Source organism: Caretta caretta, chromosome 11 (assembly GCF_965140235.1).
Source record: "Caretta caretta isolate rCarCar2 chromosome 11, rCarCar1.hap1, whole genome shotgun sequence".
Classification (NCBI taxonomy): Eukaryota; Metazoa; Chordata; order Testudines; family Cheloniidae; genus Caretta; species Caretta caretta.
Window position 1 is genome coordinate 14040409 of NC_134216.1, and position 134592 is coordinate 14175000.

Consider the following 134592-nt stretch of genomic DNA (forward strand, 5'->3'; position numbering starts at 1 on the left):
TTACAAATGAAAAACTCTTGCCAATAATCAGATTTGTAGTCAATATGGTAACATGCTGCAGACATGTTCTAAATCTCCTACCCAAAATAGCGGATGATGAAGCAAACTTCTATTTTTTAATAAATGGATTGTTTGGCATTCAGAAATCTTGATTCCCTTGCCCAGAATTACACTATTGTGCAAAAGCGCTCTATGTGAGCTTGAAAGCTTGTCTGATAAAAGATATTACCTCACTCACCTTGTGTCACTATTGTGAGAAAGAGTTAGTTTTGATTAGAGAATGATTCTGAAAAAAATAGTGTTCTGATCACACTGAGTCCTCTGTTCACCACTGGACTTTCATATTTATGCCTGTGTAACTATTGATTTCCAGTAGCATCACACAGGCACAGAAGTTCAGTGGTGAAACAGGTCCATAGTCACTTTCATGTTACAAACACTTGATTTTTTTCAGTCTTGGATGCCAAAAATAGGGGTAATATTTTTGCTTTGTAAGCAGATGGTCCAGGCCCATGTAAACAGTGATGCTTTCTCAATTCAGCTAGCAGCTCCTAGAAGATTACTGTGAATTCCCAAGTGTCAGCAGGAGTTTGTGCATGATTTAAGTATTTAGACGCTAAGTAGAATCCACAATAGTTCTAAAAGGTACATTTTGAAGATTATTACCATGTGACCAGAATCTACCCAGTCTAGTGCATCTGTGCAGTGTCACTGACTTCCTCTTGCCCTTTTGTAAGAGGAAGTCAGGGGCGGGCCAGAATCCCATAAACGGATTATTTGGTGTAGACCCTGCTAATGTGCTTTAATGTAGGGCTGGCACTGCCTTAAAGTGCACTAGAGAACTTTTATTGTGCAGCAGAAGGGTCTGCAACAGACCAATTAATATGCCCCATCTTAGTGTGCTTTAGAAATCACACCCCGGAGAGCACATCACCCTCAGACCTCAGTTTATGAATATGGGCCTTTCAGGCTAATGTTTTGGTTTGGCTAATGGTTTGGCCTCTATCCCAATAGAAGGGGGTTTATTTCTTTTGTTTATTTGGAGATTGAGAGATTGAGCCAGAAACAAACGGGCCATTTTGAATGAGGATACTGGAGGGGGGGGGGCAAGGGGGAGGGGAGGGGGGTGGGAACCACATACTTTCCCTATTATAAAAAATGGTTTGCAATTGCTGCACAGACAAGACAGCTAAGGGTAGACAAATGGCAGCTGGCAGTGAACTAGATCCCATTGATAAGTATAGCTGAGTGTTCCAGTGAAAATTGGTTTTGATTTGACTGAGTTATGAGCCTTTGAGAGTTGCACTTTGTTCATGCAATTAGTATGATTTGTATCATTTTACAGCAGCCATCAGAGGAAAGCTAGCCTGCCCTGCATGGGGAGCGACGAAAGACTCCTACAGGGACGTGGCTAATTCTTTGTAAGTGTACATATCAGTTCAGTGCGTGAAAGGGCACTTTATAAAATGTACCCTAAGGGCCTGATCCAGAGTCCATTCAAGTCAATGGGAGTCTAGCAACAGGCCTTTAATGCAGAGCCCTGCCTCTTTCATTGAATGTACTTAAGGTGCACATGTTAAGCTTTGCATATTTAAGATGCACACCTATAAAAATTCTCTAGAGGAGCCCTGCATCACATAAGGGGAGGGCAGCCCTGCGCAGGGAGCAAACACAAAGCCTGTGCACCTTGTACTGGCCCAATGCCCAGGGGCCAGTTTCAATTTCATTGAGTATTTTTGCCTCATTTGCTGGACATGAAGTAGGTGCATGAGATGGGGGCAAGGGCTCCATTATAAGACCCCTACCCAGTCTGGTGGTGTCCTGGAATACGGAGCAGAAACTGCACCACCCCTCAGTGTGCAGAAGAGGGGCTTGTTTGTATTGGCCCTCAAAGTGCATTAGACAGGACATGCCAGAGGTGTCTAGTGTTTGTTTGATCTTTTTCTTTAAAAAGTCTACACAATTAACTACATTCGAAGAACTTGAAGGCTGCATGATCAATCACTCAGCAGTCAGGAAATGCCAGAGATGGTTTCATGTACAAACAACTCTGCTGCCTGTGCATATGCTATATGATCACATACAATTAGGGCTTGTCTACACTTACTGGGGGAATTGATGTGCGGCGATTGATGCATCGAAGGTTTATTTAGTGGGTCTAGTGAAGACCCGCTAAATCGACCGCAGATCGCTCTCCTGTTGACTCCTATACTCCACTGGATCGAGAAGAGTAAGGGGAGTTGACGGGAGAGCATCTCCCATCAACATCGCGTAGTGTGGACCCCATGGTAAGTAGATCTAAGCTACATTGACTTGAGTTACAGTTTTCATGTAACTCAAATTGCATAGCTTAGATCAACTTTTCCCTGTTGTGTAGACAAGGCCTAAGGCTCCGTTTTTAGAGATTTCCCATCTCTTGTAAGATCTCAAAATGGGGCTTGGGTGAGCAGGACCTGTGCAGAGTGGTGAATTTCACCCCTAATGTGCATTTTCTGATGGGATTTAAAGTCACTGATTCTGTTTACTACATTCCATCATTTGTTTAGGAGACCTAGAATGGGCTCCTGTTTTAAACGTGCTCATATCTGGCTTGAATTAAAGACACAACAAGTGGATAAGTAGTGGTAAGAGGGGAATGTTTAATTAATTATCTAATCTCGAGTTTTTATTTAGCTGGGTGACTCATCCAATACAAACATTTTGCTGAAAAGAATAAGTGATTCACAAAGTGCAAACTATGAATAAAAGACAAAGACAACAATGAATTGGGGCTAGAACCTCAAGTGGTGTAAATCAGCATAGCTCCATTGACTTCAATGGGAGCTCTACATATCAAATAAACATCATGGCCAGATTCTCCCCTAGTGTAACGTTTACTCTGCACAGCAGTGGGAACAGGATGGGACTCGGTGTGCAGAGTTAACATTAACGCCACGTGAGAATCTAGCCCTTGGTGTTTATTTTGTTCATCAAACTCTCTCCTTTTCCCATTGAAGTCAAAGGGGTTATGCTGAATTATGCAGTTGAGGATTTGATCCTTTAGACTGGGATTTGGCAGTAAGGTTTACAGAGAGTTAGGCACCCAGCTCACAGGATTTGGACACCTTCTTGGGGAAAAAAAATGCCTGTCTGAAGTACAGCAGAATTTGGCTATAAGAGCTCATTCAAGTCAATGACAAAACTCATTGATTTTAAGATATAGGATTAGGGCCTAGCAGAGCCAAACTCCCATTAAAGCCAAAAGGAGTTTCTATCAACCAAACAACAGAATTTGGCTCTTAATATTTATTCTGTACACAGAATAAATCCTACTCCCATCACAGTCAAAAGGAGAAGGGTCAGGCTCAGACTGCGTTTGCCCAATTAACAAAAAACTTTTCTTTTAAAGAGATAATTTACAAAAATTACACCTACTTAAAACTTTCAGAAAGCTGATCAATATTAATCCCTGGGTGGGTGTTAGTGTCTCATTTCTGAAGCCAAATACCATCAAACTGGTAAACCACTTTTAACCTCACTTCCTGGTAAATTATGTTTGGTTGCCCTTTTATTCAACATGCTTTGTATACAAATGAGCAGAAACTCCCGGTAGACTCCACTGAAAGGTTAGCAGTTGCACACAGCATTTTAGATGAATGTTAGAGATCTACTCAATACAAATGAGCATTTCAGAAAAGAGCACTTATATTTGATTAATAGGGACAAATTTCACTTTGATGGGAGTACAGAAGGTACAATGGCGAAAGTGGTTGTTAATCATGGTGCCAAGGTGTCAGCAGTTAAGTATTGTGTACTCCAACATCGTAACTATTGTTATGACATCAAAATGGGACTCTGGGATGGATGGTTTGCAATCCACATTTAATCCACATTTAAAGACAAGCACATTAATGCAGGAACGTAATGAGGGGCTAGTTCCTCGTTTACAATCTTTCCAGTCTACAGACTGTCAAAACATCTTCTGACAAGTTGGGCAGATTTGTCACATTTCCCTCCCCTGATGCTCAGTCGTTATTTAACTATTAATGTGAGTGGCTTAGGGTTGTCTCAGTGGGACAAATGAAAAAAGAGAGTCTCCAATGAAACCAATAGGCATATGTTTGAAGAGACCAATAGCATGAATATTCTTGTGGATTTTTTGGTGGAACAACAACAACCATGAAAACAGCTGAAAAATGCCTACTTCAAAGTCCACCTAAGTCAGTAAATATTTCCATTCACTTCAGGGGGCTTTGAATAGGTCCCAAAGGGTCAGTCCTGGGGCCAGTTTTGTTCAATATCTTCATTAATGATCTGGAGGATGGTGTGGATTGCACTCTCAGCAAATTTGCGGATGATACTAAACTGGGAGGAGTGGTAGATATGCTGGAGGGGAGGGATAGGATACAGAAGGACCTAGACAAATTGGAGGATTGGGCCAAAAGAAATCTGATGAGGTTCAATAAGGATAAGTGCAGGGTCCTGCACTTAGGACGGAAGAACCCAATGCACAGCTACAGACTAGGGACCGAATGGCTAGGCAGCAGTTCTGCGGAAAAGGACCTAGGGGTGACAGTGGACGAGAAGCTGGATATGAGTCAGCAGTGTGCCCTTGTTGCCAAGAAGGCCAACGGCACTTTGGGATGTATAAGTAGGGGCATAGCGAGCAGATCGAGGGACGTGATCGTTCCCCTCTATTCGACATTGGTGAGGCCTCATCTGGAGTACTGTGTCCAGTTTTGGGCCCCACACTACAAGAAGGATGTGGATAAATTGGAGAGAGTCCAGCGGAGGGCAACAAAAATGATTAGGGGTCTGGAACACATGAGTTATGAGGAGAGGCTGAGGGAGCTGGGATTGTTTAGCCTGCAGAAGAGAAGAATGAGGGGGGATTTGATAGCTGCTTTCAACTACCTGAAAGGGGGTTCCAAAGAGGATGGCTCTAGACTGTTCTCAATGGTAGCAGATGACAGGACGAGGAGTAATGGTCTCAAGCTGCAGTGGGGGAGGTTTAGATTGGATATTAGGAAAAACTTTTTCACTAAGAGGGTGGTGAAACACTGGAATGCGTTACCTAGGGAGGTGGTAGAATCTCCTTCCTTAGAGGTTTTTAAGGTCAGGCTTGACAAAGCCCTGGCTGGGATGATTTAACTGGGAATTGGTCCTGCTTCGAGCAGGGGGTTGGACTAGATGACCTTCTGGGGTCCCTTCCAACCCTTATATTCTATGATTCTATGATTCAAAGAAAACAGATGGAACAAAGGAAGGTGGGGGGGGAGGGGAAAAGAGTGGCTTAGGTCCTAACTTCCAGTGAGTCTCTGGAGTGAGATCTAGACTCAAACTCTCCTTGTATTTGTGTGTTCTTACTAATTGGGGTCTGACTCATTTCACAAGGACTCTCTTACCTCTCCCTGCTTAGTTTGGGTCAAAGTCACCCCCCTGAAAGGGCTAACAACACCTCTCCATCACTTAAGTCCCTCCAGTCTTAGATTCAGAGAGGGATTGAACACTGTGCAGCTACAAGAATATTTAGAGTTGTAACAGTTAATGCAAACAGTTTTGGAACTGGTAGAAACTTCATGCTTCCAGTTTTAAAACTAGTGTCTAACTGCTCTGGGTTAAAATGAGAGAGTGGATTATCCACATCCGCCTTCTCTGGTGTTCTTACACCGGTCTCTGAAGCAGCTGGTGCTGGCTGCTGTCAGAGACAGGAAACTGGACTCGATGGACCATGGCTCTTATCCAAGTCTGTGGCAATTCATGTTCTTGTGATTTAAGTGGTGGAAGTGTCTCACGATGGCTTTCTGCACTTGTGTGAATTCCCTCTTTATGCAGATATACCAGCAGAAGGATTGCTGCCAGAAGAAGCTTCATCTAACAGCAGGAGTTTTGCCAGTGTAGTTACTGGCATAGCTATAGCAACAAACCCTTCCTAGTGTAGCCAAGGGCTTAGAACCAGAGAGGGGCTCCCTTATTCGGGATGACATTTTTGGCAGTTTTTGAAATATCTTCCCCCTGTGATTAAATCTGGCTCATTGGGATGTTTCATAGCAGAGATTATTTTGAAGTCTCTCTCATTCAGATTGTCATAGCCTGACAGCCCTAAATCTTCTCATCTGCAAAACATCTTTTGCTTTAACTCAGTAAGCCAAATTATTACAACTTCCATGAATAGCATTTTGAAGCTGTTTTGGCATGCTTTCTTATTTTAGTTTTGGCAGAAGAAACGACGGAGTCTAAGGAATAAAGTGGAATAGGTTCTTTATCAGTTGCCCAATTCAGAAATACATTTAGTTAAACAACAAACAGTTTATGCTTCCAAGGATAATAGTTAGGGAGGCATCCATGAAGTGCAGCAGAGACATGCGTCTCCCTTTTAGTGATGATGGCAGTAGACCACCACCGGAGGAAGAGCAGTCCCTAGGGAGATTCCGAAAGATGGTATATTTACGTTCTACAATTTAGCTTTTTCTTTCTAGCCTTTTTCCACTAACATGGAAAGGGGAAAAAAAAAGTCTCAAGGGAATGATGTGAGATGTCCTGATCTGGCCTAAATTTCTAAACATCCTGGTTTTGTTCACATCTGTCATCAGTAAAGAGTACTTGTAAGTCTTCCACTATAGCCAGCGTGCCTGTTACTTATTCTCCTTACGCTCTTCTAGCCCCCTTCACAGGTTGCCTCAATGAGGGTTTCTAGGGGGCAGCCCTGCCCAGATGTTAAGAAGCCATCATCAGAATCAAGGATTGTGGACATGAGTTTCTTTGAAACTCTCAGGCTTGTATTTGGCCATATAGTGTTAGGGCATGTTTATGCTACAGGCGCAGTGCTGTAGCTATGCTACTGTACACCGGTAGTGTAGATATTTCCTTCATTGACGGGCGGGGGCGGGAAAACCCATACAAAAACCCAAACCTTTCTGTCAAAGTAGGTAATTCACTTCCCCAAGCAGGGTAGCTAGGTCAATGGAAGAATTCTTCCATCAACTTAGCTGGGTCCACACCAGGGCAGAGGTCATCTTAACTACATGCTCAGGGGCATGAATTTTTCACATCTCAGGCCTTGTCTACACTACGGGGGTAAACCAATCTAAGCTATGCAATTTGAGTTATGGGGTTAGTAGCATAACTCAAGTCGATGTAGCTTAGATCTACTTACCATGGGGTCCACACTACGCTATGTCGACGGGAGACGCTCTCCTGTTGACTCCACTTACTCTTCTTGTTCTGGTGGAGTACCGGAGTCGATGGGAGACCAATCTGTGGTCAATTTAGTGGGTCTTCACTAGACCCACTAAATTGACCCCCAGTACATTGATTGCTGCAGCGTCGATTCTCCAGTAAGTTTAGACGAGCCCTCAGAGTGATGTAGTTAGGTCAATCTAAATTTTAAGTGCAGACCTGGCTCAGAGAAATGAGCTCAGGTTTGGGACTTGTGAAGTCCTTCATTTGCACCCCAGCTTTGATACTGGGCTCTCATTGAAGCCTTTTGTTTATTATTTTGCACTTTATTCAGATTGGACAGTGATACTAAACCAGGTAGTTTTACTCCAGTGTCTAGTCAGTTTTATTTCTTCATTCTGGTGCACTAGTGTGAGGTTGTAATATCTGGGTTGCAAAGGCTGCAGGGAAACAAACATAAAGTCACTGATATTTTTAAAATCAGTCATTAAAATTTTCTATTAGTATTTGATTTTGTAAAAACCGTTTTTTAAAAAGTACTTACATTTTGAACTGAGTATACTTGGAAGTATCCCTTTAATCTTACTATGGAAATTTTTGATTGGATAGTGGGCGATTCCATTAATCTCTTCCCTTTCTTAATGGATTTAATTCTATTTTCTCTTTCTGCATTCGTTTCAATAGCAACCAGTTCTTTTCATCTGGGTGTATTTATCCCCACCATTGTGTTTTTTAATGTATTATCACTATCCCTGCTCATTTCAATATGCAGGTTATGTCTGTCTATATAGACACGTTTACTTGATTTCCTCCAGTGTACTTAAAATGCTTCTGCTAAAAGTTCTCTTTTTCCTGCCACTTCAACTATGCTGCACCTGCTCCCCGACCCCTCTAGGGTCACTTAGCTGACTACTCATTGCCAATCCATCAACTTAGAACTTCTTGTCCTGCTTTCAAGGCTCTGCATCAGCCAGTACATCTCTAACTTGGCCTACTTCCATACTCCATCCACCCTCAGTGAGGCCAGCTTGAAAGCTTGCCTACTTCTTTTTCTAACCAAGATCTGTACCTTCTACCATGCTGCTCCCATTCTTAGGCTGCCCTTCCAAATCCTATTGGCCAAGCTTCCACTCTTGACTCATTCAAATAATTCCTAATGATTCACTTCTGCAGCATTGCCTACAAGAATGACTGCATTTACCCTTACAAAATTATACCACCAAGATGTACAAAGGTCTAAATGGAGTAATTATATAATCACATATCCGTAACCCAGGGCTTCCGTTCCTCTTCCTGGTGCATATTTTATCCTCACTTGTCTATCAAGTCCATTATTCTGGCTCCAATCCAGCCAAGCACCTACATAGCTTTAAAAGCACTTGTGTCATATGTTGAAGTCATGCTTAAAGTTTCACATGAATGGTGCTGAATTTGAACCCTGGTAGAGGAGATGGGACCTTCTAGTTCATTCTCTTCGGGCATTCAGGCTCCTTGTACAAATAGAGCCCATTTCTACAGCTATTAAAGCTAGAGATGTAATGAAACATTGTACAATAATTCTAACAATGATCTTGAGGTGTTTGCTCATTATGAGCAAAAGCAAATGAGCCACAGAGTTTGCTGTAATAGTAGAGATCAGCAGTTCCGATCTCAAAGAGAGACAGAAAATGAGGAGAAACAGGAGATGGAGAAATATAGCTCTCCAGTATGTTAACAAAACTCCTAGCCCTTGAGGTCTTTTGCTGTAAGCCACTCTAGCAACTTTGCATTTGGCACGTGGACACTGACCAGAGTGTTTGAAAAAGCACTTCATTTTTAGAAGAATGGGTTAAAAGACAATGACAAAACTGAACGAGTTCTGAACTATTTTTATGTAAGCTAGGATTTTGCAAGTAGAAAACAAACCACTATCCATAGGCTTCCACAAGATGCAGATTCACAGATTTTGGTCAGAAAGGGACCATCATGATCATCTCATCTGACCTCCTGTACATTGCAGGCCACCGAACCTCACCCCACCCCCCCCCGCCCACTCCTGTAATAGACCCCTAACCTCTGGCTAAGTTACTGAAGTCCGCAAATCATGGTTTAAAGACGTCAAGTTACAGATGAAGTGAGCTGTGGCTCACGAAAGCTCATGCTCAAATAAATTGGTTAGTCTCTAAGGTGCCACAAGTACTCCTTTTCTTCAAGTTACAGAGAATCCATGATTTACACAAGTTTAAACCTGCAAGTGACACATGCCCCACACTGCAGGGAAAATGAAAACCCCCCAGGGTCTCTGCCAATCTGACCCAGGGGAAGGTTCCTTTCTGACCCCAACTACAGCAATCAGTTAGATCCGGAGCATGTGGGCAAGACCCACCAGCCAGACACCTGGGAAAGAATTCTCTGTAGTAACTAGGAGCCCTCCCCTTCTAGTGTCCCATCTCTAGCTGTTGGAGATATTTGCTGCTAGCAGTTGCAGATCAGCCACATGCCATTGTAGGCAGTCCCATCATACCATCCCCTCCATAAACCTATCAAGCTCAGTCTTAAAGTCAGTTAGGTTTTTTGTCCCCACTGCTCCCTTTGGAAGGATGTTCCAGAACTTCACTCCTCTGATGGTTAGAAACCTTCACCTTATTTCAAGTCAAACTTTTTGATGGCCAGTTTATACATAAAACTCATGAGGCTCATAGATCCAGATTTTAAAATGGTGTTTATGTTTAGACAAGTATAAATAATTGTGCTAGACAACATAGCCCCCTAAACCCGAAGTCCTTGCTTGAAGAAGTTACACCCTAAGGCCCTGATTTAGCAAAGCAGTTAAGCACTTGCTTAAGACCCATTGAAATCAGTGGGCCTTAAGTGCTTTGCTTAATAGGGATGAGTTTACTTGCATGTTTAGAATTAAACAGGTGCTAAGCCCTAAAAAGATTAGAACCAAGATATGTAGAAAATAAATCTTAGTGGATTCTGATTTCCTACTATTTTTCCATATTCAGACTACATTTGCAGGACAGCTCTACAGAAATAGGGGGATGCTAATTTCTTACAGCTTCCAATGTATAGATATAACAGAGCTGAGCTGAGCCACACTCTCCCTCTTTATAGGAAGATTACCAAGTACTCCTCAGTGGGCTAGGTTGACCAGACCACCACAGAAACTGGGGATGAGGGAAGGAGGCCAGAGACATAGCAGTTCTTAAGGGAAGGTGTGTCTATATGTATTTTACCAACATCGACACACATTTAGTTTTAGTCTCATTTCTCCATGCTTGTGCCCAAAGTGTGTGTAAAATCCCCCCCGTCAGGGAAATTCCAAGTACAGGGCGGCAGGCTAAAACCTGAACCCAAACTCAGTACCTTCTTTTCCAACGTGCTATTTCTTCTCAGACCCTGATTTGGTGCTGGCTTTAGAGCTGCCTCTCCATGGAACTGTTTTGCACTCCTTCACAACCCCACTTTTCTTTACTGTTACCTCTCTTCCTGCTACATATAAAATGAGCTGGGACTCCCCACCTCCACTCACTCCCAGCAGACTTTGCAAAGGATTAGTTCACTGGAGTCAGCTGGCCCATACGCTAGTTCTAATCCCTGGGGGAGTCAAACTTGCTAACAAGAAGCAGCAGTATAATCATAACCGGATTGATCTGGGGAGTTTTGTTCTTTTCCCCCCAGCCCGTGACAGTTTACTCTGTCACAATGAGGTTAATAAAGTATCTGTGCTTCAACAAGCTTTGTGGTTGGAAAAACCATGGACCCATCTGGCTAGTAGACTCCAGCTGATTGAAGGCAAAGCAGCCAGAGTGTAACAGTGACTGGCAAAGTTAGTGTGTGTATGGTGGGGAAAAAACAAACAATAAAAAGTAAAAAATGCTATGAAGTTCTCCATTTTTTTTAAACACTTTTTTCCTAATATTTTGAAATTGTTGAATTTTTTTTCTATCAAGTATTATTGTCAATGGAAGGTTTCATTTAAAAAAAAAATAAACTAGGAAAATTTTGACCAGCTCTGGAATCTGGCTTCATGTCTAAGTTTTAGAGTAACAGCTGTGTTAGTCTGTATTCGCTAAAAGAAAAGGAGTACTTGTGGCACCTTAGAGACTAACCAATTTATTTGAGCATGAGCTTTCGTGAGCTACAGCTCACTTCATCAGATGCATACTGTGGAAACTGCAGCAGACTTTATATACACACAGAGAACATGAAACAATACCTCCTCCCACCCCACTGTCCTGCTGGTAATAGCTTATCTAAAGTGATCATCAAAGTGTGTATATAAAGTCTGCTGCAGTTTCCATGGTATGCATCCGATGAAGTGAGCTGTAGCTCACGAAAGCTCATGCTCAAATAAATTGGTTAGTCTCTAAGGTGCCACAAGTACTCCATGTCTTTAAGGTTACCTACACATTTGACTTGGAATTATTTGTTTTCTTATCTAATATCAAGAAGCAAAAACTCACCTTGAAACCTAACAGAATTGCCATAACTCCAATAGTCATTTGTCAGATTTACAATTTCTACTGCCTCTAGTGAGAACTGCACAGCTAGAATCCTCTGGAGATTACTCCACAAATGGTTTGGAATTTGCATCTCATTCAGAAAAGAAAAAACAAAGGCCCAGAATCCCATCTGGTGTAAACCAGCTTGACTTCAGTGGAGCTGTGCTTATCTACACCAGCTAAGGATCTGACCCAGGATATACAAACCTGAAAATGATCTTTTCTGTTTTCATTTGCAGTTAAAACATTTTCTCTTGTGGCTTATCCTGAATGTTCATGACCTGTTCTTTACATGATTCTGTTGGTTGGGATTAGCTTAACTTTGGTGTTTCGCCACATTAGATAAGATTTTTTTCCCCTCTGCTAGATTTTTGCTGCTAGCTATTTTAATACCCTCAGCTGTGAAGATCTCATTTTAAAGTGAGTGAGTGTTTAGAAATCAGGGTCAGAAATATCAATAGATCAGTACATAAAGCTATGAAAACAAAGATTAAAGAGTGAAGTGCTTAGAGGTAGTACATGATTCCCCATGCTTGAAGAGAATACCATACTTGTCATCTGGTTTATAAGATCCTGTCAGGTAAGCATCTTGGAACAGTTCACAGTTAAAGACCAGAAGACGTACAAAAGAACAGAAGAAAAGGAAAGGATCAGCAGGTGCCAAGTGAAAGAAAAGCTTTAGCTTGGAAGTTTGGAAATGGGTCTTTCTAACAAAGAAATGGTGGCACCCATCCAAATGTGCCTGTTCTGTAGAGCTGGTCACTTTTCTCCCCCACCCCCCCTTTTTTTTTTTAAATCATAATTACTTTGACACCTTACTTTTTGTCAAAAGTGAGACTTTTTGCCAAGAAAAAAATCTTTTGATGAAACTTTGTTTTTTCATTGAAAAAAAAAACAGAAAGTAAAGATGGTTGGGTTTTCACAAACGAATTAAAAAAAAATCTTTGAAAATTAGGCATTTTTCAACTGACTCTACTCTTTTGTGGTCACATAGGGGCTTTACGTATCCAGAAGGTCACTGCATAGGAGCGAACAAGTAACCTATGGAGAATGCAGGAGGCCTTCCTATCTCAGGGCTGACTGCTCAATAGGAGTTCGGAGTCTAACTTCTATTTAAATTCCTAACTTCCACTGAGGTCAATGAAGAAAGATCTGCAGCACTCAATTTAGACAGTAAAGAATATTTGAGGAATGATCCTACAATCTACCTGCATTTATAAAAGCACCCATCAGCATGATATCTAGGCACCATACATCGTATTATAAAACCTCTGCACTGTCATAGCAGGAACTCACAGTCTCTCAAAAGTGAGGGTAACATGCCAGGAGGTTTAGGTCTGGGTGAATAACCTCTTCTTGGTACTTTGATTCCACTATACAGTGGAATTAGAGAGCATCATTTGACGGACATAAGAGTTGAGGCATGGAGTGCACAGCTAACATTCAATTAATCTTTCTTTCTATGTTGCTGGCAAATACTAGAGATGGGTTCTCATTGCTAAATCACAGGGCTTGTTGCCCCTTCTTGAAAGACTCCCTGCACCATGCCCAGAAAAGATTCCACCATTTCTCTTCGGTCAGTCCTTTTTTTCCCATCTTCCCATCCCCCTTAATATTTTTTTTAAATAAACCTCTTCTTGTTTTTAAACTTCCCACCCCTCACTGACTCCCCCCACTGACCAGAAGGCTGCCTGCTACACAGGGAATGTCAGAGGATGGAAAGCCAGCCTGCTGATGGCTTTGTGGAGCTGCTTTGCATGTGCCTCCAAGGTTGTGCCATGGCCGAGTGCTGCATGACCAAAGAGAAGAAACACATGGGCAGCTCCAGCTGGAGACTGAGTTAGTACTGGGGCTTACAGCAGTCTGCTGCGGAAACAGAGAGGCAAGGACTGCGGGAGTCCTGCAGCTGCAGGTTATTTGGTACGTGAGTACATGTGAGGCAGGGTGGATCCAGCATCATATAGTTTCCTGCACTCACTACTTATTCTGTCTGCCCCATGCTTTCCCATCCCTAGCGGAGTCACATGTCCTGGGGATGAGGAAGCACTTTCATATACCTTTCCTCCTGGTATCCACTCTGTGCCTTTTCCTTTAGGATCAAAACAACCACCACTTTATTCCAGACCGGGATGCTAAAGGTTGTGGGTACGGGCAGCTATGTAGGATGCTCAGGGGACTCTAAATCAGAAATAAAAAAAAAAAAACACACACACACACCACCCCTCAAAGTCTGTAAGAGGATTATAACTAGATGGAGTAAGGAGGTGGCCAAGGACTTGCAAATGTCACACAGGCTCTAGAAATTCTCTTGGCAACTCCAGGCAGCTTCTGGCTACTGTTTCTGTGTAACAAGCAGATGCCGCTAATAGGAATTATTCAGAGTGATAGACAAGGGACACCTGGCTCTGAACAGCCACTGTATTTTCAAGGAGAGGAACTGAAATTGGATTTCTTTTGAGAGTGAATTAACTGCAGAGAGCTACTCAAAGGATCAGAAAAGCCTGGCTCATAGAAGTGCTTAGACTCTGTCATTATTGGGCCAAACCCCAGAAATACACTCAAGGGGGAGCCCAGAATTTTGCAAAGTAAAGGTTGGTGAATATTACAGAAAGGTGGATAAATGAGTTTATAAGGGAAACTAAACCACCCTGCAATTGATTCCCTCCTGTAAGGACAGCTGTGCCTGAATGGAGATAATCTCCATAGGATCTGATCGCTCATGAGTGGGGAGGCTGAGAGTGGTCCCACCACTAACCTCCCTCAGCGGAAGGCAGCTTTAAATCCTCCCCAGAGCTTCCCAGGTGCGGTGCTGGTAGAGGCTCTCCAGGAGACAGGCAGGTTGCATGCCTCTCCCCACTGCCCTACTCCTGCCATCTGCCTGAGTGGCCTTACCTACTTGGTGGGTGCTGCTGGATGCCTCCAGGCCAGAGAGAGCTGCAGGTGACTTTCTCTCAGGAGGGACCCCAGCCTGGCTTCAGCCAGCAGGGTTGGGCTAGAGCTGGGGCCAAGTTTTCTACCTGGCCCCTCTACTTGCAACCACTGTTAGATAATTTGGGTGCCTAAGCATCTAGCTTATGGGTTCAGTCAAATACTTAGGCAGAACAACAAAAAAACTTCAGAAACAGACTCCCACTAGAGACTGCTGAATTGGAATTAATTTGCAAACTGGATACAATTAACTTAGGCTTGAATAGAGACTGGGAGTGGATGTGTCATTACACAAAGTAAAACTATTTCCCCTTGTTTATTTCCCCTCCTACTGTTCCTCACACGTTCTTGTCAACTGCTGGAAATGGCCCACCTTGATTATCACTACAAAAGGTTCCCCTCCCCCCCCCACTCTCTTGCTGCTAATAGCTCACCTTACCTGATCACTCCCATTACAGTCTGTATGGTAACACCCATGGTTTCATGTTCTCTGTGTATATAAAAAGAAAAGGAGTACTTGTGGCACCTTAGAGACGAACCAATTTATTTGAGCATAAGCTTTTGTGAGCTACAGCTCACTTCATCGGATGCATACTGTGGAAAGTGTAGAAGATCTTTTTATGTACACACAAAGCATGAAAAAATACCTCCTCCCACCCCACTCTCTTGCTGGTAATAGCTTATCTAAAGTGATCACTCTCCTTACAATGTGTATGATAATCAAGGTGGGCCATTTCCAGCACAAATCCAGGGTTTAACAAGAACGTCTGAAGAGGGCGGGGGGGCGGGGGGGGGGGGTAGGAAAAAACAAGGGGAAATAGATTACCTTGCATAATGACTTAGCCACTCCCAGTCTCTATTCAAGCCTAAGTTAATTGTATCCAGTTTGCAAATGAATTCCAATTCAACAGTTTCTTGCTGGAGTCTGGATTTGAAGTTTTTTGTTGTAATATAGCAACTTTCATGTCTGTAATTGCGTGACCAGAGAGACTGAAGTGTTCTCCGACTGGTTTATGAATGTTATAATTCTTGACGTCTGATTTGTGTCCATTTATTCTTTTACGTAGAGACTGTCCAGTTTGACCAATGTACATGGCAGAGGGGCATTGCTGGCACATGATGGCATATATCACATTGGTGGATGTGCAGGTGAACGAGCCTCTGATAGTGTGGCTGATGTTATTAGGCCCTGTGATGGTGTCCCCTGAATAGATATGTGGGCACAGTTGGCAACAGGCTTTGTTGCAAGGATAGGTTCCTAGGTTAGTGGTTCTGTTGTGTGGTGTGTGGTTGCTGGTGAGTATTTGCTTCAGGTTGGGGGGCTGTCTGTAGGCAAGGACTGGCCTGTCTCCCAAGATTTGAGAGCGAGTGTTGGGTCATCCTTCAGGATAGGTTGTAGATCCTTAATAATGCGTTGGAGGGGTTTTAGTTGGGGGCTGAAGGTGACGGCTAGTGGCGTTCTGTTATTTTCTTTGTTAGGCCTGTCCTGTAGTAGGTGACTTCTGGGAACTCTTCTGGCTCTATCAATCTGTTTCCTCACTTCCACAGGTGGGTATTGTAGTTGTAAGAATGCTTGATAGAGCTCTTGTAGGTGTTTGCCTCTGTCTGAGGGGTTGGAGCAAATGCGGTTGTATCGCAGAGCTTGGCTGTAGACCATGGATCGTGTGGTGTGGTCAGGGTGAAAGCTGGAGGCATGTAGGTAGGAATAGCGGTCAGTAGGTTTCCGGTATAGGGTGATGTTTATGTGACCATCGTTTATTAGCACTGTAGTGTCCAGGAAGTGGATCTCTTGTGTGGACTGGACCAGGCTGAGGTTGATGGTGGGATGGAAATTGTTGAAATCATGGTGGAATTCCTCAAGGGCTTCTTTTCCATGGGTCCAGATTATGAAGATGTCATCAATATAGCGCAAGTAGAGTAGGGGCGTTAGAACAACGCTTCCTCAGCTCTTGTCCCCTAAGTAAGCCATAAAAATGTTGGCATACTGTGGGGCCATGCGGGTACCCATAGCAGTGCCGCTGATCTGAAGGTATACATTGTCCCCAAATTGTCTTCAGATCAGCGGCTCTGCTATGGGTACACGTATGGCCCCACAGTATGGAGGTGGAGCCTTCTCCTTGACATAACAGTTCATTGGATTTGTAGTTATCCTCATTTAGAACACACACACACACACACCCCTACCTATGTGGAAGATGCAGATCCAGGAGGTGTTGAAGCAAGTGTGATTGTAAAAAGAGTACTTGTGGCACCTTAAAGACTAACCAATTTATTTGAGCATAAGCTTTCGTGAGCTACAGCTCACTTCATCGGATGTAGTTCATCGGATGTAGCTCACGAAAGCTTATGCTCAAATAAATTGGTTAGTCTGTAAGGTGCCACAAGTCCTCCTTTTCTTTTTGCGAATACAGACCAACACAGCTGCTACTCTGAAACCTGTGATTGTAAAGTTATTTGCTGTGGTATGGCCAGCCCCAAATGTTCAAAAAAAAAAAAAAAATCAAATCAGGCTCACAAAAATCATGAGATTGGCTTTAAAATTATGAGATTCTGTAAAAATAGTAGATTTGGTGATCTTTTTGTTTGCTTTCTGAGCCTTTAGGGCAGGGGTAGTCAAGCAGCACGCTGCAGGCCAAATCCAGACTATCAGATGCTTTTGAATGGACCCCAAATTTTTTTATTATTTTCTCTGGAGTCTGGACCTTGCCTATACCTGGACCAAAAAATAATTAGCTTCCCCTGCTTTAGGGTGCATGGGTGTGTGTGTGTGTGGGGGGGGGGAGTGGCACATTTTGAAGCTTTCTCCACAGCCATGAGAGCTAGAAACTTACTTTTTCTTTAAGAACGACGGCTGAAATCATCACATATCCACATGACTCCAGGAGCTGGGGCTTTAAGGAACACAATCATCATGAGACACAAAATCATGAGAGTTGGTAACACCACTGCTCTGGCAATTTTCTTTGTGAAGGGTTCCAAACCAGTTTACAAACTACAGAGCTGCAAAGGGCTGAGTGCCACCACAAGGCACTGAGCACCCTCCCCTTCCATGGATGTCCAGTGGAGTTGCAGGAGCTCAAAACTTGTAGTATCAAACCCTTGAATGTATAGGGCCAGATCCTCCGCTGGTGTAAATGGGCATTGATTTCAGTGGCTCACTAAACCCAGAGTGGTGTGTCCCCACTCTAATGAAATGTTTAAGCTTATTAGAAAAGATATGTAGGAAGGAAGGAAGGGTGGATTGGCAGCGTATAAAATATGCCTGTCATTGAAGTGCACTTGGCATATAATTATGACGATTTAGTTAATGTGAGCCAAGCAGCTTTACGGAAAGGTGGGTTAGAGCAAAGTTAGAAATAGAGAGGGCCAGCTCCTCAGCTGGCCTAAATCAATGCAGCTCCATTAATATTGTTGGGAACACTGGGGCATGGCCACTAGGTAACTCGAGGGGATGGAAGACCACGAGTGTCGATGAAGCCCCCTCGCACTAGGCCCCGGTGTCCTTGGCCCCCCCCCCCCCTTCCTGCCTGGAGGCACTCGCAGCAGCTCTGCGTGCTAGGCCCAAGTGTCCTTGGCCCCCCCGCCTGGAGGCACACACAGCAGTTATGCTGAGAATCTGCAACAGTATGTTGCAGAGTCAGACTGCCTGAAACTAAGCAAGGCCAAACAGGGGAGATATGGAAGAACAATGCTGAATAAAGCAGCTTTATGTATAGTTTAACAAATGATACAGAGAATCAGGGAACTAGCTGGGAACTGGATTGGCTGGCTATATGGATACTTGGAGCAGCTTGCTATTGGATAAGTATGCTGGGAAAAAGGATGTATAAAAGCCTGTGTAACTTCCTGCTCTGTTGTACAGGATTTGAGATTCAAATCTCCCTGTACCTTTTTGAAGCTTCAAATAAACTTTTCTGCTTCTCCACCCCGTTGTGATTATTGGGTGTAGCACACCGGGTAACGAACCAACTCAAGCTGTTGTTCAGCCTCTCGGCACTGGGTGCCGGCAACAGCATCAATGGAGCAATGTCAATTTACTCCGAGCTGCATACGCAGCCTGGAATGTGTACTCTGCTACCCACAGTCCTGTATTCTGTGCTCAGTTATGCCTGCGGACCCTCCACTGAAAAGTCAGTAGGTGCTGTATGTGCATATCTGAGGGCAGAACTGAGCCCCCATGTTTACCAACGACTGTGCTTTTTATTTGTAAACTCCTGAGCGCACTCGGTCTGGTTACATCGAGTCATGTCATGCCATGCAGTAGCAGGTCACAAATGACACAAAGCAATGTAACCGCATGTGGCACTGAGTGTCTGGAAGCAACAAAAAGAAAAAAAAAAATGTTGAAAAAGTGTATTTTACATATTCTAATCCAAGAGGTGGAAAGTCACAGTGCCTCAAAGCACTCCCAAAATAGTAGCCATCAGAACAAAAATGTCCTATCTTCCCTCCCCAGTCCTCATGCCAGGCTGAGGAGTCAAAGAGTCTAAAGCAAAGAAACCAGCTGTCAATTTTTCTATTATTGGTGGTCTTCCCCCTGAGGGGCCTAAACAAAAGAAAACCAAAGGGAGTTCTTCCCCCATTCATCTAATAACTGCAGCAGGGGTCACTTATAGTGTAGAGTGGAGACTATTTTAAAAGTTGATCAAGAGGGATAGCTCAGTGGTTTGAGCATTGGCCTGCTAAACCCAGGGTTGTGAGTTCAGTCCTCAAGGGGGCCATTTAGGGATCTGGGGCAAACATTGGGGACTGGTCCTGCTTTGAGCAGGGGGTTGGACTAGATGATCTCCTGAGGTCCCTTCCAACCCTGATATTCTAGGATTCAAAATAAATTGATTCTTGGAGACACCATATTGCCCCGCCCCCCAGGCCTCACTGCAGGAGTCTGTCTCTGTTGGATTTTATAGCTCTAAGTTGGATCAACAATATCTTTTAACACGGAGCCTGACCCTGCAACCCTTAGGGGAAAGAGTAATCCGCACTCATGTGACTGTAGCCATTGAGACGGACACTGATCTCCTTTCCACTGACGTGAAGACCTGCTCTTACAAGGCACTGAGCAGAGTGCTGAGCGGCCACTGAGCTCAGCCAGAGAACCTGAGCACCTTGTAGGACTACACCCTAAATTCAGAGTGATGGCATCATCAAGTGAATCACAGTCTAAATAGAACTGGTGTGAGACCAGAATCAGGCCAAGTGATCACGATGAGGAATACCCAGGTGAGCAGGTACCCAGGTGAGCAATGTTGCAGTAACATTGTCGTCAGATAATTCACTTTTAGATCATGGACACGGGTGGAAGCCAAGAGTATGTTCTGGGCCTGATTTGAGCTGTGCTGACCATTTCTCACTCCTCTGGGGCAGGCCTCCACTAGAAACAGCAGCGCAGCTGCACTGATGCAGGTGTAGTGCTCCTGATGAAGCCGCTCTAAGCGGATGGGAGAGAGCTCACCCATCTGCTTAATAATGCCATGTCTGCGAGAGGCGGTCGCTATGTCGGGAGGAGAGTGGATTATTCACACCCCTGAGCAACGTAATTATGCCAAAGTAATTCTGTAGTGTAGACAAGGGCTTGGATTCCAGTGGTGGCTTAAGCATCTCTCCACGTCAGGTCTATTGTTACAAGTTCTGTAGCTCTGCTAAAATTTTAAGAGGGGATTGTCATTTCCAAGTAGTGTTAGCACAAGTGAAAGTCTTGATTATTTTTGGACTTTGCTTGCATCACTAGATGCTGAGAGACACCAAGTGAGATGGAGAGGGAGAGAGGAAAAGACTGATTCATTCCAAAGCTGTTTGCACTGGCATATTGTACATGCGACAGGCTAGTTCCCTGCTCAGTGTTTGACATATAAAACACTCTGTGCAGGGAATCAATAAAGCAGCATTGACAGTCAAGGTGCTCACCTGGGCAATATTATGCCGACTACAATTTAATGACAGTAGTGGAGTGTTAATGAATGCTACTTTACCAAGGGCTCAAATGGTGAGCCAGCTCTTGTGTCCTTTACTCCAAGACACAGACTACCTACATCTTGGATCACAGGGCAGGAGGTGGGTAGAGCAGTCACTGTAGGACTAGTAATCCCCTTCTGTGCAGGCGGGTTAGGAGTGGGCAAAACCTTAAATCCACTCCCCGGTGGGGCATAGAGATCTGGCACACATTATCCCTTCCCTGCCAGACAGGGCAAGGAGAAGAAGGGACTAAACTGATGCGAGGTCAAAATTCAGTCTGTGATGTGCTCCCTGGAGCAGCACAAATACTCATTCCCCTTCCTCAGGGCAGGTTGCAAGGTGCCGACTTAGCCCCAAGTTCTGGTGTTCATCTTTCACTGAGGATGTCAAGACATCGGCAAGGGTTCAGCAAATAGCAGCAGGAATGATTCAAGGTCTGGAAAACATGCTGCCCTATTGCGAGCAAGTAAAGTTCAATCTATTCCATTTAGCCAAGAGAAGGCTAAGAGGTGGCTGGATCGCAGTCCGCAAGTACCTCTGTAGGGAACAGATTTCCGATAGCAGAAGGCTGTTTATCGGAAAAAGGCAGAACAAGACCAAGGGCTAGAGAAATTCAGACTAGAATAAGGTGCCCGTTTTTAACAGTGAGGGTAATTTAACAATTGGAACCGCTTACCTAGGAACATGGTGGATTCTCCATTACTTGAAATCTTTAAATCAAGACTGGATGTCTCTCAAAGATATGCCATAGCTCAAACAGAAGATACATACTTGATACAGACCCTACTGAGTGAGGTTCTCATGTTGTACAGGAGGTCAGTCTAGGTGATCATAACATCCATTCCATTAAAGTTTACTGCAATTTGTTTGACTAACTTTTCAGGAGATTGGGATACGATTTTTTCCTCATGTTAGTAGAAGAGACCAGACTCATTAACTTCAAATAGATGCACAGTTATGAAGCTGCTCTCAGGGGGCAGCATCAGAGGGCTTAGCATCGGAACACAGAACTATTACCAGTGGCAAGGGTCTGTGGGGCCAGCAGTAGGGGAACCTAGGCCCTCCCTGCTCCACCAGGTTCCAACCCTGGGCCCTGTGACTGGCACGTCAGATATGCAGCTTGGGGCAGACCACACCACACCTGCTCCCTGGCTGTACTGAGGCCTTTCCCCTCCAAAGTCACAGCCAAGTCTGTGTGTGGCCTCACCAGCTGGGGAAGTGTGTGTGTGTGTGTGCACATGGGGGTCTTCCCAACCATGATCCAAAGGCTCCTCTCCATCAGTCACAGCCCACCATTCCCAGCCTCCACAGGGGCCTTCAACAGAAAGGTCTGATCCAAGCAGTGGGGAACTCCCACAGCCTCTCTGCAGGAACGAACACCATGGGGTTGCTCCCCTGCTCTGCCCATCCTGACTGAACTGGGCAGCTCCCTTTTGAGCTCTGCCTCCATGGTGAGCATGCCAAGCAGGTACAACTGGACAGGGCTTTCTGGACCCAGAGCTGCTCATTAGCCTTGATTCCCCAGTGTGTGGCATATACCCGCCCCCCCCCAACCCCATCACAGCCATAATTCAGATCTTGAATGATTTATGGCCCAATGCCTCTTCATGGAGCTTCTGTTAACTTCCATGGGATTTCTTAAAATGGAGGGCTTGCAGGGTCACTTCCTTAGTTTCACCTTATTGCATTACTGTTACCTTAACTGTATGCCACAACTATTTACACTGCAGCTAGTCTGTTAGTATTTTATAAATTGGTAGAAATAGTTCCAGAATAGCTTAGATTTTCACCCGGCACTCCTAAAACGTTGCTTAGAAGGAACACGTATTCAGCACCTCAGAAAGTTACCCATGTGATAGGCTTTGATTTGTTTTTTTGTTGAACTGTAATTACAAGTTCTAATGTAAATGAAGGTTTACACTACTGTTAAAATTCATTTAACAATCAACAAAGGAGTGGAATAGGCCTTTGTATTTCTAAACTAGTTTTAACCTAGGACTCAAAAGACAAAGGCAGCCATTGAATAGCAATGATTGTTTAGTACTCATACATCTACATAATCTTTGTGCATTTGGATGGATATTTCCTTTTGAACTGTAGGCACAAGTTCTTCTATTTGCCTACAAAACTCTTTCTTCATCCAGCGCTGAATCCCCCAGCAAATCCTCAATATCTTTGCAAATATCAAAGATATTAAGGCATTTAACTTTTTTCCTTCCTATTTAGACCTTTGAAGGCAGATGTGACTGGAATGATTTTAGGGTTATAACTCACAGTCTGAATAAGAAATTAAAGGAAGAACATTGCAATAATACAGCCAGTACAGTAACTAATTACTTATAGATTTTAAGTCACATTTGAAAAAAGATAAATATTTAAATAAAATGTATAATCTTTTGGAGTCAAGACTTTTTAAAATGCTTCTGGGGCTAAACACAGCTCTGTCATAGCAGAATAGCTGACTTCATTGGGGGCTTACTACAGAGCTACACGGATGCAACTGAAAGCAGAATTTGGCTCATTGTCTAAAATGGAAAAACCTATTCATTATACAGTACTGCGATCAGAATTGACTCCTTGGTCGTTTTAGTTGGTAGGACCTTTTGTATGACATTTTCAAATATATAAATTGAAGCTGTAGTTTTTGGAAAAGGTTACTAAAACTAGGAGCCATAGGACATCATAAAGGAGAAAGCTGAGGCAATGTCTTGCCAAAAATCTTTCTATTGGTTAGAAAACTTGTGTTACATATGTTCTACAGAACACATACATAATGCATATATATATAGGCCTTGGTTATGCAAAGACTTATGCATGCAAGTAACTTTGATGCATGAGTGATTCTATTGAAACCAGTGGGGCTACTCATATGCCTAAAGCTATTGTAACCCACACACCTCCTGGGTGTGGTACTCTAATCTCTAAGTGGCCTCTGTGCCACTAGAGGGAACAATCAGTCTGCTACAGCCTTTTAGATGAGGTCCATGTGGCTTGTAGCTCATGCAGTAGACGTGGATGCATTCTAGAAGTCCCAGGTTTGATCCTGCCCAGCAACGACCGAGGTCTATCAGTGTTACATTACATCTGAGGAATCTGGGCCACTAGATGTGGTACATCTGAAAGCCATTTTATAAGTTATAGATATGAAGCTTGTTTCTCTCACACGCCCCGTCATACCAGAGGCATAGACCCAGTGAGGCTGGCTCTACACCAGCCAGGGATTGGCTGCTTAAGGGAACTAAGGCAGCTTTGCACTATCAGATCTATAAGAGGCAGCTTCATGGGGCCATTCCTTATCTACTCATGGCATTTGGTTGACTCTAGTTAGATCTTGCTTTTTTTAAGCCAAGCAGTAATGGCCTGTGGATTCTTACTTTCTTCACGTGGACATTGACACATCAATAGAGGCCTTAGTGCTTTTAACAAACAGAGTGCCAAGCAATAAGCTGTTCCAGGCAATAAATGCAAGCAAAGAACCAAGGTAGATGGCAGGACACCTAGCAAGGCCTATACTGCATACACGGTCAGCGTTGGCAGTGGCTTCTGAAGATGATTAGTATGAAGGAGAGTGAAAGAAACAAGATTTTGCGGACACATTTGAGACAGATGCCTTCTTCCATTGTTACATTTATCTGAATGAGACTAGGAAAAATCCTTTAGCCAGAACAAGTGCCTGCAGAACGTAGCTGATGAGATTTTATTCAGGTTCACAATGGGAGAGTTTGGAGGAGATGGATGGAAATACAATTTTTGTATCGTACATTATCAGATGCTTTTTAACCTTTAGGCAGGTCTAGCATGCATATTAAAATTATTACCACTCTTACTGTCTCTAACATGAGCAGGAGAAATCATAAGTACATTTGACATTTAATATTACAGTTTTAACGGATTTTAAAAAAAATATCAAACAGATCACCTTTTTAGCTGTGAGCCAAATGTAATTGTCCTCCTCTGCCTTTCAGAGCTAAATCATCCTGCCATAGCAAAGTTATTGATATCCCCTGGATGCATTCAGCATACACCTGAGGTTGTATGAATCTGAGGGACTTGTTTTAAGGCAGTAAACATTGTTCTTGTCAGAAGTGGATCCTTGTATTTTGCAGGATGAGGTCACAATTCTTAGCAATTTGGATTATATACAGATTTCATTGCTGGGACAAAAACTGCATTATACCTATTGCCTGACCATAATTTAGGAACTACCTTTAATCTGCTATATATAACGTTTTACACTTCAGTGGTAATGCCAGTGCTGTGACATGGCAATGATTAAATAAATATCAGTTATCGGAGGGGCCTTGTGAACTCCAGAGTTCCACAAATATGGAATCCAGCCCTTGCTGCGAAACTGAGCTTCAGAATCCAAGCTTTCATTAGTGAGTGTTTCTAGACCATATTGCAAAAAAAAAAAAAAACCCTTGAAAATGAAAACTGAGCACCGACGCGCCTTCCTTAGCCTGCAGACAGCCTGAAACAATAGCTCAGGAACATGAGAGGAGTCCTATTCATGTCAATTGTTTGTTAAAACCTAGAGATGACAATTTACACATTACCATGTTTAACATTCACTATTTCACTTGTGATGATTTTAGCAGTAACTCCCAGCCAGTATGCTTAACCCACAATCTCAGACTGCCTCCCCCCACTCCTTCACAACTGCAAAGAGCCCACTTGCCTTCTACTGAAGTAGCAACCCCTGCCCTGCTTCACCCCTGACAATACTCCAATGCTCAGTTTATTGAAAACTGAAAAAGTGCAGAGACAACATAAGATTGAGTGAATTTAACCTGAAGCTAACACAGGGGCCACTGGCTTGGGGTGAGCCCACAACACAGCCCAGGCCTTCTGGCCAAAAAGAGGGGGTTTGGCCACAACCCAAGGGGTGGGATCAACAACAAAGGGAGTAAGGGGACCCAGGCCCAGGGCCCTAACAGTGACAAGTCCACCTCTGGGACAGCAGGGAATCCTCCCAAAACATGTTGACTCACTCTCTGGCAGCAGAACTGGATGATAGTCTGGTTCCCCGGTCTACTTCCTACCACAGTCTGGGTGTAGGGCTCCATAGTCCAAAGGTCCTCTGCCTCCTCAGGGTACTTGGCTGCTGGCTATACCCACAGCTCCTCAGGATACTCATTGGGCTCCATTCGGGTGCTAATCCAGGATCTTGCAAAGATCTCCCCTCCCTGGAAGAAACATCTGCTCCCTCCTGGGGTCCAGTCCTCACTGAGCTCCAGGGCTCTGCTTTTATACTTCCTGTCCCACCCCAGGACTTCTGGTGCTGGGCGTGGGTCAGATTCAGCTCTGCCCACCTGGAGGAGTATAGTAGTCCCTAGCTGTCCAGTTCGGAGGGAGGCCACTCCATCTCTCTACAGGTGTATAATAAATTTGCTGAAAAATGCATTGTTCAGGGCACTGTTCACAAATTCACATTGAATTCAGCAAATAGTGTCAGCCAAAAAAACCCCTAAAGACAAAAATTTCAAATTCATCATATTGAGTCATTTTGAATCATTGAGTCGAATCAACAATGAAACCGTTTAGTTCAACCCAAATCTTTTTTATTTTTTCATTTTGGTGAGAAAAACAAAAAAAATCAATTTTAGTTTGAAATTGACCAATTTTTTTCCAGTTCACCCACTGAACCAAACAATCATTTATTCCCCCAGCTGTCCTCTTGTCTACAAGGGAAAAAGGGTGAGGGTGAAAAATGTAAAGAAAAAACTTGTTGATTCACTTGCTCACCAAGCTCTTCAACAGCCTGGACTCCTTCAAGTCCACCCCCACCATCCGCTTGTTCCACCCTTGTTTCTGTGCTGCTGAAGGTCTCTGCAGACAGTCCCACAAACATGCAGACTTCCTCCAGCTCCAGCTGATTTTCTCCTCCCTCAGTTCTGCCTTCTTCCTGGTCAAGCAGCACAACTTAGCCATCCTCATCAACTGCCCCTCTGACCTATTTGGCACCATCTAATCCCCCCTGCATATACCCCTTTTCTCATACTCACTTCCCTCTCTGCTCGGGGTATTGCTGACGAGAATCTCAACAAATTTCATCATGAACTACCATCTCCCAATGCTTTCTCCTCATTCACTTGCCACCAAGTGCTGAGGTTTCTCACCTCAATTCCTCCTCTAGCCCTGCCAGCTGCCCCAGTGACCTCTGACTTCCTCCCCACAAAATACTGTGGTATGTGACAGAAAACGAAGCACTGGCTCTAGGTAGCAGCTCTGGGAATGCCAGGCTTTTAACAGTATTCAGGTGTGCTCTTTATTGGTCACGTGAATAGTCTCATTGACTTCAGTAGGAGCACTTACTGGTCCACAGGCTGCAAGATCAGGCCCCACATCCCAGAGAAGTCAATGCAAATTAAAAAGGTTCGCTGCCTAGTCATGTGTCACTGACAAACCTTAAGGATATGGGAAAAACTAGTCCGTTGGTCTTCCCCATAATGCTGTGTGTGTGTGTGTGTGTGTGTGTGTGTGTGTGTGTGGGAGAAACAGGCGAGTACGGCAACTCTAACTCTAGATTTCTTTCTCGCCGACCTCTTCTAAAATTCCAGAATAGCTTCGTTCCAGATCATCACACATGATCAGGGAAGGAGATGGGGAACATCTGGAAAGATCAACACTCCTGAGGGAAAATATTCAGCTTTAATTAATTGTATCCCTTTTATCCATGACAATGTAATTGCATTCTCTTTAACTAAATCTTTTTAATTGGCACTGGGAGGAAATGATAAGCAGAGCTGTAGAATTCCTCATTAGCTATTACACAGCAGTCACACTCTCTGCTGCTTGAAGAGGCTGTGCAGAGCTACATCAGCAGAGCTAGGGACATACAGACACCGAGTGCTGTGGTTATTTTTGGCTATGATCCTTCGGAGTGAGCAGAGGGAGGGAGGGAACTGCCTGCAGGAGACTTGAAGCCTGGAGCAGGTTTGCTAAATAAGCCAACCAGAAACACCTGGCCCAGGAAGGGAACTTCAAGTGGCCGGTTCCTTATAAGACAGCTGAAGCAATTCTTGAAGAGGGTGCTGACTGGGAAGTCTGTAAGGGAGTCAGGGCAGAGCAGGGGCATACAGAGGAACACTGACCATGATGGTGGCCATCTTGTTTAGAATCATGTTAAGTTATGCAAGGTAATGCTGAACTGGGTGTTTGGACAGAGAGGAGGGTGTGGGTGCTAGCTAACATCTGAATGTGCCCATGTGCCTTTGTTCTTACATAGAAAGCCTGAGAAGTGCTCTAATGCCATTATGTTCCCTCTGTAGCTACCTCCAGCAGGGCTGCTGTAGAGCCCAGCTAAAGAAGACCGTTGACCTCTCCTAATGGAGCCCTAGAAGAGAACAACAGGCTGAACAGGGTGGGCCAAAACAACTGCCCCTCATTCCCACTGGAGGTGTGTGGGGGGGTCATCTTCACTTTCATATTGTTACAACTCTCCTGATTGTATCCTGTAGCTTGCAGTGTGTGTTGTTTCTCTGAAAGCTCCAGCTCCTGGAATGGTCCAATGAGCTTCTCGGCCATCTCTTTTAAAACTCTTGAATGCAAGTTATCTGAAGTACTGGAGTACTGTGTCCAGTTTTGGGCCCCACACTACAAGAAGGATGTGGAAAAATTGAAGAGAGTCCAGCGAAGGGTAACAAAAATGATTAGGGGTCTGGAACACATGACTTATGAGGAGAGGCTGAGGGAACTGGGATTGTTTAGTCTGCAGAAGAGAAGAATGAGGGGGGATTTGATAGCTGCTTTCAACTACCTGAGAGGTGGTTCCAGAGAGGATGGTTCTAGACTATTCTCAGTGGTAGAAGAGGACAGGACAAGGAGTAATGGTCTCAAGTTGCAGTGGGGGAGGTTTAGGTTGAATATTAGGAAAAAGTTTTTCACTAGGAGGGTGGTGAAACACTGGAATGCGTTCCCTAGGGAGGTGATAGAATCTCCTTCCTTAGAAGTTTTTAAGGTCAGGCTTGACAAAGCCCTGGCTGGGATGATTTAATTGGGGATTGGTCCTGCTTTGAGCAGGGGGTTGGACTAGATGACCTCCTGAGGTCCCTTCCAACCCTGATATTCTATGATTCTATGTTTCTATGAACATGATGAGGTAAAAATGTTTACATTTAGTAGCTTCTGTTTAATATCCTTCTGGGATACTAATGGAATGGAAAAGTGTTATCAGCATATGGTATAACTAAATCATCTGTTTTTCCCCAATACAGAACAGAAATATTTATTGATCAATACTGCCACTGAATTATTATTGATAATTCTACCATTCCGATCTAGTAATGGACCAATACCATTGTTAGGAGTCTTTTTGTTCTTAATATACATAATGAACCCTCCTTCTTATTGTCCTTAACTCTGCTGGCCATAGATTTCTCCTTGTGTCTCTTTGCTTCAATCATCAATTTTCTACAGGTCCTAGTTTCTGATTTATATTTGATACTATTAACTTCCCCTTTCTTCCATTTGTTATGTACGTATAGCTGCCTTCACTTCCACTCTCAGCTAGGTACTATTTTTAATCAATGTGTCCCTTTTCCTTGACTGTGTTTTTTTTGGGCATCTAGTAAAGTGTTCTTGAACAATTCCCAATTGTCATTCACCTTTTTCTGATTAAGTTCTTCCTCCCACCTGTTTTAGCTCATAATTGTTTTCAGCTTTGTGAAATTGGCCCCCTTAAATCACCACGTGCTTTACTTTTTGATGGCTCTAAACTGAAATTTTTCTGAACTTTCCATTGGGCAAAATTTTTTTTGCCATTTCAAATTTTCCTCCCAACTCGGACCAATAACTAATATCAAAATATGGGAAGTTCCCAGTGATTGGAAATTCCAATTTTCAACGAGCTCTGCTTAAAACAATTGTGAAAATATTCCCTTTAGTGAGGAAATGGTGTGTGATGAAAAGTGAGTAGTGTGTTTCTGTTTTTGTTTTGTTTTTTTCTTTCCAGGACCCATGTCTTGTAGATTTTTATCACCACCAATTCATTACCACTATTCGACCTTATTTGCTTCTGAAGGAGGTTTGGAGAGATGATTCAGATCTGGGGAAATTTATACAAGTGAAAATAGAGGGGGTGTGTGTGTGCGTCTGGGGCTGGGGGAGGCGGGAGGGCAGTTGTGTCAGAATAAAGAAAACGGCTTTGATTTGAAATCTAAACATTCCGAAAACGACTGAAAATTGCTAAGTGACCTCCAGCAGACAGTTATGTGCATAAGCAAACACCCTAAGGAAGGCAGTTTATATATTAGCACAATGACATATACTCTTTGATTACTTTTGTCAGTGATTCATTTGTATGGGTATGCTAGAGCTGACGCAGAGTACATCTTCATTGAGAATGGGTGGTGGCCCTTGAGCTCCCCCTAATGGCGGGAAGGATTGTTTTTTAAATCTAAATCACTGGTCTTATACATTTCAGAGTAGCAGCCGTGTTAGTCTGTATTCGCAAAAAGAAAAGGAGGACGTGTGGCACCTTAGAGACTAACCAATTTATTTGAGCATGAACTTTCGTGAGCTACAGCTCACTTCATCGGATGCATACTGTGGAAAAGACAGAAGATGTCACACAGCCTTTCAGTTATGTTCGTGGGGCTGTAAACACCAATTTGTTTCAAATGCCATAATAGGCAACATTCAAAGAATCAAATCTTTCAAACAAGGTGTCCTTAATACTGCTATAGGAAAAGATGTTTAAAGAAAGTCTTTTAAACCTGCCAACCGGTTTTCATTTTTTTTTTCTGCTAGCCTTGTAAAACAGTGCCATAGACAAGAGTCAAACCCGTTGTAAACATCACCGTTGAATGGAGTCTATGATAGTCCGCAGCTGGTTTAGCAAGGTCCAGTAGGTGTCTAGTATAAGATTTTTGGAAGAAGATATAGTGGGCTGATCCTGCAACTCCCAGACTGCTCGTGTCATAAATACTATTCAGCAAATTGGCCATCCCAGATAGTAAATGGGAGAGCATTTATTTAATACAAAGCTTTGTTTTCAAATATTTCAGAAACAATTATTGATTTTCTGAACCTAGTTCTGAATCGGAGAAAACAAATTCTTGCACTTTGGAATTAAATCGATAATCCAGCAATTTAAACCACTTTTTAAAAAGCTAAAACACAGGAATTGCCTTGTTTATACTTGGAAAGCAGCATAGCTTCTGCTATTTATCAGCCAGGCATCTGCCTCCAGATCTTTGTGCTTTGAATCCAGAGGTTTAGAATTTAGCCAAACCTCCTGCTTTTACAAAACTGGGCTAGAAATCACTGAAAGAACTTTCTATTGTGCTATATTTCTGGCACTTCTAGTCCTTGCAGGAAATAGATGAGAATAATTTCTCGTGTGATATTTGTACATGTTAATTTCTGGCCCTGGCAGGAAATTAGAAATGGAAAAACACAGAAGATTTGGTTCTAAGAATAGGCAAAGGCTGCGAGCTGTTTTATCTGCACCAGTTCACCCACTCCTAGTTCAGAGGGAGATTCTCAGTCTGCTTTCATGTTGCTTTAATGATACATGATACTTCTATGGTCCCCATGTCTAAGCGCCTCACACTCTTGAATGTATGTATCCATACAGCATCCCTGTGACAGAGGGAAGTGCTATCATCCCCATTTAAAAGGTGGGGAACTGAGGCAGAGAGAAGTGAAATGACTTGCCTAAGGTCACGCTGGGAATCTCTGTAGTGGAGAAGGCAGGAGTTCAACCCAGGTCTCTGAGCCCTGGTCTACACTGGGAGGAGGAGGGGGAGATCGATCTAAGTTACATAACTTCAGATACGTGAATAACGTAGCTGAAGTCGATGTACTTAGATCAACTTACCGTGGTGACTTCACCACGGTGAGTCAACTGCTGCTGCTCCCCCATCATCTCCGCTTGCACCTCTTGCGGCGGTGGAGTATAGGAGTCGACGGGAGAGCGCTTCGGGATCGATTTATCACGTCTAGACTAGATGCGATAAACTGATCCCCGCTGGATCGAGCGCTGCCTGCTAATCCGGCGAGTAGTGTAGACGAGAGTATGTGGAAGGCATGATTCCCAGCTTAGGTAGATGGACTCATGCTTGAGCTAGCGTGCTATAAATAGCAGTGTGGACACTGGCAGCGGCTTTGGCTAGCCACTTGAGCTCAGGCCCAGAGGGCCAGGCAAGCTTGGACTCAGGCAGGTAGCCCAAACTGCCATCAGTGCAACAATGTCTATCCTGCTATTTTTAGCCTGCTAGCTTGAGCTGAGCGAGGGACAATCTGTCTACTCACGCTGGGAATCCCAGCTGCAGTGTAGCCGTACCCGTAAGTCTTAGGCTAGTGCCTGAACTACTGGACCATCACCGGTACTGCTCATGTGGATACATCAGGAAATGATCTTCCATGATCCTAGTACTACACAGCAAGCCAGAAAACCAAATGACTTCTGCGTTAAACTCGTTTGTTTTGGATGGTGGAGTCAGCTATTTCCAGTTCGCAAAAGGGCCACACCCACTTCAACAGTTACACACTGTCTACCAGGATGTAGACAGCAGGTCTGCAAGCTCTTCACATCACTGGTGTGGGACTGAACAATTAGCTGCCGTTAAGATTTTCACCCTCATAACAGGAACACGTGAATGCAGTTCTGCAGTGCAAGAGGCCAAAATCACAGCAGGCTTAACTGGTGTGACAGGGTCGGGCCAGATGGCTATAGGAGAGTAATTTTTTTTTTTGAAGCAAGAAAGGTATTTTGTTATTTGCATAACACACTTACACATTGCATATGCTGTTGTTTTGTTTTGTAACACAGCAACCAATCACAATTGTTTTCTCATTAGCTTCAGGGGAGGGAAGTGTTCAAGCTTTCCTGGGCCCAGAGCGGGGGGCTTCCTCGACTCTCGTGGTCTTCCACCCTTCCGAGTTACCTGGTGGTCCAGAGCAAGGGGGCTTCATCGACTCTCAAGGTCTGCCACCCCCTCGAGTTACCTGGCGCCATGCCCGAGTGTCACCAACAATTCCCTCCTCTGAAAGCACCCAACAAGAGGGGCAGGCTGTGGGGTGGACAACCCGGGGGGGGGCTACTTGCACCCACGTGTGAAAGGACCCCTCTAAGCAGCAGCAATGGCTGGGGCTGGGGTCCCTTACTCTCTCCCCCAGTCAAAGGGTCAAAACAAGGGAGCCAGACGGGGACACTGAGCAGAGAGCCTCGGACAGCGCCCGCTGCTCCTCAAAAGCATCAAGGGAGTTGGTGGACGCCGCCCAGAGGAACACTGCCCGGATACATGAACGGACCAAGGATCGGAAAATGGCCCCACAGTCACAGGAAACTCCATCGGCCAACCTCCTCTCTCTGGTTTTATAGATGGCCGTTTTAGCCAGGGCCAGGAGGAGGTTAACTAGGAGATCCCGCGACTTTGTGAGGCCACAGATGGGGAGTGCATAAATAAAAAGGAGAGGAGAAAAATGCAACTAAAAACATAATAAAAGATTTGTGAGGAGCCAGAACAGGGGCTGCAGCCTGGCTCACTCCAAGTATACGTGCGCCAGGGTTTCCCTCACACCGGGACAAAGGGACAAGTATCTGGGATGGGGTTGAACTGCGCCAAGTATGTGCCTGTGTTCACAACTCCGTGAAGGAGCCACCAACTAGTGTCCCTGACGGGCCTCGGAACCAAGGTAGAATATAGGTTGGCCCACCGGGGCTGCTCACCCTCCAAAGGTGGCAAAAGGTCTCGCCACTTTGTGTTGGGGTGGGACACTAGGGTGATGGAGTGAAGGGTGTGGAGCACGAGCGTGTATAGATGTTTCCTTGGCGAGGTTTGGGAGCATACTGGCTGCAGTTCATGCAGCCGGCTCGCCGTAAAGGGGTGAGGGAGTCGATTGGGTCTACGGGGCAGGGGTCCAATTAAAAGGTCCAGCAGGCCTAGGCTAGAGGGTGGGCGGGGCGTGCCCTTGAGCAGGACCCGATCGAGGTAAGCTCTAGGAGAGGGCGGCAAAGTGGCCTTCATCTCCTGAAGTACCCCCCCGGGGGGGTACGAGGTCTGGAGAGCACCATGCGCCGAGCGAGAGTCAGGGGATCCAGCCAGTCTCCCCGGTCGTAGTCCAGGAGGTCTCCGACTCTCGTGACTTCTGCCAGGATCAAGCTCTGGCGCACCGAGCGGGACTCTGCCACCTGCACACAGAGCTGGGGGTTGTGTAGCAGGGGCTCCACGAGGAGATCTACCCCCTCGGTGGCCGCCACGGACCTGGCCATTGAAAACAGTTTCCAAGTCCGGAGGAGGTCCTGGTAGAAGACCGGCAGCCCGGAGAGGTCTCGCGGAAGACCTCCCGGACGGAGATAAAAGAGCTGCCGGTCATATGGGAGCCCTCGGATGCGGCGCAGGATGGCGTGTGCCAGTATGCTCCATGCTGAACTGCCTGCACCATAAAGGAGCCTCATAAGGGCCTGGAGGCGGAAGACGCGGACCTGAGTGTGCAGATACTTCAGACCCTGTCCTCCTTCCTTCAGGGGAAGATGAAGAACCCCTACAGGGGCCCAGTGCGTTCCTGACCAAAAGAACCCCAGAATCGATGTCTGGAGGTTGGTCAGGAAACCCGGGGCCGGGACCAGGGTGTTCAGCCAGTACCAGAGCATGGACAGGACTAGTTGATTAAGCACCAGTGCTCTCCCTCGGAGGGAGAGACATCGGAGTAGTCCCGTCCATTTCAGGAGCCGCTCTATCACCCAGCCCTCTAAGTTTTCCCAGTTCTCCATCGGAGAAGGATGCATGGCAGAAAGGTAAACACAGAGGTAGAGCAGCGGACCCGTGCTCCACCGGATGGTCTGAAGCGTGGGTGGGAGGGAGCTCGCCTGCCGCCAGTCTCCTACCGCCAAGCCAGAGCTCTTGACCCAGTTGACCCGGGAGGAGGAGGCTGCAGAATAGATGGCCTGGCAAGCCTCCACCCGCGCCAAGTCGCCCGGGTCCTGGACCACGAGGAGCACGTCATCAGCGTATGCCGACAGGACCAGCCACAGCTCTGGCTCCCGCAGCACCAACCCTGTCAACCTCCTGCGGAGGAGACAGAGGAAGAGCTCGATCGCCAGAGTGTACAGCTGGCCTGAGAGGAGGCACCCCTGCCATACTCCTCGCCTGAAGTTGACCGGTTCAGTCAGGGTCCAGTTGAGCTTAACCAGACACTCTGCGGAAGCGTACAGCACCTGGAGAAAACCCACAAACTGGGGTCTGAAGCCAAATGCCCGCAGAGTGCTCAGGAGGTACCCATGGTCCACCCTATCGAAAGCCTTCTCCTGATCTAGGGACAGGAGGGTGAACGACAGATTGTCTCTACGCCCGCCCGAACCAGAAATAGGTTATCAAAGATACTGCGGTCCGGGACGGTGTAGGTCTGGGTGGATCACGTCCGCCAGCACAGACACTAGCCGCAGCGAGATTGCTTTCAGTACGATTTTGTAGTCCGTGCTGAGGAACGAGACGGGACGCCAATTTCGTAAATCGCGGAAGTCCCCCTTCTTCGGCAGTAAGGCGAGCACAGCTCGCCTGCACGAAAGAGGGAGGACCCCGCTCTGCAGAGACTCGGCCCAGATGGTGACTAGGTCTGGGCCGAGGATGTCCCAAAACACGCGGTAGAACTCCACGGTCAGCCCGTCCATGCCTGGAGACTTATTAGTGGGCATACAACGGAGGGCTTCCAAGAACTCGGCCAGAGTGAGAGGCAACTCTAGCCGGTCTCGGTTGCTCACGCTGACCATAGGGAGCTCCTCCCAGAGCACTCTGCAAGTGCCAGGGTCGGTCGGATCCGGGGAGAAAAGACTTGGGTAGAAGAGTTGGGCCCTCCCGCACATCTCCACCGGTTCCGTGAGGGGGGTGCCGTCTTCTGCCAGGAGGCAGGTGACGTGTTTCTTGGGCCCCCCTCATTTTCTCCAGGGCATAGAAGAAGCGGGAGCCACGATCCATCTCCTGAAGGAGGCGGATGCGGGATCGAACAAAGGCGCCATGGGCCCGATGGTCCTCGAGGGCCCGGAGCTCCTCCTGCTTCTCCCGGCACACTCCACAGAGGAGCAGGTCCTCGGGGCTGGAGGCCAGACACCTCTCTAGCTCTAAGACCTCCCATTCCAACTGCTCTATCGCCGCATTTCTCCTTCGGCTGGTGCCCCGGGTGTAGTCGCGGCAGAAAATCCTGGCTCGCACCGTTCCCAGGTCCCACCATCGCCGCGCCGAGGGAAAGGCACACTGCTGCCCTCGCCAGGCCAGCCAGAATTCCCAGAAGGATGTCATGAAGCCCTCATCCTCCAACAGGATGTAGTTAAATGCCAGTAGGCCGGCCCCGGCCTCTCCGCATAGAGGGAGGCAGTCACAGTGGCTAGATGATGGTCAGAAAATGGGGCCAGCCGAATGCTGGAGTGGGGGGGCCCACGAGCAGCCCCCAGTCCAGGTTCCCATTCCCCGGGCCTCCTGCCTAGGGCAGGTGGAGGGTCTGCAGCTCCCCTCAGCTGCACGCATGGCTCTTACCCCACTCTGGTTTCCGGCCTGGCCTGGGGGTGCGGACTTGGGGGCCAATGAGCCACAGCTGAGCCATGATAAGAGCCATGCAGGCAACTGTGGGGAGCTGTAGACCCTCCAACTGCCATGGGATTTTCACTCCCAACTCTTGTGGAAAGTGCATAGGTAGTCTCATAACTGCAAATAGTTAAACGGAATCCAGCAATAAGCTCTGGTGTCAACCTTTTAAGAAAGATGTTGAAATAATAGAAAGAAGAAAATGCAGAGAAGAGCCACAAAAATAATTTGAGGGCAGGAAAAAATGCTTTTCTGTGTGATTCAAGGAGTTCAATCTCTTTACTTTGACAAAAAGAAGAAGAGATGAGCTGATCAGTGTATGAGTACCTTCAGGGGAAGAAACATACTTGGTATTAAAAGGTTCTCTAAAGAAATGCAAGAGAAGGCCAATGGGTAGACATTAAAGCCAGTTCTACTCAAATTAAAAATAAGGCACAAATATTTAATAGAGAGGGTGATTAATTCTTGGAACAAACTACCAAAGGATGTGGAGATTCTCCGTCTCTTGAAGTCTTCACATCATGTCTGGATGCCTTTTGGGAGCTATGCTTCAGTCAAACGCAAGTTATTGGTCTCAATAATGGATGAATTTCTATGGCCTGTCCTATGCAAGAAGTCAGACTAGATGATCTAATGGCCCTTTCTGGCCTTCACATCTATGAATCCAGCTCACTCTCCCAGTACAACATTGGCTCTGTATATCTAACAAGAGTAAAAGCAGACAGAACTGATTTTGGCAGCAACGTTAACAGTGAGCAGGTCCATGGACTGTGGGTCATTATTACATAGAGGAGTGGGCTCGTGAGAGATGGAAGCGTGATAAATAAATGCAGTCCAACTGGGCGGGGCAAGTGGAAGTGGAAGTGTCATCCAGGTGGTGGTCGCGCCAGATGTCCACTAGGGAGTGATATTCGACTATCTCCCGGAGGTTGTCTGCGGCGGCTGGACTCTGCTCGGTCTCCGAGTGGTCCTGTTCCTCGAGGTTGGTATTAAAGTCCCCTCCCAGGACCAGGCACTCATGAGAATCTAAGGTGCCGAGGAAGGCAGATGCCCGCTGGTAGAATTGCAGTCGCTCCAGGCCCGATGTCGGGGCATAGACGTTAACGAGGTTAACCACGAGCCCCTCCATACGGACCCGGAGATGCAGCAGGTGACCCGGCATGGCCTCGGCGACCCCTAGCACCTTGGGCCGTAGGTCAGGGGAGAACAGGGTCGCCACTCCAGCCTGTCGAATCATGGCATGGCTAAAGTAGACCCTGTCCCCCCACTCCAGCCGTCAACTATCTTCGGCGGTCGGGTCTGTATGGGTCTCCTGCAGGAACCACAGAGTACCGTCCCTCCCAAAGGAAGGAGAGCACCTGGGACCTGCGGAGAGCCATCCTACAACCCCAGGTGTTCAACGTTGCGATGGTGAGAGGTGTCATGGAGAGGGTCGGGGGGGTCCTCACTGGCAGGGACGCTCGCATCTCCCAGCGGGCCGCACAGCAGTCCGTGACCCATCCCGTAGGTGAGTAATTGTTCACGGAAGATGCGGACCCGCCAGTAGGCCACGGCATCCTGCTTCCCCATCCCTTTACCTTCCCCCATGAGGGCCCTTGTCGCCTGAAGGATTTGAGAAAAGTCTCCCCATCACTGGAGAGCAAGTTGTACCTTGTTGCAGGAGCCACAGACATCCTCTAAAAACTTCCGCAGCTCTCCTCGCAGCTCATGGGGGGGGAGGGGGATTCCTGGTTGTTCCCCGGCGGGGCCCTCAGTGCAGCCCTGTGGTCCACTAAAACAGACAAGCAGGGTGCGGACCCCCGACAGGGTGCCTGATGGGCTGGAGCTTCTAGGCTCGCCTCAAGCTCTGGGGCGATAGAGGGCGGTGGAGGGAAAATAGCAGCTCCTAATGGGTCAGGGCAGGAGAACACAAAGGCCGCTCCCTGGGGGTCATCAGTTGGGAAAGGGAAGGAGACAGCCCCGGGGGTGGCAATGACAGTGCAGGAGGTAAATTGGATAGGGGTAGAGGCAGGGGCAGGGGCAGAGGCGAGGTTCTGGATTTCGGGAGGCAAGCAGCTCCGGGAGGTGGCGCCTCCCAATCAGGCTCAAGCGTTAAGGGGGTGGGTAGGGAGCTCTCAGTGACACTGGGCACACACTCTGTGGTGGATTTAGCAGCCACAGCATCAGGAGGTGGATTATCTTCTGTAGGCCCCCGCCCGGGAAGGAAGTCGATTGCTCCGCACCAATGGGGGGGTGCCCCTGGCGACTCGTGTCCCGGCCGCGTGGCGCCGGCTGTCACCTGAGCAGGCTCAGTGGTCATCAGCGGGGTGCCATCAGCGGCTGGGTCGGTGGAGGAGTCCAGGGGCTTCTCAGAGGTGGGAGCGGAAGCAGCAGTTAAGGGGAGGGAGCATGGGGAAAAGAGGGGTGGAGTGAGGTCGCCCAGATCGAGATTTGCTGGCAAAAGGTCGTCCTCCCCCTGGGCGACCGGGGTCAGATCTAAGGCCTCGATATCCTCGAACATGGAGGAGAGGACACTTTCCTCCGCCCCGGGCTTCTCCCGGTTGGCACCCGCCACGATGGTTGCCTCAGGGTTCACGGGGGCTTCGGGTAGTGTCAGGACAGAAGGGGCTTCCTTGAGGGTCTTGGAGGGGAGGGTCTCCCATGGAGGGGAGACACTACCCTCCAGTGCTGCCATGTCTTTCCCGGCTGACACCGGTGGATGGGACGCACTCGTGGGCAAAGCGGAAGGTTTGGCATCGGTGCCCCCCTTCCTGATCTTCCGGTGGGCCTCCACCTCGGGTAGATGAGGTGGAGCTCGAGCCTTCTGCTTGCCTCGCTTCCCCTGGACTAGAGCCCAGCCCTCCATGGCATCATCTGGGGGCTGGTTAGCAGGGGTCGTGTCAGGGGGTAAAGGCACTGGCTCAGGGACTTGGGGGGGGGATGGTGGTGCAGCATAAGGGAGGGAGGATTCTCCCTGGGGCAGGCTCTCTCCCATGCCTGGTGGTATCTCTGCCACACCCTCCTCCATAGGCCCCGCCAGATTGTCAGCAGCGAGGGCGGGGCTCTCCCGCTCGTCTGGGCATTGTAGGGGAGGTGCCCCTGGGGCGTGAGTGGGAGTAGCGGTGGTCCGAAGGGGGGGGCAGGTTCGGGTACCAGGCAGTCAGGGGCGTTGGCAATGACGGGGCCGATGTCCTGCCAGGTCTCGGGGATCCCAGGTGCCCCTCCTTGCCAGGCTAAGGGGCAGTCCCTCCGGATGTACCCCGACGCCCGGCAGAGGTAGCACCAGGCTTCTCCTGTGGAAAAGTACACCTGGTAACGGGTCCCCTGTGGGAGACTAGGAAGGACCCTTCGAGCGCCACTCTGTCACACGCCGCCAACAGCAGTAAAAGTTGCACTTGCCGGCGGAAGGAAAAAATGTGACGGAGGGTGGGGTCCTTGCAGCCCAATGGGAGAGGGCTGATGACAGAAACAGGTTTCCCCAGGTGGAAAGGGTGGGTAACAGGGCAGCATTGGGGAGAAAAGGAGGGCCAGAGGTCAGGACCAAGTGGACGCCCAGGTCCTCTAGCAGCTCCAGGGGGACAAACACCCCCCACACTGCCAGGCTCCTCTCCACCGCTTCCTGGGCAGCAGACTCTGATGCTAAGAAGAAAACGACCTTCCTGTACATTTTGGAGGCCACCACAATGGCCGAGGGCCCCACCACCCTCGCCAACACCCACACGTAGGTCTCCACGTGGGGCGAGGTGGGCACCAGGAGGCATTGGACACCGTGTTTCCTTGTCCTGGTGGGAAAGGGGCCCCGGCAGCTATTGATGGTGGCGGAGGTGGTGGGTGGGAGAGATGACGAGGCGGCAGGCGGGGGGGCTGCCGCAGCCCGGGCATACGTCCTGGAGGCTGAGGGAGGGGCATCTGCAGAGCTGGTGGAGGGGGCAGTGGGGGAGGATGCCATGGTCGGTGGCGGGGCTGCAGTAGTGGGGGTGGCCCCTGCCATGGAGGGCCCGGTGGTTTTAGCGGGGCCCTTCCCCTTCTTCTTGCCCTGGCCTTTCCCGCCGGCTGGGGGGGCTTCCCTAGAGTCTGGGGAGGCGGTGGGCATGGCAGCGGTGGAGGTCACCCCAGTGTCCTCCATTGCCAATGCCCCAGCGGGGGCGGTCCACCATGGAGCCAGTGCCTAGCATTATCGGGCACCCCCTCCCTTACCCCTTAACCCTTGACTCTGCTCAGGAGGAACTTTCATTTAGCTGCTTGCCTCCTGAACCCCAGAGCCTTACCCCTGCCCCTGCCCCCACCCCGTCCCTGCCCAAGTCCCCTCCTCCTGCAATGCTAATGCCGCCCCGGGGTTATTTCCTTCCCGCCTTCCCATGGTGGTCAGGTGGTGGACCACCTTCTGCAGGGTGCTTGCCCAGGAAGGCAATTAGGGGGAGGGAGCATGGGGAAAGGAGGGCTGGGGTAAGGTTGCCCAGCTTGAGGCCAGCCGGCAGTAGATCATCCTCTCCCTGGGTAACCGGGGTCAAATCTAGGGCCTCAATCTCCGCATACATGGGGGAGAGGCCAGCTCCTGCTACCCCAGGGGCCTCTCCTCTAAGGCCCGCCTCAGCGGTCGCCTCGGGGTCCGCGGGGGGTTTTGGGTAGTATCCAGGCAGAAGGGGCATCCTCAGGAGCCACAGAGGGGAGGGTCTCCCATGGAGGGGGGATTCTGCCCTCCAATGCCAGTCCGTCTTCCCCTCCCGACACCAGCGAATGGATCTCACTCGTGGCCGTAGCGGGAGGCTCAATATCAGTGCTTCCTTTCCTGGTCTTCCAGGGGGCTTCTGCGTCGGATGGATGCAGCGGAGCTCGAGCCTTCCGCTTGCCTCGCTTCCCCTGGACTAGGGTCCAGCCCTCCATAGCGTCATCTGGGGGGTGGTTAAGAGGGGTCATGGCGGGGGCGGAGACGATGGTTCAGGGGTTCGGGGGGTTAGCGGTGAGGCAGCATGAGGGGCGGGGGTTTCTCCTTGGAGCGGGCCCTCTCCTATACCCGGTAATATCCTTGCCACACCCTCCTCCATAGGCTCTGCCGGATTGGTAATAGCAAGGGTGGAACTCCCTTGCTCGCCCAGGCGTTGTAGGGAAGGTATCTCTTGGGCCCGGACGGGAGCAGCGAGGGATCGAGTAGGAGGAGGGTTGGTTTCAGGTGCCGGGCAGCCAGGGGCGTCGGGTCTCGGGGGTTTCGGGTGCCCCTCCCCCCCGGGCCAAAGGGCAGTCTCTGCAGACATGCCCCGCTGAACGGCAGAGGTAGCACCGCGCCTCTCCGGTAGAGTAAAAGACCCGATAGCGGGCTCCCTGCTAAGGGACTAGAAAAGACCCCTCGAGCGCCTCTCCGTCACGCGCCCCTGCCGGCAGTAGAAGCTGCACTTGCCGGCGGAACGAAAGGACATGACGGAGGGTGGGGTCCTTGCAGCCCAACGGGAGAGGGCTGATGACAGAGACAAGTTTCCCCAGAGTGGAGAGAGCGGGTAACAGGGCAACATTGGGTAAGAAGGGAGGAACGGAGGTGAGGACGAGGCGAACGCCTAGGTCTTCTAGTGACTCTAGGGGGACAAACGCCCCCCCCACCACCAGGCCCCTCTCCACCGCCTCCTGGGCAGCAGTCTCCGAAGCTAAGAAAAAAACGACCTTCCGATACATCTTGGAGGCCGCCACAATAGCCGTGGGTCCTACCACCTTCGCCAACGCCTACACGTATGTCTCCACGTGGGGCGAGGCGGGCACCAGGAGGTGCCTCCTGGTCAAGGCGGGGAAAGGGCCCCGGCCGCTGGTGATGGTAGCGGAGGCAGCGGGGGGGTGAGATGACAAGGTGGCAGGCAGGGGGGAGCCCGTCACCGCCCAGGCATACGTCCTGGGGGCCGGGAGAGGGACAATCGCGGAGCTGGTGGAGGGAAACGCAGGGAGGGGCGCCACGGTTGACGACGAGGCCACAGCGGTGGGGGCAGCCCCTGCCATGGAGGGCTTAGTGGTTTTAGCGGGGCCCTTTCCTTTCTTCCCGCCCTGGCCCTTCCAGCCAGCTGGGGGGGGGGGTGTCCTAGAGTCTGGGGGGGCGGTGGGCGCAGCAGCAGCAATCACCCCGGTGCCTCCTGCTGCTGGTACCCCAGCGGGGTGGTGGTGGCAAGTATCTTAACAATAGTGGTGGGGGAGGGACTTGGGGGTCGGGCAGGGGGGGTGGAGGGGGAGGGACAACTGATTTTGTTAAAGGGGCCTCGCCTCTCTCATTCCCCGCCATTGTGAGCAGGGAGAGACGGGGAGACACCGGAAGGAGGAGGAGGGAGGGGGAAGCAAAGTAACCGCTCCTCCCCGCTGGGCTGCAGGCGGGGGGGGGGAATGCCGAGGGGGTTGGACTGGGAGGGGGGGGAAACAAAATCGGGGTCTGGTAATAGGGGCAAGCTGTGGGATAAGCAATCGGGGGGGGGGGGTGCAGACCCACACACGTTTGTCCAAAGAGTCTCGGTTGGTCGGCTGTTATGTCCGGTCCGAAAGGCAAAGTTCAAAGCGAACAGCTGGATCTGAAGGGAGATGGCAGGTTGCCAGTAGGGACGGACGGCGTGGGGGCCATGACAGTTGTAGTAATGGTGGGGGGGTTAGGGGCACTGATGGATCGGGGGGGGCTCCGCGGCACACCCCCTGTGCCGCCACAAACGCAAGTAACCACAGTCAAACTCCCCCCCATGAGAGTATAATTCAGAAAATTACTCAGTCTTACGGCCCCCTTCACAATGATTTATAGCTTCCCTGGATTATTTCTCCTGTCTTCTGAAATCTTCTTTTCCAGCTGTGTTGGCTGTGTTCCAAGGCTTCCGGCATGCTGAGAATGTTGTAAAATCCGAGCTGCCAGCAAAACGGCTGGGTCTGGGGGTTTCCACTCCCCCCTCCGGACAGCAAAATCGGCAATCTTCCCCCCCCCTCCTCCGGGGGGCTCAGCTGAGGCAAATAGCTGCGCCCGAAAGCAGGCGTGGGGCGGCGGGTGCTGGCGGCAAGCTGAGGGCCGACCAGCACGTAAACGGAAAAAAATAACAAAGAATCAAAACAAAGCAAAAAAAGCGTCTGACCCGGTCGGGGCGGGGGAGGGAGGGGGCTAAGGCAGGTTCAAAAAGTAAGAAAAATCCAGGCCAGGGGGCTTTAGGAAAGAATAGAAAGCAGATAGCTGAGGAGCAAGCAAAAGACGTTCCGTTTCCCAACAGGGAAGGTTCCAGAACAATCAGGAACCTTCTGGAGACAATTAAGACAGGCTGATTAGAACACCTGCAGCCAATCAAGAAGCTGCTAGAATCAATTAAGGCAGGCTAATCAGGGCACCTGGGTTTTAAAAAGGAGCTCACTTCAGTTTGTGGTGTGCAGGTGAGGAGCTGGGAGCAAGAGGCACTAGGAGCTAAGAGTGAGAACATGGACTGTTGGAGGACTGAGGTGTACAAGCATTATCAGACACCAGGAGGAAGGTCCTATAATGAGGATAAAGAAGGCTTTGGGAGGAGGCCATGGGGAAGTAGCCCAGGGAGTTGCAGCTGTCGCACAGCTGTTCCAGGAGGCACTCTAGACAGCTGCATTCCACAGGGCCCTGGGCTGGAACCCGGAGTAGAGGGCGGGCCCGGGTTCCCCCCAAATCCTCCCAACTCCTGGTCAGATACAGGAGTCGACCTGAACTGTGGGTTCAGAAAAACGGCCAAGCTGAGAGCGGCCGTGAAGCTCCAAGGCGAGCAAATCCGCCAATAAGCACAAGACCCACCAAGGTAGAGCCGGAACTTTGTCACACTGGATTTAATTCAGTTACATTAATGAGAGCTGGACCTTCTTACATCACTAGCAAGTTTAGCCCAGTGTCTCAGCACGAATTTGATAAAACAGCCCATGGTGTTTCATGGTTTTATGGGGTCAGATCCTCACCAGGCTAAAATCAGCATATATTGATTTACATTAGCCGAGGTTCTTACCCACAGACTAGTGCTAGAATAGACCTTGGAGATCATCTAGCCCAACTCCTTGTTACTGCAGGTGTCTTCTCTGTTGTAGGGTTACTCGTCTTTTTCTTTTTCTTTTTCAGTCTAGTTTTAAATATCCCAAGTGATCAGTCTTCTTTGGGAGGCTGTTCCTGGTGAAATAGAATTATAAAGCCCTCTCTTCTGAGGGCTGCATGCTACTTTGAATTCCCCACAATTCAAGCATGCTGGGAACTTGGGACAGATTTACAGGGGTCCAGGATTAGGATTTGTGAATCCAGCCATCAGGGAGATTATTTTAGTAGACCTGAATAACCCTTCAGACCAGAAATGCTGCTCAGCTGAGCACATACTGCCAGTGAGGGTGAAGGTTTTTTTTTTCTTCTTCTTCTCATTGCCCTTTAAGATTTTTCTCCGGTTTCACTTTGAACATAAGCTTCATAGTATTTCGGATGAAGACTCAAATATTGTAAATCTGATCCTGAGCTCTTGAAAGCAGGGTCAGCCCCTCTATGTTAGGAAGGGTTACAAAGGACAGTTCACTTCCCTGGTCGCATGGCTAAGTAGTACTTACAAAATCAGATGACAACTGTGACTCATTCAGCATGGTCCTTCCAGTTTTCATGTACTTTGCGTATTAGAATTGGCCTGTCCCGTCTGGCACTGCAGAATGACTTGGTCATTATTTATTTTTTGACCCAGTTACTCTAAAGTTGCGCTCACAAATAGAAAGCATTCAGATAATGCATGCCACTTTAGTTTAACAGACAGAAATGCCCCTTCGTTAGTGTTTACAATTTCTATATGTGAACTGAAATGACACACACTTTAGAGGAAATGGAATTAAAAAAACCTGAACAATAAAAGCCCCAGATCAGTCTAATAAAAGAATTAATACATCGTGTAAAAATCTCACTTGCCATGCTCATGCTGTCCTCGGCTGCCTCGCTTCTTTGTGTATCATCTATTTGCCTGACTTTGATTATAAGGCCTGTGGGGCAGGGGTCAGGGCCTGTATGTGTCTGTAAAGTACTACGCTGCATGTATGCTCATTTTAGCAGGGAACGGACATATGGTGTTAGCCCATCAGATGAGGCTAATATATCAGGGAATCTCACATTCCCAGGGCTCTACAAGCAGGAGCTATGGGAGTGCCAATGGACAGTTACTGAAATCAGTGCTTGACAAAGTGCAGTACAACACGAGAACAGAGAGTGGGTTGAAGTGTAAATGTGCGCTGGCTGGCAGATGAAGCTTGTTGACAATCTCAGGTGAGGGGGCAAGGACTGAATGGACTGAGAGGTGTCCGGTCCCTCCGAGAGCTTCCTTTAATAGTAAAAAACGGATATGCAAATATTTCCCTCCCCCCACCCTCCAATTTGGTTGGCTCTGATTTGGGAGGGGATATATTGGTTATTCCCCAATATTGACCAACCAGTTATTTGTGAAAGCATTGGGGAATCACAAAACTTTCACAAGTTTTAGCACAATGGTTACTTGCATGACAATATACCAGAAAGTGCATTAGTAACTGCTCATTTTTCTCTTGTTTAAAATATTTCAGTCTATCCAATCAGGGAGCAGAAATAGCGCAATGTGACTTGGGTGACCAACCACACACCAGGAACGATAAATAGTGAACAGCCAAAGCAAAGAGGTTACAAAAACCCCATGGTCTGAAGATAACACAGTAGATAGAGTTATGCTGATTTACACCTTGAAAGGACCTGGCCTCCTAACATTTGTTCAGAATATCCAGTGAATATTTATGAATAATTAATACATTAACCCCCCCCCCCCAAGATCAGTGTAAGAAAGCTTTGCTAACCAAGAAAAGGGGCTAAATTCATAATGGCTATTATTCCTAACTAGCAATTCAACCATCTGTAGATTCATCACAATAGTATTTAAGCACACAACTAGGTTGTAATCCTTGAGGGTTAGATTTTCAAGAACACCCAAGTCCTAATGGGTACTTTAGAAAGTTTTACCCTGCACGTCTGCTGCCAATAATACATATGCTTCAAGATATAATTAGAGGACTTCTGCTTTCAGTGCATCTAACTAGAAACCAACACAAATTCACTTTAGGGGAAAAAACAGAACTGTCCCTGGGCGTTCTAAGATGTGTAAACCTGGGAAAGATAAAGGTTCCTTTCTGGTAAATGGAAACTGAAAGTCAGGGTAAAAAAGAATGAGGAGTCCTTGTGGCACCTTAGAGACTAACAAATTTATCTGGGCATAAGCTTTCGTGGGCTAGCACCCACTTCATCAGATACATGGAGTGAAAATACAGGAGTAGGTATAAATACATGAAAGGATGGGGGTTGCTTTATCAAGTGTGAGGTCAGTCTAACGAGATAAATCAATTAACAGCAGGATACCAAGGGAGGAAAAATAACTTTTGAAGTGGTAAGAAAGTGGATCATTACAGACAGTTGACAAGAAGGTGTGAGTAACAGTAGGGAGAAATTAGTATTGGGGAAGTTAAGTATAGGATTTGTAATGACCCAACCACACCCAGTCTCTATTCAGGCCTAATCTGATGGTATCCAGTTTGCAGATTAATTCCAGTTCTTCAGCTTCACGTAGGAGTCTGTTTTTGAAGTTTTTTTGTTGAAGAATTGCCACTTTTAGGTCTGTTATTGAGTGACCAGAGAGATTGAAGTGTTCTCCTACTGGTTTTTGAATGTTATGGTTCCTGATGTCAGATTTGTGTCCATTTATTCTTTTGCATAGAGACTGTCTGATTTGGCCAACAGATAGTCTGCAAAGTACGTCTCACTGCTGTGCCACTCAAAAGCACTGAACTCATTTTACTTATGTGGTGAAAGCAGAGCTGCCCACACATCTCCAATCCTATATTCCTGGGATCTTTGGCTAGCAAATCGTAGGGTCCTCCCGTCTCTCCTACATATTATTTCAGCATGATTTTAAAAATAAGTTTGAAGTTCTGGCATAAAGAAATGAAATAGTTCAAACATAAGGCCAGATCCTGCTTGCTATACTGAAATTAACAAAACCATTCAGAGATGGGTAAGGACCCTGTAGGTGACTCAAGGCCTGGATTAAAGAAATTTGCCTGTGATAAACTCCTGTTAGCAAAAGAGGGGCTAAGAGGAGCAGTTAGTTTTTTCCCCTTCCAGGAGACATTCACCAGTTTAGAAGTCAGGTGTGAATGGAAAAGCAGGTCACCAAATGCAGGGATTTAAGACGGGTCTACACTCCAGCTTTACCAGTATGACTATGTTAGTAAGGGGTATGATCCCCTCCACCCCCGCACAAACACACACAACATATTTATATCACTAAAAGCCCTAGTGGGGATGCAGTTGTAATAGCAGAAAGGTGCTGTGATGTTGCACTCCATATGTTTATGGAAATATGCTTATGAATGTGAATATAATGTAACTGGAATATGCTTTATGCAAACAGTCTCTTGTAAAGTATCATTACAAAGCTTTAAGATACTGAGTGTGTTCATCCTATTTGTACATATGTATCATTCTTGTATCTGAAACTAGAAATATGAAGTTAACGCTGAGGTCCTATTGTAATTATGCAAAGTGTGGGCCATTAATGGTGGTTTAGAATCTTGACGGCTCCCATTGACTAGGATAATTGGCTGTAGATAGTTTATTTACTGTGACAAAGTTCCTCCTCTGCTTTGCTGGGTCCTGTGCTTATTGGCCAATTTGCTCACCTCAGAGATTCACAGCAGCCCTCAGTTTTGCTAGTGGCTCAAACCTGCTGTTCACTCAGCTAACCTCATCACTGGCCAGCATGGGGAACAGGAGGAGAACAATCCCCGCAATCTCCGCTGACCCACCTAGTGGGTCGGGGGGGGGGGGGGGGAACAGGCCAGAGACCTTCCCCTCTGGTGGGACCCACAGTCCAGGTCAACTCCTCTTATATCAAATAGGTACCCGTCCTCTACTTCGGGTTCCAGACCAGGGCCCTGTGGATTACAGCTGTCTACAATGTTTCCTGTAACAGCTGTGTGACAGCTACAATGCCCTGAGCTACTTCCCCATGGCCTCCTCCCAACACCTTTATCCTCACCACAGGACCTTTCTCCTGATGCCAGATAGCGTTTGTACTTCTCAGTCTTCCAGCAGCACACCCTCTCACTTCCCACTCCTTGCACGCTGCTCACTGACTGAAGTGAGGTCCTTTTTAAACGAGGTGCCCTGATTAGCCTGCCTGTCTTAATTGAGATTACCATCTTCTTAATTGGCGCCATGTGTCCTAATTAGCCTGCCTCCCTTAATTGGTTCCAGCAAGTTCCTGATTGTTCTGGAACTGCCCCTTTTACCTTACCCAGGCAAAGGGGACCTGCTTAATCTGGGGCTAATGTATCTGCCTCCTCTCACTCTCCTGTAGCAATCTGGCCCGACCCTGTCACATTACCTGCCAGCCTTCTTGTGGACATGGGGGCCAGCCTGTGGGTAATGAAGAATGAGGTCTTACAGTGACAAGTGATCATGTCACCTGCTATTGGAATCCATCTTAAAGCTGGTGCTTTTCCATTTAGAAGGAAGGGTGGGAACATAGAGACAGACAAAGGATTCCCGCCTTGTGCCACAGCCATAAAAGGGGGTGGAACAGAACAAAGGGGGCTTCAGTCATGAGAAATCCCCTTTGTTACCACCTGAGCTGGAACTAACAAGGACTGTACCAGGGGAAAGGATTGGGCCCAGACCAAGAAGGAGTCTAGTCTGTGAAAGAAGCTTATTGGAACATCTCTGAGGGTGAGATTTACTTGGATTCAGTTTCTTAATGTATTAGGCTTAGATTTGCATGTTTTTGCTTTATTTTACTTGGTGACTTACTTTGTTCTATCTGTTATTACTTGAAACCACTTAAATCCTACTTTTTATACTTAATAAAGTCACTTGTTTATTAATTAACGTGGAGTATGTGATAAATAGCTGGGGGCGCAAACAGCTATGCATATCTCTCTATCAGTGTTATAGAGGGCAGACAATTCATGAGTTTACCCTGTATAAGCTTTATACAGAGTAAAATGGATTTATTTGGGGGTTTGGATCCCTTTGGGAGCTGGGTGTCTTGGTGCTGGAGATGGGAGTACTTGCTAAGCCGTTTTCAATTAAGTCTGCAGCTTTGGGGGCGTGGTTCGGACCCTGGGTCTCTGCAGCAGGCTAGCGTGTATGTCTTAGCAAGACAGGGTTCTGGAGTCCCAAACTGGCAGGGAAGACAGGCTCAGAGGTAATTCCAGCACATCAGGTGACAGTCCCAAGGGGGTCTCTGTGATTGAACCTGTCACAGATGCCTTATATCGGTTGTAATAGTAGAAAGGTGCCTTATGGGATATTTCACTTCTCAAAGCAGAATGAGCAATACTGGTATAAGCACTTTTTTACCAGTATACCTGACTCCACTCTGGGGTAGTAGGGCTGCTGTAACTTTAACAGTCTAGTTAAATCAGCAAAACTTTTCAGTGCAGACAAGGCCTTAAACGAGTTCATGCGTAATCAGATGTGTCATATTAACCCAGTGGCAGCTCTGGTAAGAAAAAGGCAGTGTGGTACACTTTGTGTGCATGGCAGCCATGTGACCACGACATTAATATGCATGGAGTTCTCCTGCTGTTACACTTTGGCTATGTCTATACTACAGCTTAGGTTGGCATAACTGATGTCACTCAGAGGTGTGGATAAGCCACCCCCCTGAGCAATGTGAATTACACCAATGTAAGCGCTGGTGTGGACAGCCACCACTGCTCATTTGGGGTGGATTAATTAAGTCGATGGGAGAGCTCTCTAGTGTTGCCATAGCATAATTGTAATATTCTCTTGTGAGTGAAATAGAAACAATTGGAAAAAATTAACTTGGATCAAGAAGAACTTTCTTTGGTTGCACTGGTGCCATGCTAGGGTGGACTCCGACTTTAAGAAATGTTAGGTTTATGAAATTCCAAAACAAAGTTACAACAGATGTTATTTCCAAGGTTGATCTGTGTCCTGGCCAGCACTTGCTGTTGCTTCCCCTTTTCAAACAGTTAGCATCTTCTAGACTTTAAGGTCAAAAGTGACCATCAGGATCATCTAGTTCTCTCCTTTAAAGTTCTGTTTTTATCAGTTTCCTTCTCCAGGGTACTACTTATTTGCCACACTTTTGCCTCATTCTTCTTGAAGCAACAGACCACCATGACACAAGGACATTATAAGCAGCTGTGACTGAATTTCAACACAATAAGCCTAGTTTTCAAATGTGGGAGATTTAGTAGGATGTCCATATTCTGCACTGGGAGGCTGGACTTATCACGGAGACAGAGATGGGCACTTAACTCATCCAAATGTGATGGCTGGACATCCTGGGAGGATGCCCACAGTTGAATATGGGGTTCTTACTCAACTAGAGCTGGGTGCCTAATATGATAATGGATTTGCAAATGTTTTGGGCAATGGAAGCCAAGAATTCAGTTTACAGTTAACTTGTGGGGTAATATCAGACAGTGTTTGTGAGTATTTGGATGGCTGTTGTATAGCTGGGAAAAAGTTTGAAAATCCCAAATGTTTTGCACATTTTAGCCTGGGGATGATTAATCTAAAGATTCAGACCAAAGTGAACTATTCACTATCTGCTGTTATTAGTCACTTGTTATTCTCTTGTTTAAACATTCAATTGGGGAGAAGAAATAATGCATTGTGACGCAGATCAAGAACCACACACCACGAGTAGTCAATAATAGATGATGATACCCATAGGCTGAAATTTGTTCCCATAAACTACTAGGCATTTACTTACAATTAAGACATTCATAGAAATAAGGATTGGTTCATGAACAATTTGAGAGTATTAAAAAGAATAGATCTTCAACAAATGTTATACCCAACCAAGTGGCAGGATTCAGAAAGCAGGGTGAAGTCTTGGAAGTAGAGGTGGTTATTTTCCAGGAAATAGATTTGATAGACAAAGGCAGTAATTATATTTTTCTAAACACGGGTCCCACTAAGTAACATGACCTTTTCCCCTTTAAAAGTTTATCTGCCACCTGGAATTTAGAGGCAAAAGGACTTCCTAGAAAAACTTTACAGGGGATATGAAACCGACCAATGTCAGCTTTTCAAAAGGCTGAGGAGAGAGGCATCATGTATAAAGACAGGAATTTGGGTTGAATTCTGCATAACACATATTATGAACTGGGAAGTCCAGATCTGAACATTTCCTTAACTTTTAAAGATTGAGTTCTGATGTGGCGAAAATAAGAACTGCACAAGCAGAAACAAAAATTAGATGAGCATGTGGGAAAAGAAAGAACTAAACGTTTGATTAGAAATCACCCTCTCTTCTGGGGCAGGGGAGTTTTTGCCAACTTGTCTTTGTTTGTTAAGCTCATGTTGGATACCATCATTCAATCACATATGCCTGTCAATAAATATTTGCTGCATTTTGACAAAGGCAGGGTTTAATCACTTTGATTTTGTTACGCCTCTCTCCCCATCTCTACTGAGCTTTCAGGGGCAAAGACCTTGTATCCATAGTTGTCTCTAAAGCATCCACTAGAACAATACTGGTGCTATATAAATAGTCAAAACTACTAATTGTGTGAACTTCTTTGAAGACCATGAGCTTAGGCCTTGAAGATAAAGTTTTAACCCTATTTTTGGCACAGCGTTTGACTGCTACCCCACATACCCAACACAAAGCATGTACGACACATGTAAATGTGTACTGGGATCTGGGCATATGTGAAAAGCTGTATGCCCTGTTACGAACAGAAAGTGAAGAGTTTTAAAAACGTGTACACCTCTCGGATACAATGGTGATGAGCGCAGTCCCAAAGCCTAGATACCGACCTTAATACAGGCAATCCCTATGGCCCGTGTTCTACAGAAGGTCAGACGAGACAATCACACTGCTGCCTTCTGGCCTTGGACTCTGTGGAATCTCCTGAATGAGAATTCAGCCTTTGGAGAAGGAACTTTAAACTCCAGCTGGGGCCCTATAAGAGCCATTTCTTCAGGAGGTGCACTGAGCCTGTGCCTCCAGTGGGAATTGGCCTGAGTAAAAATGGAGTGAGGATCTCAGGATCTGGCCTGATCATTCTGAGGAACCTCCTCTCCCATGTCCGATTAACAAAATCAGAAAGCACAAGGACAAAGAGGTATTGGCTGATGCAACAAGCACAGATACTGTTTGTAAGTCCCTTCATTGCAGAGACTGAGGGAGGCTTGATACATGTGGCTTGCTATTACAAAATGATGGATGAATTAATATCACACAGATTCACTGATTGCAAACAGAAACCCTAGGAGGAGCTACTTTAGTCCAAGGAGCATTATTTACCACACTGGTGAGACAGGCCAACTCCCTTAATTTATATATGTCATAAAAATAAAGGGAAGGGTAACCACCTTTCTGTATACAGTGCTATAAAATCCCTGCTGACCAGAGGCAAAACCCATTCACCTGTAAAGGGTTAAGAAGCTAAGACAACCTCGCTGGCACCTGACCAAAATGACCAATGAGGAGACAAGATACTTTCAAAGCTGGAGGGGGGAAACAAAGGGTCTGTGTGATGCTTTTGCTGGGAACAGATCAGGAATGCAGTCTCAGAACTTCTGTTAGTAAGTAATCTAGCTAGAAATCCGTTAGATTTCCTTTTGTTTAATGGCTGGTAAAATAGGCTGTGCTGCATGGAATGTATATTCCTGTTTTTGTGTCTTTTTGTAACTTAAGGTTTAGCCTAGAGGGATTCTCTATGTTTTGAATCTGATTACCCTGTAAGGTATTTACCATCCTGATTTTACAGAGGTGATTCTTTTACCTTTTCTTTAATTAAAATTCTTCTTTTAAGAACCTTATTGATTTTTCATTGTTCTTAAGATCCAAGGGTTTGGGTCTATGTTCAGCTGTACAAGTTGGTGAGGATTTTTTATCAAGCTTCCCCAGGAAAGGGGGTGTAGGGTTTGGGGGGGAGGATATTTTGGGGGAAGACGTCTCCAAGTGGGCTCTTTCCCTGTTCTTTGTTAACACGCTTGGTGGTGGCAGCATAGGGTTCAAGGACAAGGCAAAGTTTGTACCTTGGGGAAGTTTTTAACCTAAGCTGGTAAGAACAAGCTTAGGGGGTCTTTCATGCGGGTCCCCCCATCGGTACCCTGGAGTTCAGAGTGGGGAAGGAGCCTTGGCAATGCGGGATGTGGCACTGCTCTCATTTGGATGTGCCACTGCTTCTAGAGCAAGTTTTAAAAATGCTTGTGGCTGACGAGGTTTCAGCCTCCTGGTTTTGATGATGCATGTGCCTTGCCTCCTCTGAATCTGACCCAAGAAGGGAAACTGGATCTATCAGTCAACACTAAAGAGAAAGGAACAAGAGTGGAGGCTGGAAAACATTAGCAGATTTCCTTCTCTTCAGAAGGCTCATCCCTCTCTCCAATTATCTACTCTCTGAGTTTGAAATGAGTTGTGTATTTAGATCGCTTACGGGTGACACTTGCTGTACTTGAGCCTGCTTAAGAATCAGGGTCCAGAGAATCTTATTACATGAGTTCGGGGGGGACAACACCCCCTTGCCTCAGAAACCACTCCTCCTCTGTGATGTGATCTCTCTCAGGGGATGCCTACATGAGAAACCTAATATAGGTTGACTTACAGCCGCTGCAGTAATTACTGAGGTGGTTCATGTCCACACTACTCTCCTTGGGTCACTGGTGCGCGTCCTCACCAGGAGCACTTCCCCTGACCTAAGAGAGGCAGTGTGGGGAGCTGAGAGCCTGGTCTCTAAGCTCTGCTGTCAACTCCCTGCTGGGAGTCCAGCTACCCCACCAGTTCCTGGCGGGCTCCCCCGCAACTTCCCATTCCCCATCAGGAGCTGGGAGCGGTGGCTGCACAGGGCTTCTTGCCCTTGCTCCCAGCTGGGAGCAGGGTCCAACCACCAAGCTCTCCAGGGGCACGGGGGCCTTTAGCTGTCTGGCTTTCTTGTCAATTTCACAGCTCCTGCCATGAAATTAACAAGACAGCCAACAGCCAATGTAAGGAATGCAGTGTCTACACAGACACTGCATCACCCTAACTACACCGACATAAGACTTACGCCTCTTGTGGAGGGGAATTTATGATGTCGGTGTAGTAGGACATTTACACTGGTGGGAGGAAGGCTGTAGTGTAGACATTGACATAATTAGGATGACATAAGCTGCCTAACCATGTAGTGTGAACCAGTCCTAAAACTTTGTGGCATGGCTCAGACACATTTCACTTTGTGTGTGACACTGTATTATTACATAGAAGAAAATTCCACAGTCATCTAAGGGAAACAAATGTAGCCAGGGTTGCACAATAATATCAAAGCACAGGAAAAGGGTTTTGGTAAACTTATTTCTTATTTTAAAGTAACATTCCTGTAAGCAAGATATACTGTACACAGCTCTGTATGTGCTACTGTTCATCCACCACTTTACAATATGTAAATGTATGGTGCAGGGGTGTGTTGTGGATCCTTAAAAAGAGAGAAAATGCTCAGTACAAATAAAAATCAATGCATCAAACATGGTTGTGTATAACAGACAGTAAAGGGTGGAAGCCATTATGTATCTACATATAGGACAGTTAACTCTGCAAGCTTTACACTTAATCATCAGTGACTTCCTGACAGAATATTACTGTTGCTAATGCATGCTCCTGCTTTATATTTGTATATATTTCTATATTTCCATAGAGCCTTATGTCTGAGGATCTAAAAGGACTTTTGAATATGAACCAATCTTCATAATACTCCTGAGAGGTAAGTATCATTACCTCTGTTAATAGATTGGGAGGCTGTGAAACTGAGAAACAGAGAGGTTAAGGCCCAGATCCTCAAAGGTATTCATGTGCCTAACTCCTCACCTTTAAGGATCTGGGTCTTAGTGACTTTGCCACGGTCATGAAGGAGGTCCAGGGAAGAGCTAGGAAGAGTGCAGGGCATAGGTCTCCTACTCCTATGCTTTAACTTCCATTATCCTTCCACCCTGTGCAGAATACATGATTGCTGGATACCAGACCGGCCAGGTTACCCAAAGATTTACGAGTATTTGAGTGAGTTGGGTATTTCATTCCTTTTCTGTCTCTAATTGTTTTGTGGCAACTGGATTTCCTGGTTTACTTTTGGCCTTACTGGTTATTAAAGATTTAAGGAACAATTACTTGCCTCATTGATGCACATTTTTAAAATAGCTAAAGAAACCAACAGTTTTACAAACACCGAAACAAAGAAGCAAGTCCCAGCCATGGACAACAGCAGCGCAGTCTGTTGGAACTTGTGGAATTAAGACATCTTATGCCAGACAGCAGTGTATCATGCCCATTTCGACACCATCTTAGGCACATTCCACACCAGCATCTTCACTGTGGCTGCAGTTGTGGTCCCCCCAGTTGTTTTTTTCACAGTTCAAAATGGAGGATTCCATTCCATTGCACTCCACGTTATCAAGCCAAATCTGACCAGAACCTTTTTTGGGGGTGAGTGGTTAAAAAAAATAAATAAAAAGCAAAATAAGTCACTGTAGAGCATGGGAAACAGACATATACAGTCACCCAAAGAAATCTGTAATGTGAATCACAAAGACGACATTCTTTAGGTTTCACACTTCCCTTAGGGCTAGACTTAGCCTCGAGGCACAGCTCTGTGTCAGGAGCGGGTACCTGTGTCACCCCAGGAGGAGGCCTGGGAAGGAACTGTGACAGTTACACTTCCCCTCCCTGCTTTGCCACGGCTCCCAAGAGAAAGTAATGGATTGCAGCCTTTTACTGGGGGCAGCTGACTTCCCCTCTAACAGCAGCTTGGCATTGCAGGCTGGCGCACTGGAGGGTGGAGTCAAAGCTCCACCTATTCCCGGCCCTCCCTCCACCCATCTACAGGTGAATGGGAACAGTGGGCCTGCAAAGGCTGCTCTTCCCAGTGCTCAGTGACCTGCAGTGCAGCTAACTCAGATGGAAGGAAAGGGCTCTTTGTACAGGTTATGTCCATTGTGGCTCACAGCGCGGAGTGAGGAAGAAGCCTTCCCTGGTGCACCTTTACCACCATGTGTGTCCTGGTAAGAGCAGGTCACAATTCTGTCTTTTGTTACCAGTGAAAAATAGAACAAGGTCCCCCGGCAAACTCCCCCAAAGGGAATACATAATGAACTCCTGAAACAAAACACAGGAGGGGAAGGAGGTGGCTGGATTGCAATCGAAGTTGTCATCTGACATGTTGGAGGTGGTCTCTCAGCTTGAATCTCATGCACTTTGCTTCACATATTGCCCATGGTCACTTCCAAATGGAAAGGGTAACACTTACTTAAGAGGCCTTTGGGTACCCTGCTGCAGAGAATTACACTTGCCACTAATATAGGGCATAACTAAGACAGTGCACAGATTTAGGTTAGACGGTTTCATCCAAATGATCGCTACCCTCTGGGTCTGCAAAACTGGGCTGGAAATTTTGCAAGAGCAGACTTTCTAGTACTATTGTGGCACTTCTGCTTCCAGCTTTGGCTAGAAGAAGGAAGTGCAGGGGCACATGGAATTGAGAGATCAGAGAGGAAACACCATTGAGTGAACTTTTGTGAACTTTGGAAAAGTTGAGTGAGTTCAGGTTGTGGGTAAAACTTGAGGGTGGGTAGAGGATAGAAGGGTTTTCATTTTAATTATAATGATTCACCTCAGTGATAGGCTCAATCGCTAATCCCAGCAATCCTATTTAACACAGAAATCTCTAAAAACCTTGCTTCTGTTGATTATCTCTATATCTGAATGGCTTGTGCCCAGTTGTCCCATAACACTTCCACACAACTGTTCTGTAAGTTCTTGATTGCTGGGTGATTATTCTATAGGTTATGATACTGCCCTCTTTACTTTAGCAGAACACCCATTTGCTTCAGTATGAGTTTTGTCTTGGTAAGAGTGGCAGGGTCCGGACAAGAGGGGATGTGTGGGGTTGGAGGCAGGGTCACCCTGAGATTTGTGCTTGGCTTGTACTGAGCATGCTCACACAGACTGAGCATGCTCTGTAACACTGCTGAAGCCGGCTGCCCTGACTCGGCCCCCCCCCCCCCACTTCCCCATCGGCAGGCATGGGTTGCCTCTGGTCTGGACCATCATAATTTCTCTTTCGGAGGCCAGTGGGGTGGGTGGGTATTTTGACAATCGGGAAATAGAAATAGTAGGTGGGAGGGAGATAAAAGGGACGAATGGAAATTCTAGAGTTATCCTCTGAGGAAGCATGTCTGCAAAGTTCATGCAGCTCACATGTGAATGCAAGTATCTCAGTATTCACCATCAAGAAACTATATATTTTGTACAACCTTAGACTGTGATCCTGCACTTGGAAAGAATTTTAGGACTTCCCGTGCAACAAGAGCAGCACCAAAAAAGTGTGGCACCCTGGACTGAAAAAATTCCAGCTCTGTATCTGAATGCCTGGCTGAAAGTGGCTTGGGTGCCAGGAGGCCATGAATACTGCCCCTGTAAAGGCTGAATCTTACACCAAACACCAGCCACACTATATAAAATCACAGATCACAATTTGGGATCCGGAATGTAGTTGGTGATTTGGGTGATTAGTTATTAACTTACCTGGGGGTGCCGTCATGGTGCGAACTGCGCGTCTATATCCCAGCATTTTGCAGACCACGGTTCCATCTCTGTCATCCCATCCATCATCACATATTGTTCCCCACTTCTCTTGGTACCTAATTTCGACACGGCCCTCCCTAGCTGTCCCATTGAGCCTTATATTGGGGTGGGAGTAGCGTTCCCCTGATGGATTAGAAGGTTATGAAATAATTGCACCAATTACACACACAGAAAATAAGACGTTTGCATAAGAAAAATGACACAGAAGAATAAGCTGCTAAACCAATAACACAAACCAACGGCCACACCTAAATGAACATGGCTACATGGGAAACAAGGTTGCCGTTGTAGCAAAAATCAGATCCGTTCAGGACCCTGTGATAGATATGATGAACACAGGTCTAGCTTGAGACTCTTGAATCAATTTTAGACCTGTTATTCGTACAGGTTATATGTATTATTGTGGGCTCGGGATTGTATTCTACTCCAATGGGGAGGGTTACTGCAGCTCCTCCAGGAACTAAAAACAGTGGGGTGTGATTACTGCCGTCCCTGGGACCAGCAAACAGTTCCAGACAAGTACCAGTCTCTGTGGTGGTTTGCATATACTGGTTCAGAGTGTGTTCAAGAGACCTAGGAGACTGGGGTATAAAGAGACAGGCTTTCATTTTAAGGCAACAAATGGGCATGACCCTTTTGTCCAAAATGGGTGCGGCGTATCAAACCCCATGGAAGGACTGGAACATGCAGGGTCTCCATAGATGTCACGGGGGAACACTGGTAAGCTTAATTATGTGTTTAGACCTTTTATTGTTTTATACGTTGTTTCTGTAAGGCTCTGAGAGAGCTGTTGGTTACTCATAACCACTGGCGCATGCCATTCATAGCCCTTGGAGAGAAAACAAAGCACAGAAGCTGGACATTAGTCAGGCCTGCTGGGATAAGCAAGGGCAGTGCAGGGAGGTGGGTTACAACCAAACAACCCTGCTCCGCAGGAAGAGTGATGCAGGTCCCTGCCCAGAGATTGGTGATGGTGAAAGGCCTCCTTGAACAGACCCTGGGAGGGCTCAGAGGTGCAATTAATTCAGAAGCATGACGGCCCTGATCCTGCAGGCTCTTAAACACTTGCTTCACTTTATGCACGTGGGAGGTTCTCTTGACATCATTGGGACTATGCAAATAGTCAAAATTAAGCATGTGTCCTGGATATATACTGGGTCCTATATTGTGCTGGTGTTACAGGGCAAGCTATGGAGACGAGATAAATGTCTAGTACCTGGTTCAGCCCTGTCACCTTTGCTCCCTGGCAGTCCTGTTCCAAATTAAAAAAAACAATCATTAGACACGCTTTCAAGGTAAAGTATAATGATTACCATTATGTCTTAAGCTGGTGTTGATCGGAGATGAATGCAAATGTTCAAACAAAACTCCAGCCCCCTCACACTTTTAGAATTTGAAATATACTCCTGGAATTAAACTCCTGATGTGGTTAAGCCCCTGGGACAGCTTTGGAACTCATGATAGCAGCATGTTAAAAGCAGCAGGAGTATTATGCACTGCAGAGTATTTGCAATGCACAACACCGGTGAAAAGGTCCCGTGATGGTGTATATACGTCAGTGTGCAGAATCCTGCTATATTAAGTGGACAGTATTTTACTGGTGCTGCCATGCATATAATATGTATTTTAAATGTTATAAAAACAGCTACAGAGTATACATTTTAAAAACCTTGTTTTTTAAAAATACATTTACAAACAACCTCCAGCTGCTTATGTTCTTTGCAAAATATAAAAGTCCCTTTCTCTATTTTATGATCAAATGGCCTACAGCAATTAATTTGACCAGCTCTTTGCTATCAGGCGCTGTCTCTCACTATGTGTTTGCACAGAACCTCGCACAATGGGGTCGCAATCTCAGTTCACATCACCAGGCGCTACCATATTACACTTAAAAAAAACCAATAACAATAAACGTTCATAATAATTATTTGCACTTCTACAGTGCCTTCCATCCAAAGATTTCAAAATGCTTTAAGGATCTCAGTGTCTTAATTAAAAAAACCCTACATGAATAAAGGTTTATTACCTTCCTTTTATAGATGGGGAAACTGAGGCAAAGAGCGGGAAAGGTCCAGATCCTCAAAGGTGTTTAGGCACCTAATTCCCATTGAAAGGTGGGACTTAGGCACCTAAATACCTTTGAGGATTTGGGTCTAAGTGATTTTTATCCAAAGTCAAACAAGAAGTCAGTGGCAGCCTCAAGAATAGGAGCGGGGTCTTTTGACACCACAGTGCCACTTGGGCCCTCTTAAAGGATAGTTTAGTTGGAATGCACAAAGGGATCCCAAATGTACTGAAAAAAAAGCTTCCCACATCCTTTTTCTTTTGCTAAAAGCACTAAATATACAACTCTTTCTTTTAAAAAAGTATAACTATATAAATAGACATACACAACCTATTTTATAATCTGGTAGGTGTGTTTTCTGCATCATTAACCAGAGTTAGATGCAGGAGAAATCTAAAACTACCAGGCTGCATATTGGCATCTGAGTCGGGTGTGGCCTAAAGCAGATTTCAAATACATGTCAGGAGTGAATTCAGAAATCAATTCTTAACGTACGAGCCAGTCTCCCTGTTCTGATTGGGGCCAAATCAAGTTGAGCTCAGTGGGAGTTTTGCATGTGTAAGGCTGGTTGGATGGGGGCCACGTTATATCTAAAAGAAAAGGAGTACTAGTGGCACCTTAGAGACTAACCAATTTATTTGAGCATAAGCTTTCATGAGCTACAGCTCACTTCATCGGATTGTAGCTCACGAAAGCTCATGCTCAAATAAATTGGTTAGTCTCTAAGATGCCACAAGTACTCCTTTTCTTTTTGCAAAAACAGACTAACACGGCTGCTACTGTGAAACCTGACTTTATAGCTAGTTCATCAGCAAAGATGCAGCCTCCGTCTAGGAGTGGTAGTGGGCAGGGACTGGTTAGTGTCACAGTGAAGTGGAGTGATGTCTCACTATAGGGCTATCTGCTCATGTTGATGTTCTGTGTTGTTACTTCTGGGCCAGGTAAGATGCTGTCTCGGCCACTTTGGGGCAACTGGGGACCTCGGAGCTTCACCCAAGGAGGAAAATATATTTCAGTCCTGTGCAAAGCGAGAGTTATTGATAAAAAAACCCACTAATAGCTGCACTGGTGCTGGAGCCACCAGAATAAATAAGGGCTGGACTGTGCCTTTACAGCTTGCCCGGTGTAAGGTAAGAGTGTAGCTGGACTACCCCAGAACCAGCCCAGGGAGGAATTGTGACTCTCCTCCTCAGGCTTCCCCTTTGCTCCTTGGCTTGTGGGCGTAATTTACTTCACAGGGCGCAGGGCAGTCCCCCTGTTTGGGCCAGCCGCAATATTACAACAAAAAAACTTCAAAAACAGACTCCAACAAGAGACTGCAGAATTGGAATTAATTTGCAAACTGGACACCATTCAATTAGGCTTGAATAAAGACTGGGAGTGGATGGGTCATTACACAAAGTAAAACTATTTCCCCATGTTTATTTCCCCACCCCACCCCCGCACTGTTCCTCTCACCTTCTTGTCAACTGTTGGAAATGGGCCATCCTGATTATCACTATAAAAGGTTTTTTTCTCCTGCAGCTAATAGCTCACCTTAATTGATCACTTTCGTTATAGTGGGTATGGCAACACCCATGTTTTCATGTTCTCTGTGTGTATATATCTATCTTCCTACTGTATTTTCCACTGCATGCATCCGATGAAGTGGGTTTTAGCCCACGAAAGCTTATGCTCAAATAAATTTGTTAGTCTTTAAGGTGCCACAAGGCCTCCTCGTTCTTTTTGCTGATACAGACTAACATGGCTGCCGCTCTGAAACCTGCCTTAATGTAGTGTCCGAAAGAAATAGCTCAGCTCAGATGCAAGCAGTGAATGAAACTTTCCTTGTAATGGCTGCACTGAAATGCACTTGTTCAAGAGGCAAATTCATGAAACAAGACGACGTAGATGAGTGACATTAAAAGAAAACGTGTTTGTGTCCAATACAGAGTCACACAGGAATTGCTCAAGAACTGGGCATTTTTGCCAAAATACTACCACTGCAATGCTGGCATAATTGCTGGTCCTCCAAGTTAGGGGTGCCTATGGGCTGGTCTCATAATGACACCTAACTTTACTGATCAGTTTTTAAATGTTTTTTCCAGTCAGTCAGTCTTTCCCTTTCCTTATTACAATTGCTTCCCTTTATTTTCACTCCTCATTGCATGCAGATAAATAGATATTGTTGAATTATTAATTTCTAAAAACTTACAGAGGAGACTTGCACGGTGTCTCTGCCGAAATAATACAAGGGAACAAAAATGAAGTGTAATGAACTGCACTGGCAACTGGGGGGACATAAAGGTGGCCGGGACCAGAGTATCTGGCCCCATGACTTTAAAATCCTTTGCATAATTTTTACCAAAGTTTCCAGAAAGATGATACTATAGGATGAGATGTAGCACCCAAAATGTCAGGAAGATTGGTTTCTGTGTGTGGGAACTTGGTAGTGGGGTTGAAAATCAGGTTTATAAATGGAAAGCTAGCAGCAACCTTAACCATGGAACAACTACTGCAATTCCATAATACACACACACAATGCAAAACATACCAACTACTCAACAGAAACCTTGATAGATAGTCTTACCTCTAGGTCCCATGTCTCCTTTGGCTCCTTTCATTCCTGGTTCACCTTTTGGACCTGGAGAGCCAAAATTCCACCTACTTCCCTTTTCACCAGGTAGGCCTCTAACCCCTAGGTGGAAAATATCAGAGAGCTGATGCCTTTGGCAATTTCTGAAGAAAAGAGCATGACAAGTATTACATGCAATCACCTTCAGAAGTCAGTGAAACATTCCATGGAAAGTACCCTATTGTGTAATCATCTCTTTGCATAATTTAATACAGCAAGTGCTTTACCCGAATCTCCCTGTTCTCCCTTTGGTCCTGGCATGCCATCAAAGATCATCAAAACCAAAATAAATAAGTAAAATAGATATTATCACACTTTTAAGCTCCCTCAAGCTTACATTTATAGTCTACTTTTCAATTCATGCAGATGGGAAGGCACGTTCGTTCTCCAGCTAATGGTTAATGAAGTGGATAAGGCACATACAATATATAAAAATAAGAACTTATTCACCTAGGAAGATTGGGTTTTCAGATCCAAGGGCTTAGAGGATAAGTGGATCTTTCATGATAACATACCTAAATTGACCCTATGTGCCAGATACACCGCTGGGGTAAGTCACAGTAGCTCTGTTAATGTCAGCGGAAGGAGATTTGGAGTGGGTTATCTTAACCTGCTGCACTTTATGTTCTTAAGTTATATCAACAGGTGCCTATAAGGACCCTGGGCACAGCTACAGAAATAAGTATCCTGACATGGCAGCTTGGCAGAGCTCCATGCCCACTACTGTAGGTCCACACTGCATGAGTCTGTCACGCATGGGATTGAGCATCCTGCCTCCTGGCTTGAGCTGTGTGTTCATTCCAGTGCATCCCCCTATTTGAATAACTTGTGTTGCTGATGCTGGACGTGTCTTGTTTTCCTTTACCTGCTTCTCCTCTCTGTCCCTTTTCACCTTTAGGTCCCCTCTCTCCTGGGATTCCTGATGTTTAAAAAAAGGGGGAAAAAAAGGGTACATGGGTAACAAATACTTAGCAGGGTATTATTTTACTAAATTAAAAATGCTGGTAGCTACGTACCCTTCTCCCCTCTCTGACCAGGCATGCCATTTAAACCAGGAAGTCCCGGGGCACCAACGTCTCCATTCAGGCCTTAAAGATGAACAACAACAACAAAAGTGAAGTACAAAGAACTATAAAGGAACCAAAGTAACATAACATTTCTCCAGGGGCTGATCCTCTACTGCCCCACACCTCGTGTAGTCATCTATTCCTGTGCAGAGTGAGAGCAAAGTGGATGTAAACCGCGTCCATGTTGGAATTCTCCACTCACTTTCACTAGTGGTATAATTTTATAACCAATTTTGCACTGTGTAAATGAGCATACAAAGTGAAAGGCAGTGGAGAATCAGGTCCACATAGCATTTCAATCTGAAGGATCCCAAAGCACTTCCCAAAATTTAGGTCAAATTCTGCCCTGGGATGCATACAAATGGTTCATATTGACTTCAAAGGGAGTGATGTGTATAGAGCCAAAAGGAGAATATAGCCCTGTACATACAGAATATGGCCCTGTAAACAACACACACACACACAAATTAGGGCTCTATGGAAATTGAATAGGATTCTATATAAATTGCTCTAAAAATCTATAGATGTTAACAGAAAAGAAGAAATTTTCTATAGATTTTCTAAGTCATCCCATAGAATTTTAGAGAAGGGATATAATTCTGTAGGATAGTTCACAAAGCCCAGAGAAAGGATAGCAGCTTCTACTAGGACTTTTCCATAAGGGGTGAAGAACACTCCATCCATATGCACCTGCAGGGGAAATGTTCATAGACAGAAAGCAATTACCTGTGTTGCAATTTTTCCAGGGTACTATGGGACAGATTCACGTTTCATTTACACTGGGCTAAATCAGGAGCAACTCCATGGAATTACTCTAGTGTGAAACTGATGCTCAGAGGATACTCAGTACCAATATCTTCATATCTAAATGACATGATGAGTCAGGCCGTGAAGCAGGGGAGACACCATATGAATTTAGAATTAGACAAAAGGGTCCTGATTCATCACTGCATTATTCCAGTTTGACATTGGTGTTGCCTCAGTAGACTGAAACTGGTGTGAAAATGGAGTAATACAATGGTGAACCAGGCCTTAGAGGATTAGAAAGGGACTTACTGGGTGAAATTCTGGGACTGGTGTAACAGACTGACAATTTCCTGCAATATCGTAAATGAACTTCATTGAATGAAGTTAAACCTTATTGAATTAGTTTTAAAACCTGTGACATTCCTTGTGTTAAACATGCAATGGTGCATGTGTTACTGTGTAATTGTATGTATTTTCATACAGCTGGGGGTCATTACACAAATTCACTCAGGTTGTAAAGAACCCCACCACCCCCGGAGAGATACGTGTATACTTGTTCAACCTAGATTCTCCAGGGACTGACAGACAAAGGAAGGATTTTTGAATAAATAGCCTGCTTTTAAACTGGCGTAGGGCCTTTTTCCTGATCCAGCAAATGGACTGGACCCCTAATCCACAGCAGACCCCAATCTTTTGGGTAGGGTTGGAAGGACTGGCCCTGCAGAATCCATGTTAGGGTTGGGGTTAATTCTGTTAAACTTATTAGCATGTGCGTAGGTTCTTCTATTGTTTTAATATATTTTCTCTGCAATGCGTTATCCCTTAAGAATAAAGTGGGCGTGCATAGGAAGTGCTGCATGGTAACTTATAACTATCGACAATCATTCTATCATCAGTCTCTCAAGAAAAAGCAAGCAAGTGTTCTTGGCCAACCAGTCTGTGATGGGAAATATATCGTGAAGGCAAGCAAGTGTGCAGCCTGGAAATATGCGAGTCAGAAGGGAGAAAGATGCCGGTCTCCGCCCAGAAAGGCAATGACTGGGGAACTGAAGCCAGAGAGCGGATGCCCTTGCTGAACCACCGAGGGGAGACAGCGGTGCAGTTGCCCTGGACTGTGATTGCCTATGATATGCAGGAGGGCAGACAAGATGGTCGTACTGGGCTCTCCTGACTTTAAAAATCTATGAAAAATATAGAACAAAAGATCCTACTTCTCCTTTCACTTACACCCATTTACAGCAGTTTTACACCAGTGTAACTCGACTGAGTTCAGTGGAATTACTCTTTGAGTCCAGTGGTGTACGTGAGACAACAGGCCTTGAATCTGTAGCTTGCTGCGGGATTGGAGGGAGGGCAGATATTGTGTTTATAATATTCTTCCTTGGTAATTGAGACAAATGGACATTTCTCAGTTACAATCACAGTGGGTTTGATTTTCTTTTAAATTAGACTTTCAGGGCCAATCCACTGTGGCTGTTAACTGACTTCAATTAAATCAGAGCCGATTTACACCAGCTGCCCCTTTTTAATGAAATGTACCTTTAAGGGAGATCAGTGTCATACCAATACGAGAAACTTTTCTTTTTGCCTGGCTTACCTGCCTCTCCTTTCTGTCCTGGAAGCCCTGGTGCACCCACTGTACATACAATACAATACAATATTGGTGTTAGCGTTAGTGATATTTGTACAAATTATTAAACATGGCATCTCCCCTCGCCTCCACCAACCCCCAGCCAGATTTGGCTTTTTGCCTTATTAACTTACCCATTTAAATCTGACTGACCTGCATCTCCCTTGTTTCCAGGAGCACCAATTGGTCCTCTGGGGCCCATCTCTCCCTTCTCACCCACTTCACCTTTACTTCCTCGAAGACCTATTTAACAATACAATGAATGTGTATAAATCAAAGGGTTGGAGTCAAATCTGTGTCTCTCTCCCATTGGCTCTAACAGCATCAGCATCTGGCCCTGGGTTTGCATTTCTAGATCTCTGACATTTGCAGTTGGTAATCAAGATACTTATGACAGAATGCAATAAAATATTTCAGAAGGGATTGCAATTCCCTCCTTCCCTTTTCTGTTCCAGGATTTTCCTAAGATTCCTAGAATTTTTTAAGATCCGTTTTGCCATTCATGAGCCAGACCCTCAGCTGGTGCAAATCAGTGGAATTCTGTTAAATAAATGGAACCTCACTGATGTACACCAGCAGAGCAGTAATGTTACATTTCCAAATGTTCTGTGTATAATCATTCTCCGCTCATATGGACCACTTCCACAACATGTTTCCACTTTCCATCCTGTTTTCGGCTCATTCTCCCTATCCACATCTCAGATGTGGCTGATGAATACCAATGTAATGCAAGTTACACAGGCGAGAGACACTGCATAATTCTTCTGTTTAACTTACACAAAACTCTAGTTTATATGGGATATAAACCACTCAGAGGCAGGCTTTACTATCACTCTAACCAACCAAACCTGCACATGATTGTGCATTTAAATGGTATTGTATTCGTTTATACCGTATAAATCCTTCTATAAACACCACTGCTATAATCAGGGATGTGCTGATAATTAAGTACCTGCTTCTTTCATTACACGTACATATCCCAAAAGAGAATATAAAAGCTCATTGCTCTGAGTCAGCATTTCTGGAGAACCACCCTTCTTGATGCACTGGCATAGCAAGAAACAAATAAGGCAAATAACCTCATTCATCCAATCCCTCTATAGACTGGTAACCCTATGGTCAGAGATGTCTGAATCTTTGTGGAAACAACTCATGGAGTAACAATACATTTTATACTGTAAACGGAAAAGACTTAACTAGGAAGGCATGTGAAATTGTTAAAATTGCATAGGTAAAAATAAGCAAATTGCCTTACCTGTAGGTCCCCAATCTCCTTTCATTCCTGGTTCACCTTTTGGACCAGCGAGGCCACTGTCCCCTTTACTTCCATCTTCACCCGATGGTCCTCTTAAGCCTGGATGAAAAATACCAAACTTCTGATGCTTTGTTGCTTTGAACATCCCATGAAAGACCCATCACGCACACACTACAAAATGCAATACCAATATAAGAGTCAAATTTTGCTCTCGTTGTAGATCCAGAGTGACTCCGAAGATGGCAGTGCAGCTATTTTGAAATAGGTATCTGTCACTGAGGGCCAAATTTGGGTCTATCTGTATAAATTCAGTACTGTCCGCTGGATTCTATTCTCATCCACTGGTTTTACTTTGGTTTATTTCTGCTAACTTCAATGGAGTTATTCCTGATTTACACAGGTATGAATGAGAGCAAAATCCATAGTAGCAACGCAATGAAGGAAATGCATTACCTTGGACTCCTTGGTCTCCTTTTGTCCCCTTTGGTCCTTCTATTCCTGAAATTCCAATACATATATATTAATAATAACGATTAATGGACATGAAAGGTAGATATTTTTGAGCCTATGCAATCCACAGGTATTGGGCCAGATTCTCAGCGGATGTAAATGGACAGTCACTCCACTGACATAAATGGAGCTTTGCTGATTTACACAAGCTGTGAAACTGGTCCAACTGTCTATGAGCCAAATCCTGCTGTCCTTGCTCAAAGACTGATGTCAGTGGGAATTTTTCCCTGAAAAGGCTCTGAAATGTATAGGTAGTGAACTGCAGGATTTGGCTTGAAGTTGTATTTCATTGTTGTAAGTCATGCTGCACAGCAAGGACGACACGGATGCTTGATGTTTAAAATGCTTGCTTAGCATAAACATAGACAAGCACCATGGATGGATGAGATAAGGGGAGCAGCAGAGCTGACTTGCTGCCTGACTGGCTGTGGGGGCCCTTACCTAGTGAGACTGGTGTGATTCCAGGGCAGAAAGCTTGCGGTCCCCAAGCTGGGGGTAGCAGTCTCCCTGCATGTCAGGAAAATCTGATGTGCGTGAACATTCTGCTCCCCAGCTAGGAGCCTTGGGGAGAAGGGAGGGATGAGGGAGAACCTGGTCAATCCATGGTTTGACATGGTCCTAAATGGAGAATGAGGGCATTGGCTAGGGGACTATAACTGTTGTGAATGCATAGCACAGCCTGAGGGATAATTCCTTCCCCAGCATGTACCATAGTCCAGCCATTTGGGCTGTGCAATAGCTCCAGGATTTAGTCCTAATGAAAGGCCACATTCCAATCTCATTTACACGAGTGAAAAATTGGGAATAAATGCATACACGTTAGTAGAGTTACTCCCAATTTATCCTCTTGTAAATGAGACCAGAAACTGGCCAGAAGACTGGGTCTCCAGGAACAGGACACACAGGACAACTGGATTGTATGTTGATTACAACATACACATTTTAGTGTGAATCTTATAGAGCAGTGGCTGATCAAATTATGTTGTATCAGTGTGGCTCTATCAGTAGGAATGTCATCTTTGACACAGAAAGTTAAGTTACCCTCCAGTTACTACTTATGACCCATAAAAAACCCACATAAATCACTCTGATTGCTGCTGCGTGTTCTGGTTTTACTGAACTTTGGGTATTCAGTTCTTTGCTTAGCTCTTCATTTACTTGTTAGGAGGTGCTGCTACTAATACTTCCTTACCTGCTTCTCCCTTGGCACCTGGAGCTCCTACTCTTCCGGGTATCCCTAAAAATATCAAAGGAAATATGTGGATTGAGCATTATGTACGATAACATTTGTGCAGGGCTGTAAAGGTAAGTAACTCAGTACCTGGAGTTCCATCCTTTCCAGATGAACCTTTCTCCCCTTTCTGAGCACCTCCAGCACCCTCTTCTCCAGGATTACCTTGAAATTGAATTGACAAAAAAAATTAACATCAATTCTTTTGTGAAGACTGAAACCACAGCTCCCAAACAAGTAAACTAACTACAAGACACACACAAAACCTGCAGCTACAGAAGCTCATCACACCTATCTACTTGTTTTCTACAAGTGAATGGGGTGAAAGTCAGAGACTATCACAGGGGTTATAAAGGACATTCCTCAACAATGAGTGGGATGTGTTCAGAGGCAGATTACAGTTCTGTGGGGCCCTGGGCCAGAGCAAGTGGCTCATTCTCCCCCTGTACTCTAGCCAGGGAGCAGGGTTGGGTCCTGGGGGCTTCCCCCACTCCCTGGCAGGAGTGCTGAGTGGGTGGTACAGGTTGGGTGCGAGGGGGTGCCCATTTTTCCTGTTGCCCCAATTGGCCAGGGCCCCGGGGCATGGGCCCCATTGGCCCAGTGGCTAATCTGCCACTGGATGCGTTCACATCTCTCCGAGTCTGCAGTGGGAAGCATGTGCTTAAAAAACATTTCAGGTTTAAATACAGTGGCCAAAATGCTCACATCCAAAGTGCTTAACACTGGGTATCTCAATCCATATTTAGGCACCAAAATCAAAGTGCCAATGGGAAGTCTGAGAATCAGGGCGTTTTTATTTCTATTTGTTCTTATGATGCAAGGGAGGGTTCATTTCCATGACTTACCCTTCTCTCCTTTCTCCCCAGGAAATCCAATACCTAAAATACAAATACATCCACTTTTGTTCTCCTCTGCTCGTCTACATTGTTAAATATGTCCCCACCCCTCTCTGAGTTTTATGTTATTTGCTTACCCTTTGACCCTGGTTCTCCTTTGCTTCCAGCTGGTCCTCGTAGACCCATGTCTCCCTTCTCACCTTTTCCTCCTAGAAGATGGATTTGATGGCATAATGAACAAGTGTAAACTAAGGGCTATGGCTCACGGAATTGAATAATAAAATGTCCATTGGTTGTAATGGGACCAGGATTTGACCATAACTAGGACCAGATCCTCAGATGGGTGTAAGATGACATAGCTCCATTGAGTGCAATTGAATGATGCTAATTTACACCCAATGAGAATCTGGCCTTGTGTATATTTCAGCATGTAACCAACATCCTTTGGGTGATAGAGTAAAAAACAGGAGGAGTAAGCACTTGAAAACTTGAAATCCTTTTCACCTTGTCTTCCTTTCTCCCCCTTGGCACCTGAATTGAACAGAATAAAGCCTTCATTTCAGGCAGGCTGAGATAACGTGGCTAAGAAAAAAGACTGAAATTGTATGCACTAGTTCGGGGGTCGGCAACCTTTCAGAAGTGGTGTGCCGAGTCTTCATTTATTCACTTTAATTTACGGTTTTGAGTGCCAGTCATATATTTTTATGTTTTTTAGAAGGTCTCTCTCTATAAGTCTATAATATATAACTAAACTATTGTCGTATGTAAAGTAAACAAGGTTTTCAAAATGTTTAAGAAGCTTCATTTAAAATTAAATTAAAATGCTGATCTTACGCCGCCGGCCTGCTCAGCCCACTGCCAGCCTGGGGTTCCGTTCATCTAGGCCGGCAGCAGGCTGAGCAGGGCCTGCAGCTGGGACCCCTGGCAAGGGGCCAGCAGCCAGAACCCCAGACTAGCAGTGGGCTGAGCAGCTCAGCCCGCTGCCACTCAGCCCGCTGCCGGTCTGGGGTTCCGTCCGCTGCCTCCTGCCAGCCAGGGTCCCGGCTGCCGGCCCCTCTCAGCTCGCTGCTGGTCTGGGATCCCAGCCCTGCCTACATAGAGTGGGTACCTACCTTCTCCCTGGTTCTAGCCCATTCTCTTCCTCTCTCTCTGCATTGAGCTGAGGATGGGAGTGCACTGAGCACAGGGCTGGGGGGGAAGGAGCAGGCTGGGGGTTAGGGTGCAGGGTCTGTCCAGGAGATAGAATGAGAGAGGGGGCTCAGGGTTGGGGCAGGAGGTTTGGGTGTGGAGTGCTTACCCGGGCAGCTCCCATTTGGTGCAAGGCGTGCAGGTGGGAATGGGGCGGGGGGTAAAGGGGCTCCAGTTTGGTGCTCTGGGTGGGGGTGGAAATGTGGGGGGTGCAAGAGTCAGGGCATGGGGTGTGGGGGGTGCAGGAGTCAGGGCAGGGGGCTGTAGGTGTGTGAGAAGGGTGCAGGAGTCAGGGCAGAGGGCTGGGGGCATGTGAGGTGGGTGCAGGAGTCAGGGCATGGGGTGTTGGGGGCTGGGTATGTGTGGGGGGTGCTGGAGTCAGGGCTGGGGTCATGGGGGCATGCAGGGGTCAGGGAAGAGGGCTGGGGATGTGGGCTAGGGTCGTGGGGATGGTCCCAGCCCCCTGCCCAGAGCGGCTCACGGCAGGGGGCTAGAGGGGATATGCCCTGATTCCACCCCCTTCCCCAAGGCCCTGTCCCCACCTCTTCTCCACCTCCTCCCCGGAGCAGCGAGCGCGCTGCGGCTCCGCTTCTCCCCCTCCCTCACAGGGGCCATCAGCTGATTGGCGGCTGGGAGGGAGAGGAGGAGGGACAGGAACCCAGCATGCTGGGGGAAAAGGCAGGGGAGGGGACCAAGCTTCTTCACCCTGCCCCCGTGGGGGGGTGGAGAAGAGCGGACTGGGGCAGGCAGGATTTTTAATGGCACTCTGCTGCCTGCCGGGGTCCCAGCCTGGGTTCGGCAGCGGGTTGAGTGGGGCCGGCAGCTGGGACCCGGCAGGCAGCAGCGTGCCATTAAAAATCGGCTCGCGGGCCGTCTTTGGCACACGTGCCATAGGTTGCCGACCCCTGCACTAGTTGGACACCAGTTTGAAGTATAAGTCTTGGGGAGATTGAGGAACAGAAAGTCAATGTCAGAAAAGGGAAGCTGGGTGTCTCTTAAAATGGCATGTGAATCCAACTAGGAGAAGTAACCTTCACATCTGGGGAGTTTTAGGGCTTGATCCTGAGCATGTGCAATCCCCCCCCCCACCATCAAGTCAGTGGGCCCAATCCAACTCCCACTGAAGTCAGTGGATGTATTTCCATTGTTTTCAATGGGAAATGCAAGAGGACCTTACGCAGCTATTCTATTGCAAGAACAAGTGCCACAATTTGGGGTGCAATCCTATGAAAGGCTGAGGCCCCTAATGCCATGTGGGAGCCGCTCAGCACTTTGTAGGATCACACCTTAATCATGTAGGAAAACTGACATATTGTATTACTCGTTGTGGACTAGATTGAGCCTGTAGGCTCAACCCTGAGTAAAAGGTGCTGTGAAACTTCTCTGCAGTTGTGGCTCCCACCCGTTTCCCATCAGTTCCTCCCTGGGTCCCATCCAGATTCAAGGGAGAAAGTAAGTTACTGATAAAGCTCTTGATAAAATACAATTTACTTCTCCCCAGCTACCCTGCTAGTGAGCAGCAGCGGAGAGGGGAGACTGAGTTGTGATTAACTGGGAATTGGTCCTGCTTCGAGCAGGGGGTTGGACTAGATGACCTTCAGGGGTCCCTTCCAACCCTGATATTCTATGATTCTATGATTCTATGATTCTACTAGCTCCCTGCTTCTCCCCACCCACTTACTCAGAATGGGGAGTATCCAGAGAACAGGGACTACACCCTGCACCAAAGCCAGACTCCCAGCAGGCCATGCAAGGGTGTGTGGGAGGAGCTTGACTTCAATGGGACCACTCACGTGCGTAAAATTATGCAGGGTAGAATTACGTCTTTGCAGGAGTGGGGCCCAAATGACTTATTGAATAGGGTTCCAAAATCTAACTTCCGATTCTGTACAGAACAGGGGAAGGGAGGGGGAATGAAAGAGAGGGGAAGCTGTTCATTGCTCAAATATTTACTTACCTGGAGGACCAGGTTCTCCTTTGATTCCAAGTTGCCCTGAAATGGATATTTGCATTTTTAAACAGTCAGCACTCAATCGTTGATTGAACAGTATGTTAACAAATTTAGCTCTGAGTTGAAAATGTCACCCTCCCTGCAGGAAGACTAGAAGTCCTAGAGAGGCCTGAAAAAAGTCTGAGCAACATTGCGTGGGAGTCCTGGGTGGGGGGACTGGGTACAGGGAGCCCACGCCCATTTCAGCCCAGGAAATAAACTCTAGCTGCAATAAAGTGGGACCTCGAAGGGATATGCCAGCCTGGGCTCCATACTGCCACCCTATGCACAATCTTATCCAATTCTTCGGGCCAGATCCTCAGCTGGTACAGATCATCATAACTCCATTCATTTTCTGTGGCAGCCACTGTTTACTACTCTGTGTTTATACAATGGGGCCCTGTTCCTGGTTGCTCCTTAAGTATTTATTATATTTTCATAGCAGTGGCTATCTCTCACATCGTGCTTTTCCTTGGTAGATTTCAAAGCACTGCACTTTGCAATCTTTAACATATTTATCTTCACCACACCCCTGGGAGGCAGGGCGGGACTGTCACCCCCATTTTACACATGGGGAACTGAGGCACACAGGGGCTAAGTGACTTGCCCAAGATCATGCAGAAAGCCTGTGGCAGAGCACTGAACTGAATCCAGGTCTCTCCAGTCCTAAGGCTAGTGCCCTAACCACCGGACCATCCATAATAATATGTCAAGTTAATGGAGCTACACCATTTAGATGAGCTGAGGATCTGGCCACCACCCTTCAATCTTAGAGAAGAAAGCTGGAGTTTCCCATAGGGACCACTGAATTGTGCATTTTCTATTTAAAGAAGGCTTTGACTCTTGTACTCCTTGTACAGCACCATCAGGCTTTCAGATTATGTACAAAATATGACAGTCAAAAAGATAAGGTGAAGCAGAGAGATACCTGCAGCCAGTGTGATATTGTTCATCCTCATCAGTAAATTGTGGTTGCTGACCCTAATGGTGTTGATTTCCTCTTCTAAGCTTTCAATCAATGTTTCTTCACCTCTAGTGTTCTTTCTATAAAAGTTGCTTTCTGGAAGAGTTTCATTGTAGAAGGGGCTGACCAGTTCCTCTGGTTTATATGAGTCATCTTCTCTTTGGATTTTGCGTATTTCCTCCTGCATGTTAAACACTGGGAAAATGGAAGGCATCATGGAATAAATATTCTCAAGCTCCTTCTATCATCCAGGGAAATTCCTGCTCTATAGGGCAATTTCTATTGACTGGCCCTGAGTTCCTGTAAAACAGACACTTCTTTCCTGCATGACAGGTAGAATGTTACCTGAAATCGGGGCATTCATACTGGGCACAGCTCAGCCATGCCTCCGCTGCTAATCTGGCTACACTGCTATTTATACTCACGCTAGCTCAATGAGAGTACATTAAGCAGGGGAACACACCCCTAATTTATAGTGTAGACATAGCCATTGGCTCTCATCTACTTATGCAGGCATTTTTAGTATGCCGTTCGTTATTGTATCCAGGTGCCACATATGCCTGGCTACGTGGCCAGATATGACAGCAACATATCTAATATGCATCTGGGGAAAAAAACAGTTTCTAATAGAGGGAGCCTTAATTCTTAGAGTGCTCAGGATCATGTACTTGTCCTCCAAAAGTTTCTCTGAGGAACTGAAGGAAAGCGTACTTATCCTCCTCTGCTCTTCATGGCACTCATCTCTCACACCCCTGAAACACTGAAATCAGCTTCCTGGCATGAGAAGAGAGCGTGCACAAAACTCTCCCCACCCTTTCTGTGTGTATGCTTTCAGAACCAGCCCTGAGTGACAGATGGGCATAACAACCATTTATAGGAGTGATATTGATTGCTCTTGGATCTTAGCTGGATAATGCTTAAATACTCTACCAGGATGTCTATTTATAATGCACCGAGCATCACAGTATCTTAACTGGCTGAGCGAAGGGGGACTCTCCCAGGCAGAAAGAAAAGATATGAGAATGGTGGGAAGGAGGGGGAAGTGAGGAATGGGGGACACACAAAGCACTCTGGAATGTGAGACAATGGTATGGAGGAGGGACGCATGAGGGACTCAAAGAGCCCCCTGGCAGAGGGAATGGGGGGCACACGGAGCCCTTGCCATGGTGGGGAAGGGGAGAATGAAGAGGAGAATGAGGAATAGTGGTATGGGGGCACACAGAGCCCCTGGCATGATGGGAGAATGGGGGACACTTGAGGAAGAGGGAAATGGGGAACCCACAGAGCCCCTGGCAAAGGGGATAGGGGAACGGGGATTGCAGAGAGTCCCTGAAATAGAGGGGTGGAAGGGTGACACACAGGAGCTTGCTAGGGCAGCGACTGGAGGGATGCAAAGAGCCCCTGGCATGTACAGTAGGCTCATCCTATTGAGGCACGAAGCCCTCTAGGATGGCGTATCGCAAAAGCATCAGGCACAAACACGTTGCCAACCATTACAAGGATTTCAAGGCTACAGTAAATGGTTATTTAGGAAAATTACCTTTTAACGCCAATAGTCCCAGGCCTATAGTTAGCATCATTAAGTAGATTGCCAGTGCAGTCCAAACACAGCATGCAGAAGGCTTCTTCTTGCTTTGCGGTTCTAAAGTCCAGCAGAAACAAGACAAGCATCCTTTCAAATCACACATTTCTTTGGCCAATTCTGTGCAAATACAGTATTTGTAACATTCTTGAAACCCGTGCCTTGTCTACACTTGCAGGGGTATGTGGGGTACACGTAGCTACACTCTGCTGGGAAAAGCAAGCTGCGTGCACACTACAGTATGTAGCTACATGCAACAGTGAAAAGCTCCGGCACCGGGGAAGTAGCAGGAAAAGGGTCTGGCAGTGGGGAGCTCCTGGAGTCTTTCCCCGCTGCCTCCCCCTGCCAGAGCCTTTCCCCACTGCTAAAGTCTTTCACTGTGGTGGGGAAAGGCTCTGGCAGCATAAGAACATAAGATCAGGAAGATTCCTGTGATAGAAGGCACTGTACACAGAGTTACAGTAGGAGCACTCTGTTGGTACTAAAAGGGGAGGAATTCCTGTGAAAGGACTATAATTCGAAAGCTTTCACTTAGAAGCTACAATATTTTTTTTTTAAAATCAAACTTTCAAAGAATTGTTCTTCAAAACAGCTCTTCTGTCCCCATATGCACACACTGAAAGATCCAGAAGCACATGATCCTGTCAAAAATCTACAAACTCTTAGTGAAACAAGAGTTTCATGCAGTGAGTGCTAGGATTGTACAGGCTGTAAGTCAAGGCAAACTTAGAACATAAGAACATAAGAACGGCCATACTGAGTTAGATCAAAGGTCCATCTAGCCCAGGATCCTGTCTTCTGACAGTGGCCCATGCCAGGTGCCCTTAATTGAGTTTTGCAAAGTGTATGATGCTGAGTCATAACGATTAAAAAGAGCATCATCTTCATTAATGTTACAATAGAATTGTTTTGAGTCAGCAACAGTGTTTTTATATTCACCTGCAATTCATAAATTTACATTTTCAGTTTGCTTTTGGTGATTTGAATATCTGAAATATTTTAGACATTGAAATTTTACACAATGGAAATGTATTTAGGTTATTTAAAAACCACTGGAAGAAAAAATGGTTAGTGTTTGCTGGAGACTATCTCCTCAGCATTTTTAGCTGGAAGAGATATGTCCCAGATACATCTCTTCATTAATGTTCAGATACATTTAGGAGCAAAAGTCACAGTAGAAAGGCATTGCATATGAAATGCAAATAGATCAGCTATTTTCTTCATAGATCAGCCTAAACACTTATCAATCAATTTAATTAAGCAATAAAGTACTTTACCATATAGTTGAAATGTGGTGGTAGCAGATGAAGCAAACCTAATCTTGTCTGACATGGTGAACATTTTGCTATCACTCGAAATTTCATCTTCAGTGTAACTCTTTGGATTTTCCATGGTGAATTTTTTATAGTTAACCTAGAGTCCTGTCCGATTACAGACACCGAGGAAATATGGAACTTTCCACTTCATCTGCTGAATTTATGCCATCTGCTGTGCATTCTGATTAACTCGATTTTTCTAGACTTGCCAGATACTTTTGATGTGGTAATTTGATCAGTTCCTCAAAAATCCTATAACTAAGATGTTTAGCTTCTCCCTTGTGCTTATATTAGAATACAATCTGGATAGACCCTGCAGTTTGATCCTGCAAGGTGAACTCAATAAGAATAATGAATGCTCAACACAGCTAAGAGTTGCTTAGCACTTTGCAGCATTTGAAGCCAAAGTGGCCAGCCCGTATGCAGGTAAAACTCCCACTGAAGTCCATATGATGTTTGGTTGAACACAGACTTCAGGATCGTTCCTTAGGGACAGAAGGTTAAATGTTGAGTGTTAACACAATAGTGTAGCTTGCACTGAAATTACATTTAATAAGTGCGCAAAATGAGAGTGACTGGGGGAAGGCACTAACAGGAACATGTAAGGGTATGTCTACACTGCAAATAAAAGATGTGTTCTGACCTTGGGTTAGCTAACTCCGGTTAAAATAGCAGTGAAGAAATCGCAATTCACCTTTTAACTCCTTTAAGGTTAGACGCTGGACTATAGGCCTATAGAGGAGATTGGGGTTGAACGCAAGCTGCTAACCTGCGTTAAAAGCTGAGTTGCTGTGTCTTCACTGCTATTTTAACCCGAGTGTATTTATTTTCAGTGTAGACATACCCTAAAACAAAGCAGGTCAGAGCAGGGGACCTGAAGATCAGTGGGGTGGATTTCAAGTAAAAGGAGTATGTACAAAAAGCTGGCAGGGCCGATTTCTCTTACACCCTCCTTTTAGGCCTTGTCTACACTTGCAGGAGCATGTAGGGTAAATGTAGCTACATGCTGCAATGAAAAGCAGGCTGCATCTACACTGTGGTGTGTAGCTACATGAGGTGATGAAAGGCTCTGGTACGGGGGAGGCAGCTCCTCCCTGCAGGTGGGAAAGGCTCCAGCAGTGGGGAGCTGCCAGAGCCTTTCCCCACTGCCAGAACCTTTCATCATGGCGGGGAAAGGCTCTGGCAGCAGGGCGCTACGCTGCTAAAAATAGCAGTCTACAGTCTAAAATTAACAGTGTAGCCATGGGAGGCACTGCGTGGGCACGTATCGGGCCTGGGCACATGGAGAGCCGGTAGGGTGTATATCTAAGGAAGCAGTGCCTCACCATCCACACTCCTAGTGCTAGTTTGGCTTGCAGCATCTGTACTCCATGTGCTTCTGTAAATGTAGACATGGCCTTTGTTGCTTTTTCTTGCTACATGCATTCCCCCTCCTCCGCAAGGAAACTGCATTCATTTGTCAAAACCGCTGAATGGCAGATTGGTTCAAATCATGTCACTTTACCACTTACCCCCATTGCTTGGACCACTTACACCTTCACGTCACTTCACCCCTGTTCTCATCACCACTGAATTTGACATTTTGGCCCAGAAACTTAAAGGGCTGCCACTTACTCCAGGATTGATTTTGGCCCAGTGAAATAACTTGGCTGAGTTTGCATATGAAGGTCATTGGGAGAGCCAGGCCAGGTATTAGAACATGCTCCCAGCTCCTGGCATCCTCAGCCAGGCTCAGGTATTAGAACATGCTGCCAGCTCCTGGCATCCTCAGCCAGGCCAGGGATTAGAACATGCTGCCTCTTTTCAGAAATAGAAAAACTGAACACCAGACAGTTTACTTGGTGTGTATGTGATAAGTCCATAAAAACAATGAGGAGTCCGGTGGCATCTTAAAGACGAACAGATATATTTGGGCATAAGCTTTTGTGGGTAAAAAACCCACTTCTTCAGATGCATGGAGTGGAAATTACAGACAAAGGCATAAATATATATTGGCACATGAAGAGAAGGGAGTTACTGTAACACAGCGTTTAACTCCCAGCACTCTACATCTGCAAGTGTAGCCATGCCCTAAAACAACCCCTCCTCCCTCTCCCCCATCCACAGAGGGATTCCTCTTTTACAGGCTAAACTTCCATATATTTAATTTAATCACCAGCCCTTTCTTATCTTAATCACTCTGCCTCTGTTTGTAAACCAAATACTGACTCCCTACCCCAGGAGCACCTCTCCTCTGCAGAACTTACATTTCACACTAATGCTGGGTTGTAGTTAAGAGCTCCACTTGGGAGCTTCTACACCTCCTGTACGAAACTCTGGGGGAGGGTGGAGGGGGGCTCCTGCCCTCCCCTGCCCCCCTAATTGCTGCCTTTGGGCCCCGTGCCCCTGCCCTGTGGCTTCTGCCAGGGGGTTGGAGCTAGGGCCATGAGCCCATCCCATGGCTTGTGGCGGGGGCTGCAGAAGGGGCTGTACACCCCCCTCACAGTTTCCTAGGGCTGTGTGCCCCCCCTTCCCCACAGCTCCAGTTGGGGCTGGGGCTGTCCCCCCACCCCCCTCCCCATGCGTCCTGGTATTTTATTCTTGCGATCTGGTCACTCTGGTTGTGAGAATAAACATATTAAAGATTACTTGTGGCACCTTAGAGACTAACCAATTTATTTGAGCATAAGCTTTCATGAGCTACAGCTCACTTCATCAGATGCATACTGTGGAAACTGCAGAAGACATTATATACACAGAGACCATGAAACAATACCTCCTCCCACCCCACTCTCCTGCTGGTAATAGCTTATCTAAAGTGATCACTCTCCTTACAATGTGTATGATAATCAAGTTGGGCCATTTCCAGCACAAATCCAGGTTTTCTCACCCTCCGCCCCCCCCCCCCCCCCCCACACACAAACTCACTCTCCAGCTGGTAATAGCCCATCTAAAGTGACCACTCTCTTTATAATGTGTATGATAATCAAGGTGAGCCATTTCCAGCACAAATCCAGGTTTTCTCAACCCCCCCGCCTTTTTTTTCCAAAAACCACACACACAAACTCACCCTCCTGCTGGTAATAGCTTATCCAAAGTGACCACTCTCCTTACAATGTGTATGAAAATCAAGGTGGGCCATTTCCAGCACAAATCCAGGTTTTCTCACCCCCCCCCCCCCAAAAACACACACACACAAACTCACTCTCCTGCTGGTAATAGCTTATCCAAAGTGACCACTCTCCCTACAATGTGCATGATAATCAAGGTGGGCCATTTCCAGCACAAATCCAGGTTTTCTCACCCCCCCACCCCATACACACACAAACTCACTCTCCTGCTGGTAATAGCTCATCCAAAGTGACCACTCTCCCTACAATGTGCATGATAGCACTCTATGTAGAAGTCCAGTCTGCTGTTTCGACCTTCAGGAGGAGTCCACCTAGAATCCTTCTTTTTGTAATGTTGGTAGGGAGGCCTCTGTGGATTAGTATGTTGTTCAGAGGTATTTTGGAAATATTCCTTGAGTCGGAGACCTAGAATCCTATTTTCGATGTCTCCGACTCAAGGAATATTTCCAAAATACCTCTGAACAACATACTAATCCACAGAGGCCTCCCTACCAACATTACAAAAAGAAGGATTCTAGGTGGACTCCTCCTGAAGGTCGAAACAGCAGACTGGACTTCTACATAGAGTGCTTCCACCGACGTGCATGGGCTGAAATTGTGGAAAAGCAGCATCACTTGCCCCATAACCTCAGCCGTGCAGAACACAATGCTATCCACAGCCTCAGAAACAACTCTGACATCATAATCAAAAAGGCTGACAAAGGAGGTGCTGTTGTCATCATGAATAGGTCGGAATATGAACAAGAGGCTGCTCGGCAGCTCTCCAACACCACTTTCTACAAGCCATTACCCTCTGATCCCACTGAGAGTTACCAAAAGCAACTACAGCATTTGCTCAAGAAACTTCCTGAAAAAGCACAAGATCAAATCCGCACAGACACACCCCTGGAACCCCGACCTCGGATATTCTATCTACTACCCAAGATCCATAAACCTGGAAATCCTGGGCGCCCCATCATCTCAGGCATTGGCACCCTGACAGCAGGATTGTCTGGCTATGTAGACTCCCTCCTCAGGCCCTACGCTACCAGCACTCCCAGCTACTTTCGAGACACCACTGACTTCCTGAGGAAACTACAATCCATCGGTGATCTTCCTGATAACACCATCCTGGCCACTATGGATGTAGAAGCCCTCTACACCAACATTCCACACAAAGATGGACTACAAGCCGTCAAGAACACTATCTCCGATAATGTCACGGCTAACCTGGTGGCTGAACTTCGTGACTTTGTCCTTACCCATAACTAGTTTATATTTGGGGATAATGTATACTTTCAGATCAGCGGCACTGCTATGGGTACCCGCATGGCCCCACAGTATGCCAACATTTTTATGGCTGATTTAGAACAACGCTTCCTCAGCTCTCGTCCCCTAACGCCCCTACTCTCCTTGCGCTATATTGATGACATCTTCATCATCTGGACCCATGGAAAAGAATTCCACCATGATTTCAACAATTTCCATCCCACCATCAACCTCAGCCTGGTCCAGTCCACACAAGAGATCCACTTCCTGGACACTACAGTGCTAATAAACAATGGTCACATAAACACCACCCTATACCAGAAACCTACTGACCGCTATTCCTACCTACATGCCTCCAGCTTTCACCCTGACCACACCACACGATCCATCATCTACAGCCAAGCTCTGCGATACAACCGCATTTGCTCCAACCCCTCAGACAGAGACAAACACCTACAAGAGCTCTATCAAGCATTCTTACAACTACAGTACCCACCTGCGGAAGTGAAGAAACAGATTGATAGAGCCAGAAGAGTTCCCAGAAGTCACCTACTGCAGGACAGGCCTAACAAAGAAAATAACAGAACGCCACTAGCCGTCACCTTCAGCCCCCAACTAAAACCCCTCCAACGCATTATTAAGGATCTACAACCTATCCTGAAGGATGACCCAACACTCTCACAAATCTTGGGAGACAGGCCAGTCCTTTCCTACAGACAGCTCCCCAACCTGAAGCAAATACTCACCAACAACCACATACCACACAACAGAACCACTAACCCAGGAACCTATCCTTGCAACAAAGCCCGTTGCCAACTGTGCCCACATATCTATTCAGGGGACACCATCACAGGGCCTAATCACATCAGCCACACTATCAGAGGCTCGTTCACCTGCACATCCACCAATGTGATATATGCCATCATGTGCCAGCAATTCCCCCCTGCCATGTACATTGGTCAAACTGGACAGTCTCTACGTAAAAGAATAAATGGACACAAATCAGATGTCAAGAATTATAACATTCATAAACCAGTCGGAGAACACTTCAATCTCTCTGGTCATGCAATTACAGACATGAAGGTCGCTATCTTACAACAAAAAAACTTCAAATCCAGACTCCAGCGAGAACCTGCTGAATTGGAATTCATTTGCAAATTGGATACTATTAATTTAGGCTTAAATAGAGACTGGGAGTGGCTAAGTCATTATGCAAGGTAGCCTATTTCCCCTTGTTTTTTCCTACCCCCCCCCCCAGACGTTCTGGTTAAACTTGGATTTATGCTGGAAATGGCCCACCTTGATTATCATACACATTGTAAGGAGAGTGGTCAGTTTGGATGAGCTGTTACCAGCAGGAGAGTGAGTTTGTGTGTGTGTGTTGGCGGGGGTGAGAAAACCTGGATTTGTGCTGGAAATGGCCCACCTTGATTATCATGCACATTGTAGGGAGAGTGGTCACTTTGGATAAGCTATTACCAGCAGGAGAGTGAGTTTGTGTGTGTGGTTTTAAGAAAAAAAAAAGGGGGGGGTTGAGAAAACCTGGATTTGTGCTGGAAATGGCTCACCTTGATTATCATACAAAAGAGAGTGGTCACTTTGGATGGGCTATTACCAGCAGGAGAATGAGTTTGTGTGTGGGGGGGCAGAGGGTGAGAAAACCTGGATTTGTGCTGGAAATGGCTCAACTTGATTATCATACACATTGTAAGGTGAGTGATCACTTTAGATAAGCTATTACCAGCAGGAGAGTGGGGTGGGAGGAGGTATTGTTTCATGGTCTCTGTGTATATAATGTCTTCTGCAGTTTCCACAGTATGCATCTGATGAAGTGAGCTGTAGCTCACGAAAGCTTATGCTCAAATAAATTGGTTAGTCTCTAAGGTGCCACAAGTACTCCTTTTCTTTTTGCGAATACAGACTAACACGGCTGTTACTCTGAAACATATTAAAGATTGTAAGGTGCTCAGATACTGCAGTAATGCAAACCAGGTAAGTGCCATGGATATATAGAGACTACAATTCAACACCACCTGTGTTTAATCCAATATCCCAACTCACTAGCGTGTGTGACTTTTGGAAGCAGGCGGCTGGCCCTCTTCCATCACTCATAAATGCCAATTTTCTGGCAAAAGTGGTTTTCTCGGAGGCTAGTTTGTCTATAAAGTAGCTTTTACAATATATGTCATCAAAAATTTGGAAATTTCATGACATGATTCCAACAGGGTGTAAACCAAAACAAATGACAAAATGTTTCATGAAGAATCTTTCACCCGGCTCTAATATACATTTCGAGCACAGTAAGGATGAACGAGCGATCATTTATTGGATTTGCTTCCTTAGCCTCTGCTGCACATTCGCTATAGCTGCTGGCTCCTCTCCTTCTGTGATGCTTTGGATCCTGCTGTGCTATCTCTGGCTGTACCAACTGATTGACTTTGATTGTGCAACAGAGTTACTAAATAAGGGGAAAACATGAATTCTGAAGCAGGGTGTGTGACTGGGTGGAGGGCTTGCTAAAGCAATGTGATTATTAATAGAAGAGCAGCTTCCAGCACATTGTATGGGCAGGAGGAGGATGAATGGCTACACCTGTGATTCCTTTCATTTACGGTAAGCAAACGGACCCATTTGTGATGCTCACCATCTTCAATCCTTGGGCACATCCCTTCCAGAAGAACAGGGAGGCCTTAAAGACAGGGGCTGTCTCTCAGTGCCAGCAACTGCTGCTGTTCTCATTCACCACCTGCCACCTCCACCAGCTGGACATCATTTTCATTCCAGCCAGGGGTCAGTGTAGCCAGACAAGCAGGGAAGCCACCCTCTCAGAAGGAGCTGACAGCCCGCCTTTATCCTTGGTGGGTCACACCAACACCTGACAGGCCTGAGAAAGTCCTTATACTTTGTCAGCACTTGCATAGCTTGTCATGCCAGTGAAGTTTTACTGATCTGAACGGACTGACTCCAGGGACTTCACCCACATGACATTCTCATAAGCAAACTAGGGAAATGTGGTCTAGATGAAACTATCATAAGATGGGTACATAATTGGTTGAAAGAGCGTACTCAAAGAGTAGTTATCAATGGCTCATTGTCAGACTAGGAAGATGTATCTAATGGGGCGCTGCAGGGGTCAGTCTGGGGTCAGGTACTATTCAACATTTTCATTAATGGATTCGATAATGGAGTAGAGAGTATGCGAATAACATTTGCTGATGACACCAAGCTGGGAGGGATGCAAGCACTTCGGAGGACAGGATTAGAATTCAAAATGTCCTAGACCAACGGTACAACTAGTCTAAAATTAATAAGATTACATTAAATAAAGACAAGTGCAAAGTATTTCACTTAGGAAACAAAATCAAATGCACAACTGCAAAATGGAGAATAACTGGCTAGGTGGTAGTACTGTTGAAAAGGATCTGGGGGTTAGAGTGAATCACAAATTGAATATGAGTCAACATGATGCAGTTGCAAAAAAGGCTAATATCACTCTGGGATGCCTGAAGAAGAAGATCATATGTAAGACATGGGAGGTAATTATCCAACTCTACTAGGTCCTGATGAGGCCTCAGCTGGAACACTGTGTCCAGTTCTGGGCACCATACTTTAAGAAAGATGTGGACAGAGACAGATATGGCAAGAGTCCAGAGGAGAGCAACACAAATGATAAAAGGTTTAGACAACCTGACCTATGAGGGAAGGTTAAAAAAACTGGGCACATTTAGTCTTCAGAAAAGACGACTGAGGAGGGGCCTGATATGTTAAGAGTTGTTATAAACAGGATTGTGATCACTTGTTCCCCATGTCCACTGAAGCTAAGGCAAGAAGTAATCAGCTTAATTGGCAGTAAGAGAAATTTAGCTTAAATATTAGGGGAAACTTTCTAACTATAAGGATAGTTAAGTCCTGGAATGGGTTTCCAAGGGAGGTTGTGGAATCCCCATCACTGGAGGTTTTTAAGAGCAGGTTAGACAACATCTATGAGAGATGGTCTAGGTTTTCTTCGCCCTGCCTCAGCACAGGGGGCTGGACTTGATGACCTCTGGAGGCTCCTTCCAGGGTGCCCCTCCCCCAGGCCCCAAGTCAGTGAGCCTGCGGCCCAGACCTCCCGCAGCCGAACTGGGCCCAGGCACGGCACGGCCAGAGCAGTCCTCGCACCCACCCGCAGCAGGTTGAGACCTAGGCACGGCCGGGGTGGTGTGGTGCAGCCTCACTCCGGAGTGGTCCTGCTGGGGGCCGGGTGAAGGGTGCCAATCCTGCAGCCCCAGAGCTCCCACGGTGGGGGCAAGGCACCTCTTCCCCCCAGCCCAGGGAGAGCTGGGAGGCGTCCTCTCTCCCTGCCATAGCCCCAGAGCACCCTCCTGCACCCCAAACCCCTCATCCCAGGCCCCACCCCAGAGCCAGCACCCACAGCCGGAGCCCTCACCCCCGGCACCCAACCCTCTGCCCCAGCTCTGAGCCCCCTCCCACACTCCGAACCCCTCGGCCCCACACCCACCACATGAATTTTGTTATGTGCACCAATGTGAAGGTGATGTATCACACAGCACCTCCATATTGGTGCACATAACAAAATTCTTTCCGCATACGGGTGGGAAAAATTAGAGGGAACACTGGGCCCATGTAGTTGGGCTCCTTACTTCAGCCATCTCACCAAATCACTATTGTTGGCTTCAGATATTTGCCAGCTGGCCTACCATTAAGATTCTCCCAGCTCATGTCAGAACGAAGGGTCACAAAGTCAAGCTCTCACTCAGAACTAGCCAACCACAGCCCCACTCAGCTCTCCTGCTCCTGAGGTGTCCAATGTGACATTTGCCTGTACAGCCCCTCAAGAAGGAGTTTACAACAGAAGGGAATGAACTTCTTTACACATATATAGGGGCCTTTGTAAAGGGAAATCATGTTTCTCCAGCCTATTAGAATTCTTTGAGGGTGTAAATAAATATGTTGACAAGGGTGATCCAGTTGATATAGTGTACTTGGACTTCCAGAAAGCCATTGATAAAGGTCCCACACCAAAGGCTCTTAAGCAAAGTAAGCAGTCATAGGAGAAGAGGGAAGGTTCTCTCATGGGTCAGTAACTGTTTAAAAGACAGGGGAAAATAAAGGGTAGGAATAAATGGTTAGTTTTCACAGTGGAGAGAGGTAAATAGCAGCTTCCCCAAAGGATCTGTACTGGGGCCAGTGCTGTTCAATGTATTCATACAGGATCTGGAAAAGGGCATAAAGAGTGAGGTGGCAAAGTTGGTGGACAATACAAAATTACTCAAGATAGTTAAGCCCAAAGCAGAATTCAAAGAGTTACAAAGAGCTCTGACAAAATCGGGTGACTGGGCAACAAATGGCAGATGAAATTCAGAGTTGATAAGTGCAAAGTAATGCACACTGGAAAATGCAATCCCAACTATACATACAAAATGATGGGGTCTAAATTAGCTGTTACCACTTAAGAAAGAGATCTTGGGGTCATTGTGGATAGTTCTCTGAAAACATTGGCTCAATTTTCAGCGACAGTCAAAAAACACGAACAGAATGTTAGGAACCATTAGGAAAGGTTTCAGAGTAGCAGCCGTGTTAGTCTGTATCCACAAAAAGAAAAGGAGGACTTGTGGCACCTTAGAGACTAACAAATTTATTTGAGCATAAGCTTTCGTGAGCTACAGCTCACTTCATTGGATGCAAAGGGTGAGATAATAAGACAGAAAATATCATAATGCCACTATATAAATCCTTGGTACACCCGCACTTTGAATAATGGGTGCAGTTCTCAAAAAAGATATATTAGAATTTGAAAAAGTACAGAAAAGGACAACAAAAATGATTAGGTGTATGGAATAGCTTCCATATGAGGAGAGATTAAACCCACTGAGACTGTTCATCTTGGAAAAGAGACAACTAAGGTGGGATATGGTAGAGGTTTATAAATTATGACTGGGGTGGAGAAAGTGAATAGGGAAGTGTTATTTCCCCTTCACATGACACAAGAACAGGGGCCAGACAATGAAATTAATAGACAGCTGGTTGAAAACAAATGGAAGGAAGTACTTCTTCACACAATGCACAATGCACACTGTGGAACTCAGTGCCAGGAGATGTTGTGAAGGCTAAAGTATAACTCCCGCTCTGCCCAATGCGAGGGCACTATTTACAAACCAGCAGTTGCCAGACGCACAGTGGCCTTCCCAGCCCTGTGCTGCCAGTGTGTCCCTTCCCCGAGGGGGTAGGCCCATGCCATACCATGCCACCCCCCCCCGCCCAACATTCGCTGACTCCCTATGGCTGGAGGCCCCCTGGATCCACTATGCCCAGCACCCCCCCAGACCCACCCACAAATGCACAGCACCCTGCACAACACCACCCCGGCCCACAGCTCCACCACAACTGCCCAGCATCCCCCACAGAACCCCCAATTCCTAGTGCCCCAACACACACAGATCCTCCCCACCCCTTCACAGCCCATCACCCCCCCAGAGTCCCCACAGACCCACTCCCACAAGCCCTGCCTCCCGGCTGCATTTCACTGGCCCTGCTGGGAGGCAACTGTGTTTGCCAGGCTGAGCCAGCAGCGCAGCCAGGGCTGGTCCCAGGGCTGTGAATCGCTCCGGCCCTCCCGGGAGTGGCGTGATCAGCCAGGCCAGAACCTGCCCCGGCTGGGGTCACTCAAGATGCAGTTGCCTGGAGGGGCCCAGCTAAGCCCCCCACACTGTCTCCCCCCTCACACACACACTTGGCTGAGACTGGCCTGGCTTCTGCACCAGTCCCAGGTGGCTCAGCTCCAGGGAGACAGGTGGGGCCTCTCAGGTGGCGGGAAGCAGAGACTGCCTGGAGCTGGAGGTGCACTGGGGTCCGGCCAGGGGGCTGAGAGGAGCAAGGGGTGGGCGGGGGGATCCAGTGGGGTCTCGGGGTGCAGTCCAAGTGGAGCAAGCCGGGGCCCCTTCCGAGCATGGGCTCGGCTCCATGGAGCCACTGGAACCATTGTAAACCCGGCACTGCATGTGGTGGATGTGGGAGAGGAGGATACAGAACCCCTGGCATGGAGAAGAGTGAGAGGGGATTGCAGGGTGGTCCCTGAAATAGAGGGACTTGGAAGGGTGGTACACCTGGAACTTGGGGGGTGGGGGGGAATGGAGGAATGCAAGGAGCTCCTGGTGCGTGCAATGAGTTTGGCCTATGGAAGCCACAAAGTGTGAGCCCTTCTAGTTCAGTAATGTTACCTGCTCCTGACAGCAACCCCATGTCTGCATTTCCCTGTTAATGCACTGCTCTGCTAGGCTTTGGTCTGACAACCAACTCTTCTTTAAACTTCTCTAAGAAGCTCGATAAGCAAGGTGCCCCTGCACTACACCTTCTGCACAGCTTTCTGACCAGGATAATTGCATCCAGAAACCTGAAAAGCTTAAGTGTGATTTGCTTCCAGGCCTTTTCAAAAGTCAGACCCTGGCACTGGCTTTACAATATTTACACACAATATTCTGCTCCTCTCACTGAGTAATCTCATTTGTTTCAGTGCAATTACTCGAAGAATAAGGTGCAACTCAAAGTGAGAAATGCTAAGATACTATGGTGATGGACAGCAGTATAACACCCAAAGGTAAGATAGCAAAGGGGGCTGAGTCTGGCCTTAGTTTTATGCAAATGATGTGCTCTAGTGTGTGTGGGGGGGTGGGAATTGGGTTTACTTTTAACTCCTTTGCCTTCTGACTTTCAACTTCCAGTAAGGCCCATCTACACCAGAAAAGGTTTGCTACTCTTGCTATACTTGCAAACTATCCTAGTGTAATCTCAGTTTATACCAGAAAAAAACAAGTTATTTTACCAGTATGGTTTACACTGGTTCCCTGAGTGAAATAAGCTACACCAACAAAAGTACTTTTATGCCAATCTAGTGGTGTCTACCCTAGAGCTTTGGCTGGTATAAAAATGGTGCAAAAAGTTTGCCTAAGTGACCCTGTTTTATCGGCAAAGGTTTCTAGTGCAAACCTGTCCTAAAGCACAGAAGGCCATGAGAGTGGGAAATGAGAGTTTTATAGAAAATAGGAGGTGATGGAGCTGACTGGATAACTGATTGGATGCTAATAACTTTACAGCAAACAGACTTTCAGCCTGAACTTCAATAGTGTAGCTACAAGATTGTTCATAAATTGGCTTATTTATCCTCTGATTCACCTAATTAGTGTGTTTCCTGTCTCGCTCCCTTTTTAAAAAAAATTTTCTTTATTGAAATGAGTATCAAACAATTCTGCCATGTGTCAGGTCTTCAATTTTACAAACACGGGGCCTGATCCTGAAAGCACGTAGGCACATGAGTAACTGAGAGACTAGGGGCCCAATGCAATGCCCAGTGAAATCACTGGGAGCCTGTTGAGTACAATGGGCATTGAATCGGGTCCTAAGTGATTTGTCCATGGTCCACAGCCAGTCACTGGCAGAGCTAGGAATACTATCAATCAGGTCTCGGGGCTCCCAGTTGAACACCACATTCACTAGACTACACTGTCTACTGTGTTCAGTTCTGGGTACCCCATCTCAAAAGCAATACAGCAGAAAAAGAAGGGTCCAGATAGGAGTGAAAGAAATCATTAAAGGCCCTGCAGAGACATTCACATGCGGGGAGACTGAAGAATCATAGAATCATAGAATCATAGAATATAAGGGTTGGAAGGGACCCCAGAAGGTCATCTAGTCCAACCCCCTGCTCGAAGCAGGACCAATTCCCAGTTAAATCATCCCAGCCAGGGCTTTGTCAAGCCTGACCTTAAAAACCTCTAAGGAAGGAGATTCTACCACCTCCCTAGGTAACGCATTCCAGTGTTTCACCACCCTCTTAGTGAAAAAGTTTTTCCTAATATCCAATCTAAACCTCCCCCACTGCAGCTTGAGACCATTACTCCTCGTTCTGTCATCTGCTACCATTGAGAACAGTCTAGAGCCATCCTCTTTGGAACCCCCTTTCAGGTAGTTGAAAGCAGCTATCAAATCCCCCCTCATTCTTCTCTTCTGCAGGCTAAACAATCCAAGCTCCCTCAGCCTCTCCTCATAAGTCATGTGTTCCAGACCCCTAATCATTTTTGTTGCCCTTCGCTGGACTCTCTCCAATTTATCCACATCCTTCTTGAAGTGTGGGGCCCAAAACTGGACACAGTACTCCAGATGAGGCCTCACCAATGTCGAATAGAGGGGAACGATCACGTCCCTCGATCTGCTCGCTATGCCCCTACTTATACATCCCAAAATGCCATTGGCCTTCTTGGCAACAAGGGTACACTGCTGACTCATATCCAGCTTCTCGTCCACTGTCACCCCTAGGTCCTTTTCCGCAGAACTGCTGCCTAGCCATTCGGTCCCTAGTCTGTAGCTAGGCTAAGAGACTAGGCTGAGCCAACGCCCTGGATCTGAACACCAGTGTGTCGTGCTGGCCCTTGTGTTAACACAAAACACTTGGACTCAAATATCTTCAGACTCTGAGTTTTCAAAATCCAGATCCAAATTTTCCTGTTTGGGTCCATTTTTTATAACAAGGCCCGGCAATTTCCCTGGAATTGGGGAGGTGTGTCAGCAGGAGATATCTGCAGCACGCAAGGCCCCTTTACAATGCAATACCTTACTCCAAAGAACGTCTCAATGGCCAAGGGAGGGATTGTTTGCGTTGAATATCCTTGGGCTGATTATGGACTAGCACCACCCTCCCTGCTTCCCTTTGAGACCACCAGCTTTACTTTTCTCAGGGGAATAGCTATGAAATGAACACATTGCTTTGCCCATCTCTTCTTCCCCTGCCCAGGATGCAGATTCTCTTATTCCCCAAAGGGAGCCAGGAGTCAGCATGGAGTCCATCAGTGGCGTCAGCAGCTGCAGGAGGGAGGTGTGTGTGTGTCTATGGGAGACAGAGAGCGAGCCTGCCACTGCTGTGCAACACGAGAAATGGAACAAGGCACATCCTGAAAGTTTGCGTGTGTGCATACAGGTTCCACAGCTGCGGGCAGCAGCATGCAGCTGGCGACTCCCCTGGGACCCATGAAGAAGCACTTGTGCTAAAGCAATAAAAGCACAGATGCTGGAGGGCTGACATTTCTCCTCCCTAGCTTTGTTGTGTAGAGATTGAAACCAGATTTCTTTTCTGTGGTGAATTATGTTAATTTGTGTGCCACCAGAACCTGCTCCTCTTCAACCCATCTCTAGGCCCAGCTGCATCACAAATTCAAGGAACCACCTGCAAAGTAGTTTAGAGACTCAGACCTGCTCTTTGAGGTGAATTAACACCAGGGAGGCCCCCTTGGCCGAGTAAAATGGTCAAGGTGGCCTAAGAGGGCCACCCTCAAAGAGGAAAAACATGCTCTGTAAGAAAAGAGGTACCTCTGACAAGCAACATTGTTCTCTAAAGATCCTATACAACATCTGGTCCCCCCCATCTGAACACACAATTGTTCCCTACACAAGTAATATCTGAGCCCAAACATTTCCCGGGTCTAAAAGCCAAGTTGGAAATAAGATCATGAGATATACAAAACCATGAGCTCTATAAAAATCAGCCACATTCAAAATGGGCTAGCGCTTCTAATGGTCTAGTGGAAACAACATAATTACAGCTGGCATGATGCATCTTCATGGTGCTCCGCACATAGGAGCTCTGAGCTGGAGAGGAGAAGTAAGCTGATCCCTAACTGTGTCATGTTTAACTTGGCTGTTCGAACTGCTGCCCCTTTGCATTTCATAAAGAAGCTCAGCAGTTTGCCCTAAGCACTATTGGATCATTCAGGAAGACACGCAACTGTCAGATTCCTAAATCAGACTTCCAGATTTACACTGATGTGACTAAGATAAGAATCTAACCCATGGTCTTCTGCTTCATGGATGGCACCACACACCAACTTGTCCTCGTAAGGATCCTGGCCTGAAGTGCTGCTCTCAAGAGCCACCAGCCTCACTTCCACATCCTGAATGCTGCTGGCAAACATTTCAACTTGAACCACCATGAACCTCTGGCCACCCCCGTCCCACGTCACTTGTCTGGCAAGCAGATGGAGCAGATATGTGCATGAACAAAGTTGAAATATTTCATCCAGTGGCAGGCCATGGTCCATACATAGTAAATGCTTTACACCTATGTATAAAGGACAGTATAAAAAACCGAGTGTGCACGGTTACTGAGTGCTGGGAATTCAAAGAACATACCTCAGACCCCACTGTCTTGTGGCTTCCTACTGAGAGCAAAAGCCAGTGCCACAATTCAAACTGTCCCCCAAATTATGCCCCTTCACCCATTTAGCAGAAACCAGATCACTCTTATGTGTATGCCACAAGCACACTCAAACAGGCTAATAATACTCTGGGTTCAGCTCTCATTCTGAATAAAGCAGGTAGCTGCCTTTTATTGTCTGAAAATGCACCTTCCATTTTTACAGTAAGGCTTGGCCTTACATCTCAGGCATCTGGCGACACGCAAGCTGGTTCAGGCTGACTCCCTCTCAGAAAGAAGGCTCACCCTTGGCTTGACTGGAACCTGAAAACACTAGCATTCCTCAAAGCTGTGCATTCATGCAGCTTCTCGCTGCCAGCGATCCCCAGCCTTGACTGACTTGGGACCATTTGCAACACAGGTATAGCTTAAAGCAGTGAGCTGTACCGTAGGCCGAGGACCAATCCAGCTTCAGGACTGGGGAAACAAAGTGGTTCCCCTTCTCAGCTGCACCCATCAGATAATGGGCACATCTGAGGACCGTGCCTTGAATTTCCTATCCTGCCATCAATGCTAATGGTTTTTCCTGCTCTTTCCCCTTGCAGGTCATGGGGCATTCTCCCATTCTGCTCCTGTAGGGGTCTGATACTTATAGGATCATGGTGTCACTGGTCATCTCAAAAGTTGGCAGTTTCAGTCTGCTTTACATGACCTTTCAGTTCTCCTTTCTCATCTGGCAGAACATTTTTTGTTTTTTGGCAATGACGGACATTTTGGACAGATCTTGCTCAATCTAATTGCTGAGAAATGGTAATGCTCAGTGTGACTTTACCAGTGTCAGTACACACTTTTATACATGTGTAGTGGGGTGGACACCCGCTCGGGCCCAGAGGGGTTTAAGATAGCCCTGGGAGAGGGCTGGGGCAGGGGAAGAGCTGGGCTGATTGGCAGAGCAGCTGCAGCTGGGGGCCTGACCCAGCGGGCCTTATAAAAGCCAGGGAAGCCAGGAGCAGAAAAGCACTCTCTCTAGCTTCTGAGAGGGAGGGACCTGGCTGCAGGGACCCAAGCAGAATACCTAGATTGGGGAAGGGGCTGGGGAGCTCCAGCCAGGAAAGCCCTAGGCTGCGGCCCAGTATTAGGTCCAACAGGCACTGGCATTGCAGGGACAGCCCAAGGTTAGATAGAGGCAGCAGGTCCAAACCCAGCCTTGCCTGTGATGAGTGGCTTGTACTGTAGTCTGCCCCAAGGTGCGGGGGCTAGCTGGTGACTGGCAGGAGCCTATGACTGAGGCGAGGTAGGGATAGTGGGTGGGGGGGTTCCCCTGGAAGGGGGAGACCCAGAACTGTGGGGTACTGCCAGGGGGCAGCACCCAGTGAAAGGGGCACTGGGGTCCTGGGAGGGACACGGTAGCTGGCAGCAAGGCAAGACACCGGCCTGAAGAGGGCACTCCGGAGGCTGGAACGCTAATTCCCAGAGATGACCAGCAGGAGGCGCCGTTGGTGAGTCATTGCCCGGTTACAACATGTTAACTAGCACTTTCTTGCAACTCTGTAATAATCCGTTGCTGGAAGAAATCTTAGCACATTTTCATTCATTGAATTGCTCTTCACAACTTACTGAAATCAGGCCATTGGAGTTATATGGGGTTTTAAATACAACACTATAAAGGTCCATCTGAGTTTGTTCAGTTTCATCTTCCAGCCCATTTGATCTTGTTAATGCCTTTGTCTTCTAGACTGAAGAGCCTTCTACTGTCAGAAATCTCCCAGTAGAAGACTACATCGTGCCTAGGATAAATGTTACATATAAGCATTTAGACTATGGCACCACTTAGTATGGTAGTACGGTCTGCTCCACGCTAACCTGTCTAATTTGTGTAACACAGTTCAGCACAGCCAGCCAGTCGCTGCTCTCCAAATGCTCCAGGACAAATGCCTTGTGGGTCAGTTGAGATACCTCACCCTCTATTCCTGACACAGCTTCCTGAATTGGGGGTTTATGGGAGATCCTGCAACATACTATGGGACCAGAATAGAATTCTGGGAGATCAGATCAACACTGGAGGACACCCTGCCTCTGGGGATTGACCACTTTCTGCACTTACCCCAATACGAAGCACACCTTCGAGCTGTGCTCAGGGAGCCCAGTTTGTGATGGAAATGCTGGCAAATCAATGGAAAGGCTGTTGAGACTGGAAGATGTGGCAGAAGGAGTTCCATCAGAGAATGTTGTCTAAATCAGGACCAACCTGGGTGCCTGTTGGTTGGCAACCCTCACTGGTCAAGTGCCACTTTGGGAGCAGGGGGAGCACAGCCAGTGACTGGTGGGGAAAGGCTGTACTGTAGGCCTACAGAAAAGAACATCTGAATGAGGGAAGAAACCTATTTTGATCTCTGTGGGGTATAGAGCTGATTCAAGACACTCACTGTGAAATCACTACACGGACAGCACTGTACCTTCTGTGGAAGATCCTTCTTCTCCGTCCCTGTTGGTGACAGAGTTCAAGGCCAGGTTCACAGAGCCTGGGAGCTCCCCGTCCTTGTTCTGCTCAAAGCAGCAAGCCTCCTCCTTTCCTCCAGACACACCATCACACTACCAGGTGTCACTCCAAATGGTTGCCTCAGGGTTCAGAATGTGCAGAAGAGGCAGATGCAACGTCCTACCCCAGACATCCAGTCATCATCCATCACTTTGAGGCTCTTGATTTAGAGCTAGCACTGCTTGGTAGTTCAATTTACACTGCTCTCAGCCACATGCCTGCATACTTTTAAAAACATCACAGTGTTCAAGATCCTTGAGCTCATCTCACTTCATCTCATCACCCCAGGTCCTCAGAAGAGCCCTAGCATCCATTTAGGGCCAGCTGGCAACATGACTGTAGAAGAGCTTGGTTATAGAAACACGGCTGGGAATCTGAAAGTTTCAGGTAGCTTGCACACCACCACAGCATCCTCACAGAAAGATGCGAGCTGTAGTTACCTGAGGTGGCAGCAAAGCATTATGTCTGGGGAAGGAGCTTGCTGGAGAATTGCTTCCAGGGGAGGGCACAGAATCCAGAGGGCTCTAGTCTAAAGTGCTTGCTGAATGGTCAGCACCAGGAGAACCAATTCAGCAGGTGCTGCTGCAACATTGGGGCTTTCTAGTGGCCCCAGCACTGAAGTGGTTAGAAGTGGACATTCTGACATTAACAAGACTCACTCAGAGCTACTCTAGGTCTAGCAGCCCTGTGCATGCTAGGGAGCTGTTTGGACCACTTGTGTGTGGGGGCAGAATGCATTCCAAGTGCCTGAGCTGGTGGAGCAGACAAGCATTCACAAAGCCTCTCACTTTTCTAATAAAGAAGTAAATCACGTATAGCATCCGCACACAGCAGCTTCCTTCAGAGCACTCATGACAGCTCCTTCCTTTCAAGCCAGAAAAGGAAGCAAAAATATATAATGTGCTGTAAAGCGCATACTCTGGTGCCCCTCTAAGCAGGACAGACACTGGCTCAGCTGATTTAACAGCAGGAAGGAATCTGTACCGTGCGGTTGCGGGGGGAGGGAGTTGGCAACTAAATGACATGTTGTAATAGGGCCTGGGCCCTCTGCTCCTCCTGACTTACTGCACCAAAGGTGCTGACACCTCTGGTTTGTAGCCACTGCTGTGTACTTTATTTGTGTTTTATCAGTCACCACCCTCTTACAGTTCCGGGCAGCAATTCTACTTACAGAATCAGACAATCATCAGAGAGGGCAGAGATCTCCCCAAGGCCCTAGTTGCATCCGTGTCCCCGCACTTCCCGCCTGCATGCCTCTTCTATTCTTGCAGTTAACAGGCTCTTTGGCTCTCCCCAGCTCAGGCTGATCTAGTACTTAGCCACTCCTTCCCTTGGTCAGAGGAGGGGTGCGAGACTTACTGGATTTACAGTGGAGAGTTCAGCAGCTGGTTCTCAACACTCTGTCACACATTTCAATATACACATTTTGATTTTCTTGCTGACCTTTCTCAGCTGAATGAATTACGCTGAATCTTGCCACTAGCAGGTCCAGTAACTAGCTAGAGAAAGGTAATTAATTGTACTAGTCAGAGTTGGACATTTCCACTTGGGCCTATCCTTGCCAGCTGGTATCTTCCATTTTCTGCCTGCAGCTAGCTGATCAATGTATAATTCCCCCATCCTGCACCTTTCTCTCTGTCAGATTCCTGTTGTTCTGATTAACCTGCCAGCAATGAATGAAAGATAATTTGCAATGCAGCCCTGCACCTTCTATAATTACATCCCTCTGTATAAAACTTGATTTCTGTGAATGGAAATAAAGCCCATCTTAAATAGAGGAACTTATGTAGAGCCCTGAAGGCTGCGACATTCAAAAGTACCCAAGGGAGGCAGGTGCTCAACTCCCATTGGTTGTAATTCCCTTAGGCACCTTTGGCCAAGCCAACCTATGTTCGTTGCTGAGTTGATTATAATTTAGATGGTAAGATCTCTGGAGCAGGGACCATCTTTTTGTGCTGTGTTTGGATAGCACCTCACATAATGGGGCCCAGGTCCAGGGCTGCAGCTCTGAGTACTGAAGTAATCCAGAAATAAATAAAGTAAAAACGTGGTTCAACGCACAGAGGCTGACAGCTTAAAAAAGAACCCAAATAAAGTCCCTCTGTTCTAACAAAGAAAACAAGACTTAAAAAGACACATTAAAGAAATTGGGGTGGGGAATCATGTTTTCATTATTGGTCAAATATTTAACTCTAGCCCCATAAAATAATAAGATCTGACTGTCATTATTTACCTTTATTAACTGGAGTCTGATATTTGTGATTCAGTACAGTGCTTTTGATGGGATTGAGAAATCCGACATGGAAGTAGCTGATTTATATTCACCGTTGTGTTTAAATTAGCTTAGCAGATGTAAACACCTGCACTGCACAGTGTTTAACCTTTCCAAGTCACGTGCAGCCCCAAGGATTCAGGGCCTGATCCAAAGCCCATGGATGTCAATGGGAGACTTTCCACTGTCTTCAGTGGACTTTAGATCAGTTCGTTGGTGAAGCAGAACTCCTTTAAGTGTAAGTCACCTCTTCGCACACAAACCCCAAGTGCTCTGGCTTGGTGCAGGGGACTCAGTGTGGGGGCAGAATTCACACTCTCCTGAACCCGGTGTCCCTGGTGGCTTGCTCTCTGCATCCCTTATGTGTGACGAGGGGGATTGGGCCACTAGATTCACGTAGCTGTGGTGGTTCCTGCGAGCTCTTCCCTGACCCCCTGCAAAGCCATCTCCACACCAGCCTATTCAGCACCATTGCATAGTCCTCATTTGCAGTCCGCATGGGGTGCAAGAGGCATCTTGTTTGCACTTGCTCTGTCTACATCCCCTCAGTCAGCCCATTGTAGGACCTAAATGGTGCAGAGGGGCCAGCACCCTGTGCACCATAGTGAACTCCCTGAGCCAGCCAAGCATTTAAACACTGCAATCAATAGGAGCACTCGTGTGCTTGAAGTTCAACATACACCCAAGTCCCGGGCCTAAATAAATGGAATATCTGGATCAATGCAGTCAATTGGATACAATGCCAAAAGCTCAACTCTTACCACTTTTGCATCCACACCACAAGTGGGTTTGCAAGGAATTCAGGGCCAGGCTGTAAGTATGTATTAATGATCAATTATGTATGCCCATTATCTGCTGTTTTGTGCTTCGTTAATTATTTTAATTAAATTGCAGAGAAACCTAGCAGGCCAGTAAGCAGCTTTCACTGGTGTGTAGTTGAGGGAGTATGACCAGCACAACACGTGTTAATCATTACAGGACTTTGGCAGCATAATGCCTTTAAATCTCAGGCTTGGAAGAGTCTGCTTATGAAATCATGCTAGTCCCATTACAAATGGATTGATTTTCAGTGGACAGATTGAGATTTGCTTGGAGTGAATCTCTGCCGAGAAATGTGTAGAGATGAGAAATCAGATAATCCTGTAAGATGTGGTCCCACTTTCGGGGAAAAAAGTGATTTTGATCTCCCTTCCCCCTTCTATAAATTAGAGTATTTAAATGTTCTGTTATAGTGATTTCAGACTGTTGGAGTAGCCCTACTGCAGGCAAAATAAAAAGAGATGTCAACATGCCAATAAATGTATGTGCCAGACATAAATATAGTCAATGTCAGACTGACTGTCTAAACACAGAGAATAAAAGAGAGACTTTCTTTCTGTATGGACAGTAAAGCCAAATCACTCACAGGAGATATACTTCCCCCCAAAAAACACCATATGTAAGGCTCAAGTCACAAAACTTAGACCCTGATCTAGATTTCAAACGCTCATGCATTCTGGGGAAGGCTGAGTGAGAAATTAGAACTAGGGTTTTAGCTCAGCCCATTATAAAGATTTGCACGCAAATTTTCAAAAGTGTGCACTCATTTTGTGAACCTCAATTGCACACACAACCTGAGACACTAGATTAGAGGCCACTTAAAGGCTTTAATGCCACACCTCCGTGGTCCCTTTTGCTGTCCATTTGCTCTCGAGAGCTATCCAGTGACCCAAGACCTCCTGATGGGGGATTAGTGCTGAATCTAATCTGAAGACTTGTCTAGGTTTCCACTGATTTGTAAACTGGTTTTGTTAAAGCAGTGCAAACCCTTCTGTGGACACTCTTAAAGCAGTTCCGTAGAGCTCATGTTCTAGTTTTGTCTCTTTGGTTTGAAACAGAGTACACTTTGCTTGGAAAGTGCCCACAGACAACTAGTTACTGAATAACTCACTGTAATTGCATCCGATGACGTGAGCTGTAGCTCACGAAAGCTCATGCTCAAATAAATGGGTTAGTCTCTAAGGTGCCACAAGTCCTCCTTTTCTTTTTGCTGATACAGACTAACACGGCTGTTCCTCTGAAACCTGAAATTAAACACATCATTACAATACCCAAGCCTACTCCTCATGTCCAGGTTCAGTTCCTCTCTTTCAGACACGGGCCCATAAATGTCCCAAATGATTTTGGGACCCGGTGTAAGTGCTCTTAAACAAAACTATATTTTACCGGCAATTTTACAGAAACTAGGACAAGATTAATAAAATACAAAATAAGTAGAAACAAACATGTCTAGTCAAATAGTACAACAGTGGCTCTAGGCTGGCACAGAGTTTATATTATGCAATAATGAAATGTTTCTTATTAGAGTAGGTTGGAAAAATTTTGTCAAATTGCTTTTCGCTGAAATTCATACATTTAGAAAAACTTGCAGATTGACGACATTTTGTTTAGAAAAAAATGACTCAAAGCATTTCAGGAATATTGAAATATCCTATTTTGACATTTTCTGAATGAAGTTTTGAGTTTTTTGAAATGAAACTCATTGGTTTTCCTTTATGTAAAAACATTTTTAAAGGGTGAAATTGAAACAAAATGTTTTAATTTGATCAAAACAAAACATTTTGAGTGACCCCCAAATAAACCAATATTCAGAATTTGACTTTGTGGGACATTTCAATTTTTTTTTTTTTTTTTAGTTTTGTTCCATTTCAGAATGAACGGTTTTTCAGAATCACAGCATTTCTCACAAACTGGAAAACCCAGTGTCCCGCTCACCTCTGCTTAATATAGCAGAGAAGAAAAGTCGTCTGTTTGCCCAATCTAATGTGATCTGTTTGTGCCTGGCAGCTATTCTGGTGGCATGTATCAAAGAATTGATGCCCCGCTGTAAATAGAGATGTTGTAGATATACTCCTGTAGAGACAGGCCGTGGCAGTTAAGTCTCAGTTAGTATTTGGCATTACCTCAGCTATATTCAACACATAACTATCTCTTTCCTTTTGCAAACCCGTTTTCTTATTCTTCAGAAGCAAACTCAGTTATAATTCTTCCCAGGCCAGACATGAGATAATTTTCTCTTCCCCTCTCATCAATGTCCATCAGCCACTCTTTTGTCTCTCTAATGATTTCCAATCAATGTTCTGGAAACAGGCCTGGACGTGGGGCCTGGGCGCTTGCCAGAAGGCAGCACTTGAAGGCTACATGCCAATAGAAAGATTTAGTCCAATAACAAGAGGAGAATTATCAGATGACATCAAAAACCTGGAGCAGCTTGGTCTTATTAGTCACTAGCTCACTCTCCCATTGTCCCGTTCTTCCTCCCCCAGACAAAGGGCTCTGTTGTGCCATCAAGACGCTGTCCTGAGCTGGAGGCAGGATGGAGAAGCAACACACTGGGAAGGCACAAGGAGTCCAGCTGCTGCTCCTCCTTTTAAGGGGATGCGGCATGTGCTGTCCTTCTACATCCAGCCAACTCTGCTGGCCGGTGCAGCACAGAGGAGGTAGGACAATATTTACACCTTTTCCCCACCCCTGCATGTCTCTTCTTTGCCTGGGATCCATCTAAAAGGGGAGCATGTCACCGCCTGTCCTTGCCCTCAGGACACAGTAGGGTACCATGGTGCCCTAGCCCAGGTTGTTTCTGAGCAGCCGTGATCAGGCTAAGAGTGCTGAGTGGGGAGCATGGTGCCATTTGCACTGGCCCTGATACCTGCCCACAGTATTCGCATGTTACCTGGCTAATCCACACCGTGTGGCCTCTTATCTTTAGGGCACTTATGCTATTGGATAAATCCTGGCCTCAGTGAACATCCTATGCAGCTGGCTTGTGTGTTGGGGAATTCCTTAGGGGCCAGCGGGAAAAGGAATCCAGACAGAGAAAGGTTTAAAAATTGCTAAAATTCCCCAATCTGGCTTATCAGTTCTGTCTCCCTAAACTGCTGCCTTTCCCTGAGAGATTCAAAACCATCATGGCTTCTTCAGTCCTTATTATAGGCCCTGAATCTCACCCAGCCAGGGAACAGAAGTAATATCATGTGATGTATGTGGCCAGTCACAACTAAGCAGCTCATCTTTTATATTACAGGTTTCAGGTATCTGAAAACTCACGGGGAACTGTTTCTCACCAATTACTGGAGTAAAAACATACTCCCAAAATCTTCAAATAGCAGCTTGCTATCAGCTTGAGGGTATTCCGTGAGCTGAAAAAGAGGCTGAATTCACTGAATAAATGATTCACTGCAAATGATACACTAAACACTAGTAATACCTTTCAGCCACTGTGGACCACTTGGGCTGGTTTTGAAATGGCCGAGGTAAAAGCCTTCAGGCCCCTGAACTATCCAATCCCATAATTTTCTATCATATAAATCAAAGAGATGTAAATCACAAGCTAATCATTCTCTATAAAATCTGTAAGCTTTGGAAGGAAGGTGCCATTCATCAGTCTAGGATGGTTTGCGGAGCACTGTATCTCTACTGCATGAAAAAGACACAGCGTCACAGTGGGCCTGGTCAGTGCTGTGATGTCTGTGTGGAGATGTTGCAGGTGTGCAGTGACATTGCACTGTGTATGTGCGGGCCTTTAGAACACACATCCTGTCTCTTACAGTGTGTTTGTATCAGTCTATAGTACAAAGGCTCAGACCCTGCTTGGGGACAATGGATGCTACTGCAATGCAATAACACCAGTACTGATCAGCAGAGAGCTAATAAAACTGAAGTGATTTCCTCAGAGAAAAGGAAATAAAAACAAGACTGGGGGTAAAGACACCCTTACAGTATGGTCAAATGTAGATATCATATAGATTCTACTCCAGCAGGGATGCAGCACAATAAATAATATGGAGTTAATAAAATAAAGGCTGAAAATAGGATTAGAGTGGCATTTGAAAGGAAATATGCTTTCCGGGCTGGATTTCCCACTGTAGCATGGAAGGAGTTATCCACATAAATCCTATTAATGCTGAGTGCATTTGTCAGATAACTCCGTGCTTGGTTCTTAGAAAATTTACCTCCTGATGTCTTTTTTACTTTAAGAAAATTAAAGAGTTCAAAATGTTTTCTAGTAAAGTGGAAGCACATCAAGTCAGACTCAGTTGTAGAAGCTTAATTTTAGTGGAGGATGCATAGGCATTTATTTATCTAATTTACTGTAGATTTAATAAAAGTCCATAGAGAAGCTCTGAGCATCCTAACGATAATTAAACTTATAACACCAACCATAAGCACGCAGTGGAAATAAATACTATTATACAGGTAAACAAACCCCACTAGCAAGCAGCAGTCAATAAGCCAATTTACCTCAGACAGCGATTAATCAAAATGGAGAAGCCCTTTAGCCCCCATCCTTCGCAGGAACTTACCCTCATCCTTCCTCAAAAGCCTGGGTCAAAGAATTTAACAGCATTCCTGGAAGGTCAAATGTGGGCTATTTTGGATGCAGCGGGTAGCATGTTCTAGAGCCTAGAGTTGTCACAGAGAACCCCTTTATGGCAGCCCTGGTCTCTTTGATAACAAGGGAGATCTAGCTACAGCACCCCTGCTGGCTACTGTGGCAGTATGTCATGGGAAGAGAGTTGGTCTCTAAGGCAGGCAGGACCCAGGTCATTTAGGACTTTATGACCAACACATCCATGAAAACTGTTCCTTCTCTGCGGCAATACACAGTATTTGTGGGGACTGGGGAGAACTCCGTTAAAGTGTCTTTAAGTTTCCCGAGTCAATAAACTTTATAGGCTGGCTTTGTAGCTGCATGGCAAAGAAAACCCAGCCCTTGCCACTGACGTTAGTTCCAGCATTTCACAACACACAAGTGAGTGCAATAGTAAAGCAATAAAGAAGAAACTGCTGTATGTGATGTTTCATTTTGGGGTGGCAGGGGACAGTAATAAACCAGTCACAGGTGAATGCTTTCATCTCCTAAGCTATCTAGAAATAAAATGCCAGGTCGGGCACACTTTCTTTACTGATGCTGACTGTAGTTTTTCTATCACAGTCTTAAAATAAAAAAGGTACCACTTTACCAGTGTGAAAATGCGCATGGCTTTGCTGCTTCTGCCCAACTGTTACCCCTATTATCTTTGGTGACTTCAAACTGACTGGACATCTGTGGTCTAATTAACTAGCTGCTCTATGTGACTGCAATGCAATTCCATTCTCTTCTCTAGCAAAATACTGCCCCATAGATAAACAACTTGAGTAATGCGGGGTAACAATTGTGAGCTGTTGAGTCAGGATGAAAATTACTGACAACATTGAATTTTTCCACAAATATACTCAATGACAAATCATTTCAATGTGCATCTTAGGGCATTTTCTTTTCTTCCTCTTTTAGGGCCCAATCCTGCGAGCCACTGAGCTGCCTTTGCTCCCATTCAGCATCCTTCTGGAGGTGATCTGCATCTCAACTCTTGGGCCTTGAACTTCCACTCAGCAAAGCACTTAAACAAGTGCTTAATTTTATGCACTTTAGTAATCCCATCCCTATTCCACAAAGCACTGAAGCAGGGTGCTTATGTCGCACTGAAGTCAGTTCAGACAATTAAGGTTAAGCATGCGCTGAAGTGTTTTGCTGAATCGGGATGGGATTACTCAATGCTTAAATTTAGCTCATACTCAAGTGCTCTGCTGAATGAGGGCACTGATGCAGAGCTGCTGTTGACTTCAGGGACGCAGGACCTGTGCCGTAATGCTTTCACCAGCCTATCTGAAATCTTGGAAGGGTGGATGGGGTCCACCACAAAAAAAGACCCACTCCTTCAAATGCGGGAGGCCCACAGAGTGATGAATCAGCTAAACAAGGGGTCAACCAGTGATAAAACAGAAATGGGATCCAAGGTGTGAAACAAGGGAATGTGATGGGGACACTGAGCAGAGAACCCTGGACAACGGTCACTGCTCTGCTAAGGAGCCCAAAGAATCCATGGACACTGTCCGGAGGACCTCTGCCTGGAGACATGGAATGACCCGGGAACAGACAATGGCTCCACCATAGTAGAAAACCTCCTTCTTGAGTTTCCTCCTCAGAGGAGATATTCAAGAGAGGGAGGAGACAGGGTGTCCTTCACCTCCTGGAGTACAAGGCAGGGGAGACAAGAGGTGGGCAGTCCCACCAGCCACAGTCTACGAGGTCATCCAGAGACACCTGTCAGGAATTATGGTCTGCAGCAGAGTCAGTTTCTGGGCAACCCAACAAACACAGCTGGCCTGTAGTAAGCTGCCTGATCAGCTACACCACCTGACTGGTGGTAAGAGTCAACAGACCGGCTCTTAAATCCAGCAGCAGCAGCTCAGCGGCTGTTCAAACCATTCGCCCACAGCTGCAATAACTCCCACTCCTACCTTGTTCCAGCCTTGCCCCTGCCTCATACCTGACGCCAGGTAACCCGGCTCTGACCCTCAGCTCTGATTCTTGACTTCAGCTCTGGCATCTGCCCTCTGACTCTAGTTCTGACCCTGGGCTCTGATTCCTGGCTGCTGACTCCTGTTGTACCATTGGGCCTGATTCCTGCTCTGACCAGTAGGCTTGACTCCTGTACCAGCCACTAGGCATGACCTCCTCACCTTGGTCAGGCAGCAATACCAGCTGGGACCAACCTCCTGAGCATTGAGGAGTCTCCCCCAGCACAGGAAAACGTGGATTTGCAGCAGGGTTTCAGTGAGGTCCTGAGGATGTCCCAGTAGAAGATCAGCAGCTAAGAGGAGACCTCTCTGGTGGACATAAAACAGTTGCCAGTCATAGGGGAGGCCTCGGAGGAAGGCGTGGCAGCAGGCTCCATGCCGGACTAGGAGCAGGACGAGCACCTTAATGATGTCACCAGTTTGACAGCCCTTGGGGCTGAAGTCTCTGATTTTATCCACAGGGCAGGTACCACATAGGCAGCAATTAATGCCATTCTGCAACCCTACACAATCTTTGGATGATACCCCAGCTCATCGCTGAGCCAGGATACTGTCAAGGCATCGACAAGTCTGTGCTCTGAGAGTCCATCCGGGGAGGCCATCAAGCACATCTGTACTCCAGCAGACCATCCCCAGAGGAAAGGCAGCAGAAGGGAATTGCTATGAGCAAAAGCCAGGGAAATCCCTGTGTTTGCTGATCCCATTCCTGGAGTAAGGGCAGCAGCAGCAGATCAATCACCTCTGCTTGGGGCCAACCAAGATGAGCCTGTGCTCAGAGAATGGGCTCCATAGGGAGGACAGTCTTTTCCTCATAGCGGCGTCCAGGGTGAAAAATACGCTCCAAAAACTCATCCCTGAAGCACAAGCAGCAACATGCTACTAGCTGCATGAAAGCAACCAGCTTGAAGACCATGTGTTCCAGGAGTCCACCCTGCAGTGCAGGTGGTAGAAGGAGTATGGCCACATCTCCATACACTCAGCCATGAAGAACCCAAGTCTCCAGGTGGTGTGGAAGTGGTCTGTAAAGAAGCCCAGACTTGGAGCCTGGGAAGCAGAAAGAGACAGGCCACTTTTCCATTCTCAACACATGCTGAGTGATACTGGGGGCGGATGGAGAGGTCATAGGGTTTATGGTCAGAAGGGACCAACAGATCATCTAATCTGACCACCTGTACATCACAGGTCACCACCACACACTAAACCCAACAACTGAAATTAAACCAAAGTATTACAGCCCACAGGAGGCCAGACTATTATATGCCACAGTCAGAGAATAGGAGGGACTGAGGTGCACCAGTGCTCAAAGCCCCCATAAAAGCAGGGAATTTAAGTAAAATATACCCTGATAATCCTGGCAAGAAACTTGCACCCCCCACTGCAGCGGAAGGCAAACCCCTACCAGGTCACTGGCAATCTGACCTGGGGGAAAATTCCTTCTCGGCCCTGAGCGTGTGAGCAAGAGGTGAACACAGGAGAATAGGAGTTGCCTTACAAATTACACCAGTGGTCCATCTAGTCCGCATCCTCTCTCAGACAATGGCTGGTAACAGATACTTCAGCAGAAGAAGCAAGTAACGGCAGTGGTCAACACCTAGAAGAGATTTCCTTCCAGCCCCCAGCAGTCGGTGGTTGGCTTATGTCCTGAAGAATGAAGGTGTATAACCCTTATTAAAAATTAAAATAAGACATTAGTCTATCGCATGTAAGTGTAGGATGTTCTCATTATAATGTCTACATCTTTTTTGAATCCTATTAATCTCCAGTAATATGTGGTAGTGAGTTTCTTAGGTCAATTACATGCTGGGTAAAAAGTGTATCCTTTTATTTGGCTTGCATGTATTGTCTTTCAGTTTCTTTGGATGTCCCCTTATCTTTGTTTCATGGAGAAGCAGGAGCACGTGATATACTTTCTGTCTACCATTCATTACTTTGTATAGCTCTACCATGTCTTTTCTATTCATCACCTCTTTCAATGACCAGCCTCTTTCTTTTCATTCTCGCCCTCATAGGGCATGGGAGTTAGGTAACTTTGAGGATCTGGGCTTTCGGGCCCCATAACTTTATAAAACGTTTAACCATAGAGTAGCTGGGGAGAAAGTTAGATGGAGAAAAAGACCGAGGTAAAACGGAGAAGAAGATAGAGAGATCAAGAAGGGAAGGAGGAGTAAAAATATGTAAGAAAGGGAAGATAAGTGAAAACAGGGGATGGGAAGAAAGAGTGGGATGAGGCAAACATGAGATAATGTGAATGAGTGGGGCAGGTGACAGGAGAGGGGTGGGACTGGGGTATCTTCTATTTGCCTTCCTGGGATATTGTTATTTATTTACTTAGAGGGTGTCCATTGAAAGAGATAGCAGCTTCTCCCTGAAAGTCCTATTCCCAGGGAAGGAGTCAAATACACAGCTTCCTATCCTAAAATACCCAGCTGAATGAAAGCAGCAGTGGCAAATCAGTGTTCGCCACACTGCCCACCATCGTGTCTCATCCCTGAAGTGGAGGGATCATCTCTGAGGGAGGAGAAAAGGTCTCTGGGCTCATTCACTCCCTCATCTCTCTGCTGGGACTGTCAGCCATGCACATCACGTGTTGAATGGCATCATCTGACAATGGAATGGGCCGCTGGATGTCAGCAGAGAGCTGTATGGAGATATTCGTTGGCCAGCGGTGTCATTGCGTATATGAGCAATGACATACTTGACAAATATAGATGAGAATTCCCAAAGAACTTGCGGTTCTCCCTGAAATTGAGCACATGTGCTGCTCGATTCACCTCGCAGGCCATCAGCACGAGCACTCTATAAAAATATGTACTAAGTGTATCACCAAACCTACCTTACACTGTGAGGATACGAGCTGCTGATTGCCAGCCACCAAGGGCTTGATTTTCTGCTGTGGAGTCCCAAAGGGGATGTGCAGGTTTGCATTGTACTCTTGTTTGGCATGAAGTATGTTTCGGTGTGGATGGCTGCACAAGGTGCAAAGCAGTGGGGAAGGAGTGGCTGAGCTGACAGACAGAGTGGGGCTGCTCCCCCAGCACCCTTTTGTTCACTTTCAGAGCCCAGGTCCATTGACTCAGGGGGAGGAGGTGAGGAGAGGAATTGGGCTGTGGGGCGAAAAACAGCAGTGTAGATGTTCGCGCTCAGGCTGGAGCCTGGGCTCCAAGAACCTTCCTCCTCACTGGCTTTCAGAGGTCAGTCTCCAGCCCGAGCAGAAACGTCTACACTGCTATTTGTAGCTCCGCAGCCTGGTCCCCAAAAGCCCAAGTCAATTGACTCAGGCTCTGTCAAGGTTCCTTCCCCACTCTGAACTCTAGGGTACAGATGTGGGGACCTGCATGAAAGACCCCCTAAGCTTATTCTTACCAGCTTAGGTTAAAAATTTCCCCGAGGTACAAACTTTGCCTTGTCCTTGAACAGTATGCTGCCACCACCAAGCGTTTTAAACAAAGAACAGGGAAAGAGACCACTTGGAGACGTCTTCCCGCAAAATATCCCCCCCAAGCCTACACCCCCTTTCCTGGGGAAGGCTTGATAATAATTCTCACCATTTGGTACAGGTGAACACAGACCCAAACCTTTGGATATTAAGAACAATGAAAAATCAATCAGGTTCTTAAAAGAAGAATTTTATTTAAAGAAAAGGTAAGAGAATCACCTCTGTAAAATCAGGATGGTAAATACCTTACAGGGTAATCAGGTTCAAAACATAGAGAATCCCTCTAGGCAAAACCTTAAGTTACAAAAAGACACAAAAACAGGAATATACATTCCATTCAGCACAGCTTATTTTACCAGCCATTAAACAAAAGAATATCTAACGCATTTTCTAGTTAGATTACTTACTAACTTTACAGGAGTTGTAAGGCTGCATTCCTGATCTGTTCCCGGCAAAAGCATCACACAGACAGACAGACCCTTTGTTCCTGCCCCCCTCCAGCTTTGAAAGTATCTTGTCCCCTCATTGGACATTTTGGGTCAGGTGCCAGCGAAGTTACCGTAGCTTCTTAACCCTTTACAGGTGAAAGGGTTTTGCCTCTGGCCAGGAGGGATTTTATAGCACTGTGGACGGAAGGGTGGTTACCCTGCCCTTTGTATTTGTGACCGGCTTGGACACTCAGTGCCGCAGGTTTTTCTTTGCAGTGTGGGCGCCTGGTCAGAATAGGGCATGGTACGTTAGAGAGTTTGCAGCGGCGCGTCTGCACTGAAGCAGCTGTGCTTCTCCAAGCCGAGGGGAGAGAGCTCTCCTTTCAACGTAACTATCCCAGTCCCCGCGAGTCACAGCAGCTCCACTGGCAGGAGAAGGCGACATAGCACCGTCCACACTGGCGCTTAGGTGGGTGTAACTTATGTCGCTCAGGGGGTGATTTATTCATAATTATGCCAACATCAGCTGTAGTGTGGACACAGCCCTTGATTCGTACTAGAACTACGTGCTCGCACAAGGGGATGTGGTGGTGGGTTTTACCCCTACATGGACTACGTCGATCTTGGGTCCAGGTGCGGGGGGAGAAGCAATTAAGCCTACTAATGATTCTGGGATCATTAGCAGCTAGAGACAAATGAAAACAGCTCCTCTGTGCCTCATGGACCAGCGATTCGTTTAACAAGCTGCCTGACATGTAGCATCGTAATTGCTCCATCTTGTGGTACAATACTAGATGGCCGTTTACCTGTAGCTACACATAGAGAGGATCGAACCACACAGTTTGGATCTGGATGTCAAATCTCCCCAGACCACACACCCAAAGTTTAGGGATACTAAGAACAAGTGCTTTGGTTTGGACCCATCTCTAATCACAGCTAGATTTTTCACTGCAAGCAGGTCTGTGCACATATGCCTTGGCTTTTCTTACAGATTGTCATTGGCAGGAACTGAAAAAGCCCAGCACGGGCATGTTGACTCCTACCATGTTCCTCTGATGCTCTGATAAGTTTTAATACAGAAAAGTTCACCCCTGCAGTTGTGATACCACTATAGACTCTTTCTATACCACAACCTTCATACAAAGTCAGTAACATCACTTAACTAGCCAAAAATACCTGCCAAATTATATCCTTTGTGGCTACTATGGGGAGGCATTCTGAGGATGGCCAATCAAGGTGGCAAATGCCATTATTATGGAAATGATAGTTGCAGGTAAAATATGTAGCCAACCGGTGGCTCCTCAGTTAGTGCTGTGCGTAGCCCCTGGTTTTTGGAAATGCCAAAAGTTTTCTGAGTTTATTCATTAGAAAACCTTTCCAATTAAGTTCTTCATGTTCTCAGTAATTAAGTGTCTCTCTCTAGGTGAAAGTTTCTCTATGGAAAAACTGGTCAGAAATAAAAATGTATTTTCTGAAGGTGAAAACCTAGAGATCATTTTTAATCTTCATCTGTGAAATATCACTGCCCAAATACACGGGGCAAATGGAACTATAAATAAAGCCTAATTCCCTTATTTTAAGGGGCCCAGTCCTGCAAAGTGATGATTAATTCACATTGGTTTCAATGGAAGTTGAAGGTGCCCAGTACCTGACAGGTTTGGGCCCAAAGCATGGAGGCGAACAAATACAAGGAAATAATACATTTGCCTCTACGTTGGACTCTTAAATCAGCTTTGCTGAGCTGGGCTGGAATGGGTTTAACATCCATTATTTTAGGAAAGCGGGCATTAAAAACTGACTGTACAGCTTGCACATTGTTAAATGCAAACCTGTATTTAAATACAAACCCAGCTGTCAGTGTCCGAATCCACTGAGCATAATGGAGCCACACTGATTTACACCAGCAGACGATCAGACCCTGACTGTCCAGACTTCTTTTCCTTTAGCATGATCATCATCATCTCTATTTCCAGAGATCTTATTTTTCAAAGGCTTGACGCCACCAAGCTCCCAGAAATGAATCACAGCAACGTACAGCAAGTAAAGTCAGCGGCTTTAACTAGGAGACGCCAGACCTACAGTTGCATTCTCCCCAGTTCTTTTCGCTTGTATGAAGCTGTGAAGTTAATCAAGGAATGAAGCTTATTCATAATCATTTTCAGCAGGAAACCATGACGAGGAGAAGCAGGCTGCAGCCTCCTTCTTCCCTTCTCTTCCTGTGCCTCAGCAGTAGACCCATTAATGCAGTGACAATCTGCAGGTGCACTCTTAAAATCTTACTTGCTCAGGCACTTACTTCGCACCATACTGTTTAGCTGATGTGAATCAGGGACCTTGAAAATGCAGGGGAAGAACAGCAACACAGAATACGGGATGGATATTTCATGTGGAAACCAAAGAGGATACCTCAAAAAGAAAATAAAGTGGGCCACATTCAACTGCAAAGCAATAAGAGGCGTAAGTCATTCCTTATGTTTACTGGTGGCATTGATTAAGAACTAGTTGGCATTTTTGTGCATTACAAATCCTGTCTTCAAAGCATTTCTGTCTCTACTGCCTAATGAGCTAAATGCCTGATACAGCTGTCTAGTTGGTTCACTAACCTTGGTAAGTGTTGGGTTGAGAATGTAATTCCCAAAGAAGATATACGATATACTACTCTTCCAGGAGTAGTACCATCTGAGTCTTGCCATTCCCAAGGACTCTGTGGCATATTAGCTCAATAGGTGGTCAGACTCAGGAGCCAATGGAAGGATTATCTATGGAGGGCAAACTGGGTTCCCTTAAATTTCAAACTCACTGAAATCCTGTGAGGTTTGATATTTTTACTTGAACATTACTGGTGTCACGTTCTACTTAGGTGAGACTGTGAAATGAAGGAGAAGGAAATGGGGAGAAGGAAAAATCTTCATGAGGATACTCTTATTCCAGCAGCAGTGGGTCTTTCTATGGTTTGGTTTGTATCACTTGGGAAGGGGCTCAAGGTCAACCAAGACCTATATATAACTACGTAGACAAGACCTTAGTCTGAGAGTTTTGCAGAATCTTGAATTGCATAAGTTTCTTCCATCCCTAGATTTAACCCATCCAGCTTACTAGATAGAAAAGTTTCCTCCATAATATTAAGCAAAACCTGTGTGTGGCTTTTATGTCCCTTTATGAGGGCTTTTTCATGGATGGCATGAAGGTGAGGTGTGATGAACATCGATGAGGTTGTAGCAGGGCACACACACAGCTCAGAGAAAAGACAGACAGACATGAGGCCAAAGTGCTGGAGATATTCAGTACATGGGGTCCAAGAGTCTGACCCCTTGTTGTATGTTCATTATTGATTTTGTGATGTCGGTTGATTGGCATAATTCTGAGCTATGCTTTGGTAGAGTGTACATAAGCAGGTCATATCGCTGCCATGCTGTGAATAATAGGAATTATTATTCTCTGGCATCTCCAGAGACCACAGCATTAGTAGAATGAGCTCTCTCTGGACTGTAGGCCCAGCAAAGAGACTCACCCAAATTCCCCTGGAATCTCATCCTGACCAGGGCTGTCTGCAGAGGTTCTAACAAGCAGCCAGACACAGATGAGGAAGCCAAGTTGAAGCACAACTTTCCAAAGAGCCTTTTGCCAATGTTTTTCCCTCTTATCACTGGTTAGTGAGCCACTCAGTATGGATCCTGACTAGAAGGAAAGAGTGAGGAGGTTGGGGGGGGGGGTGTTTGTGTTGACAGAGTAGAGCTGTTCCATCTGAAAAGGGGTTGGAGGAGACGGAATGAGCTGAATGGGGCTCACAAGGTGGTGAGCTTGGCTGAAATAAAGGATTTCCCCAAAGGATTTAAACACAGTCCTTCTAACTAGTTTGTAGCAAATTGTGACTTGGCTGCCTTGCTCAAGGGAATACAATACCACAGAGATAGCCAGGGCTGACGAGAGGTAGGGACAATTGGTACTAGGGCCCCAAAATGTCTCACATCTGTGTAAATAATGTCACATTATCGCTAAAAGAAATAAATTTGACTGATGAATACAAGTAAAGAGATGAACATTAGAAGGCGGAAGTAGAGCAGTGTTTGCCTTTAACAAGCAAGACACGAGGGGTCACATATGCACTGTGTGAAATGGTGATGGTGCTGCTACCTGGTGCACAAAAGTGGAACAGCCGTGAAAAGACTGATAAAGGCACTTCTATCATGTGGTATCTAGGATTATATTGTAGCATTATTAGCAAGTTAGAAGCAGTTGCAGTAGTTGTGGAAATGAAGCAATGTTTTTAAGTCCCCCTGCTGATGCTGATACTGCAAACATAATATGAAGGAGAAAAATATGTTGACTATAAACTAGGTAAGGAACTACACACAGCAGGTCGCCTAAATAGGCCAGTCTACAGATCAACTCTCCCATGAAAGTGCGATTAATAAATATGAAGTTACTGCAGTGAGGCATAGCGCTTATGCTGTTCTGAGATATGCAGAATTTCAAATTCAGACTGAGATCCAGCTGACAGAAGAAATGTTTTGAACATACATGTCACCCAAATACTGAACAATGGAAGGACGATGATAAACATAGCGGGCTATAATGTTTGCTTTCCAGAGACAAAGGAAGACACATGCCTTAACTGAAAGAATGCTTTAAAAAGCAAAGGGCATGATATATTTTGGTCCATCCCAAAATGAGTGTTCCTATAAGAGACATGATAGCTAATTGTGAAGTTAGAATTCAGTTCCCCTTCTCCCTTTTAATAACTGCCTCTGCTTTTAATTGGGACCTCTTAAATGAATATTTCACTGTCAATTTTGCGTGAACAGAGACAAAATAATAAATTAAGAGGGAGATAGAGAAAGCATCTTAGTTTGGCCCTAAATTTAGCTACAACATGTGGAAATATTCACCCAAACCTACTACTTGTCCTTTTCTCTGATCAGTGTCAGAGCGCAACATGATGACCTCAGAGAAGAAAAGCACACACAGACAGTCCACATCTGTAGAGGGAGACCTGCCCAAATTTATCCTTGGTGTTGGAGTTACCCCAGGGATTAATTTGCCCTGATGTGTCAAAAGCTTCCATTAGCATTTGGGATTACATCAGCTTGCAGTCCAGCACAAGATGATTACTCCCCTTTGGTGACAATCACTTGTTAGTGAAACTACAGTTCCTTTGGATACCAGTTAAAGTTGACCAACAATTTTTCCTGTTCCCAAATAAACACAAACATTCACTAATATTCTTCTTAACTACTCACAGATGTATCCCTTAGGTACCAACTTCCAGTTCTGCTGAAATACATCTGTTCTCCCACCCCAAGGAATGCTGTTGTTCCATTCTTAATATATCATAGACAGTCAACTTTAGTGATTCATCTAATAACATATCAAAAGCCAGCCTTTGAGTTAATGGGATGGTCCATTCCAGCTGACAAAACAAAACAATAGACTGATTCCGTAGGTTTAATAGGCAATACTACAAGGTTTCATTTGGTCTCTTACAGTTCATCAGTCTTTATAATAGTTAGTGGTTGTAATGGAAAAAGTATTTGTTGTATTGAAAGGATGTGCCACTGTAGTGGATTTTCTACTTAGTGAATTTTCTACCATCTAATATATTTCAAAATGTAACAATAAATAAAGTTATTCAAGGAATATAGATCATTAACACAGATACAGCAGGTAAGATTTGGATCTGAAAGTCTGGACACCATCTGTAAATGGTGCGCACCTTCAATGAAAGGCCTTGGGACAGAGTTCTTCATCTGCTGACCTGTTCATGTGAAAAAGCTATAGTTATGTTTTGGACAATGCGGCCTTTTGCAATCAAAGACAAGGAGCTGATGGCTACTTGAAGAGACTCAGATCAGCGTGGTGTCTAATCAAATAGCAAAACATTGTTCTGTGCCCTTGGGAAACTATTTTTTAAAATCTGTAATACCTTATCTAATCCTGGATGAGTGATGGAGCATTCTATGGTCAAAGACATGGAAAATTTAGCTACAGAGTCATTTCAGTGATCTCAGTTTACATCCTGTTTTTACACCCAGATTTTAAACATATAAATGACAAGTTGGACAATCATTTGTTAGGCTGTTCTGAAGCTCTCTCTGAGTTTGTGGGACCCTTGCCATAACGCATTATATGTCTTTACATAGCAGTCTCCATAAAAGCGTAAGCAACATGTCTTTTGCCATAAATCTTTCCTCATCGTGAGCAATGAAGCAGTCAGATTTCATCCCACCTGTTGAAAAGCTGGTGCCAAGAAAGTTATTAGCCAGTGGGAAAGGAAGACAAAGTAGCTTACATGCACTGCTGGCTACCAGCAAGACAGTCTGAGCTGGTGTCAGTACATGGGAAACCCATTTTAAAAAAAAACCACTTGGTGTCAAAATACATGTAACAGAATTTTCTGTGCAATGTGAAGGCAATCCCATGCTATACAATGAACTACAGCAAACAGCATTGCCAGCTCAGATACCATAGTGATGGGTGTTGAATATTTTAAAGAGAATAGAACGGAATAAATCCCCATGGGACTGATTCTGCCACCCTAACTCACGCTGAATCGCACCTCTGTCCACTAAAATCAGTGAGGCTACTCGTGTAATAAGATACTGTTCTGTGGGCCGGAGTATCTCAGACTTATTCACGTTGAGTAGTAACTTACTCCATGGCTTGTCCCAATGGATTGACTCATGGAACAAAGTACTACTGAGCATGAATGAATGCTAGTATCGGGCCCAGTGTGACTAACGATGGCCAAATCAAACCCTAAACTAGCATTATTAGATGTTAGGCCAGTTCACCATTTTTATTTTCGTAGCTGTTGTTTGCCCTCCATTTTGGTCCCCTATTCTTGTTCACTTGTTTCCTAAGGCAGGAGAAATAGCGGCGGGAAAGAGTCACATGATATGGGTAATCTGCCCGACAATGAGAGACTATGAAGGAATGGTGCACCCAGCACCAAATGCTGTCCCCCCTAGTGGCAGCCATGCTTGCAGTATCATCAAGAGAGAAGAGAAGACTTCACTTACCTGCCCGGCTATCCTCGTGTTCCTGCCTCCATTGGTCCTGTGTGGTGTCCCTCCTGATCCTGTGTGAAGTTCAAAGTGGTCCTTGTTGTCATTTTCCAGTGGTCGTCTGTGTTCCAGTCATGATCCGTGGTCTGTGGTGTTACCTGTCCTGTGTGTCTCTGCAGAGATGGTGATGTACTTGATTATTTGATGTTCTCTGTAGCCACTTCTTTGTTCTGCGGTCCTGGCTTACTGCCAATATTAGGTGTTAACTACCGAGTGGTTTTATGGCTCTGTGGTTTGTTTAATAAAATACCTTGTTTGTTTATACTATACCTGCCTTTCCATTGCATTATTGGGATAAAGAAATCACCATTGGTGATAGATACAGTCAGGGAAAAGACCTGTGGGAGGGAGGGGGTCCTTTATAAATATTGCCTCTCTTGGCTAAATTACTGTTCAGTAGTTTTGCCAATCAACACAGGCATTTCTTTATATATTTTTTAAAACTATAGTTTCATTTAAAGGAACACAATCCACTACTTCTGAAAAAATTTAAAGCCCCATCTTTCTTTATTACCATCTCTAAGTTTAACATTTCTCTCCCTACTCACTGGTTTTTGATTGATCAAAAGTTAAATATACCCTTTTGTCCTCCATGTGGCAATGTTTATTTGCTTTTCCAAGGCTGCCACTATTTGTCACTGATGGCTTTTGTTTGATCAATTCTCTGACTGTGCAGCCCTGTCCTTAAGTGAGCCGTGAGGAAACCTCTGGGGGAAGTTAATTCTTGGTGCTCACACATGGTATCGTGGTCTTGACCTCACCAATGCACCAAGATGTTGTGTGTGTCTAGTGTTCTAGAATGCAAGAAGCAATCTCTAAGGAAATCTGCCTTCCACTAAAACACACTGAAAAGGCCATTCCTGCCGTCATCAAGTTTGGAGATATCCTCACTCTTAAGGTTCATGTACAAGGAAATTAGGGCTTTTACTCACTTCCTAGCCACAAAAATATATGGGAGCCAATTTGTATGATGCATCAACCCCATCTAAAAGGGCAAAAGTATCATGAGAAGCGCAAAAGACAAACTGACTTTCATAAAGCTTCTGCAGTGTAAGGAATCCCAATAAAAAGAGGCATGTGTAATAGTTTGCTTGCAGTACCTAAATGAAACCACGAGATGTCGCTAGAAACCAGCATTTGAAAGCAAGCCCTTAACAACCCAAGAAAAAGCAACTGCAACATGGGCCATTTCAGCTTGTAATGTGTTCTGCGTGCCCCAGTCGCAGATGTGCATTACTGTGGGTATAAATTTAAAGGGCCAAATTCCCTGCTAGTGTAAACTAGTACTGCTTCATTGAAACCAACAGAACGATGACAATTTATGCCTACTGAGAATTTAGTCCAAAAGATTCTTTACCTGGCTGCTGAGGTCTGTATGCACCATGGATCCATAAAGGAATTTAGGCACTACTGCGATTCACACAACCCCCACTCAGCTAACACTTAACCCTGTAAGGGCCGCAACTCACTGGGCACCAAAATGTTTGCAGTAAAACTCTCCTAGGCCTTTAAGTTTCTGCCTCTGGGCACACACACTGCTCCTCCCTCAGGCAGGTGCCCAGACAGCTATCTCAGCCCAGTAGGATCCTCAAACAGGGGAATGATAGATGGGCCAATGCTTATCTTGTCTCCAGGGCCCGAGCACCACAAAACAGCTAGAGGGGGCCCACCTTATAACTAGGCTTGGGAGAATTAGAATTTTACTGGTAAATATAAGTAAGTGTCAATTTCACTGGACACACACAAACCAATGAAAATATATTTCCATTGATAATTAAAATGTATGGGTAAAGTAAGAAAAATGCAGCTTGAGAACATAGCAGAGCTTGATTTAAGGATATTTACTGTGTATATTTTGTCATGTGATGATGACAAATTGTGTTTTAATGGCTATAAAGCTTTCATTTTTTGAATAAATATCTACTGTCATTAATTATTGACTAAGCCCCCATAAGTTCCAGCAACTGTGCAAATTTAAATGGATAAAAATAAAAAAGGGCTAAAAAACAAAACATCGACATTATCCATCAACACTAAAAAAAACCAAAAAAACCCAACCACCACCACCAAATTCTGCCAAGCCTATTTATAACCTTTAGCCTAGAGTACTCACACCAGTTTAATTCCCCCTTCTGCCTGATAAGGAGAAAGGATTTGAACAGAGGTTCCCTACCTCTCAGGTGAGGGCCCTAGAACATTGGACTATAGAGTCATCATCACTCTCTGGCCTAGTTAATCTTTATTTAATACAAAATGGATGTTCTTCAACAGAAGAGATTCTCACATCAAATAACCCACATCTCAGTGACTAGGGCACTCACCTAAGAGGTAAAGAACCCCGCTGCAAATCCCTTCTCATCAGGCAGAGAAAGAATTGAACTGACGTCTCCAACATTCTGAAAGAATTCCCCAACCACTGGCCTAAAGGTTATATAAGGGAGGCTGCTGTCTCCTCAGCTGGTGTGTGTGAAGTTAGGAAGGCACCATTCTTGCAAGAAATGGTTTAGGTGCCTAAACCATCTGCTCCAGGAGAAGGTGTTATGGACTGGGATGTAGGAAGGCTGGCCTAGTAGTCAGAGCAGGAGTCAGGGCTAGTGGGCAGAGCAGGCATCCAGCGTGGGCCATGAAGACAAGGGTCAGCACCAGAGTCAACTGCCAGTTACTCGAGCCAGGGGTGAAGCCAGAGTCAGGACCAGTAACTGATGACTGGAGGCAAGGCTTAAGGGCAGGAACTGGAGGAGAAGCAAGGATCAAGCATGGAGCAAGAGCAAAGGCAGGGATGAAGCTAGCACAAGCAGAATCTAATACAGCCACAACAGGAAATCAAAATCACCTTGCTGCTCTGACAAACTTCCTGTGCCTCCTTCTGGCTTAAAGAGCACAGTTGGACCAACCAGTGGAGCCAGGTGATCCTCCAATCAGAGTTCCCATGGGTGGTGCCTTGGCTGAGGCTATTTATAGTCTTACTAGTTTCCCAGCCTGCAAAATTTCAGCAGACAGTGGGTGGAGGCCAGGATGTGGCTCTCTGGAGACTTCCAGTCCTGGGTTCAAGACCTGGACTATCACAAAAGTCTCCAGGTTATGGCTCATAAGCAGAGAAAGCCCCAAACTCTCTGAGGTGAGTGGGGCTGAGGTAAAAGCTCTCCCATTAGCTGGTTTAGGCAACTCCCTGCCTAGTATTCTGGCTTTTGTACATCCCAGCCTCAGGTGCCTATTGCACACCAAACCTAGGCACCTCAATCAGGCCTTGTGGATTCCAGTGATTTCACAGGGGCTTAAAAGTTAGGTGGTGTGATGGTGGGGACTGCAACACCTACACACTTTTGTGGTTGTGGGCCCCAGATCTTTGACAAGCAAATTAAAAAACAGACTCAGTAAATCAATAGCCAAATAGCCTTGGCACCTAAACCATTAATAGCAGTTGTGTTCTTTAAAAGAAAATGAATCAGTACTAAATGCACACTTTAAAAATTAGATGACCAAAAGGGCCAAATTTTTCTGTCACTTACCCCAGGGCAATGCCATTGGGATAACACAAGTGAGGTCACCCCATGTTTACATCAGTAAATTTTACCCACGAGATTTCAGGCTGGGGCCTTCCACATAGGACTTGCACAGAAGACGAAAATGTAAATTCTTGGAGGTCACTGCCCATGGTCAGAGGGGTAGAGTAGAGCTGTTCAGGTACATATAGGAGGCATATGGGCCATGACTTCCCCTGTCCCCCAAGGTAGTTAAAGATGGTGCGGGTAGGTTCTTAAGAACATCTTTTACATGAAGACAATGGGACTGGGCCCAGCAGGACAGAGTCCACAGTCTGTTAGTATTGTGCTCAATTCCAGAATTCAGCCTGTCCGGTGGTACTAATGTTGTTACAGTTGTTCTTTCTTACCATCTTCTGCCAGTCAAGCTCCACCACAACTCCTAGGCTGGCCCTATTTCTCTCTCTAACAGCGGGGACAGGAGAAGACGCAACAGCTTCATACCAGCTACCATCCACCCTTCAACAATGGAACTCTAATGGGAGGAGAGCTTGTGATGTCTCCATTCGAGCAGCATAGGACCCTGCTCAGGCATGGGTCTGATCCAGTGGCAGGAACGGTGGAAGGAAGCTCTCTACATTTGTCTAATCAAAATATTAAGACAAGAGGGCTACTTTTAGGAGAAAGGCAGATTCTGGGGAGAAGTGTGTCTTAATTGGGCCAAATCCTCAGCTGGCGTAAAGCTTCATATCCCTATTGAAATCAATGGAGCTATACCAATTTGTATCAATAGAGAAAATAGCCTAATGGGCAAATGAATTGTTCTTTCTCTCACAGCATCACACTGGTGAAATGGTTTCTGGTAAAGGAAGTTCTGAAGGGGAAAATGTTCATATTGATCAACCAATAGGAGAATGTGAGCTACTGAGGAAACACAAGCCACCAGAACAAATTGCCACGGGGGGGCTTGAAGCCCCTTGCCAGTTAATGTGGTCAATAAAGGGACAAGGTCAGGGTTACTGAGCTTTAGAAGAACTTCTGGATTACTGTGAAGGCAAGTAAGCCATGTACTAAATCAATAAGTAACCAAAAAGGGGGGTCACGTGGCTTTGTGAGGTTACACACACACACATGCGTTGGCTTGTTTAGGATGACAAAAAGTCACAGACATGGATTTTCTGCACCAGAAATTAGAGCTGGAATTATCTCTGTCAGTGCAAAAGAGAAAGCGTAAAGGCTTGCCAGAACCCCGAAACGAATCTGGCCCTGTAAGGGCTTGTCTGCACTGTGCTGCAGAATGGACTATAGGGGTGTGAATTGCAGGAGGTGTGAATTTCAAACAGGACTATGTTAAGTGTTAGAAAGTCGACTGTGGGTAAAGAGGTGGTAGAGGTTTCCAAGGCAATCGGCCATGTGGTTTACCCAAGGTGGCAGGCATAAAAGATATTCCTGAAGTAATTCATGGCCTTGAGAGAATGAGGTTTCCAAACTGTGCTGGGGCCATGGATGGGACTTGTTTGTCCTCCTCAAAGAGCACACGAAAACTCTAAAGGCCATTACTCCATTGTTATGCAGGCCTTCGTAGACCACATTGGGAAAGTTCACAATACCAGGGTTTTTCATTGTTCAGGCATCTACATTCATGGACAGGCTGGGACATTAGTCCCACCAAATGCCATTGTCATCAGTGGAGTTACTGCCCCCACCATTATCCTGGGGGACCCCCACAAATCCCCCCCTTTCCTTGATTTATGAATCTGTATCCTGATTTCAGTGGCCCTGGCAAAAGATGGTTTAATTACACTCTCAGCAGGTTGCTAAATATGCTTTTGACAGATTGAAATCCTATTGGAGATGTTTACAGACCCGTTTGAGTTCCAGGATCATCAAGAATGTGCATATTACTGTGGCTTGCTGGGCTCTTCACAATCTCTGTGAAGCCAGAGGTGAACCATTTCCCCCTGACTGGATCTATGACAGCTAGGGGCCGCTGAATCAGTATGCTCAGCCAGAAAGTCTGCTTAGCACTACTGTAGCTGGATGCACCCAGGCAGAAGATGCATTGTGGTCCCACATTATGGACTTGTATGGCCCAAGGGAAGAGGGGGAATAATGCTTTATGATGTGCTTGTAGGGTGAGGGTTGGGGTTTCAGTGCTGGGGAATTGGTGGGAGGTTGATGGCCATGCAATGAGCTTATGAATGACATGACCACTTCTCAGTTTTCTCTGCTGAGCTCTGTCCACCTCCCTTGGCCCCCATTCCTGTTCCAGAAACTGTGAAGCAAATGCCTGCTCCTGCACTGAAACCCCATCCTTAAGCTGTACAGCCAGCCCGACCTTTTCTCTTGCCTCTCACCATGCTTTTACTCTAGCTGTAAGTCCGTCCCTCTGTCTTTGGTACTGAGCCTATTTGTTGGCCCTCTCCAGAACTTCAACCGTTAGGTCATCACAGAAACACTTCCTCTTGGAACCGTCTGTGGGAGTATATGTTGGCCCAGGTTTCAGATGCAATGTGGGCAAGCTATGGAGGCACTGCGGCTAGTAGAGGTCAAAGGCCCTGAAATAGGACATGATACAGAGGGTTATTGTCTCAAGTAGCTCAGTGCAGGAGCACAGAAAAAATCCTTGTATAATTTCAGATAACGTTACTTTTCCAAACTGAACTTCCGTCTATTGTGAGAGGGATGCTTCAGACCACAGACCCTCCCTAGACAGAGCTGGGTTAATCGCAATGAAAGAAGTGCAGAGACAATGGTAAGTAAAAAAGTCAAAGCTGTTTTTTGTTTTCTAAAAATTGCAGAACTCTTTGGGTTGGGGCTAGGGGGAGTGCCATCCATGGCTGTGCTGCAAAAGCTTTTTCTAGCATTTCAGGCCTTCCACGTTTTGGAGGATACCACTGTTCTTGTGGTGCCTGAGGGAGATGTTATTCCAAGCTGCTGGTAGGAAACCTGCAGTGTACGTCGCCGATGCATTCAAACTTACAGCACATCTATGAGTTGCATGGGCTGGTCAGCTACCGAGGTCCCTGAAATGTGACTGCTCCAAACTGGAGTTCCTGCTTCAAGAAAAGTTTGCACCTATCGGCACGCAGGATTGGGTCAGAATTCAGGAGGGAATCAACAGGATGATGCATTAGCTTACACATGGCTTAGTCTGTTAGAGCTTAACGCAAACACACAGAACTCCACAGCCAGCCTCCTTCCTCCCCATTTTCCCCTGCCACATTTCTGGAAAAAAATTTGAAAAATTTTCAAATTCAGTTGAATTTGGCACCAATGATTTTGTCACCTATGGACTGCAAGGACTACCTTTAACTGAAGTGGACTAGATTTGTAAAGGCAAAGCATTTCCTCCCCGCCTCCACCCCAATCAGTTCACTGTTTCCAGGTGGCTTGTTACACCATTGAGTGGTTATAGAGTGGCGTACTTACAGGCATGGCAATGTCAGGTTATTATTTTTAAGAAATAGGACTTCTCAGCCCCGAGCAAAAATCTGCGCGTGCTTAAGTGAAACTTTACTTTCAAGGAGTTTTTACTATTTACATTTCCCAGTCGCCATTTTGAAAGGCACCTGGTAGGGGGTGACGAGGTGAGGAAGCCACGCCCCCTGTGGCATACAATCCACCGTTTGTGGCTATACACTGGGAGCTCGGGCTTCTAATAACTTTTGCATTGGTTCATAGAATGGAAATCCCCGCCATTACTGTATTAATAGACATTAACATGGAGCCAGAAACTTACTGGTCTCAGGGGCAGCTTCTGTCCCTTCCATGTCTGCTGTAGTCTCCTTGGCAGGCAGTTCCTTAGGGGTCGGGGGGCATCAAAAGTATGGCCCCAGGGTGTGCAGCTGCTCCTACTCCAAAGTCTCCTCCAGGACTGGTTTCAACAACAGAGTCACTTCAATGTCCTGACTCGGCACCTGCGGCTAGCTCCCATCACTCCCCATGCTGGATGCTGGGGCCAGCAGGTCACCATCCTGGCTGACCAGGTCAACATGCAGCACTGTTGGCTCTGCACTTGGCATGGTGCCCAGCACCCAGTCAAACGCCTCATAAAATGGGCATGATATCGGCGAGTTGCCTGAGGTGCAGATCAGGTCCCTGATTTTCCTGTACTCGTTCTTCAGCCACTCCCTGCACTGGTCAGCGGTCGAGTAAACTAGTAATGTTGCCAGCTTCTTTGCTGTTTGCTGGCATGCATGGTAATTCCTGGTACACTTACTAAAGTCCTCTGTTTTTCTGGCCTTGCACCAGACATTTACCCAAATCTGGCTGTGCCCTCATGACCATGAAACAGTGTTACTTTGCAAAGGACTCTTCTGTTCAGCCCTCTTTGCAATCACAGCAGGCTCTCCAATGGTGTTCAGAAGACAACAGAAGGGGTAAATGCTGTCTCAATGAGCTGCTGCACGACACCGGGGGGGCTGATTCCATTTCCCTAGAGCCAGCTGGAGATTCTTCTGATAGAGAGGACAAAGGAATTGGCCCATGGGACTGTGGGACTTTGGTGGACTCCCAGGACCTGAATGGGGATTGAGGGGCCAAGGAAGCTGAATGTACACTGCAAAGCAATAGGGCTCAAATCCTCAGTCTCAGCTTGACTCAGGCTCAAACCCTCCAGCCCCGCAGGGTCCAAGCCAGAGTCTGAGAGACTTGTGTGTAGACGGAAGGCGGGTTTGGACTGAAGCTTGAGTCTGAGCCCAGTCTTATATTGCAGCGTAGACACAAGATGCCAGGCACAACCTAGTACCCATACGAAGAATCTTGGAATTTCATAAGGAGATCATCATTCTATTCTTCTCTTTTTTAAACCACAGGATCATGAGTAGGTCATGAGGGAAATCTTTGCCTTCTCAAAAGAAACCATCTTTAAATAGTTATTTTGGTTTTGGAAAGATTTATAATGATTTTGGGCCTGATCCAAAGCCCCCTGACGTACATTGGAACCTTTCAACTGTCTCGAATGGGCTTTTTACACAGAGACAGGAACCTATTGACTCGCTTTGGACCTGATGCGAAGTCAGTCAGGGAACTTTTCTGTTTACTTCAATAGGCTTTGGATCTTAATTCCTACACAACAGGAAAAAGTTCTAGCAGCCAATATTTTCACAAGTGATCAGCGAGTTGGGCTTGTTTCCATTTTTAAGCACACAGTTTAAGACATCTTGGTTTTCAGAATATGCTGAGCACCCACCCTCTGAAAGCCAGGCCCTTTAAGACATCACAAATTGGAATGATGGAATTAAATACCCCAAAGCACTAGTCACTTTAGATAATCTTGGCCCAAACCAATATGCCTCTTAGCCTAACACTAATAAGCTTTTACTGCCTCCTAAAGCCATTATTATTTTAGGCCCTGTCAAAGTAAAGTGAGATAGACATGAAAATTGAAACAGATTCAAAGAACTCATGTATTAGTTTTATTGGACCCAGTGAAAACTAAGAAGAGAGGTGTGTCCTGTTTTACATTTAAGAGATGCATCACCAACTCTCACTCATATTATTTCATTTACTTACAATCAGAAGAATTTTAAAATAATACTGTGGAAAACTGTAAGAGAACATGGAGGTTTATTTCATAACGTCTTGATGGAAACAGGCCCTGCAGCATCTCTCACATCTTGTCCAGTGATGTCACTCTTTTTAGTCCAGAAATTAGCTCCATTCCACCCACATGTCCTAGAAACAAAGAGCTTGAAACATAGGCTAGAGAAAGAATTATTTGCGCTAAAGGAATGAATCCCACAGAGCATGAGCAGTTTCCTGCATAAATCATTTTTTGGGTCTTTGCCACACCTTGTGTCTAACATTTGTGCCTAGCTGGGCTAAGAGGTGATCTGTAAGGAAGCCTGAAAACCAGGTAGAAGAAACAGTTCCAAAGTACAACAACTTCTCCCAGGTTCAGGGCTTCGTCCAAAGTGCCAGTGATGGTAAAAACTCGGAATGTAAAATCTCCCGAGTGAAAAGGAATTAATCAACCCCATATTCATGAAATATTGAGAGCTAATTATATGTGCATCGGAAACCTCTGGGGAAGGGAGATGGAGGCCTTTCATTAGACAGTAACTGGAACTTTTTCATCATTTGTGTAGCTCAGGAATGTGATGTTGTTAGCCCAGCGAGGGACTCTCCATTTGGCTGCAGGGCTGGGAGTGCTCCTTCCATTTTCCTATGGCATACCTTGGAAATAGCCCTCAGCTCCAGCATGTATCTTAAAAGGGCTGGGTAGCCCCCTCCGCCTCCCTTCAGGGGGTGTTCCATAGGCGATTGTCAATTAAAATAAAACATATAGCATGGACAACATGACATGGAGGACAATACTGTGAAGTCATTCTCCAGTCTAGAAAATATCCCAGCTGGCCTTCCCACCTGCCCTCCCCCCCTAAATAAATCACTCCTGATTCAATCCCTTTCTCTTTGGTGTCTTGGCTCCAGAACCCAGCGTCTCTCCCAAGAGGGTTCTGTCAACTTCACAGTTGTTGTTATTGATTTTACAGCCCTGCGGACTCCTTCTGCAGCCAAGCTGAGGGCATGTCGCTCCCCGCCTCCACGCAGGCCCCGGCCGGAGCCTGACAAAGAGTCGGGCAGGGGGACTATTTCGGATCCGGGGCAGTTTTCAGATCTCAAACCCCCTTCTGCGGTGGCTTTCTTTTAACTAAGGATGGGGCCGTTTTAAATAGGTCAAAGCTGTTGGAAAAGGCGTGGACTAGACGGGTGGGCTGCATTAGCAACAAAACCTCCCAGCAAATCTCCGGCCTTTCACAACCGGGCAGTGACTTCGGCGCCCAGAACGCCTGGCCTGCCGCAGGATCCCTGAACACAGAACGCCTTTAAAACGGATTGATACAATCCAGGTTTATTTGTTCTTGAACAAAACCTCCAGGGCTTGCGCCCCGCACTCTGTGTCTCTGTAACCCACCAGCCCTTCAGGGGCGCTGGAGCAATGTGTAGAGAGCCCTTGAACCAAACCATAAGTCCTGTCTATAATGGGAACCACTTAGAGCCGGGGGTGAAGCAGCGCCCCCAGTTCCAGCCCCCCTTGGACTCTGCCCCCCTTGGACTCAAAGGGGATTCTGCTGCTGGCTGGCCTGGGAGCAGGATCGGGCGCTCTGGGGTTTGACCTGAAAGGCCTGGCCAGCAGGACGGGTTCGCCAGGCCAGACCGGGCACTGCAGAGGCCTGTAACCTTTGCCCGCTGTCCAGTGGCAGGGTGTGTCTGTGCTCGGGAAGCGAGGTGGTCCGGCGGGCAGCCAGAGCCGAGCTCACCCGGACCCGGGCTGCCCGTCGCCTCGGTCTGTGCAGAGGGCAAAAGCAGGAGGAGGCTCCGAGCGCTCCTGCGTGGGCCAGCGCCTTGCAGAGCACGGGACCATTCTCCCCGCGCTGCTCCGGCACCGCAGTGAGCCTGCAGGTCCCGGGGCAGCCGGGGGTGATCTCGGCTCCCCCGGAGCCTGAGTCAAGCCTTAAGGCCGTCACCGACAAGGCTCCCTTGGGCTCGGGCCTGTGCTGCCCTCCGCAGCTGGCCCTGGGGGCAGTAGCAGCAGGCTGAGGGGTGGGGATTACCAGGGCAGGTGCCCTTTGCGCTGCGGGCTTACGCCGTGATCCTGGAGTCCTAAGGACCGAAGGGTCTGGTGCAAAAGTTGGCCCTGCTGGAGGAAGGGAGGGAGACGGTTTCGGTCACTGGGCTTCCCCCATCTCGGCCCATTGATTGAATCCTGGTCTCTGCTAGTGTAAACGGCACCGTCCGCACGCATTAGGATCACGTGCCCAGGCACTCAGAGCATATGCTTGGGAACAGAACAGTCGTTTTAAAAACAGTGATGATCTCGGTGGTTACCGAGTTGATCAAGTATCAGCTCATCAAAGCCTGGCACAGGCGAAGCGAGGCAGCTTCGAAACGCTCCCAAGAGAGTGGCAGAAACCACTGCAACCTCTTCCCCCCTCCAGCCACCCTCACTCCCCCGCACGCTGCCCCACTCCCCTTCTGAAAGGTACCTGGCTCGGCTGGATGGGGGATTCCTGAGTGGGTATCTGGCAAACGCTGGCTCCTTTCCTGTCTTCAGAAACTTTAGACAGGAGGGGATTCCTTTCTATCTCCCCTGAGCCGAGGTGCGGACAAATCCCGCAACACTAGGACAGCTTCCCTGAACATGGATTTAATCTTTCTCTTTGACACTTACATGCCGCTGTACAAATGTGTCCAGAGACAAAGCGAGGCGCTCCGGCACACAGAAAGAGTGCAGAGCCGGGTACTTTAAAAATAGCTGAATACACGAACACGCTGAAGGAAGCTCAGACCAGGGACACAAGCCCTGCAGGGCCATCAGCCCCCCGCCAGACCACGAGAGATCCCATTGCTTTTAAGACTGTTTCCCATATGTCTAGCCATTCTCCTTTTAATGTTTCGAGGCTACTTTATTTTGCTCTTAAACATGAAGTTAATCACCTGTAGTCTTGAGGAATAACTGCACGAACAAGAAGTTTCTAAAGCGGCAAAACAACCAAGCACGACTCACTGTGGCTGCTCAGTCTAACGAGAGACTGATTTGCTTTAGTATTTTTCACCCACGCAGAAACAACAGTGATTTACACAGCGGGCTCTTCCGCAGCATGACTGGGCAGTTTCAAAATCAGGGTCACGTTCGCTCCAGCTTTCCTTCTTCCCTCTTTGGTCTCCTCTTCTTTTATCCCCAGCACTGGCTTAACTCGCAGCAACTCAAAGTCCCTTTACATTCAGACGGCAACACTCCCACCCCCCTTTCTCCCGCAGGACCGAAGACGGAAATGCTCTGCACTTAAAAGGGGTATTTTACGAAGCAAACAAACTCTTCAACTCACTTTTAAAATAATGGTGGGTGGTGACAGAAATGAGCTTCCCGTCCCATTACAGTTTCCGCCATCGTAATAACGGAATGGTTTCACCGTTCAATTCCGATCGTTGCCTAAAGAAGTTGTCTTTTACAATGAATCTTTTCTCTGGTGACAGGGAGTTGATGAATTCCCCCCAAACTATGTTTTCTTTGGCATAGGTCGTGTTGTCCTGCTTCCTCGTCTTAGAAGGAGCATGAAACGTGTCCTTATCTGTAGTGTTCTATTTATCTTCTATCCCTCTTTATCTTCTAATCTTACCTATAATTTATCTGTCCTAGTCATATCTATCCACCTGTATCTCGCTGTGTGTTTGACATTGCCTCGAGTTATTACATTTTGTCTAGTTATCTGTGATCTCTTTTCAGCTGATCAGTGAATATGAAATGGAATGATTCCGAAACCGAAGGAATATGCGGAAATGTTTGTGCTTGTCAATATTATAGAGAGAACTTTGTAAACACTGAGAAGTATCTCAGGTTTCAGCCGTGTTAGTCTGTATCCGTACACAGAAAAGGAGGACTTGTGGCATCTTAGAGACTAACAAAATGTATTTGTTAGTCTCTAAGGTGCCACAAGTCCTCCTTTTTTTGGAGAAGTATCTGTCTCTTTAAAATGATCTGAAATCTGACTGTCCGACCCACACACCTCTCTACACTGCACAATCAATGAGCACGGCTCTATCACCACGCCAGGTGGAAAAAGTGACCAAGCGTTATTAAGCCCACGGTCACGGCTCACAGCAGCATTGTCCACTAAAGGTCACTTTTTCAGCTCAAGGAGCAACAGTTTCCCGCTACAAACTAAGCTCTAAATCTAGGCAATATGTATCCAAGGCTTCTAGCAGGCTGAGTCCAGTATAACTGAAACTGCCTGTCCTGTACGGCGAAGAAAAAAGCTGCCGTCTGGTAGCTCTAGAGAAGAAAGGGCATCAATCTTCAGAGAAGAGAAGATGCGGTCCAAGATGCGGTGTGCGCAAAGAGAAGCAGAACCAACCTATTCACACTATCATCCAGGTTGGGACCAGTTTGCGAGCAATAGCACCAAACTGTGTCGAAGTTTCTAGCCAAACAGATTGTAAATTCCAAGCCATTCTTTTTAATATCAAACCATCGAGATTTTCAGTCTCCTGTTAGATCACCTACAAACTCTGGGTGCCCATGTTTGTAACTAGTTTCTACCTAATGGTGTCAGAAATGAGGAACATTAGAACTGGTGTCGGGATACGGAATTCCCCAGCCATTCTTCCGAGGAGTCTCCCTTTGATTGGGGTGGGCAGATCGTCAGCTGGTGTAAATGATCAAAGCTCTCTTGAAGTCAGTGGAACTACGAGAATGGATCTGCCCCGAGCTGTCTAACTTCCCTGGGAAAAAAGCTGGGGAGATGTTAGCTAGTACAACGTGCTCCCAATGAACTCGATTCCCAAATTAGTTCAATCCCTAACTTGAGGAGAGAGTAAAACACCCCTTAGTTCAAAATTTCAAACCCCAACAAACAAAGACCGAATTACTTTGTAAAGGTATCAAAATAAATCCATTCAATTAACTAGTGAAGATAGTAAATCGGTCTGCTGTGCACCAATAACAGGTTTTTCAGACGGGGATGTTTTAATTGTTTCAACTAAAGCCCAGATCTGCTATAGGAACTGGTTCATGGGACAATGCGCGTTGCAGAGTACCTCTTGCTGTTTTGGGGTGCTAAGGGTCGGAGTATGGCAGAAGCAGGAAAAAAGGAAGAAGTAACCGATTATCTACTTTGACTTTCTTCTCCCTTTTCCCTTTCCACTTTGAAAGACTGCCTTCCTGTCCTCTCTTCTGGGGTTTTGGGGGAGTGGATCTATCACCATATTCTATTGTAGGTAGATAGATAGATCTGATTTCTGCATTAGGAAAGCGAAGGGTTTGGAGCTGTGTTCTTGATCTTTTCTTTCTTAAACATTTCTTCCTACAGTGCGTTGTTAAGTCCAATTTCCTCTCTGTCTCTTTTTATTCTTTTGCCATTTAACTGACTTTTTAAATATCCAAATGAAACCCACCCTGGATAAAGTGAGATCAGATAATTAACTACTCTGCCAATCATTCTCTTGGAGTCTAGTCTGACTCCGAACCAGCTCTCTCTCTCTCTCTCTCTCTGATACGCTTTGATTTTTGAACGGGGTCTCCACCTTGTTTAGAAGACGCCCCAGTGAAGAATTCACTAGCACTCTGAGGACCCTTTCAAAGACTTCCTGCCTTACCGCTCACTGTCCTCCTACTTGTGTTCATCTTTTTAAATTTATTATTTCTGTTCCCACTGTGAACTCATTTAATTTGTCAATTTTAACTGCCATTTGGTTACCTGGCCACAGACAAATCCTCGTCGAACTTTACTTGGTATTTGTTCCTTGTCTATTGCCCTTCCCCTCTTTTGTGTGGGTCTCTAGCAACTAGAGCTTGTTTTACAGCTTATCCCATTGACTGGCTCATTGACATAATCAGAAAAAGACCGAAGAAAAGGATTCCCGCCAGATCCATACAGTATTGTTCACTTGACTGGGCATAGCTATTAAAATCCTTACGTATTTACAAGCAGGTCCTATATTTTGGACCCCGCATGCCTTCCTTCGTTAGGCATTGGGGTTGCTCAAGGATCCAAGGCTCGATATGGGAAGGGATATGCAGTCTTGATCGATTGTTACATCACTGATTGAATCCTGAGCGCTATACAAATGCTCTTCTAATTACACACTGTCCTGCTAAACATACATTGGATCCAGATTTTATGCTCATCAGGTAGAGTATTCCTAATGAACAGTCCTCAGATCTGGGTAAATTCAGAGGTAGGACCTGCTTCTCCTTATATAGGGTCAAAGAAAGAATTGTTAAGAGTGCCGATGGCCAAGGGATAGAGTGGCTACATCACTAACCCAACATCTAATTCACTATTTGTGCCCTCAGGAGCCATTCCCCAGGAGAGGAGAATTATTTGTCATGTGGTACACTGTCACCAGTCTCCGATTAGGGGAGCCTTCAAGAAGACTCATGCGAGGTAACTATTGGGAAAATGTTCGATACAAGAATCATGACGGCATGGAAAGAGTATTAAGCAATAACCTAAGGCTGTTCTCTACTATACAGACGCGCATACAACCCCAGTGTGTCAAAACATCTCTCTCTCTCTGACCCACTCAAACTTCTGAACGAGAATACTGATGCCTTTCTGCGCCTCCTCCAATTCCACGGATTTCAGCGAGCAAAATGCCGCCCGCACGTCTCCGCGGACCGCCGACAGGTGGCGCTTTCCCCCCGCAAACTCGGAACCCGCTCGCGAGCAGGGTCCGCAACTGCAGAGCCCGGCGGATGTTACTGGCATCTAAGGCGGCTCTTCCATTGTGAGACAAGCCTAGCGCACGGGATCGGGCCTCAAAGGCAGGGGAAAGACGTGGCTGCTGCGATGTTTACCAACAAAGAGAGTGTTTAAAAGTGCTGACCGGGCGGAGTTCCCAAACGCCACGCACATAAGTCACTACAAAACCCACGTACACATCTTTCCTGCGGGACGCCTCCACCCCACCTTCCATGGAACATTTCCTATTACTTTTTGTGAGAATTACGGATCCGGAAGCGTAATTTGCTCCAGACAAAAAATAAATGCAAGCAGATAGGAGTTTGCATGCTGTGTCTCTTTAGTACAGCAATATACATATATAGATAAAACAGCATCCCTTTAGTCATATTCCCTGGCTGGAACAACCCCTACCACGGAAAGGGCAAAGAGAAGACCAGATACAACACTTTCGCTTTGCTGCATTTACGTTTTTATTTTAGAAATTTGGAGACAGAGCGATTTTCCATTGCTGAAGTAATTGCCTGGGAGATAGGTTTCTTAATCTGTTCATACATTATTGACGTGTGCTCTAATATTTGGCTTGCTGCTTTTATTGCCAGAAGATCACGTACTAGACGCTTTTGCATAACAATTTTTAAAGAGGAAACCCTCCTTATATCAAAAGTGGACGTGACTTGAATTTCGCTGACGTTGTCCCTAAAATGACCCAATTCCAGTTACTGCCACTGGGCAGCAGTAAAATTGTATAATTTGTCCAAGCAATAGACTTCTTTTGCTTTGCCTTTTGTGTTTATTTGCTTCTTTCTTTGTCACCAAAACACAACGGGAAAGCTTATTATTTCCTCGTGCTGCATTTTTCACACACACACAATACTTTGTGATCTTAATGGAAGTGGCATACAGCGAGCATCTAATACCAACAACATGTCTAATTAATGTACAAAGTTCAGAGCAATAACAATTTATACAAAGGAGTTTGATATAAAGAAACATCTCAGCGGTTGGCCAAGTTTCGCTCGCCGATGTTGAGAAACATTATTTTACCTTATGATACAAAGGTTTTGTTTTTCAAACAAATACAAATAAACTAAAAAAAAATCAAAAATGTGTTTGATTGTCTTACTCAGATACACTGGCCAATTGAATTTCAGCACGAAGAAGGAAGTAACCACAAAGCACAACCTTTCAACACACATGCTAATAGTTCCTCATCTGAAACGTCTTTAATAAATCTACAATAGCCTCTTTTAGAGTAGCAGCCGTGTTAGTCTGTATCTGCAAAAAGAAAAGGAGGACTTGTGGCACCTTAGAGACTAACCAATTTGTTAGTCTCTAAGGTGCCATAATAACCTCTTTGTGTATGAAGGCGAGATATATGGTGTGGGGTTTTTTAAAGTACGATATGCAGCTGTTTGTGTACACACACACAGCTCAGTTCCTGGTCCTGTACTCCCCACTCAGGGTAAGAATCCCATTGATTTAAGTGACTTCATTGAAAGTAATGAAATTAGCATGGAATGAAATTGGATCCATTGTTTTGCAATAACACGTACAAATTTCAAATGAAATAACCAATTTGAACGGGACGGTGCTTGGCAACGGGCCCTCATCTCTTTTCCAAGGGAAACAAACAAACAAACAAACAAACACACACATTCCGCAGCTGATCATTGACTGGGTTTCAGTGGAGAAATGGTCTCTTCCTAGCCCTGCTCATGATAAGACTTGGGAGAACAAAAGAGCACGTTAAACAAGATCTTTTCAGACAGAAGTGATTTTGTTTAGGACGCTGCTTCTAAAAATAAAAAGGCGACGATGACATTAAGAAAATAAATAGAAAACCCCTGTTGGTTATCACGAGCCAGCCAGCGTTTAGTTCCTGCGTGCCCTCGGGCTTTGAAAGACCACACCTGAACACTGGAGAAGGATCCCGGTGCTCAGAATTTCGGCTATTTCAAGACGAGCCGAAAGAGCATCGCTCGATTTGGCCAGCGCAAGAACTTTCCACCACGCCTCGCCTCGCCTCCAGGGCGTCCTGCGGCTTGCGAGACGAGCGCGACGCTGGGCAGGCAGATCCAGTGTGCCTTTCTCTGCCTTGAACCGACGCGACCCCCCTGCCCGTCCCATAAGAGGGTGTCGCAAATGAATTTTGCTTTCTGTGTAATGAAGAGGAAATTGTAACGTGTTCAGGGATGATTTTCTACAACAATGCAATATTTGCATGTGGGCGTGCACACACGTATATGTGAACCTATGTGTGTATATATGCACACACATATACCCTATAAGCACCAGGGGTATCTATGGATCTATATACACCCGTGTGTTTATAGATCTAATGTAATAAATATGGTGCTTACGCGCGCACACCCCCACACACCCCCGTGCAGCTAACGAAGAGAGGAGCTTACAACATCTCTGCTCTAAGCCTTGCAGGTAACAAGTGCTGGGAGCTGCAGTCCTGAAAGTGGAAGGAGCTTGTTCACAAAAAGGACCGTGCACCCACTTGAAGGCTTGGGGGGGGGGGTGTTTGGAGGCGGGGGGGGGGGGTAGTGAGAAGGCATCTTCAATTCCCGGAGCAAAGATAGGAGGCATTGCAAAGGAACTCCGATTATTACAGACTCGGTCCCCTTTCTCCCATGTAAACGGCTTGACAGTAGTGGGCTTTATCTCAGACACCCGCGCTTGCATCGGGTCTCTGTTAGAACAGAGTACCATGGATCCACACTGAGCAGCAACTCCTGCAGTCTAACCAGCACCTATTTTAAGGAAGGCGTCTCCGAGGAAGGGACCTCTACAGTGTTGAGATAAAGAAACTAGCTGTTGGAAAATTAGCCTCAAATCCTTTAAATTCTTATTCTTCCTTTACAGTCACAGCAGCATAGTGGGGGCATAGACACAAAAGGCTGGAAGGAAATTGAAAACATATTTAAAAATGTAAATGAGATTAGCCAATCTGACACTGTTCAAAGGGTATAATGAGGTGCACAAAGGCATCAATTTAATGAAGCAAAGATGAAGGATTAATGCAGACTGAAATCAAGCTAAAACTTTAAGCCAGTATTTATAATGTATTTAGCGCTGGGAGCAAAGTATCTGACACAATATAGAGAAAGGCCCATGCTGTGTACATTAAAACAGACTCTCAGTGAGGCAGATTGGGCTGGAGAAGGCCATGGAGACTGTTCGCCTTTCGGGACCATGTTGCTCCCTGGGATGTATTTCTTCTTGCGCCATCGGCGGAGAAGCATTTCCAGTGGTAGCTGTTACTTTCTAAAGCAGCCGAGCCAGGTGCCTCGTGCTGCCATCAGCAAGGGGGGAGGAAGGGGGTCCTGATGTGGGGGAAAACTTACAGGAACAGATGGGCAGGATGGCTCCAGTCAGTCCATTGGAAATCGACAAGAAAAGGATTTTTGTTCAACCCCCCCCCCCAAACAATAATAACTGATCTAGTTAGAAAGCAAACAAACTAATTAAAAAAAAGCCACTTTTTCAGGAGAGATCCTTTGGGCGGAAAAATCAAATCAAATCTCTCCCTTTTCCTTCAGGCTGCTGTAAACTGAATCTAAAGGGGCATTTCCAGGATGCCCATAGTGAGTGGAAGTGGCCGTGACTGGTAATGACTGGTTCATTACTGTATTGCACACAAA

At 46.1% G+C, this 134592-nt stretch overlaps 1 protein-coding gene and 1 long non-coding RNA gene across 2 annotated transcripts; one reads left to right on the forward strand and one right to left on the reverse strand.

Annotated features, from left to right (window-relative positions):
• Window positions 1-54328: 54328 nt before the first annotated feature.
• On the reverse strand, window positions 54329-76732 carry MARCO (macrophage receptor with collagenous structure). Its single transcript, XM_048870275.2, has 18 exons — window positions 76572-76732; window positions 75253-75354; window positions 73677-73907; window positions 72716-72751; window positions 69708-69779; window positions 69580-69612; window positions 68825-68899; window positions 68696-68740; window positions 67447-67491; window positions 66994-67092; window positions 65892-65981; window positions 65706-65744; window positions 63311-63382; window positions 63160-63213; window positions 62250-62357; window positions 58832-58867; window positions 57556-57738; window positions 54329-55447 (listed from the first exon to the last, which is right to left on the reverse strand). The coding sequence occupies exons 1-18, from the start codon at window positions 76684-76686 to the stop codon at window positions 55317-55319; spliced, it is 1566 nt and encodes a 521-aa protein (XP_048726232.2). The 5' UTR covers window positions 76687-76732; the 3' UTR covers window positions 54329-55316.
• LOC125645148 (uncharacterized) lies at window positions 54674-106520 on the forward strand. The gene is made up of 4 exons (XR_007359214.2): window positions 54674-54742; window positions 88482-88565; window positions 100267-100440; window positions 103275-106520. It is a non-coding gene; the product is annotated as an uncharacterized LOC125645148 (long non-coding RNA).
• Window positions 106521-134592: the final 28072 nt, after the last annotated feature.

Bases quoted from the DNA above. Each gene is read 5' to 3' on its own strand.
- MARCO (XM_048870275.2), bottom strand. From the start codon at position 76,686: ATGGAAAATCCAAAGAGTTACACTGAAGATGAAATTTCGAGTGATAGC. The intron at 75,355-76,571 runs GTAAAGTACTTT...GCTGGACTTTAG, and splicing joins CACCACATTTCAACTATATG to AACCGCAAAGCAAGAAGAAG. The intron at 58,868-62,249 runs GTAAGACTATCT...AATTTGGAACAG, and splicing joins AGGAGACATGGGACCTAGAG to GACTGCCAGGGAGCAAAGGT.